The sequence below is a fragment of the Prosopis cineraria genome, unplaced genomic scaffold (genome assembly GCF_029017545.1).
Source record: "Prosopis cineraria cultivar Desert tree isolate PC_DT_omini unplaced genomic scaffold, ASM2901754v1 PC1, whole genome shotgun sequence".
Taxonomy (NCBI): Eukaryota; Viridiplantae; Streptophyta; class Magnoliopsida; order Fabales; family Fabaceae; genus Prosopis; species Prosopis cineraria.
The window spans coordinates 51,732,212-51,870,666 of record NW_026555332.1 but is presented as its reverse complement, the minus strand read 5'-3'; the positions used below and the strand labels follow the sequence as shown (position 1 = coordinate 51,870,666).

The window sequence follows — 138,455 nt, the reverse complement described above, 5'->3', positions numbered from 1 at the left end:
TTACGTGATGCAACTATTTAAAATTTGTTTTAATTAGATTTCTTATAGACTTTATTCATTTTAATTATATGTGGGCTTTGAAGCTTACATAAAAAATGTAAGTTTTGGTATGCCTAAAGCCAACTTAAGAATTTTGACATTTAATTTGTGAAGCATTTTGTAGGCCTTTAAAAAGGCTTTAAATAATACCTATATTGATCACCTTGCTAAGATATCTCATAGATTAAATGTTAGCTTTTGTACCTTGATCATCCTCCATCTTTATCAAGAGGCGGGGATGATGAGAGTGATTCAGCAGATTATATCATCATTGATATAATTTTGTTTAATTATGAATGCATTTCTTAGTTAAAAAAAAAGGCTTTAAATCAAGCTAGGCCTACTGCAAGTTTAGACTTGAGCTTATAAACAAGTTTGTGTATAGGCCCAGGCTTTGGGTCTACTCCCTCTAATCTATTTATAAGACATTCTCTATAACTAATAAAAAATATTGGACACCTTGTTAATAATTTTTTTTCAATTTTACCCTTTCTTGATTAACGTGAAAGTATTTAATATAGTTGTATTATAATTTAAAAACTAGAGTAAAAATGAACATACATCTCATTTTTTATAATATAAAAAACTATTTTTTTAGATATGTGAAAAGGTTGAAAGTGTTTTATAATAAGGATTAGAGGCAGTATGTTACAGCTTAGGCTTGTTTGGCAAAGTTTGCCCTATTCTCACTCTTACTTTTATTGAAGGTAATTCTATTTGAGATATAGTCAAAACACTAAATATTGACATCTCTCCTAACATGAATTTGAGCCTTGATTTACCACACTGTGAGGGACTAGTACCTTTCACCCACACAAATAGGGCATTTTTTCCCTAAACTATTTCTTAGAGAGTAGAAATCCCTTTCCATGAGTGATTTGTTAAACAAGAGGGATTTTTTCTCCTTTAGAAAATGATTTAGAGAAAAAATGCCTCAATAATTAGACACACAACAAGTAAGGCATTTTCCTTCTAAATTATTTTCACGGGAGCAAAAATCCTTCCGTCAGTGATCCATTAACTGAGGGAGATTTTTGCTCATATGAAAAATAATTTAAGAAAAAAATGCCTTTATTAATATAAAGTGCTTGGTGCTTCTTGAAGGAAAGTAGAGAGGGAAAAAATGCACTTTAATCCAAATAATAATAACAATAATATTTTAAAATAAATTATAAAAATAATCTTATAAGAAAATTAATAATAATTAAGTCCTTTAAATATTTTAATTAGGTAATTCTCTGTAATTTGTTTAGTCAACTAACAATTTTTTAAAATATTGCATCACTCAAATTTAATATTTTGATATTTTGAAACTTTGTATTAAAAAAGGAGGGAATGAACCTCCAAATAAATGGACAAAATTAATATTTTTCCTAATTTTAAAATTAGAAAAACATATTAAATTATATGAAATACCAATTAAGATCACGAGACACTTCAGTTTTAAATTTCTGTTAATTTAATGTTAGTTGACTAAAAAAAATTATAGAGAATAACCTAATAAATTTAAGAGATTTAATCAATATTATTTTTTTAAATATCATTTTTAATAAATATTAAATTTTAATATATTATTAGATTTTATTTTACTAAAATTTTAGGGTACCTAGCGCTCTTAGAAAAATAGTTCAGAAATAAATTAGCACTAAAGACCATGTCAAGTTGGCAAAAGATGACAGAGTTAACAGATCACTAATAGATAGGGGTTTTCACTCTTTTGAAAAATATTTCAAAGAGAAAAATGCTTGACTTATTAGCATAAAATGATGAGCATTTTTCAAGAAAGTACAGAAAAAAAATGCATTTTAACCCTAAATTTTAATTAAGGAGAATGACAAATTAGGTCTAGCTGAGAAAATCTCCTAAAATTTATATTAGTATAGAGAAATTTCAAGAGGCTTGGATGACAATTTCCAACTGAGCCTTTTTCTTTTACCTCTCTCCCTCCTTTAATTTAATTCTTACGGACGCATGCTCTATGCAAGTCAATTATCATATTTTTTTAGTGATGTATCCGCGATTTAAAAAAAAACTGACATAAAATATAGGTATTTATATTTTTAAAATACAATCATACATTTACTTATTACATATATAAGATTGTTTAACGTGATCACTTCAAGTTCAAAAAAGTTGCCGTGAAATTTTTAAATGTTTATACATGGAGTTTTAGGTTGATATATATATATATATATATAAATGGAAGTTGAGTTTGGGATAATGACAAATAAATCCTAAACAAAAGAGGTCACAAAATAAAATAATTATTTTAAAGTTTCAAGGACTTATCGGATATAATTTTTTGTAATAAAATGATCATAGTGCCCTCAAAATTAAATGACAATAATTCAGAATAGAAAATAATTATTTTTGAAAAGCATGTGATTAAAATTATAAAATAATGTAAAAAAATTTGATTAATTAATTCCTTATTTTCAAAACAGAATTGGTTTTAATAAGATGATACATTACACAACAAAAAAATAAAAAGAACTTTAATTTTATAATAAATAATTTCTTGATTCCTTTTTTTGTTTGAGAGAGAGAACACTATAACGTTAGGTAAATTTAATCAATTCCATTTCATAAGAAAGCTTGAACAAAAAAAAAAAAAAGAATGCCTATAAATAGGTGAGTATGAGCATGAGTTTGGGTCACAAACAAAATACATCAGATCACATTCTATCACAGACTCATCAATATGGCTTCCCTTAATTTTGCACTCCTCCTCGCACTAATGCTGCTGGTCCCACAGCTTCGGTGGCCCAAATTAACTTACGCTTTAACATCGAAGTCGGAGCTGGCAACGATGATGCTGTGACAGGCAGCGCAGTCGCGGTGGGAGCGGCGAACGTGACGGTGGGTCCCTTAACATGCGGCAACGAAAGCATCGCAACTAGCGGAGTTATGAGTGGCCACGGCGGCCATGGAATGTTCCACGTTAGGGGCAACGTTAGCGTTAACCACGTTAATGTTGCAAAAGTGGCACGAGATTTGGAAGGCGGTGCTTGCCAGTTAAACATAACACTGCCGTCCATGATTTCCCTCGTTCGCTTTTCGCGTTGTAATTCATATATGTATGTATGTAGGAGATGAAAAGATTTTGAGACGTGAAAGTTACCCAACTTTTTTCAGGAATGATGAGTTTTTTAATGTTAATATCTACAAACCAAATTAATTTGCTTTTGGAATATCGTGAAATCAGTGATGGATTTAGAATATAATGTCAAGAGTGGGGACCAACTTGCAAACAGTATATCTGTATATATGTGATGGGGACTAAAATTTATAATTATTTTTTTTATTTCCCCTCTACGTACATCATGAAATCCATACAATTTAGATATACAACTTAAGTTTAAGATTTATAATCCATACTTTTAAAATAAAGTGGTTTAATTAGTTTTTTTTTTAAACATTCATTTATGTTATTAGATTGGTTGGGGGAATGACGCTTTGGGACCAATATATTACTTTAATTCCACTATCGGAAAATTTTAAATTTTTATTATATTAAAGGACCGGTTAATTATTGTTTATTTTCCAATTAAAGTTCACGAACACATTTATTAGTTTTTATTTTAAATTCAAAAATTGAACATAACTTAAGCTTGACACATGATGACAAATAACTCATTAATTCTTTACTTTTAAAATTTAACACTGTTGACAAATCATGCATAGCATTATTTTTGAACAAGCCGCCCCACCTTAATTACAAAATAATTTAGTCAAATGATGTGTTTTTACAATATATTAAGTCCAATTACATGCCATAACAAATTCTACTGGAAGGGAAAATAAAAATAAAAATATACTCTCTTCATTTAAAAATGAAGACATTTTTAATAGAACTTCATCCCTCTATAAAGTAGTTATATACTTTTAAACTAACATTATCTTTTTATATTTATCTCTATTAAACACTTTATAATAAATATAAAGTCATTATTAATAGGAATAATTTAAAAAAAAATAATGATTATACCTTAAAAAACTAAAATAGCTTTATATTTTTTAACATTCAACTCCTCTAAAAATTTTTTATATTTTTAAACGAAAAAAGTATGGGATTGTGTGAATTCTAGTCCCTTATGTTTACATGAATTATCAATTTTTATCAATTCAGTCCTTATATCACCAAGTAATATGGACAGTCGAAGATTGCGAAGCAGCGTCGACGATCTAGGAAAGATGTTATTTTGCATATGCTTTATCTGGATCCTCGATCGTGTAAATGTGTGAAGCAACTATGATGTCCTTTATTTTATTATATATGTGAAGCATTTGCATATACAGGAAGGTAAATATTTATTTAATTATATAAATTTTGTCCTTATATGTCACAAGCTGGAGTGGCAGAGAAAACATTGGCCTCAACCTCAGGAATCGAAATTTGAAGGAGAAGACGAAGAATGAATTGAAATCCAAACAGTTCACTTGAAGATTAATCAAAGGCTAGCCTAATGCTGTCTGGCAATCGGCGAAGAGAGGCCCCGGTAAGAGTTTTTCAGTTTTTCTTCCTTCGATTCTGCCCTATCAAAGTGATGAAGTAGAAGGAGAGCTGCGCTGCATCTGCATTTCGTGCTCATCACATCACACTGGTGGTCATCATCTCAAGAGCTCATCTGAGCCCTTGATTTAACATCAATTGTTCTCTACCATTCATTTTAAATTTATTTTTTAATATTTTAATATTGTATTATTAAGATAAAAATTATAAAACAATAAAATCTTAATATTAATGGATTGTCTTTGGTGCTTATCAAAGAATAAATATCATGTTACTCATTTCAACAAATAAGATCTGAACTGTCCAAAATTAAAACTTTTTATTTTTATATAAATATTTATCAAAAATACAAATTATAAAAAATTTTAATAATTTGTTTATAATTAATTTGACCAGTGTAGATTTAATTTGGATTACCTAATTTAATACTAAAATTTATATTTTATAAATTGACTATCCAGATGTATTTTGAATAATACAGATATAACTAAGTGATCCAATTTAATATTAATTTTTTTATAATTTCTATAAATTAAATATTTGGATGTACTTTGCATAATATAAATTTAATATTAAGATTTTCATATTTTTTATGAATTTTATTTTAATAATATAATCATAATATTTTAAAATATAAACTTAAAATGAATTACAGGAATCAATTGATGATGAAATCAAGGCCTCATATGAGCCCTTGAGGATGAGCACGGAATGCTATGTTGGGTTTGAATAATTTAATTTCTTTGTTCTTAATATGTTTTTTCCTCATCCATGCCAGCTCCATATTTCCTTTAGTAATCCAGGTGACTGTCATGTCATAATTTCGTTGGCTATCATCATAATTTAACAGTATTAGTTTCTTTTAAAGATTAAGGACTCCATCGATTTTTTTTATGAAGCACAAAGGATTGGATTAATAAAAATTAAATGTAAGGGATTAAATCGATAATTTAAGCAAATATAAAGGATTAAAATTTGCATTGTCCCAAAATATACATTTTAAATATATATATATATATATATAGATATTCTGAAGTTGGGATTAAAAGTAACAGGGAATTATCATGAACAGGCAAAGTAATCAATAGTAATTAGCCTGCACTGTTGCGCTGTGAGTAAATTTGCAAGGAGGGTTTATTTCCAAGAGGGTGTGTTCCATCACATTCTGAGAAAGAAGAGGTTGAAAAGAGCCCTTGAAACTTAACGAGATTCAATTATGTATTAAAATGGTTCAAAAACGTACATATACCAAGTCAAAAGACTAGCTTATTAGGCAGTAAAAATGGTGGGATATAAGTATAAATGAAAAATAAATTCTTTCAATTTATTAAAAAAGGCAATAAATTGTGTTGTTTGTTATGCACTAAATATAAGCATTGGTGTAACTACATATAGATAAGGACCATATGTCCCTCTCACTTAAGAAAATTATATATTATATATTGACTTTCTACTTTTAATATCATAAAATATCTTCTCTTTTTAATATTTCAAACATTAATTCTATTTGATTATTTCACCAGGTTCAGATCTTAAAATTTCAACTTTTCATCTCAAAGGCCAGTAATATAATAAGATAGATATTAATTTTTAATATAAAATTATTTGTTAAATTTTAGTTTTTCTTTTTCAAAAAATTGCTCCCTGGCTCATGTCTTGGCCTCGTCACTGGCTGAATGAAAAAGTGAATTGCACGTGCAACAATGTGTTTACCATCCTATAAATCCAATAAAACTATATGAAGTTTAATGTAAAATAAGAGGCCAATAGGATATTCCCCACCACTATATAAATCTCTCTTGGGGTGAGTAAAAAATAAGGTACATATAGCTCTCTCGAGTCTCTCCCTTCGCCAATTTGTGTTTGACTTGGGGTGATTTAATTGTTCGTTGCATTACTTGAAAAATGTTGGAATTGCCACATGTTATTCACTTATGTAGGCAGACTATTAATATCGATCGTCCATCCATTGAATTTTATATTATATATATATATCTATGTTATCTCTTTTGTGTCAGCGATTTGCAGGACCCCGCTCTGTCCTCTCCCAATACTCAATCATATCCATTCATTGAATTATTCATTTAATTTAATGATGTCAGATTGTTGATTATGACATTAAATAAATATAGTATTTAATAATGATTATCATAAATAGCATTTACAGACTTATCTTCAAAAGTATTTAAAAGGTAATAGTGAATAATATATTTATTTTACTGTCATAATTAACAATTCAATACTATTAAATCAAATGGATTAATTAAATGCATGGATGTGATTAAGTATTGAAAAATGTATTGAAGGGAGATGTGAGAGGATCCAAATCCTTATGTCAGCTGCCTATGTATGTTTATGTAGTTGAATTCTCACTTTGCTGTTTACACGAAAACAAAATAGAACATTCAATTAAAAAATCCAAAGACGGTGCCTGTAAACTACAAATTAAAGATACTATCCATAATTGAAAGGTAAAATTACTCAATAATAATATTTTTAATTATAGCCGGGGGATATTAGAACTCATTTACATATTGGGATTATATGAGACTAGATAAATTGAACTTAAGAATTATATGAATTTTGTGAAGTATCTGTAAAGAACAGAGAGAAACATATGATAATAATAATAATAAAACAAGGAAACAATAAAAAAAATTCCATAAAAATTCATGAGTTTCAATTATAAAAATATTGTTTTCAAAATTATTACTCATTCTTTCTCTGTCTTCATGCTGCATGGAACTAGGGTTCATCATCCGTGCTCATCACCATAGGTTGTAATTGAATCAGATTTAATAGACAGCTGCCTATCATGAACCATCATGATTCCCAGCATATTTGTTGTCGTACTTATATTATAACCCAGTGTTGGCGTGCACATAGACATGGTAACTTTTCTTCAGCCTTCTAAATATGAAGAGTGGACCACTTGATCAAACTAGAAGGCGAAAATACATGTATTTAATTTACATGCCGTTGACCACTTAGACATGGCGCCGGGCTATGTTGAAAATGGAGCTTAAAGTTAATAATATAGATAAATATTAATACATGATAATGTTAGGTAAATTTAGTTAAGTGAAAATGACAAATTAATTCCAGAAAAAAAATCCTTCTCAATTTTTTTTACATATTAATATTTTATTTAAATATTGTTATTTCCGTTTCATTTCACAGTTTTTCTTGAACACTTTTTGAATAAACCTCATCTGTTTACCAGTCATTTTATGTGTAATTATTTCTTAAGTTATTCAAACTTTGTTTAGATTTTTTTTCCCTTGATGACTTAGACGAGCTGTTGGACCTCCTTTTTTCTCTCACAAAAATAGAAAACGCCCCTTTTAACTAACATATACTTTTTTTTTTTAATGAACATAGATCCTTTTCCTTTTCATTTAGTTTACATGATTTATGCAATTCGCTTATTAAAAGTTTTAATATTATCGAGTGATGCATCCCATATTTTTTTTAATTTATACTGGATAATAAATTCTAAAATAAATCAATTATTTATTTTAAACATAGAAGATTTAACAATTGTAACATCCCAATTTAAATTTTAATAGTTAATTTAGATTAATAAAAATTTTGAAAAAATATTTAGAGGTAAGCAAATTAGTAGAAAATGATTATTAAATCTAATTTAGGATATAATTCAAAAAAAATTAAAATTATTAAAAAAATTATTAAAATAAATAAATAAATATTATTAATAATTATTATTATTATATAAAAATAAAGAAAGAGAAAGGTATGAGAAAGAGAGGAAGGAAGGAAAGAAGAAAAAGCAATCGGCTTTCGGCGTAATCATTGTATAAAATAATAAAAAAAAGAAGAAGAAGAGAGAGGAGAAGAAAGAAATAATAAAAAAAATATGGGACCCACTGAATTTTTTTATAAAAACCCACCTCCTTCCTTCTTTCTTCACTTCTTCGTTTCTTCATTTTTCCTGTGCACGAACTGAGGGAGAGAAAGCGTCTAGTTTCACTGGTGCTGGGTTTTAAGGTAAGAATTTTTAATAGAATATTTAGGGTGTGATTTTAAACTTTTTAAGATTAAGTAAATGTTCTAAAAAATTTTCTTAGTCATCCTTCCTCTTTGATTTCTGATTTTATGGTGGTAGAAAATTTAAGATCTGAAAGAGAGATAAATTTATGTTGAATAAATATGGTTTTTGAGGTTGTCAGTAGTGTAATAAATGTTCTAGAGTATAAATTTGTTGATGATATTTGAATTTGTGGCTTATAGATTAAATTCTAAACTAGATCTGAAAATATATGTTGATTTATTAAAGTTTAGATGATTATTTGGGATAAGAAATGAATTATTATGGCTATAGGATTATGATTCTAAGCTAGAGACTCAATTTTTAATTTTTGGGTATTTTAGGTGTGAATTTATAAAATAAAAAGGAAATTCTGATAATAGAAATTAATTTAGAAGTTAATTTTTAGATTATTAATGTTTATTGATAATTAAAAGAGGAGTTAAAAATTTTACATAATAATATTAACTCTAGATTTGTATTAAGATTTAAAATTAGAAATTATGTTATATTTTTAATTCTATTATTAGAATTATTTTATTAGTTTCAAAAATTGAAACTAATATTTATAAATAATATGTTATTTGTAGATTGTATTATTGGTGAAGTTTGTGGTGGGAGAGAATTGTAAGGAATAATTTATTAAAAAAGCCACGAGGTAACCATGCTTTTAATTTGTGATTAGTGTTATTTCATGTTAATTGTGTGATTATTGAGAAAATTATGAATTTTGTAATATTGTATAATTGTGCAATATTATTATGAATTTGTTTGATTATTGTGGGAGGTGTTGGGAGACTTGTTATTGTTGTTGTATTTATGTGCCACGTGGTACGCTCCTATTGGAACTCAATAGGTGGTTTGTAAGGGCTCGGGCTAATCTACCTTTGGCCGGGTAATTTAGCACTGAGTGAGGGCTACGGCTCGAGGTTAATGGAGGGATATAAGGATGGTTGTTTGTGTATTATAATATTCTTATATTTGTTGGAATTATATTATTTTTAATTCTCACTTAGTAAGCACACACTTAACTGTTTGTATACACTATCATAAATTAGCTTTGGTTACTGGGACTTTTGAGTCTCATTATGTGGTTAACAATTTTCAGGAGAAGAGCCACGAGTGACACGTGGAGGAGTCCCAGAGGCTTAGTGGCATAGATCCACTGTCTCTTTTGGGTATTTAATTTATGATTTATAATGTGTTATATTGCCAATATTAGGGCTTTTTGTTTATTATCAATTATATGAATATATAAATGTAATCATACCTTTCAAACTATTTCTATTTTTGGTACAATTTGGATGACTGTAATTTTAATATTTGGTTTACTTTGGATTGGTTAAAATGGCATGATTATGAGGCCAAATAACTGGCTTGTGTTGAAAATTGATTAAATTGCTTATTTTACTTGTTGGGAGTATAAGGATGGACAAATGTGATTTAGCCTAATGGCACGTGGGAGGTAAAAATTTATCTGAAATGTTATAGTGTGTGAGTTGAAGCCAATTATAAAATATTTTATATTAAAATTATTAATATAAAAATGTGTTGGGTGGCTGTAACCCAACTATGGTTGAGTTAAATTATTTAAAAAAAAAATTTGGTGTGTTACAATAATTTATAAAATAAAACATATAAATAACCATAACAAATTTTAGAATATAATAATTTTTATTTTTATAACGTGTTATGCAGTTATGCGTAAACATAGATAAGTTGAAAACAAATTTACATGGTATCATGTGGCAAGGCCCATATACGTGCATGAATCATGTATGCACACACACAGGAGAGATAATACATTACGTAAAAATATTAAAATATACAAACTATATATTTATAATTTTCAGTTTAGTTCATGGTTGTTTAAATTTTGACTGAAGCCAGAAAATAGGTGGGCCTGACTGGTAAAATCAGTTTCAAATCGGTAAAACTGGCAAGGAATTGGTTGAATTGGACATATTATTTTTTATTTTTAATTCATAATTTTAAATTATAATTTATACATATTTATACCTAATAATCATTATAAAGTGAAAAATGTAAGAAATATGTGAGAATTATGTATATATGTATATATTTTAAAGTTATAAATTATAAATGATGAAATAATTATATATATTTTGAATGAAAATGATGAAATATTGATGGATATTGTCTTTTTATTGTACATAATTTTGTTTGAAATTTAACCTTCATTTCTATTACTATATATAATTATTTCTTTCTACTTTAAATATATAATATTTAAAGTATATTAATTTATTCATGATTGATTGGATCATGATTTAGACCACAATTTGATCATTAAATTATGAATTAGTGTTTTAATTGATTCAATGATTACTTTGATTTTTATAACATTAGTACCAAAAAATACCTCTTTTGGATTATGACATTGAATTAATTTCATAATATTTTAAGATACTCCCTCCGCTTCTATTTATAGAAAAAAATTATATTACATAATTTAAAAAATTAACTAACTATATTAATTATGTTTGAAAATAAAAGAATTAGATTACAGTATCTTTTATTAATTATATTTATTATTATAGAAAAAAAATCAGCTGACACAATCTCTCTCACGCAAATAAATGGCATGCATGTTGTTCATAACTTAGTCATTATCATGATTAATTTATAAATAATTAGGCTGACCGACAATTTAAGTTCAGCTAGGTTGTCTCCTTTTGGCATCTGAGTAAAAAAGATATACAGTGATCAAGAGGCAAATAAAATTATTATTATGAATAATTCGTTGTGCACTCTTTGTCGGGCTCTAAAGGAAGCATAAAATACCATAATGTTCAAGGGTAAATTAAAACATCGCTAGGATATAACCTTCGACAAATTAAAACTTTAAACAGGAAGTTATGCTAATCTCTTCTGTTGCAAAATATGGACCCACAATATTTTCATCATAATTCCAGGGCCAAAAATGCAACATCTAAAGTTTACAGAACCTTTAATAGATTATCCAAACCTAGTGTTATGAAATATGATCTTCATTGATTTTCAACAAACATCAACTATTTTAGGAATTTTAAATTGATACATGTAATGCTGCAAGAATCAAAAATTTTTCCAAAAATCAGAAAAAAATTCCAATTTGCTTGGACTAAATATTTACAATCATATGTTTCTCTTATGATAATCTTTCTGTAATAGGGATACAGTGTTTAAACGAGGTTGGGGGGGGGGACCTAACTACGAAGAATGTTACTGTACATTTTCACATGAAGCTTTCCCAAAGGAGTTCTTGGTGAAATTTCTAAGATGCCTAAGAGGAACTACAAACTTCACTAACACTTAATTAATCTTCTTCTCTCCAGAGGAAAATAGCCAATTTATCACTAGTTTTTCTTCACTAGGTTTTAGAACACATCTCCATCAATGACCATTTCTGGCACATGAGGACCTTTAAATTGAACACCCAAAAACAACCATTAATAAATGAAACCAAGAAAATGCATACAGAATATCAAATGCAACACATCAATAATTTAGAATTGAGAAACCATGAGTAGGAAGGGCTAGTTGAACTAACCTCCCCACTTCTCAGAGTCAATGATCCAGGCACAAAAGTCTACATTTGGCTTTCCAAGAAATGCTTCAGAATATTTCTTCAGATCATGTGCTACTGTTGCATCCATAACCTTCGACAAATTAAAACATCACAAAAGGATAAGGTACAATTAGGATATAGTTTCTTTTGCCACGCTAGCCTATTAGCACAAACATGGTGAACAGTCTGGGCAGTAAGAAATTGACATATCCATAAAAAAAGATTTGGAAATTCAATGAATTTGTATCATCCCATTAGTTGCCTCCGAAAACAACATTCATTTGAAAATCTTATCAATAGGAGTGAAAGCAAAGTTAAAGCAACCCATGGCATGCATGCATCTTGGTTGTAACAGACGATGAGTAGATGGAGTGTCAAAATATTTTAATTAAGCAATATCGAATTTTAATTAATATACATATACTTGCAAAAAAGAACATACCTAGAGCTTGAGGCGGACCAAATGTAGCTTGAAATGGAGGATCACGAAGGAGTCGACAGAACGATGGAGAAGCAACCAGCGGTGTCATTAGCAACAGCGGAGGAACACTAGAGTCTTCAATATTGACTTTGGATTTGCAAGATAAGGTGGAGGCAGTGTGGTGTCAATGGGAGATGAAGATCTGTTTGAGGGTGATCCAATGGAAAGATTTAAATTAGCACTTGGATAAGTTGCAGAGAAAAATATGGCCCAGCTTGGAAAGGCAACTTGACTCATAGGTGAGGAGGCAAAAAGTCCTTGCATATGAGTGGAATAATAAAGTCTGTTACTACTATGAAGGACCAAAGTCAGAGCCGGAAGAGAGGAAGGGTAGATACACAACCTGTAGCCCGAACTATCATAACTCTGCAAAAAAAAAAACATAGAAGCCGTCCAGAGGCCAGTCAAATTCCTCATAAAATTTGATCCACCTGTGAATCAGATTGCTTGGCATAGATGGTTTTGTCGGTACAGCCACCCATTTGAACTTCAGGACTTCAAGACAAGGATTGGGTAGAGAAATCAGGTTGCTTTCTTCCCCTAGAGAACCTTGTTTGCCAAGGATCTTAAAGCAGGATCGAATAAAGAAATCCACCTTAATTTCTAAACTATCCATGGAAGAGTCTGTGAAGTTTTGTTTTGAAGGTGTGAGGGGTCCTGCATGAATCTTAGAAATAAGGCCATTAATAGCTGCTACAGGAAGGCTGTTATCTAGGGGGTTAAGAGATTTGTCATCTTCATTGGCAAAACCAGGGGATAAATGAACAGATTTCTTGGAAAAGCTGAAGATGAATTGGAGTCACGCGAAGGAGAGTGGATCAGCTGGGGGTTTATTGGTTCAGATATGTGGAGTGGTTTTTGAGGTTGAGCTAGAGGGGGAAGGTGAGATTCAAAAAATTCTAATGGGTCATTTTGAAAGTGATCGGGTGAAGGAAGCGGGTTGGATGATAGCGGGTTAAAAAGGTCTTGAACCATGTTATCAAGAGAACCCCAAGAGACAAGTGGCGAGGGAAAAATATTTTGCGGTGGTGAAAAAGTGTAGTGGGGACCAGTGAAGTTGTTGTTGATATTAGCATTGACTCCAGAAGAGTCGGAGTTAGAGAAGGAATCATAATAATTGAAAACAAAAGATGGATGGGTATCCTCCCTAAGTAAAATGTGCTTAGGTCTAGTTTCAAAGATACGGTAAGTGCCAGATTCTCTGATGCATTGAATATTCAAAATACCTCACGTCCTATTTCTATGAATCCATGAAAACTAGACATGACCTAACTTGCCATGCTCAAAGCTGCCTCTGACTCTGCCACCGAATCGATGTTCGAGGATACGATGAACAAAGTTGAAACGTTCTAGAGTTTCATTAATCGTGCGTTCACAGTTTTGCAATGAGTGGCCTATTATGCAATAAAGTCTGCATTGATAGAAGATTCGTTCATAAAGTACATCAAGCCACACAAGAGAACCATTACTTAAAGTGATTTGACTATGCTGAAGCTGAGGAAGCCGTGGGTCAACGAGGATGCGCACACGAAAGAAGTTGAGAGAGCTAGAAAAAAACTATTTGTCCATTTTCCAACACTGCTCTTCCAAAAATATCTCCCAAGAGTGATTGATTTGCGGCATTATGGTATTCTAGAGAAAGGTTCTAAAACTGAACCCAGACTGGGAAGCTTAGGACACGCAGCTCTCATATCATCATATTAGGGGTCCATCTATCAATAACTAGTAAGGTATTGAACACACACCATGGGCCATTATTAAGAACAAACTCTCTGTCATCTGCAAATTGGAAGCTAATGAGGAAAAAACATCCTATTTTTCCGTCAACATGAAAAATACCCCAAAGCCTCCAAGCATGACGAAGCTTCCTTTCTAGCCTCTGCCCAAAATAATCATAAGCATCCATGAGGATAGCAATAGCACAGTTTGCTAGATTGAAACGAGCAGGACCACGTCCAAAGCCCGTAGGATTGAAAAGAAGTGAAGGTTGAAAAGTTGGTCCATTGTGTTATAAGGATGAGGATTCATGAAAGAGAAGCGAAGAGGGATATGACAAAAGAAGAAGAAGAAGAAGAAGAATTTAAGGAAGGAAAGAGATAATATGCGGAAAGAAAGCCAAGGCAGGAAGATAGGAAAAGGATACATACAGTGGTAGAGAAACAGTAAAAGGCGGGACAAATATATAGAGGGAGAAGATAAAGCATAAAATCAAGAAAAAAAGAACGATGAGAATAGGGGATAGGCATAATCAGAGTGGTCGAAAAGGTGGCCAATAACAAAGAAGAAAATCACATTAGGAAGGGAAACACAAAAGGTAGACTATCCTTAGGAACAGATGAGAGACCAATAAGTTTGAAGCAAAGTAGTAGGATGCTAAGAAGGAACGGATAGTACCAAAAAAGAAAACACAGAAAAGCTTACGTCATTAATGAGGAGGCAAGAGGAAAAGACGGGACGTAAATGAGAATTAACGGTTAAGTGAAGAAGCAAACCATCAGGATTAAGATAAGACAAAGGAAAAGGAGTAAGGAAAGAAGCTAAAGAAATGGATATGTGGTCAGACAAGTAAGAGGAACACAAAAAGGAAACTTAGGGAACGCTCTTCTCTTATGGAGAAGGTTGAGAAAATTCTCTCACTAGGAGTGACGAAATCCTTTTTAATTTTTAGTTTCAAATCTATGTACAAAAAGCGCTCCGATACACTGATATTTTTTAAGTTTAATTTTTTTTTTCCCGATATGTAACGGAGCACTTGCAGTTGTGTGCTCGGTTACCTTGCAAGCGCTCCGATGGGTTATATCAGCAGTTTAAGCCTATTGGAATGCTTGTCTAGGAAGCACGCTGCCAAGCCATAACTTTTTTTAAATTTTTGTATGCTCTTAATAATGAAACACTGCGATGGGTTTTAGTTGCTTTTTAATGGAATTTTTGCTGGTTCAAGAACCCAGATCCTTTAATGATCTCCTTTGACAGCAAGGTATAGATAATGAATTGCAGACCTTAAACAAAATGCATACTTAAAATCTTGTTGATCTTCCTCTTGAAAAAATTCTTGTTGGGTGCCGACTACAAAAATAAAATTAATTTTGATGGCTCTTTGAAACAATATAATGCCTGCTTGGTAGCCCAATGATTCATTTAGGAGTGTGGTATTAATTATAAGAAAACTTTTGCACCTATTGCCCATGTGGCTTCTGCTCACAGCTTCTAGCCATTACTGTTGTTAAACACTGGCCCCTTCACTAGATGAATGTTAAAAATGCCTTTTTAAATAGAGATATGAAAGAAGAAGAAGTGTATATGAAAGCATTGCCTCCCACGGTTTTAGCATGTGTTGGATAACATTTGTAATCGATTATTTGAGGATTTAATCAATTAAAAACCAAAATTATCCAAATACTCATTTTATAGGTGAATCAATTTTTGGGTTAAAAATTGATTTTGTTTTGGAAGTTGAGACACTGAGCTTTTGCGAGAAAGCTAACCAAAAATATTAGGGATAATTACAAAGAAAGGTATAAGAAAAACTTATAAAGGAAGCATATAATTTAATAAAAATAAAATCAAACTCTCTCTTTTTTTTTTTAATAAAATTTAAACTTTGTATCATCAAAAAAGTTACTAGTATAAGTCCTTGTCAACTATCACCTTTCACTTAGTACTTATTATAAAATTAATTCAAATAAAATATTAATTAGTAGAGGGAAATTAATTTAAAATTTAGAGGTATGACAAAGATTGTTGCAAAAGTCTAGAGAGAGAGATTTTACATTATTTGTGACATTGCTACATTTTCTCTACCGTTAGACAATGCTTTGAATGTGGATTCAGGACTTGAACAGCTCTCCCGTTCAAAGAGGACTAGCGATGCCATTATCTTCCCACCACCAAAGTAGATAAATGATATATATGGCCTTTAAGATAAAATAAAGTCTTAGTATATTAACTACTATTTATAATTAAGGAATATATTTTCCAAATATTTACACTTTGCACGAGACTTGAAGCTTGGATGGTGGTGCACTGGTGCTTGCAAGGTGAACGTAACTCTTCCCATTAGTGATTGCGCCGCTTTGAATCCCTCCGGAGCTCTAATTATGATCAATCTGGAAGTTCAAAGCATAGTTTCACGCCCGACCATTGAACGGCGCTTTGGGACCAGTATATTAATTTAATTTTAGTATCGGACTAAAAAAAAAAAAACTTTTAATAAAGGACTTAAGGTTCGAATATAATAATAGGTTTTTAATAGTTCCGGTTAATTATTATTTATTTTCGAATTAAAGTTATCAAACAGAATTTATTAGTTTATATTTTTTTAATTCAAAAATTGAACAAAACTTAAACTCGACATCATGATGACTAAATGGTTTAATACTTTTCAATTTTAAATATTTACTTATTTTATTAAATTTAAACATATTATGAGGGAATCCATTTCTGGCTTCAAAAATTTAACACTAACAAATCATGAATAGAATAATTTCTTAACAAAATCCACATTGATTAATTATAAAATAATTGCATCAAATTATGTTTTTTTTTTTGCAATATATTACGTCCAATTAATTGCAATATATTACGTCAAAAAAGTTACACACACCAATCCAAAAATAAAAGAACGGAAAGCGAATAAAGCCTACCGTACCACCAATAGAAAATGAACACAGAAAACAAAAGCCTACAATGCGACCTAAAGAAAATAAAGACAGAAAGCAATAGCCTACAGTACAACCTACAATAGACACAAAAAAAGCATCAAACTCAGCCAACACCCTTCTTGCTTGCTTCTTGCAACAGAATAGAACGCAGAAAGGATGGTGGCTTCAATAGCCACCCTTGCAGTACCAATGTACCATGCCTCTCACCAACATATGTCAACTTATGAGGCCAATTTTTAAGGGGAGAGACTAGGTGTGGTGAGCCTCTCTTGAAAACAAAAGCTAAATTGCAAGCCGGCAAGGGAAATCGGTGATGTGAAGATGATGACACAAACAGGTCCTTTACCATCACTAAGCATTACAATTGTGTTGGCATACAAAAAGAAACCCATCAGTCTATGAATAATATAATACAAATAACTCTTGCACGTGATGTCTCTTAATTAGAAATTCTGGCTAAAATCCTAATGAATAACCTTTTGGCAATTACTCCAATCTGAACGTCCACGGTTAACTCCCTTTGAAAGACAAGGTACTAAGGAAAAATTCTGCGTTAACAATCAAGCATAAGATGCCACCCAGATGTACAGTCTCACTTATGAATATTACAAGACTAACTTGACCTAGCCGCTTAGAATCGAAGTCTTCTTCTAAATTGTTATCATATACCGTCTATGGTTGATCCATCATCTTCAACAGAAGGACCTAGTACTCTTTGCAATATCACTAACTTGAACATCAATTTTAGCCAGAATTGACCGTAATTTACAATTAGAAACACTTATAGAGTCTAAATAATGTTTTTATCATTATGCTTTTCAATGCCTTTCCCCTATTCAGTGAGGATGATGGATATGACTCACAACCAGCTGCAACTGATGGAAACTCATCATTGTCTTCTTGAACACCTGTTGTCATGAGTCCTGCCCCTATTAGTAACCTCTTACAAAGGCAATACCAAATACATCTGCACTTTGTGGTGTTATCTGTATGAATAAAAAAGAGCTAGCAAAGCAAAATCTTCAAACAAAATATAATCCATTCAAGGTTCTATTAAACTTGTTGAGATGTCTCTGACAATAAAAATACTTGCCATGAAGAGCAGTTTTATGAAGCAAGAAATGCAAAATATTTAGATACTTTGGACTTCTGCTCCATATTACAGCTCAGATAAATAAAACATTATTGTAGGTAATGCAAAGATCTATTATCTTCAAAAGTGGCTAGAAAGTATCAAATTTGCAGTGCAACTCATCAAAAGAGAGAGAAAGAACTCAGATAAAGTGAAATATCAGCACCCAAAATGATTTCTTATTAAATATAATTATGAAAGTTAAGTTCTTACAAACATATCAAGCGATAGCAATCTAAACACTTGCATCCATTCCCTTTGTCAACACATAATTGGGGTAATTTAAACAATGCAAGCATTATGTTTTTCACCAAACCCTTTGACAACTAAACCTGAATGACAGTACCTCTTGGAACAATGCGCTAGTTTATTTAAACTTTGTGGGAATATTATGTTATTATTGAGAATTATTAGCATTTATTAGGATCTCATTAATTAGGCTTTATTAGTATTTATTAGCTTTTATCTCTCTTGATGTATATATATAGGACCAATGTGTACATTAGAATAGTAATGAGACAATACAATTTTTTTTTCTCTGAAAATTGCACATGGTATCAGAGCATCAGGCTCAAAATTTCAAATTAAATTAATTTTGGAATGGCTAGAATGGGGCTGCCTGAACAGTACGTGACGGCGTTCGTGTGGACAATGGTGGAGCGAGTTTTGAATCTCACCACCACCCTAGACGTACTCAGGAGGCTCCGAACGGCGAAACCCAGGGCGGCGGCGACGAACGGCGGCGCGTGTAGACCACACTCGCCACCCCTGCTCACTGCGTCAGTAAGCTTTCGGCGGCACGTGGAGGCGCATGGGGGCTCCGTTCAGGACGCGATCTTCTCGGACGGCAACGACGCACTCTCTCCGGCCAGATCCAGCATAATCCGGTGTATGTGCACATCATTTTCGAGCCATATTAGGTCGTATAGTGTTGTTAGTGCCCTGTTTTGCTGGGTTTGGAGTTATATTAGGTTGTGGCTTCTGTTTTCAGTCTACCAGAAAGCTTTTCCCTCATTTGAAGTGCTAGGGGTGGTGCAGTGGCTACTTTTATGTAGTGTTGTGCATAATTCCAGATCTGCACCCATGGCATTTGTGGCAAAAAGAGGGTCTTTCCTTCAGGCTTTAAAGACGACTCGAAGTGCAGTGGTCTGGATCGTGGATTTCGGGGCATTTGATCATATGACTAATTGTCATCAATTGTTCACCCTTACACCCCATGTGCTGGAAATATTAAAGTGAAAATTACAGACGGCTCCTTAGCACCGGTGGCAGGAAAAGGGAGTATCCGTATATCAGATTCTATTACTTTGGAATCTGTCCTTCACGTGCCAAAACTTGACTGTAATTTACTTTCAATCAGTCAACTGATCAGGCACTCAAATTGTTTTGCTAAATTTCTCCTGTCACATTGTGTGTTTCAGGATCTATCATCTAGTACGACAATCGACAATGCCAAAAAATATGAGGGGCTCTACTATTTAGAGGTCGTCACTCGAGTGGATAACCCACCTATTGTTGGTAATTCTGCATCTACCTCTAAAGTTCATGATTTTATGTTATGGCATAAGAGAATGGGTCATCCCAATTTTCATTACCTTCAGCGGTTGTTTCCAACCTTATGCCCGACCTTGAATCATAGTGAAATCCAGTGTGAGGTATGTGAACTTGCCAAACACCATCGAACTTCCTTTCCTAGAGCCAAATACACACCTAGCAAACCTTTCACAACCATCCATAGTGATTTGTGGGGACCATCTCGCATTTCAAACCGTACTCAAATAAAATGGTTCATCTCCTTCATTGATGACCATACTCATGTTTGTTGGGTTTACCTTTTGAAAAACAAGTCCGAGGCTGCATCCACATTCATGAGTTTTTTCACCATGATCAAAAACTAATTTAACACTAACATTCAAGTTTTACACACTAATAATGGCACTGAATACTTCAACCAATCTTTGAGTAATTTTCTCCAAATGCATGGGATTGTCCATACCAGTACGTGTGCCCATACACCCTAACAAAATGGGGTCACAAAAAGAAAAAATAGACATATCCTTGAAGTTGCAAGAGCACTCATGTTCACTTGCAACGTGCCAAAGTTTTATTAGGGAGATGCCATTTTAACCACAACCTATCTCATCAACCGGATGCCCAGTCGAATATTAGCCTTTGAAACTCCTCTCCAAAAATTACAAAGTGTTTTTCCTGCATCCCACATTGAAACCAAACTTCCACTTCGTGTGTTTGGGTGCACAACCTTTGTTCATATCCACCAAAGCAGTAAAATTGAACCTCGAGCTATCAAGTGTATCTTCCTTGGCTATTCTCCTACTCAAAGAGGATATAAATGCTTTGATCCTGTTTCTAAACGCATCCTTGTAAGCCTCGATGTTACTTGCCATGAAGAAACTCCTTTTTATTCTAATTTCTCAATTCAGGGGGAGAATATAGGTGAATCTCGGACTTGGGAACTAGAACCTAACACTAAATATATACTTCTTGAGTCCTTGTCTCCTTTACTAGAACCATCACCCTTACCTTTGTCTAACATCCCACCTTCACCAACCTCTTTTCTTATGCCAAAGTTTGAGGAAAACAAGAAAACAGAGAAAGATGTGGAAAGACCACAAAAGGGGGAGTTGTTAGTTTACACTCGAAAGAAGAAAACAAAAGATAGTGAGCAACTTGTACCTGAGACACCAAGAGAGTCAGAACCAGAGGTAGTCCCTGAAGCTGACGTACCAAAGATTGATCCATCTAGTAAGCCAGATAACTCAGAACAAAGATGTGAATCTACTGATTTTGATCTACCTATTGCCCTTCGGAAGCAACCTCGGTCTTGTACCTTGCATCCGATTCAAAAGCATGTGTCCTACAAGGCTCTCTCTCCTGGTTACCGAGCCTTCATCACTAATTTGGATAAAGTTGTTATTCCTAACAACATCCAAGAAGCATTGGAAATACCAGAATGGAGAAATGCAGTTATGGAGAAAATGAGAGCTTTGGAGAAAAATGAAACATAGGAGATTGTTGAAAGACCTAGAGGTAAGAAACTGGTTAGTTGCAAGTGAGTCTTTACCCTAAAGTATAAGGCTGATAGCACACTTGACAAGTTGAAAGCACGGTTAGTAGCAAGAGGTTTCACCCAGACTTATGGCATAGACTACAAAGAGACATTTGCGCCAGTGGCAAAACTGAACACTATAAGAATCCTATTGTCAGTGGCAGCCAACCTTGAATGGCATATTCATCAACTAGATATCAAAAATGCTTTTCTAAATGGAGAATTGAAGGAAGAAGTCTACATGACTTTACCTCCTAGGTTCGATAGAGGCAGAAATGACAAAGTATGTCGGCTGAAAAAATCACTGTATGGCTTGAAACAGTCACCTAGGGCATGGTTTGACAGATTCTCAAAGGTCCTGAAGTTAGAAGGCTACAAGCAAGGATTGTCAGATCATACGATGTTTGTTAAGGCTGAGGGAGCTAAGAAGTGCATCTCATTGTGTACGTTGATGATATAATCCTTACAGGAGATCATGTTGATGAAACAGCAAGGATAAAAACTATCCTTAGTAAGGAATTTGAAGTTAAGGATCTTGGGCACTTGAAATATTTTCTTGGGATGGAAGTTGCTAGGTGAAAATGAGGAATATATGTATCTCAGAGGAAGTATATACTTGATCTTCTCAAGGAAACTGGCATGTTGGGTTGTAAACCTAAGGAAACTCCTATTATGGTCTCGAAAAAGAAGAGGCCACCTAAGAAAAGCGGCACTAAGGAGTTAGAAGGAGAAGACAACTCTGATAATGAAGTTGAAGAAGAAGAAGACAAGGAGAAAGAAGAAACCATTGATAAAGACAGATATCAGAGACTGGTTGGGAAGCTGATTTATTTATCCCATACGAGGCCAGATATTGCTTTTGCTGTCAGTGTAGTAAGTCAATACATGTGTGATCCAAGGAAGAGACACCTGGAAGCTGTATATAGGATTCTCAAATATCTTAAGGGTTCACCTGGTAAGGGATTGTTATTCAAGAAGCATGATCAAAAGACAATTGAGATTTACACCGATGCAGACTGGGGGGGACTTATGGAGACAGGAGATCCACCTCTGGCTATTGTTCATTTGTGTGGGGAAACTTAATAACCTGGAAAAGTCAAAAGCAAAGAGTTGTATCCAAAAGCAGTGCTGAATCAGAATTGAGAGCATTAGCTCAAGGAATTACAGAAGAACTATGGATAAGAAGGGTCATGGAAGAAATACAAGTCAGAGTTGATCCACCAATGAAATTGTATTATGATAATAAGGCTGCTATAAGCATGGCATTGAATCCTGTACAGCATGAGAGATCTAAACATGTTGAAGTGGATAGACATTTTATCAGAGAGAAAGTAGAAGGAGGTATTGTATGTCTGACATACCTACCTACAAAGTTACAAGCTGCGGATGTACTAACCAAGGGACTATCCAAGCCTACATTTGAGAGTTGTATAAGCAAGTTGGACATGATTAGCATCTATGATCCAACTTGAGGGGGAGTGTGGGAATATTATATTATTATTGAGAATTATTAGCATTTATTAGGATCTCATTAATTAGGCTTTATTAGTATTTATTAGCTTTTATCTCTCTTGATGTATATATATAAGACCAATGTGTACATTAGAATAGTAATGAGACAAAACAATTTTTTCCTCTCTGAAAATTCCACAAACTTGGCGCTAAAATAGCTAGATATTTGATAAGATTGGAAGAATCACAGCCTACTTGATTGACAACAAACTCCATTACTGCAAAAATCTCATCCTTTGACAGGGCCATATAGAAGGAGTACCTTTTAAATGATAGCACTGTGCAATACAAAAACATAAGGATGGAAAAATATTTAGTTCATAAGACATATTATATCATTTTGTTGCTTCTATAACCTTAAAATACAGTTCCCAAGTCCAACAGAGAACAATCACTACCCATTAAAGGGAGCAAAATCATAGTTCTATGGCATCCCTAAAAGAATGCTGCTACTGCTGCCACTTAAAAAGCACCTTCCCTTATATAAACTAAGTGGAATAATATAAAACAATTTGGAAGTAGTCCCATCTTCAATTCTGAAATGGAAATCAATGTTTCCCTTATTTTGCACCCTTACTTAAAATGTTATGTATTGATATTTAATTTATACATCTTCAGTGCAAATTAGTGAAGGAGCTTCCATATCATTAACTCTTATAATATCCACTTTTTGAAAGAATGAAAGAAGAAGGAACTTTTTTATTAGGATGAGGTAGTACAAAGCCCAATGCAAGCTGACACTGTTCAATTGAACAGTAATTTAAGAGAGGAGCCGCTCATGAGCCTCTCTTTAGGCAGCTTACAATCATTGGGATTTATATGATATATAGATGCTTTCATGGCCGAGGTTATTCATCACAGCTGTCAACGGCGCGCCTCATTATTCTCCGTCAATATTTTTATTAATCACCAAAAAAACAATATTACACACATAAATCATCGGAAAAACAAAAGAACCGACACCTATTCATGCAACTTAGGAAGGTAAAGAAGCCAATAAAACCTACCAATACAACCTAAGAAAATAAAGAAAGCACCAGAACCTAACACCAATATATATATATATATATATATTGGTAATCTATATCAACACTTTTTTATATAAAACGTCAATGTCCCTACGTGTATATTATCAAAATCTCTTGTTGGCCAAAAAAAATTATCAAGATCCTTTTTAGGCCAGAGTTTATACTATCAAAATCAAAGCTAGAACGAATTACACCTTTTATAATACAAAAAAATATCAGATGCAGAATAAATATGTGTGTACGCTTAAGGATATTGTTATTACATGTTCTCTCCCTCCCTCCCCTCCTCTTTTTACTAGCCAGCTCCTCTCTTTCTATTACTATGTTCATGTATTGTTATTGGAGTCAAAATAGTAATAGTGACACGCATGGTGCTAAATATCTGTTAGTATTAAGAATGAGGAGCCGCAGTCCAAGAATAAGAAGAGGAGAGATATAGACAAGAATGACAAGATTACATCACTTCTTAATTTAAAACGTCAAGTCTCAAACTTATGTATCCTTATACTTTATAATCTATTACTTATTAAGCCCCAGTTTATTCGAGATGAGACTTTCTAAAACTTTTATAACCTAACATTTAGAAATGTAATGAAATCCATATAAGCACTTTGATATGGGAAACAAAAAAAGTTGATAGATAACAGCTAGGAATAAAGCAAGAGGTTAAGGGACATATCTTAAAAGCAAGAGCACTCAAAACAAAAGTCTTCGTTCGTTTGCCATGCGCTATAATCCTGTACCTAGGTATATTTTTGCCTCTGTTTTCTATTGCCAAAAACAGAGAATCTTTTGCCTCTAGTTTGTTTGGAAGTAGCATCTATTTGGTGCCACTGAGTTTAGTTAGAAGTATAGTTACTTTAATTCCTGATTTATCCATATTGCTATTGATCATATATTTATACTCCTACGCATCCATCAAAACGGCTGGGAGCGGTTTTTACATGATACTTCGAATGTTAATGTAGCCTGCCAAAGTACGAACTAACGTGAATATTAAGACATAACCTGATTCTTGATGAAGCGTGTTCTTCAACCTCGGAATCCTCGTTTCTTATAAAAAAGTGGATGAGTATGGAGAAGACAACGATCTTCTTGCATGTGAAGGATGAGGTCATTGTTTCCTTTCCTGACCATTATAATGGAAGAGAGAGGTAACGAGAAAGAGAGTACGTGTCCTAATAACATGCATTTTTATATTTTCATTAGTAATTTTCTAATTTAACGAGAATATAAGAGATATATGTGATTCCAATTTCAAAACAGTATTTTCCAGATAATAATGATAATATACGCCCTATCAGAATCTAGTTTGGTGTTGAGTACTCAAGCAGATAAAGACTCCACAATGCCTAATCGTCTGTAAATTAACACGGAAGCTTGAGGGCTTTCCCATGCTCACATAGTGCTTGAGATCTGTGATCCTTCTTTGACCTGCGTCTGTGATCTTCAATTGTGGGTTTTAAGTAATTGAGAGAGAGAGAAAGTAAGGAGACATGGCGATAGATCTAAGTCCTCAATTGGCGAAGCAAGTGCATCGAGGCAATGGAGGGTCGTATTATTCGTGGTCTCCTTCTGAGCTCCCGATGTTAAGCCATGGCAATATCGGTGCCGCCAAGCTCAATCTCGATAAGTACGGCTTCGCACTTCCCAGCTTCTCCGACTCTCCCAAGGTTGCATATGTTCTTCAAGGTATCTATTCGATCGTCTTTGATTGCATTCATGTCTTCTGTAATTTTTACCATAAAAAAGCGTCTTTTTCATTAGCGTGGTCACGCATGACTTTATTATTATTCAGATCTGTTTTTATCATATTGAATTGTTGCCATATGATATGGGTCATGTTTTTCTTCATAATCTTTGATTCTCGGAAATTTTAAGTTGAACTGCATCCTGCTCTGGGATTAATTAACTCGATTACTGTACTATCATCTCTTATTAATTACTATTTGCTGTCCTCATCCTACAATATTTAGGAAAGGCGGATAACAGCTGGTAAAATTTAAAATCGGTTCTTGATTACTATGGAAGATATATTCAAAATTATTTAAAATAAGAGACGTAAAAATGTAAATAATAATAAATAACACGTCCTGATACTTTTATGGGCAATCCTGTAATTATCTAAAATAATCCATGTTTATATTTCCAATTCTTGGCTTGGGAGTTATAGTCAGCTTAAAATTGTTCAATACAACATTCAATTTCCCCTTTCAAATTGAAGTTGTATATTTCTTAACTGTGAGATGGCCTCTCTGGAATCGGGGTTGCTGGAGTCGTGCTCCCTGAATCAGAAGAGAAGGTTCTTGCAATTAAAAAAGGCGACGCCATGGCACTCCCTTTCGGTGCTGTGACATGGTGGTTCAATAAAGACGACACCGAATTGGTTGTTCTTTTCCTAGGCGATACTTCCAAAGCTCACAAGGCTGGTGAATTTACCAACTTCTTTCTCACGGGTTCTGATGGAATCTTCACTGGTTTTTCCACTTGAGTTTGTGGGCAAAGCTTGGGACTTGGACGAAAACGACGTCAAGTCCATTGTTGGGAACCAATCAAGTCAAGGCATTGCGAAGCTTGAAGGGAACATTAAGCTTCCCGAGCCAAAGCAGGATCATCTTACTGGTATGGCACTTAACTGTCTGGAGGCTCCATTGGACGTTGACATTAAAGGGGGTGGGAGAGTTGTGGTTTTGAACACTAAGAATCTTCCATCGGTTGGTTAGGTTGGACTTGGAGCAGATCTTGTCAGGTTAGATGGAAGTGCCATGTGCTCTCCTGGATTTTCTTAGTGACTCTGCCTTGCAGCTTACTTATATTGTCAGAGGAAGGGGTCGGGTTCAGGTTGTTGGTCCCAACGGCAAGAGAGTGCTGGAGACAATCATAGAAGAAGGTTATTTGTTCATTGTACCCAGGTTCTATATGGCCTCAAAGATAGCTGATCCTGATGGAATGGAGTGGTTCTCTATCATCACCATCCCAAAGTAAGCCTCTCACTATTTACCTCAATTGCTGAATGATCATACCTTTTATGCAATTTATGACCATGTCTATAGTTCTGATCATTTCTCATTGTTGGACAGTCCTATTTTCACCCATTTGGCTGGAAGTTCTTCGGTGTGGAAGGCGCTGTCTCCTACGGTTTTGGAAGCTGCTTTGAATGTGGATTCAGGACTTGAACAGCTCTTCCGTTCAAAGAGGACTAATGATGCCATTTTCTTCCCTCCCACAGTAGATAAATGATATCCTCTTTAAGACAAAATAAGCCTTAGCATTACTATTTATAAAGAGCTTTCAATTTTCTCTTTGATAGTGCCATCTACACTTTGAACGAGACTTGAAGTTTTTGAGTTGAGTATGGAGGTGTTTGAACTACATTTAATTTGATGCTTTTAGTGAAGTTAGAACTGCTTTAAATATATTCTTTGGCCTAGATATATTTCTTGCTCTTTATCAGGCACAGCTTAAATGGAAGTAAATCACTTGATGTTACATTAGGAAGAGAATCCACTCCACACTTCATAGCATTTATCTCCAGGGAGATGAAACCATCCGAGGACGAAGAGCCTATTAAGTATTAATGTTCCAAATGCTCGATCACAGAACATGCAATACAAACCCAGAATATAAAAAAATTGTTGACGGCTAATCTGCATCCATCTCTTCAAGAGCTGCCTTGGCTGCTGCCTTCGCTTGTTCCAAAAGTTCATCCGGCACCTGCACATCGATATGATGAAATTAATCCTGGGAATGTTACACTAATAAGCTTCCAACATTGGCTAATAATTATCATTCCATGCCAAAAATCGGAGCCTCTACACCTGAGTGCATGTTTCACTAATATCTCAATCCAGGAGGGTAAAGAAAATGTAACAGCTATGTTACTTAACAATCAACTCCTTCAGTAAGTCGTAAAAAAAATGAACCGATGTTGCTCCTATTATGTTTCATCTGTTGCATGTTCACACACACACGCCCCTTGTATAAAAGCCAGGTATTACCTTCACATGTTGGCGGTTTGATTCATCACACACCCAGCTCATTTCAAGTTCAAAGTCTTTATCCTTGGCCTCATCATGAACTCCGTAAATACTGCTTGCCACAAAAAACAAACAATTTTGTTGTAATTAACAATTTTAGTAGTACATAGGATAAATTAAATTTCCCCCCTTCCCCTGTCAAGCACAAAAGATCCCGCTCCAGGACCACAATCCTCTTGCATTCCAGAAACTATAAAAGTTAATGTAACCCCAGCAGTGGAATAGTGGTCAATGATAATTATCACTTTTCTTTTCATGAATGAAAATTTTAATCTGATTGCTTCACGTTGGAACAGCCTCAATATGTATGAAAAACCTAAGCCTTCATACTGCTTATGTTTAGTTCCATAAATTTACCATATGCTATAAAAATCTCAATCAAAATCTATTGCCGTTCAACATATTAAATTTGCTACATGCATCCCATGATGTTCTTTGATTAGCCAGGAGCCTTATCTTTCCCTTGCTGCTCAATTTTTCTAACATTTTAAATCTGTAACTGTGATTGTGATATCTCACACACCAATCCAGACTTAAAACGTAAATTAAAAAAAATAAATAGTAGTCTCCTATCCAAAATATGTCCAAATAAATTGCTATATAAACGTTACAGCAATAATCGAGCTACTTACATCTTGGCTACCTCAATAACTCCCTGGCGGCAACTCATGTCAGAAAGCTTCAACTTCTCAATCTCTCTGCCAAAAGAATTAAGCAGAACAATTTAAAACCATCTCACTAAAACTGTCATCCCAATATTACAATAGCAACAAGAGCAATTAAAGAACAAAAAATTACAGGAAGTACTACAGTTTTATCTTCAAGACTTCCAACAAACAGATTTGTGCATAAATGTAAAGGTTATGCTAATAAACAGAGATATGGTTTGTAACAAGAAACTTGAGCTTTCCCTGACATAGGAGACAAAATTCTAAAAAGAAAAGCAATATTCAATTTTATCATAATTGATAAATTAATAAATAAACAATTCTTACATCCTAATGGCCCAATAAAGAGAAAAAGGGATATGATGTTGACCACTGCCAAGGTCTTCCCAACACACAATTGGAACATTTTATTTCATCATTGTTGACAGCAAAATCTTTTGGCCCTCCCCACCATGTTCCTAAAGATTAAGGCAACTAAAGCACAAGGTTTAAAATGCCACAGATTGCAGAACCTCACTATTTTATAGACTAACCAAAATCTTTCACGATCCAACTTTGCAGATTAAGCTTTTTAGTAAAAGCAAAGCAGCCTCAACATAGTAGAGTCTCTAGGACCTCATAGGCAAGTGTTCAATTGCCTCCCATTTCTTAATTGAAAGTTAAATTTCATCACAGTTTTGTGAACCAATGTGTACTCCATACTTCAAGCCCATAAGGCTTTTAGTTTTATGTAAGGGAGCATGATAGAGGGCAGTAAAAACCATTCATCGGGCAACCACTTATTAGTTTAAGCTTTCTAGTTGAAGAGATTTTTGATAGACTCCATAACTGACGATACTAATCCAGTCATATTTCCAATCCAAGTCCATTTCTCTCTTGCTACTTTTTGCCAGGTTACATCCAATGAGTACAATTGTGTGCTCTTATTTGGATTGACTCGATGGCTACAGGATTTGAGAAAATAAATTCTAAATAATAGTATAGGTTGGCTTCTTTAGTTAATTCCCTTCACACGATTAGAGTAAAATCAAACTACACAAACAAGAGGAAAGTTGTCCTCACACGTTATTAGCTGGTCTCATGATTCTCACAACTTCACAAGAACAATTCCCACTGCACTAAAGAAATGACGTCTATTGCAATCTTCTCAAGGTTCAGCAACTTTTCAAAATTTTAAACCCCAAGATTTGATGCTTAATCACCTCAAAGTTATTATTAATTTTGGCACAGCATCACATTAATGATTACTACAAAAAAAGATTATAAAACTGATCTCACTTACGTTTTAGCAGCCTGCCTGCCCTTCCCAATTGCTGCACCAAAATACCTCTAAACAAATGCCAAAACAAATCAGTACAAAAATACAAATGAAACTAAACAAAATAACTTGAACAATCTGCTAACAAAGCCATGGCATAGCCATAACAAATATAGACTCACATAGGAAACACCGGATGGTTCAACCATGTACAATTGTGGTCCATCTCTGTCATAACCTCCTAGTATGACACCACATCCAAAAGGTCTGCAAAAGCATTGTAGTTCTTTCAATACAGTGAACCATAAGGAAATACAATTTGAAGATTAATTACATTCAATCAGATATCATTTAACCTGAGCCACCAATATAGTGTACAAAGGTGCACATAGCTAGCCACCCGATCAGCAAGTTCCTTGACAGGAATTTGTTCACCATAAACACTGAAAAGAGAAATGAATGAAACATGTCTTCTTTTCATAAATTGAACCAAAATATTTAATAATACCTCAAAATCTCGAGATACAATGTCATTATAGTTTTCATTTACTAGTTAATCAGAATAAGGCACAACATAAATCATGACCTTAGGTTAATTGATAAAGAAATGAGTTTATTATAATGAACCATGGCCTCATTCTTGAAACATGACTGCTTACCATTAAAAAGAGAATAATATTTGTTAGGTTACAGCTTATTACAGTCAACTACTAAGCAAATGTTTGTTGCAATCAAAATGTTGCACAGTTACTTCTATTTTTATCAACAGCAATGCAATTGCGCCTTCCTCTATAGAGAAGGAAGTCTAAGCATATAAAATCGCAAGCATTAAAGTATATATGCCATAACTAGCAGAGAAGGTTACCAAGACATCCATACACTGAACAATTCAATATGCCCTATCATTAAAACCGTAACTTCAACTTGAAGTGTCATAATAGAGTATACTCAACAAATTCACAGATGAAAAATCAATGGCCGTGTTTAAATGCAGACAGCAATATCCACAAATCTGTCAATTCATAGGTTCATTGGCTTCATGATAAAATATGTAGCCCATCCTAAAAAATCTTTTGCTGGTTATTGGTAGGTAAGCAACAGTGCTGAAAATTGCACCTAGTACTCAAAATGAGAACATAAGATGAAGCTGAATAATACCATACAGTGATTCAATCAGTCCATATATCTATCATGTCAATGGCTTATCAACAGAAAATAGAGAAAGTGTTAAATCGGTCAAAATGCATAAAAAATGCAAAATTATGGAAATCAAGGGACAATCTTCAAATGTTGCAAGGAGCACAATATAAAACCTTTCATAATTAGTAGCTTCTGACTTAGCCCTGGCAACAATTTGCCTCCCATCAGCTGCTAATCCTGCCACCGCCTGAAATTGGAAGAATATTATGAATATATTCACAGATATTCAAATATAGGGATAATCAAAAATTTTATATGAGAAAGAAAATTTACTCAACAATAGACATTTCCTGAGCAATTATGCAGGGCACCAAAGCAACAAGAGAGTGATAAATGGCATTGTAGTCCAAAAATTCTTAAATAAAATCCCAATGCTATATCCTAGTTATAATGATATAAAAGTTCAGTTACATTGGTGCATTGCACCAGATGAAAACAAGAATTTATCCACCATTGCTTTTCTTCTTTTATGATTTGCGCTTACTTCCAAAGAACAGAAATTAAAGACATCACAACCCAAAATCACAGTTTTAGTAATAACAGTCAAATATAGTTTGAGGATAGGAATATAAAATTCAGTGCTATGAACCGAAAGACCAACTTGATATGAAACAATAATTCGCATCAATACTAAAAGAACTCCAGTTAAGTAGTTTTAACCTTTAACCTTTATTCTTAAAAAGTATGAGCATATGCGCATACTTGGATCCCACCCTCTCCAAGCAGTGCAGCTTTAAGTCTCACATCAAAGAATTTTGCTTTGGTGCGGAAGAGGGTGGGTATAAGTAGACATTCAAGCTGTTTGGATACCACTCGCTCAGGTGCTTTTAGTTCGTTCCAACAAAAATCCAGTTCTAGTAAATGCTACTCATCTAACATAACTTCCATTTTCTTCGATCTCCATAACTCACTCAACTATCACCGCTTCTTTCAACAATCTCTAGTATTATACATGCTCAATCAGCCAATCAGTGAATAAATCTAGGATTCTACCAATTTCCACACCGCTTAACAAGTTAGTGAGGTCGTCCCTAAACAAGAAGGCATATCATAGAGGTCTCTTTCAAGTATTCATTCTATGGTTATCACACCATGAAAAAGATTAACAAGGAAGAAATAACAAGATGTGCAAAAACAGAACAGTCAGAACTAAAAGTAAATAACATGGTACCATGCCCGAGTGGCGATGAACAGAGTGTATTCTTCGATTGGAACCCGCCAGCATCATCTTGGACGGAATAAGTTTCTCGACCCCCTAAAATTAGGTTAATGTTGAGAAAAGAATAGCACATAGATGCTGAAAACATGGGATGAACGCATTTACAAAATATCTACCATCACAATTCCGTCCTTGCATTTGATACCAATCACAGTTCTGCAACAAAAGTTTTGACAGTAAGATCCCAGTATCTACAATCCGACTAACGGCAAGCCAGGAAAAAAAATCATATTTACTTCTGATATGTCTAGCAACAAACATAAAAAGGAAAATCAAGCAGCAGAAGAAGAGAAGGAAGAGGAAGCGGCAGCAAGGTACCCGCTGTTGTCGACAGCTTTGGCTGCATACTCGATCTGGAAAACTCGGCCATCGGGCGAGAAAGTCGTGACTGAGAGATCATAACCTGTTCCGATGCTACTCATGCTTCCTAACGATCAATTGGCGGTACCAAATCTTGGCCGTGATCGAATGTCACTCTTGACTTCCCCCTGGAGCCCTACTAGAGCATGGAAATAACAAATAAGAAAGGTTTTGCCTTTCGCTTCAAGAAAATGGCAAAAGTTTTTTTTTTTTTTTTGGCACGACACATTGTGAGATTAAAATTTTTGAATATTTTATTACGTTTCAAAATCTTTTTCTTTCCGACTAAGCAGATTATACTGGTCTTTTACACTAAACAAGGGCGTCCAAAAGCTCTTTGGTTTGATTCGGCCTCATCCAATCCAACTCAAGACAATTTAGTTTAATTTGATTAGGATAAATTTGTAAGATAAAAAAGACTTAATTTTTTTTTAAATTAAATTGGACAAGAGATCAAACTAAGTCCAATCCAGCTTTATAAATTTAGTTAATATAATTATAATTAATTAATTAATATTATTATTATAACAAATTAATTTATAATAATTAATAATTTTTTGTGTTTTATACTTGTTAAGGACATGAATATTGAACAAAATTTTTGCATTAATTAACTTCAATTTTCTCCTTTTATTAATAAAATTTGTTGTTAACTTAGTTTAATTAATTTCAAACATGTTGAATGTTGTTTAATTTTAAAAATTATTTCATTTGTTGAATCTTTTGTTTTGTAATTAAAATATCTTTATTATTGTTAGAAATTATTATGAATTTGTAATTATTGTTATTATGATAAATTTTATATTAACTATAAATAATTTTATTATGTTAATTGAGCTTATTAAGTTAAAATAAATTGTTATCTTTCATAAATAAAAAAAAAGAGTGAAATATTAAAAAAGATCGAGACCATTTTTTTGCTCCTACTAGAATAGTCATATCCCGTTCAGTTTTAGATGATATCAGAATCCAATTAAATTATAGGTTACTTAATTTAATCTCTTTTCATAAAAAAGGCCAAATTTTAAATTAGATTGAAGTCCTGTCCAGTATATGCACTAGTAAACATGAGACGATCATGATAAAAAAGTAGTTGTGCCTCTGTTATTTTTGCATTATATATAGAGATATAAATTATATTAAATTGAAATTATAATTATATATAAAGTTTTTTGCCAACAAATTATATGTAACTATAAATATATTTAATTCTTGATGGAAAAATACATTTTCTTTCATTAGCCCAAAAAAACCTTCTGCTTCTCCGGTTTTTCCGAGTAAAGATAAATCACTAAATTGCCATTTTTTTAAGGGATCCATCAAGCCTGTGAAAATATGTTTACGATTACTATCTCACCTGAAAATTCGAACTCATACGATTGTCCGTTGACCGGTTTCGGGGGCCTCCACGCCTCCATGCCCACGGCAATACCCACAAACGGCGGATAGAAATGGCCATTTAGAGTCTGGGTTCTGTCGGAGGAAAAGAAAGAACAATACACAACACAATTCATAGTTCCAAGTAGCAGAAAAGGATGGGAAGGGTTCGGCTGCTTGTTTCAGATTTCCTCATGTCCTTCATGTGGGTGTGGTCTGGGGTTCTAATTAAGGTATCTGTCTCCAGATATTTGGGGTTGAGTCACCAGCCAGTTCTTGAGGCCGTGAAAATGACGCTTTCCATCATAAATATGTTCTTTTTTGCATTGTTGGGAATATGGACCCATGGCGGTGCCTATAATCCTCTCACAGTTTTAGCCGGTGCCATTTCTGGAGATTTCAGCAATTTCCTTTTCTGCGTTGGCGCTAGAATTCCCACTCAGGTTTGGTAACATTATTTTCGGACAGGGTTTAGTTATTCTCGTTTATCTAGCTTAGGGTGTGAAGATGATAATAATATAAGGGAAGGACTTGTGTGGTGTGGATTTTCTGAAATTAGTTAAGGCTCTGTATCTGCAAGTTAAAAATGGTATCCTGAGTCATTGCTGATCGCATGCTCGTCATTGTAATTGCATCATCTTTGAGTGAAGCATTTTAGAGCTGATTAGAATATACTTAATCAAACCTTGTTAGTTGCAGTGAGTTTTTGATGAATTGATAACTTCACTCTTTTTAATTGGCATCTTTGATATATCGATAATCGTGTTTGCTTTTGGCAAAGTCCCTTCTTTGTTGGTGTTTGATGTGTGCTCTCAGGTTTCGAAATTTCCTATCTGATTGTATGCTATTACACAGCTGTGGCGGGCTAAAAGTAGAACACTATAGAAAAATATTTTCCCAGTCTAGTCTTCACATCCTTATGATTTATATTTATTTATGAATTTTTGTTTGATGCAGCTGATTATGAAATTTACATCTAGGAATTAGTGTTTTCAATTGGGAAACAATCCAGAATAGGTTAACCTTTGCTTTGTCCAGAGAGTTCTATACCTTTTGGGAGATCTTAGCAAATGCTCTAGCGCAGCATTGCGCCTTAAAATTTGATGGTGCCAAAACAAGGTCAATGTTTTATTAATCTGATACTTCTGTTTCCTTCTTTATGTTCGCATTCAATATATGCCTTCAGCACAGATCCTGGATTGAAAGTTATTATGCTCAATTTCTGATATTTTCTTGGGTTTATCATTTTCAGGTGTTGGGATCTATTACTGGGGTTAGGTTCATAATTGATACAATTCCTGAAGTAGGGCGGGGACCACGTTTGAGCATTGACATCCATCGAGGTGCTCTGACAGAAGGATTCCTAACATTTGCAATTGTCATCATATCACTAGGGCTTGCTTCAAAACTTCCAGGAAGTTTCTATAGGAAGACTTGGATTTCCAGTATTTCCAAGCTAACACTTAATATACTTGGCTCTGATCTGACTGGTGGTATTATGAACCCAGCCTCTGTAAGTATTAATTCTATCTGTTTCATCTGTCAACTGTGAAATCATTGAAAGAAAGACAAGACTCAAATTAGGAATATGTTAATGTATCTGTTATCAAATTTTTCTTAACAAGGAAATTATTTTTTTCTGTAGTTTGATATTTTGTGATTGAGTTTTCTAAAAATTTTCCTCCACAAGCCATATTTTTATCGGGAACCCTGATAGTAAATTCCCAAGGAAGTTTCTCAGAATATAATCCTGGAAAAAAAACATTTGTCTGCTTTCTTTTTTTCCCATTTCATTGTCATCTGCTAAAAAAAACTTTGTTTGATCTTACAGGTGATGGGATGGGCTTACAATCGAGGGGACCACATTACGAAAGAGCACATCCTTGTATACTGGCTTGCCCCCGTAAAGGCAACTCTACTAGCAGTGTGGATATTCAAATTGCTAGTTAGGCCTGCAACACGAGAAAACCAGCACAAAAACTAAATCAGATTGATGAAACCTTATCCAGTGCTAATTCGCTGATTGCTTCTGGCTTCAATTAACATACTTGGAAGTTGTGGGAGTCCGGTATTCATATTTATTTCATCAGGTGGCTAACGTGTGATCATCATGCCCTATGCTATATACTATAAATGATGTGTGTTCATTTGTAATTGTAAGTATCATTATGAATATGGCCCGGCAGCCCTGCCATTTCTCTGATTGTATCAACTTGAGCTCCTGTATATTATAGTGCTTGCATGATGCACGTGCGTTAGGGTTTATGTGTTAACTTGTTAAGGATGTGTTTTTGGATGTTTACATCACTAACAAAGAAGCAGAGAATTATGTTTCACTGAGGAGTTGTGTCTCTTGTGCTTGATTTGGCTTTGACGATGAAAAATACACAAGTAAACGTTTTATGGGGAAGGAAAAAAGAAAGAAAATGATTAAGTTAATGAAAAATACTTGAATAAACTCTACACGGAAAAAGGTTCAAATGGAAAAGAAGAAGAAAATACTCTAGAAACGATATCCTCCACATTTTAGTCCTCTTTACCCTCTTCAGCGAGAGAGTAAGCTGGCCGCGTTGGTACAGGCACTTCTTACAGTTAACAGAGGACATTCGTTCTAAATATTGGTAAAGGGTTTGGTTGGAAGAAGTGGACTATCTATAACAGTATCTATCGCAAACTTATCCGAACAATCTGTATGCATTATCTTGAACACAAGGTGGAGGTTTACAGCTTACAACTAACACTCGTCTGACCTTTATAGTAACTTTGTGCAAGTTCAGTCTCCGCAGTCCAGTATTGATGGCGCCAATGAATTCGTGTACGGCCCATCTGGATACAATTATAAAGCAATTATAAAGAAATGATTGCTCCAAAAAACTGAAATTGTAGCTTAACTTGGGTTGTTCCTGTGATCAGCTTCCTTAACTGTGTTTGTTTCGTCCACCTTGGACTCAGTGGACCTTTGACCAGATTCTCTGCCTTCATCTTCAGCATGGGAGGGTTGCACAGATTCTGCCACTCCATGTTCATTTGTAATGCTTTCCAAATTTATCAACGAGGTATCGAAGCTTTGTGCGGAGTCTTTCATATCTTCTTCAACACTGTAGAACGGATCAAAAGAAGATCGTCCTTCTAGATCTGCAAATTTCATATCATCCTCCAATGTATCAAAATCAAAATTCTGTAAAATTTCAGGGATTGGAATAGCAAGGTCCTCAGCACGCATGGATCCTCCTAATTCAATGTCAATCTTCTCCTTTTGGTTCATACTTCTTTCCTCAATATTTGGAGTCACAGAACCAACCATCACAGGTTCATCCACCAGCACTAATGATCGGAAGTCATTCTCTGAAAGGGGTATTTTGGAGCAAAGTGTTTCCTTAAAGTTTCGCAGAATTCCATTATTGTAAGGATTTGCCTTCTTATCATATTGATAACGGAAGTTCTCATAAGTTGTCTGTATGAAATCAAAAGTTAAATGCATAACTAGGATTGACAGCAGCACCTATCTAGAGAAAAAAACATATACAGAAGACTCACAATAAGCTAATAATTATAATTTTACAATCAACACGAAAAAGTAGATCCTCTTTCTAATGTAAATAAATAAAAGATGACTTAAGATAAGCACACAAAAAGAATTTTTCTAAAAAAGATAGTTGAAGTTTCGGAAGCCACAAAGAAACCTCGCTACTTCAGAAAGGAGAAGATGATAGACAAGAAAAAAAACAGGTATCGTTCAAGTTGCTAGGACATCTTAATTTAATATGCTTGTAACTGTTACTCCATATTTGGTCCCAAAAAAAAAAAAAAAAAGTCACTTCATATGATGCGTAAAATGGTTGTAGCTATAGCAGTATGGCTTTTGTGCTTCCAACTGAATGAATTAGCCAAACAATCAAGCCCTAACATTAACATTAATTGTTCCCTAGCACAATAAATAGAGGTGAATCAAGCATCTTAAGTAATTGGACCTTTTTTATATTTTGAGTAAGATAGTCACCTGATTTGTGCAAATGAGATACAAATGGAAAGCTGTGAGGCCCCCAACAAACCAGACAGCTATGAAACAGTATATTATGAGAAAATCTGATACATAGTCTTGTGTTATTGCCTTCCCAAGGGTAACAGCTCTCAGGGCAAGATTGATCCAAGAAAACACAAAGACGTATATGCACAAAATGGTTGATGTTGAAATAAACATGAAGAAGAACCGATAGTTTCTCTGCAATTATATCAACATATAAGTCACCCCTTAATCTAGTAATGATAAGCAGTCAAATAAATTCAGAAAATAAAAAGTGTCTACTTTTTACTATATATACTTGTTTATAAATGGCATAAAAATGCAACAGTATACTTGAATGTTTTTAATGTAGGTCCTCCGCATTTCTTGCTTATCTGTACAGTGTAAATTTGGAGAGAAAGAGTAAGGGGGACAGCCACTTCTGTCTTCCCCTCTCAGTCTCCTTTACTGCATCTTTTTGCAGTACTGTGGGGGCCCAGTTCAAAACGTTCTTAAGCTTCATTTTTTGAAACATAGTGAACTTACTATTCCAATGCACTGGCCAACCCAGGGACAGTGATGATCAAATCTCTGGACACAATTGTTACAGATGGAGCAATGAGAACAGCGAGGTGGGCGATAAAGCAAACACGTATCACAGAACTTCACTTTAACTGTGTGACCATTGACTGTTACATCTCTAGTACGAGGCAGTTTCAATTGAGGGGTTGTACCATTAATCCATTCCATGGAAGGGGTAGGTAAATCAAATGCTTCGTCTGACTCAGGAGGCCTTGCATTCCTAGGGACAATGCCCGGATCTCTCCCAGAGGTCAGGAAGAGGAATGCTAAGTCCTGCATGCGAATTTTGCATAGCATCAGCTTTTACTTTCAAAGTAAGAAAGGAGGCCTCATCATCAGATATGAGGAAATGGTAAAATGATAAGGATCAAGGATAACTCAATAATGAACATGATATATATATATATAGAGAGAGAGAGAGAGAGAGCGATATGCAAATTAAGTAGGCAAAAAGAAAAACAGAATAATTCCAAAAGCTCCTATTCTGGAGGTGGATGTAACTAGAACTTACCAAAGCAGTGAGAATTACGCAAGTAGACAATACAGGATACCAATATGCATCACCAGGGCTCTTAGCATCTTCAATATTAATATACGTCTTTACACAAAATGCAACTGCAGGTCCAGCAATTAGTAGCGTGGTGAGAAACAACGAAGCCACATCAGGACCGAAGACCAGTCTGCCACCACAAAAAAATCTCTGGAAGAAATGTAAGCGAAAAGCTAAATCAGTACTTGATATTTCTTCTAGATGCCCATACTTCAATAATATACATTGGTTGTTTTCAATTTACCACAACTACATCAATATTTTCAGATGGAAGACGTTTGCTACAAGCTCAAAATATCCATAGTCATGCCAAGAACTGAGAAAATAAGTTGTGATAAGACGAAATACTAAATAAGACTTCAAATTTAACAGGTATCCAAACTACTTTTTTTTTTTTGTAAAAATATGGATTCACAATTCACCCATGTGAAATTAATTAATAAAGCAAGAAGTAATATTAGAGTGATGAAGGAGAGAAACACAATTTGGGAGAGAATAAGATATCCTCCGCAGCAAACTAGTGGAAAGAAGAGAAAAGGTAGTCAAAAAAAATACACGAATCTTTGAGTGCAGCTTTAGGAGTGCAGGCATAAGGGAGTAACAACAATTATGCAAAATTAACCAGCTCTTAAATCAGGACTTATTAAAGTTACAGTTTCTGTTAGCCGAAAAGAAAAAATAAAAACAATACAAGCAATTGGGACATGGTCTGATATATGAATGCTACTAGCAAAACTATTGCATTTTCTTGTGGCTAATCTTTAACTAAACACAGAGAGAGAGAGAGAGAGAGAGAGAGAGAAGCAACAATTCAAATTTCCATGATCAAGGGACATCATCCATGTACACTGAGGAATCACATAAGAAATTGAAGAAAAGCTCTTCAAGTGATCAAATACAGCAATCTTAAACATCAAACTCAAAGACTAGCAGAATAAATATAAACAAACGGAAAAGTACTCAATCAGTCCACAGTGAGCCTAATTGTTTTACTTTTCCATGAAATAAACCGTAATTACAGTCATGTTTCTTGAAAACAGCTCCTAGAATCAAAATTAAAATAAACAAAAAAAGCTATATCTGTTTTTCTGGCCATAAAAAAGTGATATTTGTTAGTCCTGAATCATTGTTACATAATCAGTCAACTATCTTAGTTTTACTTTCCCATTAGATGGAACTTATATCAATACTCCACTGACATCCAATTGTATTCGTAATCCGTTACTTTACAGAGAGAAAAGAAAGTTGACGAGGGGAGACCCAAAATTCATTATTCTCAATATAATGGAATTAAAAGAGAAAGAGACAAGAAGCAACAAATCAACGTAAAAAGCAAAAGTTCAAGAATAAGAACCAAACCAAAGGCATAGAAAAATAAAAACTCACGTTACTGCCCCTCCACACTTGGTAAAGCCTCCTTTGTTTCACGTTCTGGGCCTTGCTGCCAGAAGGAGAGGAAGGCCCCATGTCCTGATTCTTCTTTCCGACCTAAACTAGCTTTTATCCACCGGAAAACACATAACCAATCATCCAGCTTTGAAACCAGAAGTCGTCAGAGACATTCAAATTCCTTTCGCAGTCGTCGAATCAGTGTGCTTGAGAGTCGACAGTCAAAGTGACAATGAAGAAAGGGATGGTGTGGGATCGAAATTGAGAAGCCGCTGGGGAAATAATCTTGGAGAGTGATGATACACGCTCACGAAACGAAGTTTGGGAGTCCCTTCCTGTCAATGGAAAGTGGCGGCAGCTTGGAGGAGGTAATTGGGCGGGCAGGCGGACGTTCCAATTCTCGTGGCATTCACGCGCTTCGTGATTCCCTCATTCTCGGTGGTCCTGATTGATTCTGTTTACAAAAACGATACACATTTTTAAATTTTTTTCCTCTTGGTGATGATGTACGTACATATCAAATATTCAAATCATATCCACACCAAATCACATTATCATAGTGAGGTGGGTGGCACAACTTCGCTCCTGTTATCGTCCTTAACACTTCGTGCTCACATAAACTCAATTCATAGTCTGACGCGTTTTTATTTTATTTTTTATTTTACCTCTATCGCGCTCCAGTTTGCGTAATAGTAGAAATAGAAACTTGTTGGCAAAAAAATAGTAGAAATAGAAACTCTATCTGGGTACAATGTATTTGGTTCAACGCACTTATCTACTTTTTTCTTAATGTAATAAAGAAATAATTAAATAAATTATGTTTTATTGCTAAGAGTCAATGGCAAAGGCAAGACCCGAACTCAATGGTGCATGATAATTTAATTTAAAAAATTATAATTTTTTTAAAAATAATATAATTACACTAGAAATAAAATTATATTAACATAAATAAATTAATTTTCATTTTTTTAAAAAAAATATATTGAACATGTTAATATAGTCTTCTATATAAAATATATTCTTCATATCTTATATCTATCTTAAAATACTACGTATCTAGTAAGCTATTTAGATTAAATGTTTTTTATTTAGTTTAAAAAATGTAAAATCTCAAGAATAGGAATGTAAAGTTATAAAATTTATATATATAACTTATAATTTTTTCAAAAGTGAGGGGGTACATTTGCACACCCTCAACGATGAGTAAATCTTACTTAGAGTTACCCATTCTTTACACTTTGATTTGATACAATTTTTATAATTTGACTTAATTATAATTCAATCTCTTAATTTTAAATCAATGCAATTTAATTTCTATAATTTTAACTATTTAAAATTTTAGTCCATGTATTTTGGAAAATAAAATCATAATAACCAAAGTTATTTCGCAAAGCTTAAAAACTAATATTTTAAATAGTTAAAATTATAAACATTAAATTGTATTGAATCAAAGTTTAGTAACTGCTCTTAAATTACAATTAAATCAAATTATAAAAATTTAATTGTTTCAAATTAACGTTTAACAACCGAATTACAACAGGGTAGAAACTATAGGAAAGAAATGATTAATTTTTTTCAAAAAAAAATGTTCTACGCATTTTCGTTACAGGGATTAGTCCTTTTATTGATATATTTTTGCATCGAGTTTTGACCAAGATAGAAGATGATTTATTCAACTTGTATTTGAATATTATTAACTTTGAAGGTTATTTTTCCTATTGAATTTTTTATTTGAAAAGCATTTGAAAATTTTTACTCTAATTTTAAATGAAAAGTTTTAACGTTCAAATTATCTAAATTAAGCTTGAGCAGCTAAAAATCTCTTTTATTCTACTCGGAGGAATCCAAAATGATTTCTGTTGGCCACCTCACGGCAATTCTGCGATAATTGGAAGGGGGACGTACATATTATAATTATTAGTTACAAAAATTTTTTTGGCCAAGTTAGTTCATAAGTTTCATTATCCTGAGACAGCTTATATCCTGCTGTTTAATAATTCCTTGTGCGTGTGCGTGTGCGTGGGGGGGGGGGGGGGGGGGGGATTTAATAATCATAATTCGTCTACAGGAACATGACAGCTCTGCACTTTGGCAAGAACAAAAAAAAAAAAAGGACAGCTTTGCATAATTGTGACATGTCTTACCTCGTGCCCGGCAAATTTTTCTCGGTTAAGATAAACCACTCTTGTTTTATTTTCTTGGGTTAGTGTACATTTTCATCCTTAATTTTCTCCTTGAGATCTGGTGGTTATTTTAAAGTTAAATGTAGTTCAATATTGTTCTGAAGTTTTAGAAAGAGTGTAATGTCATCCTTTCATTAAATCTATGTTATTTTATCAGAGTCTCATATAGTGAAGGTTTGGGATCGTTTGAGTGTAAATGGTAATACTTGCAAATTTTTTAAGACATCAAGTGATAGAATAAAAAACATTAAATCTCAATTATTTTAATTATTAGTTGACAAGGAAAAAAATTAAAAAAATTACAAATAAATTATCTATATAAAAATTAATATCAATTAAATCTTTTAATATAATAAATAAATGTCCAATGATTAATATAAGGATTTCATCCTTCAAGTTTAATTTTTATTAATTTAATCATTTAAGCTTGTCTCAATTATTAATTTAATCATTTAAGCTTGTCCAATGATATGGTTAAAATTGATTGACATGAATAAAGAATACTGATAATAGTCATGTATATTAATAAAAAAATGTAATTATTTAGGTAAAAAAATATTCAAAAAATTTTAAAAAGTAAAAGAGCAAAATATAATATAAGAGATTCAATTGATAAAAAGTAAACTGATTTAAGAATTAATTTATTTTCATCTAACTATGTATGTATATCGTGAAGACATCAATGTACTTTATTTAGTAGATTAATTTGATAGTTGAATTGCATTTAAAACTTAAGAGACTAACAAAATAATTCAAAAAAAATACAAAAAATCATGTGGATCGAAGTTAAATTTAAGAGACTAAAAATTTTATTATTTCATAATATTATTTACTATTCATATACAGAATTACAGTACTATTTTGACCCATTATATTAACTAGCTATTAGTTAACCAATTAATTTGCTTTATGCAATGTCAATAGGCAATTAAAAATGCTATTTTTGTTTTAATAGTATCTTATTAAAATATTAAAAATTAAAATATTATAATTTTTTTAGTCAACTAATTTGAAATTAAGAGGGGTGTAATTGAGAAATAAAATTGGACCCTTTTTAATATCTAAAAAGTAATATTGCACTACTTTTAACTTCAAATTCATCAATACATTTTGTCGAAAATTTAAAAATAAAATACATCTTAATTTTATTTTTTTAACACTACTTTCAATCTAATTTATAAGTCAGAAAAACAGATAATTGCATATTTCATGCTTTAACAAAATTGGCCAAAATTGCTTTTTTTTTAATGTGTTCCGAATTGATTTTTTTTTTTTTTCAATCATCTGTCATTGACGACTAATAAATTAGCGAAAGCCGTGCTGCTTTTACTGTGCTGCTCTCTCTTTTTTGACCCGAACACTAGTACCACTATCAGTCATAAGTCTTTCTTGACAAAATTAAAATGAAAAAATTTTGTAGGAAACGAGCATTTAATGATATAAAAATTATTTATGTTTTTAACCATACAAATTTTAAAAAATAAATTTATACTTGAAACCGGAGATGGTATATCTTAAAATCTAAAAGGGTTATTGTCAATTATTTAGGGAACAAAATAACGTGAAATGAACAAAAAAAAAAAAGCACATGTCTGTCCATATTAAATACGATGATCACAAGGAGAGGAAGGGGAGTGCACGTAGAATATGCTTAGATTTAAATGTAAAATGACCACCTTCCTACAGAGAATGTCAACCAATCAATATTCAACTAACTTCGAATTAAAATATAAATAAAATCGATGCAAAGAGCAAGGATGCTGCTTAAATCGGGGCTGGCATTTGGCAGTACTAAACGTGTTGTAACGGCAGCCAACCATACTTAATTTTTTTATACTTCTTTCATCTCTAAATATAAAAAAAAATAATTTTGTATTCTTAAATATAAAAGTTTGTTAGTATTTTTTAATGAATAAATTATTATATTTTTATTAAATTAAAAAAAATACTCTCATTAATTTATTTTAAAAAAATTATTTTTTATTTATAATAATTGAGGGCAAATTGCTGTGCTTGTAATTAGATAATCAATTTTTATTAATTTACGTGATTTGATTAAATATATTTTATATATAAGGACATAGAGAGTAAGTTAAAAGGGCAAAAATATCTTCTTCTTTTTTTCAAAAACACTTGATATTTTTTTTTTCAAATAATGTCGTGCTGTAATTTTTAAAATGATATAATATTACCCAACCGTTAAACTCAAACATCATTTGATTGTCAAATTTGTGCTTTGACCAATAAACATACACATGTCACTTTCTAATTTACTCTTCTTCTACAATTAAATTTAAATGTGTTCTTTAACTTCCAACTTACTTCTTCACCTTCGATCTCCAAACTCCTAGCACACCAAATTCATAACATCTCCTCTCTCCTCAATTTTTAAGGCCACATCGAGAGCAAGAATGTCTGAGGGTAGTGGGACTTGAGTGATGTTGGAGTCAAAGAGAATGGTGCAGACGCTTCAATTCTTCCCCTGGACTCGCTAAGCAAATCGATGTGGGTTTCGGGCTTCGTACTTATACGAAGAGGATTATTGTGGGTTTTGGATGGAGATCACTTTCAAATTGTTGTGAGGTTTTGGGGCTGGCAAGATTCAGGATTAATGATGAGCTACTAGGTAAAAATGGTTTTTTGATGCTTCAAACATTAGTAGGTTATGAAAGGAGGATCTTGGATGTGTCGGTTCCCTAGCTAGGCACCTTGAAACCCAAATTCATTTTGCCTTATATTCAGGGACCTTTGTACATTTAGAGCAAGCTGTACTTAGAGCCTTATATTTAAAGCAAGCTGTATTTGGGGGTTGAGAAATCCAAAGAATTGTTACAAGGACCTTTGTACAAGCTCAGTGATAGTTGTTTGATTCTGCCTTATATTTAGGGAAAATTATTGCAAGAACGCACATAGTCAATACACCAAAATCAATAAAAAAAAATTAAGACATTTTAAAAGAAATTGACCAGAACATTATCAATAACCAAACAAAGGAACCTTAGCCTTTGTTTATATACTTAATTGAAAAGTCATAGTGAAACTGAACCCAAAAAAGGAGAGGTAGCAATGTGTTAGGTGCAAGCAATAACAATGAAGGAAACTTAATCAACAAATGTAGATGCAAACATAAAGGGCGAAGAGAATGAGGGTATAAACAGCAAAGAAGATGAGGTTTAAGTGAAAATGTAAAGAGGGCCGGAGAAAGATGAAGAGAAGGATGCAAATCAACACAAGATCCCAATTAGTCGCGTGGTTCGGCTCAACACAGCAAGATAAGCTCTAATGGAGAAGTGGCGATGATTTTTTTTTCAATAGAATAGAAGTGATGATGATTGAAGAAGAAGAAGAATAAGAGTCAGCAAAGCCTTTTCAATGGCCACTTGTCTCTCTCTCTCTCTCTCTATTTTTTTTTAATACCACGTGAGTGCCAGGTTGCAATAAAAGCCAAACACACGGTCAACTACTAATCAACTTTAATAACAGAGCAACGTTATATCATTTTAAAAAAATTTTAAAATGACATTGCTCTCAAAAAGGTTGTATATTGTAACACTCTTAAATTTACAGACCGATTTTTTGCAAATTATTAATTCAAGAAATCATTTTTTTTTCTTTATTTTTTTTTCATTGAACCCTTATCATGGTAGAAAAATTTCTACCACGATACATCCAAGACAATATACCACAGGTCTTAAAATATCTAAAAAAAACAATTAGAACCATGAGGGACAGACATGATCCTCATAGCATGTTATTCAAATCAGATCATAAATCAAGAGGGACAGACATAATCCTCTTGGTCATATAAATACTTTTAATAAAAAGGATTAGAGTTTACATGCTTCACAAAGAAGATATGTCCTAAGTTGGCACAAGATACATTGTATAATCTAAAATAAGAGGCAACGTAAAAGATGGTGTCTCATACACCACAGTTACACCTCTGGTGCTTTCTCGGCTGGACTCGCTCCTGTAAAAATATTAACCACAGGGAATGAGACTTAAAAGTCCCAGTAACCAAAAATTAATATGTAATGATGCATGCGGATGTAACTAATCATGCGATTGCTAAGTGGGCACACAAAACATTTAACCGAACAATACTTTCAAACAAACCGAACAAGTATTTAATTTGCATGACTGCACCTTATATCCTCCTTTCGCCATGCTCGGACGCCAAATCACCCGGCCAAAGGTGAGTTGGACCAAGCGACACGCCACTCATTGGGTCCAATGAGGGCTTACCACGTGGTAATAATTAACCGAACAGAAATTCCCATTAACACCATATATTAAAATACCCTGACAAGTCATGCATCATTCAAATATCCAAACAGGAATATATCCGAACAATAATATCTCATCATGATAAACAAAAATAAATTTTTAACCCACTTGGCAATAATTTCAAACAGGTATATACAGTATTTATTTTCAATAATTTATAATTTTTCCAAACAACAAAACAACACATAACCATTCACAAACACACTCATCACAACACATTAATAATGGTTACCTTGTGTCTTGAATAACAAGTTCCCCTTCACAACTCCTTTTTCACCACTATCTTTGTCAATATAATCTACATAATTATTTCACAATACTATATATTAATTTTACATTAAAATAAATAACTCTAATTTAAAGAGTTAGAAAGTCTTAAATCTATAGTCCATATTAACACTAATTTAAGATTTATGCCTCATTTAACTTCCCAAATTCTTTTCTAAAATTCTCGTACCCTAATGAACTATTTTTTTTATCCTCAATTCACTTCTAGTATCAAAATTTTATCCTTCTACATTCTAAAAATTCATCCAAAAATAAATTAAAAATTTTAGAATTATTCTGAAGCCTCAAATCACCTTTCTATAACCTCAAAAATACCTATTCATATTTAAATAAATATTTAATAATCATAGGTTTATCCCTACGTCTCAGATTCCACATAAATTCAACCATATAGATCTAGATTTTAACTCAAAAATTCTTAAACATGAGTTTCAACCTCAAGAAAATATTCTATAATATTTATTATATCCCTAAGAATTTTAACCTATATTTTTAATCCATCATATCATCAGATTAACTATCCTATAGAAAAATCCTAATCAAAATATTTACTCTATCCTACAAAATAATCGTATCACTAGAAAGCTAATATTATTTAGAAAATAAATATAAAATTAATTTTGTAATTAAATAAATTTTTAAATGCTAATCTAAACAGGAAAGTTAGAACATACCTGAAGAAAAAGAAAATAATCCCCCTTGTGAGAAAACGCCGAGCAACGTGAGAGGAAGAGAGAAAAATAATATAAAAATGGGATTGTGAGTCCCAAAATTATATTAAAAAAAACTATAGGTTTAAATTTAATTATTCAAACCTTTGGGCCAAAAGTTACAATTTTTTCTAAATTGCATCTTAGCCTCTCATGCTTCCTAATGCACACACCCCCTCCTTTTTATACATGAAAGTACCTCTTCTCTTCCCTCATCTAACCAATGTGGGACTTAGAAACAACAACCTTCCACCCCCTTTTTTTTGTTCCTTCTACCTTCTCTCTCTCTTTTTTTTTCAATACATACATAAAAAAAATTATTTATGTATTATATCTTAACTAAATATTGCTTATGTGGTTTTAAATTTAAATTTTTAAATTCATAATTAAATACCTAACCATAATATTATTTCTAAATAACCTCAAATAATATAAATTCCTATTATTATCATTTTTTTTTCTCAAAACCTAAATTCCACAATTTTTTTATTATATAAAAAATCAGGATGTTACATATATCAGTCATTTTTTGGAGAAAAGTTCTCAAAACATTTTTACCTTTTTACCTTTTTTTATATGAATATTTAATCATGCTATATGAAAACGCTGTTGAGTTTAATTAGAGATAGCTTCTTTAAATGTTTTTTTCCAGCATTCACATAAATTTGAATTTAAGACCATGTACTAAAAATGTTATAATCCTTTCTACTGAAAGGTAAAACCAACGTTGTTGCCAACTATTTTTAAATTTTCAGAAAAAGTGTCTAAATTTCACTAGATTTAAGTTAAAAAAATTGTGTTTTAATATATCAATGTTGATAATTGGATAATGGACAGTAAAATAAAAGAAATAAGATTCTTATTTCAATAATAATGATAATAGTAGCAGTCATACTCTTGAAGGCAAAAGCCTTTCGTAATTACACGGCAGCTATGTAAAAAAGCAATCAAAATTATTTGCGTTCATTTAAAATAAAAAAAATAAAGATGCTGTCTTTAAAAACAAACTCTTCCAGGCTTAAATCCTATAAATAACCCTTATTAATCAAGCTGAGTGGTGAATTACATATTTACAAATCACAATCACAAGTCATACACATAATATTTTTTGTCTCTTACTGTTGTTATCCATTCATCAGAGGCTAATGAAAGCGACCCACGGGCCATGGACAAGAACCACACGCATGTAGTAGATCACCCACCAACTGTGCTACCCCCAAAAAAGTGGACAACCTAAACCCATGCGCGCGCCAGCTCTGTGTGTATGTGTGTATATATATATGTGTGTGTGTGTGTGTGTGTGTGTCTGTGTGTGTGTGTGTGTATGTATGTATAAATCAGGAGACAAGTTTACATGGTTTCAGTTTAGATATTTTGTTTATCTGTAACAACAAAATTTTAATTGGCAGAGTGACATTGGGGAGTTCATCACAATAAAGGTTCATAAGTTTTGGATTACGTACGTATTATTATTAAACGTTGAATTTTATTTTTATTTTATTTGAGTTTTCTTATGAATTTAACAAGTTAACATTAATGCTCTATTTATACGGGAAGTTGAGACTTGAGATAAAAAAGAGAGAGAAAAGAAAATGAATTGAAGAGAAAATACTATCACCCATTTTGTTTGGATAAACAAGAGAAAATTAGGAGAAAAGAAAATAGGCAAATGACATAATGACAATAGTACCCTTAGGTCATTATCTTTATTAAAACAAATTGAAGGGGGAAAAAAAAACCATCTCAATGTTTTAACATCAAATAATTTGCAAGATATGTTTTTATTTTAAAATCAAAACAGATAATTTTTTAAAATAAAATATAATAACTTGTGAGAAATCAAATTAACTAACATTAATAAAAGATAAAAAAGCAAATACATAAATATTGATTTATTTTCTAACGTGAAGTCTTTCATCATATTATTGTGTTCATTTTCTTAAAATAAAAAACGGAGAAGACGATGATCATGAAAGTGGAGATGAATATGTGTGTGATGTAGCTAGTTTAACATAGTGTTAAGAAGGTTCACTTCAAAGCTTAGGAGAACAAGAAAAAAAGAAGGCAATATTGAAATAATGATTTTCTTCTCAAAATCTCTTCACATGTGGGGAGAAAATGTGAGAGAAAAAAGTGATAGAATCAATTTTTTATTTTCTTCCTAACTTTTTCTTCTTTTCAATTTTCTCTTCTCAACTAAATAAGGAAAAATGTGTTTTCTTTCATATTTTCTCTTTTAGTTTTCTTTCGTCCCAATCAAACATGGGATGAGTTTTTAACAAAAATATATACCTATTTTTACAAGATAATATTCGATGCAAAATTTATAAGTTCTTATTATGATAAATTACTTTAAGAAAGATTTAAATGTTATTCTCTCATTTTAATTTAAATATATATAAAATTGGAGGGGAAAAAAATAACAACTAGAAGGCTTGAAAGTAACCTTAATTGAAGTATATATTTGTCTTTTGGTGAATTCTGAATAACGAGTATGCGTCCTTGGAATAATTTGTATGTAATTAGATTAGCCTAATTAGTTGGAGATGCTTGCGTCTCGCTGGATCATGATTTTTTTAGTCAAAATGTAATTAATAATTAATAATTACCTATAAAAATATATAAAAAAATACAATCATTGATCTCTGTAATTTTTATTGAATTTTGCTTTTAGTTCATCCAATTTCTTTTTAGTGTTTTCAGTCCTTATAAGAATTGAAAACACTAAAAAAAATTGAAACTAGATGTTCAAGTAACAAATGTCACATAATCTTATTGAAATTATAAGGACTGAAAATAAAAAAAAATTACAACGACTGAAAATAAAATTTGATAAAATTATAGAGACTGATAATTATATTTTTCCTAAAATATGTTTATATATTACATACTCAACGCCTAAACTTTTCAATGATTAAGGATGAAGAGGTATTAAGGATTGCCAAGAGTAGGGAAAGAAAATAAGAGATCTAGAACAGGTAAGGTGTATTAAGGATGAAGAGGGAAGAATTTTAGTTACAGATGATGAAATTAAAAATAGATGGGAGACTTATTTTTCTAAACTTTTTAATGATGGAGAGGATTTATCTAGTAACTTGGAGGATTTAGTAACTGGTGAAGGAGAACAAAATTTGTCATTCTATCGAAAAATATGTGATAAGGAGGTAAAGGAAGCTCTTAAGAAAATGGCAAATGGTAGAGCTAACGGACCTGATTGTATATCTATCGAAGCGTGGAAATGTTTAGGTGAAGAAGGGGTGAGATGGTTAACTAAGTTATTTAATGTGATTTTACGGTCCAAGAAAATGCTTGATGAGTGGAGGAGAAGTACATTAATTCCTATTTATAAAAATAAAGGAGATATTCAGAATTGTACTAACTATAGAGGAATTAAACTCATGAGCCACACAATGAAATTGTGGGAGAAAGTAATTGAGCACAGGTTGAGATTGAAGATAAGTATTTTTGAGAATCAATTTGGTTTTATGCCAGGTAGATCAACTACAGAGGCGATTTATCTACTAAGGGGATTAATGGAAAAGTATCGTTGTAAAGATAAAGATCTACACATGATTTTTATTGATTTGGAAAAAGCTTATGACCGTATACCAAGAGAAGTGCTTTGGAAAGCGTTGGAAAAAAGGGAGTACGGATTGCTTATATTAAAGCCATACAAGATATGTATGAGGGGGTAAAAACTAGTATAAGAACGCCTAGTGGTCAAACAAAGGATTTTCCTATAAAGATTGAACTACATCAGGGATCATCTCTGAGTCCTTATTTGTTCAACTTGATTTTAAATGTTTTGACGGAACATATTCAAGAGGAAATCCCGAAATGTATGCTCTTCACGGATGATATAGTTCTTATAGTAGAGACAAGAGAAGAGGTTAATTGCAAACTTGAGTTATGGAGGAGGACATTGGAGTCGAAAGGTTTTCGTCTGAGTAGAAGTAAGACGGAATATTTATATTGTAAATTTGGTAAAGGACTATTCGAAAATAATTTGGAAGTGAAATTGGGAGATCAAATTATACCTCAAGTGGAAAAGTTTAGATATTTGGGAGCCATTGTTCAAAATGATGACGAAATCAGTGGAGATATTTCACATAGAATTCAAGCTGGGTGGTTTAATTGGAGAAAAGTTAAAGGAGTTATTTGTGACCGTAAGGTGCCTAATAAACTTAAAGGAAAGTTTTATCATACTGCTATCAGACCGGCAATGTTATATAGTAGTGAATGCTGGGCTCTAACGGGATAGCAAGAGCATAAAGTTGGAGTAGCAGAAATGAGAATGTTACGATGGATGTGCGGACATACACGTAAAGATAAAATTCGAAATGAGCACATATGTGAAAAAGTGAGGGTGGCACCTATTGAGGAAAAAATGGTAGAAAATCGGTTGAGATGGTTTGGGCATGTACAAAGAAGACCAAGAGAGGCACCAGTGAGAAGAGTGGAACATATAACTTTGAGTCCGACTAAGAGAGGTAAAGGAAGGCCTAAGAGAACACTCTTGAAAGTTGTTGAACGTGATCTCTTAATTAATAATATTTCTAAAAGCTTAATAAATGATAGAGCACAATGGCGTCTTGCAATCCATGTAGCCGACCCCACCTAGTGGGATAAAGGCTTGTTGTTGTTGTTGTTGTTGTATTACATACTCAACGCACTACTTCTTACACTTAGACCGGTGCTTTTTTATTCTTTTTTAATCAATAATTACAGACTTGAACAATAATTTTTTGAAAAATTAGTTTACAAGAGAAATATGAATATTAGGCATTTAAGGAAAATATTCGAAGTAAAATATTGATTATTTCAAATTCAGATATCCAGAATTTGAACGAGCATATAATTATTTTCCCAACACGAAACAGAGATGAGAAGCAAAGGATATGAAATAGCCAGATTCATATACCTTCTTCGCGATGGCTTCATTGTTTCGCAAGTAGTTTAATTAATTTTCTTGATAGATACTTTTAAGATTGATATTTGTAAACAAGATAATTGATTTCTCTTTCATTATTTCGATCAGAATACTATTGCTGTGAATTTTGTTTTCGATGCATTTGGAGAGAACTGTCATATAAACTCTCAAGTACTCTGGGCCAAAAAATAAAAAAAGACACTCAAGTACTTAAGTGAACAAAAAGAGGAACATCATGTCCACATATCAACTAGTTTTTTTCTTCTCGAATTGTGGGAATGCTTTTCATAGGCTTGGCTTTGATCTACCAAAAAATTTATAAACATAATCTATATTTTCTCAGATATCCAAACCCAAAAAAGCAAGCCAGAGCTGAAATGCCTTCTCAGAGAACCCGGGAAGAGGTAGACCAATGCGTCATAGTTATAGCCCTCGCATGTCCCGCACTGTCATGAGTTGGACGAGCCAATTTACAGTAACTTGTCAACCTCAAGCTTTCATGCAGTGAACAGAGGAATGTTTCGCTGTCATATAACTTCATCTCATTATCTATTCAAAACCATATTGTCACCTCACCCATCTGCAAAATCTGCATTCTAACATTAAAATCCACTATCCACAAATCTCTTCACAATATGCTCGACTGGACCTGCATCATGAAACAGTTATGCAGTATTGTTATAGTAAGGTAATCCTACATTGCACGATGGAAGAGGAAGAAACCTACCCTCTTTAACTTTTTCTCCCTTTTTGTAAAACCTGAATCTACATTAATATCCACAATAGAAGAATCTTGTCTTTCTATAAGAATATTTTGTTCTTTGAGACAAGAAAACACAGCACAAAACAATCATTCTAATGAGAAACTGGTTCACAAGCTATGCTAACAAACTAACGAGTTGATTGTTGAATAGCTAGACTTTCAGCGTTGGCTCTTAAAATTGTTGAGTGCATGAGTTAGTCTCGACTCTCTGAAAATCACAAACTCATTACTTGTTAATTTGAAACATTCTTGGCCACTTGACACCACTAGTGTACAATAATTTTGATACCAACAACGCCCACCAACACAAAACTTAAAAGCTATTTATTAATCAGGAGACAAATTCAGGAGTAATTCCTTCATTCTCAGGAAACAGGAAACTATGTTTATCAGGATTCAGGATAAGTCCTTTAGTTTTATATGCTATAACAATTTCTGCAAATTTATCTTGTACTTCTCTTGTGTTGCAGCAATCAAAGCGAGAAACCAACATGAAAAGGATTCTACAAGTTATTGATCATTCCCATAAAATACCCCAATTTCTCATTAATAATTGACTGTTCAGAAGAATATATACAATATGCATAAGAATACTATGGTGCTCCGCAGAGAGCATTGCTATAGACAGAAGCAAACGCCAAAATGCTACCTTTGTCTTTGAAGAGCCAGCTGTGCAATCAGCAGGAGCTACTGGTCCGGTTTATCACGTTCAGCATCTACTCCTACTTTGGAATTCCATCGTGGATATTTTGAATCTTGATCAGCATGAACGAAAATGTCAAATGGTGCTTCTTTATCTTTTGGCTTCTTCATATTATCAATACCATTGTAATCCAAATCTTGTAGAATACTAGGAAGTCGCTTGTCACCATCCTTGCCATTCTTCGCTCCCATGTCCATGTTAAATTTTTGTTTTGAGTTCATAAAGCTTTTTTCAAGATCTGATGTAACAGATTCACTTTCTGTATCATCTTCTGCAACCCAAGCTCTGAAATTGATCACTGAAGGTGGAATCTTTGAAAAGGACAATTCTAAAAAGTTCTTGATTATTCCCTTTCTATATGGGTTTTCCTTCTTATCATAGCGGTACCGGAAATTCTCATAAGTTGTCTACAAAAAAGAAAGAAACAACAGTGCCAACAAAATATGAGAATAATATAGGTTATGGGTCTTAACAGTCAAGGCATGTATAATAGGGTCAAATTTGAGACTTACGTATGCAGTGAACACCAGAGGCAAAAAAATACAACACAGAACATGTAAACAAGAAGAAATCCTCATACTTGAGGATGAAGTATAGAATCATCTCTCGTATCTCCACAAACCTTCCTTAGAAAATTGCAAAAAGTTTTTAACCAAGAATTTATCTCTATTTCCTTGAGAATTATGGTTCTATGGTTTTCATCCCCCCATATATAATATAACAGCAGATATTCTGAAGAAACTAGTCACCATACTATATAGTCCAGCTAAGCTGAAAATTTGCGTTTTATCCTTTTTAATCTGTATATTTGTAATTTTTTTTTCTCCCAAAGCCGATTACAGTAGGGAACTAACAAGGGTGACCACATGCAAGTATCAAAATAAACCTATATGTGGCAATTCTCTTTTTCGCTTATTCCTAACAGCAGCCATTAGAAGAAAAAAAGACCCAAAACAGAAGGAGGAGCAAAAGAATACCTGGTTGGTCGAGATCAAATAAAGATGGAAAACTGTGAGCCCGCCCACAAACCAGATGACTATGAAGCAATATACAATGAGAATAATTGATATAGCATCATGTGCCATGTTGTGCCCAAACTTGCCCTTTTTCCGACCGATGTTAATCCAAGAAAAAACAAATACATATATACACAACAAGGTTGTTGATGATATGAACAAAACGAAGAAGGGATAGTTTCGCTGCAACAACATGAAGAGGAGTAACAGTGTTAGATGCAGCTAAAAAAGGAAGGAGGGGGGACAATGAGAAATAACAAAACTACAAACAGTAAAATGAAAGAGACTAATCGAGCTATCTAGCCATATCTAAGCCTACTTCTGATCCCATGTTGAAGAACTGCTGATAAAATTTAACTTCTAAAAGAGTTCCAGTTTTTTTGATGAAAAAAGGGAGGAAAAGAAAAAAAAAGAAGAAGTTCGTGAAGATGAAAGATGGCTACTAAAATAAGTTCTTTCTTATATGCGAAAAATATATAAGCGAAGGAAAATAATTAACCATCACAAGCTAACGACTTTTGTCCACTCAAATATAATTGAAACACAAACATTCTGCCAACATTTTAAAGGCAATCATAGAAGATAATGGAAACTCTATAACTGATAAAATAAAAAATTACAGAGGGTAAATAAAAGCTATATCTTCCCCCCCCCCCACCAAAATAATGTTCCTAAATAGCATTAACTTTGAATTCCATGAGATTGAGGGTGGCTTTGGATAACTTACCACTGCAATACACTGACCAACCCATGGGCAATGGTGATCAAACTTCTGTACACAGTTGTTGCAGATAGAGCAATGTGAAGCCCGCGGTGGACGATACAGCAAGCAAGTATCACAGAACTTCACTTTCACTGTATGGCCATTGACCTTCACATCCTTCATTCTAGGTAATTTCAGACTGTTGGAATTATAATTTAACCACTCCATAGATGCTGTATTTATGTCAAGCGATTCATCTGCTTCAAGTACACGTGAATTTCTGGGGATAATTCCTGGATCTCTACAAGATGTCAAGGACAAAAAAGTAAAATCCTGCACCATCCATTCAAATGTCAGATTTAAGTATCAGGCTAGGCAATGGTGCACATAATTGCCAAAAAAACCTCATAGTTTTACCAACCAAAAATGTGAGCACCAGTCCTCCAATCAGTACAGGACGGCTAAAGCGAGGATCATCTTTAAACGTTAAAAGCATTCTTATGCAGAACAACAGTGCAGGACCTCCAATCATGAATGTCGTTAAAAAGAGAGACTTTGCATCCCGACCAAAGACTAATCGCCCCCCACATAGAAATTTCTGACATGAGAATTAAGAGAAGCTTCATCAGAAACTGCCCATATAACTTCACGTCAACTTGTTAATTAAAGAAAGAGAAAATTCATGGACTAGCAAATCATCAGCGTCGTCAATATCAATATCAATACAACAAATTGCAACGTTCATACAAAAAAAATTCCTGCCGTATCTAGTTGCATTCTTAATCCTCATTAGTGCAATGAGGAGGAAACCCATCGAAAGGAGAGAGAGTGAGAGAATTCAGACAATCAGTTAAAAAGAGGGAAGTAAAAAGGTACATTGTTTCCCTTCCAGACTTGGTAGAGCCTTCTGGGTTTAGGCTTGGAAGGTTCAACAGCCACGGCCAAAGGATCGGAGGGAGAGTGGCTGTTGCGGCTACTCATAACGGCTTAAAATTCCCAGACGGCGGCCAGATCGGTGTTATTGCACAATGATCTCCTTTCTTTCGCAAAAACCCACGCCACTTGCGTTGTTGTGAATGGGCGGGTTTTCGTTTCCCCCTCCGGGTCAGCGAATGAAGTGAGATCAATTGGCCATAGCCTTGGGAATTTTCTTTTCTTCTTAATTTACATTCCTCTCATTCTTACAAATCTCAGCCACCCCCTCTGGCTATCTCTCATCTCCGTCTCTCTCTCCCTAAAGAAGCCACCACCAGTCCTAACGGCTTCCTATTTCCACCGCTTTTTTAGCGGGCACAACTATTTTAGACTATACCATCATCGTTCGTTCAACTTCAAGTTTTTCTAAAACCACATCAAAGATTCTTTTTACTAACTCTTATTCTTTCAGCCCGGTTTTGGTCGTTTTGTATATTAGCTGTTCATATTATGCTTATTGTTGTCTGCTTTTCGTTAATAGTCCCGTCGAGAAAAGGCAATATCTTGGACTTGGTCCTTTTCTGTCAACTAGTTGTAGTACTACATTTCCATTTTGATTTGTGTAAGTAGAATATTAATATATGTTGTAATTTTTACAGTGAAAAATTGATAAGTATTTAATCAAGAAGCGTTATTCTTATTTATTTTAATTTGGTATGAGTTTTTATTTAATTAATTTAAAGCTACTGTTGTGATTTACAATATTAAAAAAGTTACTACTGCTAATCAAGGACTGGGAGGAATGAAATTAGAAGGAAGTAATATGATTTTTTTTTTGAAAATATCTATTGCATTTTTATTATTGATTAGTTAATAGTTAATTATTCAACAATTTTTTTAATTATTGCCTAAATAAAAATATTTTGTATTTTACTTTTTTACATTTTATTATCTTATGTTTCTTTCATTCACCATGTGTAGTTTATGATTGTGCATTACAACAAACTTACTTATCAAAATATTAATAATCAATTTGAATGTTTCAATCAAAACATGAAAATGGGGAAAACGTGAAAATATTAGTTTTCTTATAACTATAACTTTCCAACTAGCTAGAAGAAGCATGCAAAACAACAACAAATGTTTGAATCAATTGGTAAAAGGTTATTCCAACTAACCAATAGTCTTGACCATGCAACAATGTTAAAATTTAGTAATAAAATTTGATATTTGAAAAGAATTATCAATACTTAATCCAGTTAATTTAAGTTAGACTTACTTTATATTAGGGGTGGAGGGAAGGGAACTAGTAAGCAATGGCCACGCTCCCTTTTAAAATTTTCTTAATATAATATAAACGTTACATACTTTCAACTCTCCAAAGTTTATGAAAGTTTTGCAATATATATTTTTTTAATCCCTTCTCCTTATTGTCACATCCAGGCTCCTCCCCTGCTTTGCATTCGCTGGAAAAAGTCAGGATTCAAAAACCTAAAGACATACGTAGTAGGAAAGGCGAGTTTTGACGTGGACACAAAAAAAAAAAAATTAAGATGAAAAAAAGGTGCCATGTCCATTGGCAAAACCGCAAAAACAAAAAACCATGGTTAATTGAGTCCTGTACAGGCTATAATGCTCGCCTATTCTTCCTTAGTAGAGAACATGCTTGAGTTTAAGAGCAATCTTATATAAACACCACCAAATTGATTCTGTTTTGGGCAGAATCTATAGCAGCGCGTTGTTGCATGAAAATTCCATGAGGTTGCACTAATTACATGCCAAACGGATGCAAAACAGAAAGGGCGTACCTCCTAAACTCTTGTCAGAATATTATGATGATTCTGAAATTGACACCAAAAGACTAATATTCAATTCACATTCCGAAGTCCATCTTGACATGTTACATTAAACAGAACTTCCTCAGAAAAACCTCACAGCAGAGAAGAAAAGCCTGCCAATAGAGGAAAAGATACAGAATTACAAGTAATTCGTGTCTTAGAGTTTAGATTTACAACCTCTGAGTCACATTATTAATAGACAGCCTGATCTATCTTGTTCCAATTCGCTAGTGTCGTCTAAAAAGAAAAGCTGGTCTACACATGTTACATCTTCCTGTTTGTCATAGCTCCTGCTGATAAAGAAGAGAGCAGCTTGAGTGAGAGATTCTTCTTTTATCCTCTCATTTTCATTTTATTCTCCTTGGGTCTTTCTTTTTCCTGAAAAAAGTACATTTGAATCTCTCCGTTATGATATTATTAGCATGGTTTCTTTTAATTTAATCAGTTTTTACAGGTTTAATGATTCCACTAGTTTAGTTTCAATTGCAGCTTGCACCATTTTGTCATGGCAGGTCAACGGGAAAAAAAGTGTCAATATACAGTGTTGGAAAATTCAATAGAAAATATTTGAGTCATGTTTGACTCTTTTTAAAAGCTATTCCGCCTCACATAGTTAAATGCGACAATTCTTCAAAATTGAATGAACACTTCTTACATAGCAAGCAGGGACACAAAACAATAGGAATTAAATAACGCAACTCATGAAAAGCATGAACGAGGATGAGAGGAAAATGCTCGAAAGCTCAAGGGCTATAAAACATTGGGCAATAAAACATCAATTAATGATGCCTTAATTTCACTATAAAAACAGTTTCGGATAATAATGAGATTTAATACATAGGTTATGAAATAAATATATTTAAATAGTGATTAATATTATTAACGTAGAATAATTTCTCTTGAAATAATATCCAACACATAGCAAGCAAGAAAGTCAATACAGAAACTGAAAGACTAACCATTTTCCATACTTAAAAGCTTCTATACTTGAAACTCTGTAGATAATCAACAAAAATATCCCCTGCATTTCACCGATCCACATAAGCATCCCTTTTTCATGAGGCTCTCTGTGAGGGCCTGAACTATCCCATAATCATAAGTTAACTCTGTCATAGGAGGGATGTGTCTGACTGCATGAAAAGCAACGTGGAGATCAAACTGATCTTTATTTGTGCGTAAAATGGGACGCCAGAACACATTTGGAGAGCAACTATGGTTCATAAAGCGAGCAACATTTCCATAATTTCTTGCAGTTATATAGATTGGATTTGGAATCTTATGTGCTTCAGCATCACTATGAAAGATTTCCAGCTGCTGATAATTGTGTGTGGAGTCAAAAATATAATCGCTATCATTTTCACCACCAAGCTCTTCAACTCTGACATCAATGTCTCTGACTTCTCCTGTATACTCACATATAAAAGTCCCTGCACGAATAGGATCCCAAGACCTTAGACCCCATCCTTTGTCCTTAGTTTTGAATACCTCCATACGAATCTTCAAGCAACCTTGTGAAACTCGGTTTCGACAACTAGGAGGGCACTGACAAGAAGGACCACACTCATATATCATAGATTTTAGGTCCGTTAGTACTCCCTTTGCAGAATATGGGAGATAGCCTCCGTTCTTTTGAATGCAAGGACAGTTCGAATTTCCAGGTAGGCATCCACCAATACAGTTACATCCGCTAGATGGTTCCACAGGACATAATATTGGCTTCAAATTCTTAAGAGTATGACAGTAAGTGAAACTCGTAGGACCCTTCTCATCATCAACATCATTTACAAGACAAACAGGTAAATTTTCTGCCCCAGAACTGAGATCAGGCATTATAAGCCCGACTCTCAAAATAGACTTGTCAGTCCATTGCTGAATTGATTTCCAAATCATATATCCTTCAGACTGCCCAGGCAACCTGACTAATTTATACTTGAACACATTGAAACCTGATTTTCCTTTCTCAACCCAAGATTCCTGGATCTTGTAAAGACCATCATAGACACATACCCTTGCTTTGGAATTTGCAGACTCCTTGAGTCCTCTTGTGACCCTTACTTCGTTACCTCGATGCAGACTCTTTTCTAGTGCAAGATTGCCCCTTTCAAGCTTCTGATCACTCTTTTCTTTACTCTGGCAAGCTCCACCTTGGCCACTGTAAATCAGCACATCACCATCCTCAACATTATCTTCATATCCTCCAGATGATATAATACTGATAGCTAATGGCTCTTCCTCTTGACTAACTTTGACACCCATGTAATCAATCCCAGACATGGATGGAGCATGCAATCCCACCAAGCACAATTCCATCCTGAAATAGAAAATATCTCCAACTTCAACACCAGGTACAGTTCCAACCCGTCTCTCTTTATTGGTCCTAAGCCCTTTGTTCAGCATGACAGTTCCTGCTCTTAAATCAGATCGCTTTACAGCTACCACATTCCCTTCTTTTGCCTCTTCAATTTGTGAGATCTTTCTTCTCAGTACTTCATATATCATAAGTGTATATACAACTGAATCCTTGCCACTGTTTGGTTCAATTAATGCATCCAAACTACAGGGTTAATTGATTTGAGAATATCATCAACCAGTGTATCTTCATCGATATCAGCTGATGCAGAACCACCGTCCTGCTTTCCCTGCCTTTTCTTCCTCTTCTTCTGGGATCTGCTTGCCTCCATTTCACCTTCATGCATCTCAGACACTCTCTGGTTTTGTGGGGTTTGATGAGAGAGCCTCTGTGACTCCGGCGAGGAGAAGAATGGATGGAAAGGAGCCATCCCAAGTGGAGAAATAGAAACAAAAGGAGCGATATCATGGGGTGTTGAAGTGAGAAGGATTAAACGGTGAAGCGAATACAGGAACAAGAGCTCGCAATGGCTTTGGATTCAGAACCACGGACTTGTCAACCGAGATAGGTGCTGGACGAGTAGAGTCTTGATCCGAATTAAGTTCTATTTATACGTTTTGAATAATAAAAAATGCTCTCTTCTACGTGTAATATTTCCTCCCAAGTTTAATATTCGTACATATCTGTGCACCAAAACACATGTAAGATCGTAAGTAAACCTTGAAGAGCGCAAAAATGAGGCAAGAAAAAAACTCATTATACTGTATCAAAAAAAAAAAACTTATTACCAAAACAAGCAAAACAATTGGAATGCATGAAACAAGACTATGAAATTTTTTTGGCCGCCCAAGAGAAAGGAAAATGGATTGAAATTAGAAGGAGCACTGAAGCTTCATCTTTAATATTTGAAAGAGAAATGAAGGTGTTTTTACAGATATGAGGGTATAATGTGTGGTAAGAAACCGAATGGGGGCGTAAATATTGTAACATTAGGTGAAAAAGTAGAATTAGAAGGACATAATCAAAAGTAAGCATGCCTAAAATGAGCTTGGTAGATCTAAAATCTGATGCGTGTTCCAAGTTTCAGCTGTACAACGTCGAAGATCATTCATGTATCTTGCCCAAACCAAAGCCATGTATGGTTCTGCATGTAAGGATTTGGGAGAGTAACCGTGTGTTTTCTTCGGATCAAGTGAAAGTTTAGCGGAGAAAAAGAAGGAGAGTGAGGTCATTTTTATTAATTATCAACCAAATAAATTTTAAAGTATAAAAACTTCACAGTTGGAGATTTTTTACTTGTAAATACGTGAACTGATATTTACTTTCTTTCTTGCGTGCACTTGTGCTTCATGCCACATCCGATTGCTCTCTGTTTATAAAATCAGTGCATCAATATTAGCACATCATTTTTATAACGTTAAATTCAATAAAAAAATTTTATTTACGTATTGACGTTAATTATATTTACAATCTGCCGATTGTTTTTCCGCGTTCGGTTTCAGTTTCCCAAAAAAATCTCACTTGACCTTTTGTTTGGTCATGCGTGGAGTTAATAACCGTCCCCGTCTCTTCCACAATAATAGGAACATGACATGTTTAAGTCCACACTATATTTGTCCAAAAAAAGCCCACACTATATTTATGAAAAAATGCCTGTACCTCAAGAAGGGCTTGGGCTTGATTTGGTCTTTCAAGGGTGGACCACCCGGTGAAACCAACACCTATAAACCCAAAGACCAGCTTATTCCAACATGGTTTGGTTGGTGCACTGATTAGATACGTTTAGCGTGCGTTTGGATAGATGCAAAAATTGATTTTTAAGCCCATAATTGATTTTTTAAATAAAATTACCCAAACACTACAAAAACGTAAAAATCAATTAAAAAAGCAAAACGTGCGTTAATCCATAATCTGCAAAAATCAGCTTCAGCTTAAAATTTTTTTACCATTATTCACGTGCTCTCTCTCTGTGAAAACTGAAAACCCATGTTGCCCTTCACGTGCTTTCTCTCTCTTCTTTCTGATCTTCATTTGTCTCATTCGGTCTACAGCTTTCTCATTTCTGATCTCCTCTCTCATTTGATCTTTACCAATCGTTCCTCACAATGCCATCTCTCTACTGTCATCCACCTACCCCTATCGTAGTTGCCGTCTGTCATCTCACCGTCATGTCGTCTCTACCATCGTCCACCTACCTCCAACAATTGTGCCATCTCACAGTCAGTTCTCTCAGAGGCAACGATCTTTCGACCATCTGCCAACTCCGTGCAGATATGTGGTTAGAACCGGTAATTTAGGCCAAGCCGACAGGCTAGCCCGACCCGCCCCAAAAAAGTTAGGGCCGGATTTAGAAAAAAATCTACTTTTTTTATGTTTGGGCCAAGCCTGATCGAGTTTGGGCTTGGCCCGAATACCTGAATAAAACTTTTTTATTTTTTCAAAATATATTAAATATTAATTAATTAATTAAGTTTTGGATTATTTTATACTAAAATACTATATATTTGAGTCCTATGTATCATTTCAGTATCAAAAAAATATATTAGATATTTTTTATAAAATAAAATAATTAATTTTAAAGTGAAAAAATTAATTAAAAATGATTTAAAAAATAAAAATTTGGGTATTTAGGCCTCTCAAAGCTCGAAGGAATTCGAGCCAGGCTTAGCTATTTGGGCTTTTTAGGAAGCAGGGCTTATTCGAGTTCAGGCCTATTCAGGTTGGGCTTATTCAGGTCGAGCTCGAATAGGCCCGGCCTGAATTCCCAACTCTATCTGTGGTCCTTATGGCGTCACCTCCTCTGTCTGCCGTCTTCGAGTTGCGTCTAGTGGCAATGATCTCCTGCCATAGTTGAGGAAGGCAATCAGCTTTATCTATACTCTGTTGCCCCGATCTACTCATGGTCCTCCGTTTGTCACTAATTTGCTCACGGTCTTCTTTACTCGGTCCAACTCCGAGGTAAATGATCTTCTCTGACCTTTTTTTAGACGATCTTGGTCAGGTGCAATGTTTCGATCTTGGTTAGACTCTATTTTCCTCTTCACTTTGATCTATGCACGGGTGGATTTGTTCTCATGCTGTTTCTGTGTTGGTTTTGTGCCTGTCAAACTTTGTGCTGAATATGGGAGAACTGTTAAAAGTTGATTTTTTAACTATTGAAACCTGATTTTAGTCAAAATCTTGTACATTTGCAAATTGTGTAAAAGTTGTTGAAAGTTAATTTTATGCCTAGTCAAACTCTTTTCTGGTTTTGGTTTGTGTGATCACTGATTACTGGAGCTTTATTCTCAAACAGTATGTTTTGCAGATATAGGGATCATTTAGTTGAATTTTTTGCTGTGTGAGTCTTTGTTGAATTTAGCTCTTTTAAAAATTGCCAAGTTTTTATTATGTAATATTTTAATTGCAATTCCTATAACTAACATGTTAATTTTTTATATAATATAATGAGTAACAATAAATCAAAAGCTTCATGGGATCGAAAAAAATTAGAATATTTATTGACATTTGTTTGGACCAAGCTCGAAAATCACAAAGAAATGGTGGTAGTTTTACCAAAGCAAGATGGCTTAGCATAATTTCTACATTTAATGAGAGGATTGGATAGAAATATGACAGACAACAATTCAAGAATAAGTGGGATAACATGAGAAAAGAGTGGGTACTGTAGGATAAGTTGGTTTCAAGTGAGACAGGATTGGGTTAGGATTATGCAAACAATACTGTGGATGCTTCAGATGATTTGTGAGAGAATAAAATATTAGTATGATGTTATTGTATGAGGCTTTATATTTATTTTATTTATTTGTGTATTCTGTAATATTATTGGTAATTTATGTACAGGAAAATTTATTATATGAGAAATTCAGACATAAAGGATTACCATTTATCAATAAATTAACCAAGTTGTTCTAATGTACTATCGCCAATGGACCTAGAACATGGGCACCTTCAAGTGAAGTTTTGCCTAACATTTACATACAATAGGAATGAAGGCGAGGATGAAGAGGTGTATCGGCCAGATATGGCAAATGAGTGTATTGATTTGGAGGAAGGTTTAGGAGTTAGTGATGAGATCTTAAGAACTACTGGAGTAAGCGGTGAATTTAATAAAATAGTTCTAAATGCTTCTCAAAGAACCTTAACTGGAGGCAATGCTAAGAGGAAGAGGGGTGAAAGTAATAACAATAGAAAGAAGAATAAGTTACCTAGTACAAGTCAAATAGCAGATGCAATAAGTATGATAGCTCAGACAACAAAGGAAGAATCTCAACAGGCCAAGGAAACATCAATTCCTGAAGTTATGTCTATAGTCAAACAATGGGGAGAAGTTGCAATTGACGAACATTAGGTTTCACGATGCATGTCACTCTTCATGTCTCGAGAGGTTAGGGTGATGTTTTTGACAATAAAGGATGACGAAGAAAGTGTTTTGGAGTAGTTGATGTAACAGCCCTCTGGGTCACCCCGCCTCCCCGAGGTCTTTTCCCAGTGCTGGACACTTTCCCCCCAGACCCCACAACAAGGGCGACCCCACCCCTTTACTCAATGGTATCAGGTTCAGCCTCAACTTTGTTATGTAGGAGAGGTTGGTGGATCGAACCTGGGGAGGCTCTCCGCAAGGGGAATAATCTTGCACACTACTACGGGGAAGCCTTTGTCTCCTGATGCTCACCGAAAAGGGTGGGGTCGCCCTTGTTGTGGAGTTTGGGGGGAAAGTGTCCAGCGCTAAAAAAAGACCTCAGAGAGGCGGGGTGACCCAAAGGGCTGTTACAGTTGAGATATGAATGTTACAAAAATGATTGATTATTAGAGTTTTAAAACTTGTTATGAGCATGTGATCTTACTTAAAGAGTAGTCTAACATGTTTGTATTATATTATTGAATTTGACTTATGTAACCTCCTGAACTACTTATGTACTTTTTATATATGATAGTCAAGTATTACAATGTTGTGGAAAAGTTACTGGTATTTCTACAGATGACTTATTTAGATATATCTATAATTGAAATTAAGTGCACGTATTATTTATGAGTTTGGCTACAAGTAGCAGGACATATGGAAGAGTCATCCTAAAAAAGGCTAAAGAGAGCACAAAAAGCTAGTGCTCTTATTGGGTTGTATGCAACAAAATATTTGTGCAAAGAGCCATGAAGAAATAGTGAATATACAGGTCATTTGTGGGTGAAATTTTAGAGGGACACCCAATTTGTTGCTATGAAATGTTTAGAATGGAACCCATGTGTTTCATCAATTATGCAGTGAATTGACATAACATGGATTGAACGATACTAGGCGAATGAGAGTACAGGAGATGATTGCAATTTTTTTAAATACAATTGGACATAGGTTGGGAAATAGGATGGCACAAAAAAGATTTCAACATTCAGGAGAGACTATTCACAGACATTTTTATGAAGTTTTAATGGCTTGCTCGAAACTTGCAATGGAATATATCAAACCACAAGACAGGTCCTTTCATCATGTATCAAACAAAATAGAAAATAATAAGCGATATTGGCCATTCTTTAAAAATACCATTGGAGCAATTGATGGCACACATATTCCATGTGTAGTCCCTGCTAGTGAAAAATCAAAATATATTGGAAGAAAAGGAATCCCTATGCAAAATGTAATGGCTGTGTGTGATTGGGACATGTGCTTTACTTTTGTCTTGATTGGATGGGAGGGTACTGCACATAATGCTCGTATTTTTCAACATACCCTGACAACTCGATCCATGAACTTTCCACATCCGCCTTCAGGTATATTTGTTTGTTTAATTTATTGTGTTAGATTTTTTAACTTACAGGCATTAATAGTAATATTTTTTTACAAGGTAAATATTATTTGGTGGATGCTGGATATCCAACACCAAATGGATATCTTGATCTATATAGACGGGAACACTACCATCTTCCTAATTTTAAAAGATCGACTGGATTTGCAAATAATAATGAGGTCTTTAATTATTTTCATTCAAGTTTTCGGTGCACAACATAAAGAACATTTGGAGTTTGGAAGAATAGGTTTGTAATTCTACGAAACATGCCTAGCTATGATGACGACATACAAGTTCAAATTATTGTTGCATCAATGGCGATACATAATTTCATTAGAAGACACTCTTAACTCTGATGCTGGTTTTATGCGTCATGAGAGGAAAGATCAGGAAGACCATGAGGATCAAGAAGACCATGATGTTGATGAATATTCATCCGTGACATCTTCTTCACCAGCTATGACTCGTATTCGTGATATTATTAAGGACCAACTTGTATATTATCATTTTCATTAGTTATTGCAAAATTACTATTTTATTTAAGAATTTAATTTTCTTGTCTTTTATTGAATTTATTTTAAGTAAGATATATTTAGTTATTTATTTACATAAATTTAAATGTTAATATTAATATAATTTAAATTTTTAATTAATTATATATGTAGTTTAAATAATATATTTTACTTCTTAAATAAAATGTAACAACTTTAATACTATTAGATATAAATTTATCAATAATTTAATTTTTAAAAGTAATGTTCTTTATGATAATTTATATAACTAAAATTGATTCTAAAAAATTATTCAAATATCTTCAATTTTGTTAAAATTAATTTTAAAAAAATAGCATACAAACAGATTACGTTCTAACATAATCAATTATAATTAAAATCTACTATTTAATCAATTATTTTTATAATCTGTTATGCTTAATTGAAATTCAAACAGGCACAGTGATCATTCTCGACTCACAGTCCTTGCATATGATCTTTCTTGTCCGTGCCCTATGTTATTATAAAAGATTACATTCTGTAATAGAAAGTTAGCAACATGGCCTGAAAATTGATGCTCAGAACATGAGGGCTATTTTAGACTAGTTTAACTTGCCGTTTTCTTTTTTCTTTTTTTAAAAAAGCCCCAAAACAAGTTCATGGGATGGCATCTACAATTAAGACTTAGTTGGAGTAGGAACAGAGCGGCCACTGAGTAAAGTGGTTAAAAAAAAAAAAAATCTTTGTTTAGCCAGAGAGAGATGAATTCAGCTGCGAAAATGACAGCAAGTCAGGCTAAAATGATAACAGAAAGAACGAAGTGATGCGCAAAGGCTTTGTAATTGGGAATGGTCGAGTACGGTATTGTTATATTCCAGATTCGGGCCAAGAAAAAATAGTATTGTGTTCTTACTTGCAATGACGGTGCCTCAGAAATCGCCACTTAAAATTAAAAACATTAATTTAATCCTACCACATTACAGGGTCAATATTTAGAAAAAAGAAGACTAAGAGTATGTTTGATTTTTGTTTTCATTTTTTGTTTTTAAAAACTGTTTTATAATATAATTTTTACAATTGTTTTTAAAGTAAAAATAAAAAGAGGATCCGCTTAGTTATGAAATTTAAAAATAATTTTAAAATTAAAAATGGAGTGATCATGATAGTTATAGATAATAAGTAATAATAAAAATTAATTAATGTAACTATAATTTTTAATAATCAAATGTAACATATTTTAAAAATAAAAAAATTGAAAAAATTTAAATTTTTTATTTTTTTGTTTTTAAAAGTAAAAAATGAAAAAAAAATTAAAAATAATTAAATGAAAAATACTAATTCAAATAAATTTTTACATTTTTAAATTTTTTAAAATAAAAAACAGCTTTTAAAAATAGAAAACAAGCAAACCCTAGATAAGTGATGCTGCTACTGCCGCTCCAAATTCTCAATATCAATATTGAACAACACCAACAACGATAATAATACCGGCACGATGGCTTGATAATAATTGACAGAAAAATTATATGCTTGTATCATTGTTCCGATCATAATCCAGCTGCGATCGAATTATTGATCATAAATATATTAATATATCTGTAATTATACACGTGTATGCTACATAAAAATTAGAATAATAAAAAATCAACTTTCACTTGTCCATGAATGATTTTATCAACTTTGATGAAATATTGATTACTCGTTTTTTTTTATTTTAATTTTCGAGTACATGAGGATGGGGAAAAAAAGAATACATGAAGTTTTGTCTTGTATTTTGCCTGAATCGTACAGACACATACCAGATACGTAAACAGGAGTATTGAAGAAGAAGGATGATAATTTAGGCCAAAAAAGAAGAAGGATGAATGATAATAAATTATTGTCAAATACAGTGAGCGAGAAGGAGCAGAGATGGTGATCACTTTCCTGTGAACCGATGATTGTAATCAGTTTAAATACAAAATCCATCGGCATCACGATGTGACGTCGTTTCACACCCCTCCGAGCTTGGTGCCAGTAGTGCCTCCACCACTACGCTCCCACTCGTTTTTCTTCCTTCTCCCCCGAAAGGACCTAAACCAACCTTCACCAGCTTCCTCTGCCCTATTTATTTTCTCTTTATAATTCCCCCTAATTTTCCCCTTTCTCGCCCACATTCGTGTACGGCATCCTTGTCTTCGTCTCAATTTCGATGGAACAAGAGCCGCTTTTGCCGAGTGAAGATCTTCGCCGCAGTCGCGGGGCTAATCCCATGCTCCGCGCGTCCACCTTACGCGCCACTTTCACCCTCCCTCTGACTCGCTACACCACCCGTCTGATCGCGGCCGAGCACCACCGAATTTTCCTCGGCGACTGTACGGAGAACCTGTCGGGGGATGACGAGGACCGGCCCCTTGAGGACAGCAGTTGCGCCTATTCGAGACCCATTTTGGTTCTGGACCTTGTATGGAACCTGGCCTTTGTACTGGTCACTGCTGGTGTGCTTCTTTCCACGCTTAGCGAGCGTCCATCCACCCCTCTGAGGCTTTGGCTCTGTGGGTATGCTTTTGAGTGTATTCTGCATATGGGTTTTGTGTGTTTTGAGTATCGGCGGAGGACTCGAGATTTTTACCGAGCTGAGCCTGGGCTTTCGCTTTGCCAGAGTTGGAACAGGTATTCAGTTTCTTCTCAGATTTTCTGGCACAAACAATAGGTTATATCAGTAGATGATCAATTAATAAACTGAATAAAAGAAGCCGATCCGAGTGGCCGTCGAAGCATTATTCTGGTTCGATATGATCAGATTTTGCAGTTATTACCAACCAAAAAACTTGTAGAATTCATCCTTTTCCGTTTTCCGCTTCTCCTTTGAGGGTTTCGGGCGTTTTTGTTGCTTGCCGTGGCTTGTTTCTCTTCCTGGTCTATCGGCCACTGGTTTTGTTCTGATAAAACTGTTAGATACCTGAAAAAAATGAGCTTTTTTATCAGTACTTGTTTGGGCTTCGTACAGTTCGGGCCTAACTTTTAAGTCTCGGGATTTGTAAACCGTAAACCGTGTCTTTTCCTTGGAACATAACTCTCTCAAAAGGCTCTCATCATCTTATCAACTTCAGCTTATAGTTGTAGGTAGTGGACGATCGCTTTTTCTATAGTCTGTTATCATTTTGACAACTTCATGTACTGTTTATCAATGTTTACCTGCTGTAGTGTGGAAGTAGATTCTCTTAAAGTGATTCCATGTACCTTTTGTTTTCTGCTAAAGATTTATATGAATGTTGGAAAAATGATGGAGAATTGGAGATGTTATCTTCTCTTGATATCATTGATCTGCTAGTGGAAAAAATAGTGAATTTTCACTTGCGGGGCTCTCAATATTTCTTTGGCCCTCGGGGTTTTTGAGTTGTACTGCCGCGTAGACACCAAGTTTCTTTGAATCCAAGGTGCCATCAGTTGATTGCAATTATGTTGTTTGGATCAGTTAAACTTGGACCCTGTTTACTGGCATTTTTTCCTTTAGCAGATGCAATATTTCCTTTACACCCTCTTATTTTATGTTTAGAATTGAATGATCAGCGTCCAAGTTATTTTGAAAACCAAATTGTGAGGTGAATGATGATTTTCTGGTGTCTTGTATGTTTGCTTTTGCTCTTAAGCATATAAATTGACATGGAGTTAAACATTCATTTCACTGTACTTGTTTTCAGCAATGTGAAGAAGTTAGAGTCTATGAACACATTGGTATCATCTATTTGGTGGGTCCTTGGGTTTTATTGGATTGTGGTGGGTGGCCAGCAGCTTTTGCAAGATTGTCCTCGTATCTACTGGTAAGAACCTTTGATCTGGAACCAGGCGAAGTCAGGCCATAATTTGAACCTGACATAGTGTAATTTGTAAACTGTGTAGGATGTAATTGGAACTTTATTTGTCACCAAAATTTAAAATAAAAAGCATGAATATAGTGAAAGTATTGGTTCGTCTTTATGAGTACATGGAGAACTTAGTGATGTATTTATCCCATTCTTGCAGGTTAACAGTGGTCTTTCTAGCCTTTGATGTATTTTTTATTATATTTTGCATTGGGATGGTATGTGTAGTTTTCTTTGCTCTCTTCTTCTTCATCCCGATAGTAGCATTAGCTTATGCTATGAGAATCAGAGAAGGTGCATCAGAAGAGGATATCAGGTCTCTTCCTAAGTATAAGTTTAGTCAGCCAAATTCATTGTTGATGGTTGATGACAGTAAGAAGCAAGTTTCTAAAGCAAGAATAGATGCAAGCAATAGTAACCTTGTCAGCGAATTATATGTCAACCCAGATGATTCTGTGAGTATTATATCTTATCACATCTTGCACTCAGTGACTCTGATTTCGTTAAGCTGTAATTAGTCCTTTTTTTTTTGGGCATTTTGTTTGAGATTTAACCTATTTTAGAGCTTTTAAGATTATGAAATAGTCCATCCTGTGTCATTCGCAACTTTTCCATCTATTGGCATTAACTCTGCAGTTTAAATTAACTTTTCCTCTGTTCTTAGATTTTTCGCTTCCCAAAATCTTGAACTTATAAACTTTCATTTTAGGTTTGTGCTAAAGGTTGAAGAAACCCATATCAACAGTGCATGTGTTAAACCCACAGGTTGAATGGTTGATTATCAATTACCAGTTGTGGACTTTGTTTCATCCTAGTAAACCTGTCATGGAACTGAACTGATGCCATCATAGGATGTGTACTTGAATTACATTGCAAATCCATGTCCCTGAGTGATTAAACCAATTTAAGGCTTTTGGCTCTTATTCTATTGATCCCTTACCATAGAAATTGAGCCATTCAATTATATGTTCATAATATCCATGTTTGTTAAAATATTCACGTGGTGAAATAAAATTCAAGGCTACAAGGTTAGAATCTGAAAGGGCATTTTCCATGATTTTCCACCCTATAGACGCTGCTTGTCATGGCTGTAAAAGTGTAATATTCATCTTTATAGGGTTAAGTTGCTTCTGCTTACTTGCATTGCAGGAATGCTGCATCTGCCTTTCTCCATACATAGAAGGGGCAGAACTTTATCGCCTTCCCTGCACACACCATTTTCATTGTGGTTGCATCAGCAGATGGCTTCGGACAAAAGCAACCTGCCCCCTCTGCAAATTTAATATTCTCAAGAGTGACACATTGGTTTGACCATTCCTCGTGACACAGTCGCTATATCATCTATAAAGAAGTTGACAATGAAGAATCCAGATAGGCATTTGCTAGTCTGCTGACGTCGGTTGGTAAATAAAATGTGTAGAGGCCAAAAAAAAAAAAAAGAAAGAAAAGAAAAGAAAAAAAAAAGAATTTCCCCACCCCTTCCTTCGGATGAAGCACAACTTCTTTCGAGTAGAATGTTGTTATTGCCTTCTGAACCTTTTTTCATGAAGAGGAATCAGGAATGTATATATTGTAAAGGGTGGATTTCGAGGATCATAGAATCAAATCAATGATTCGTACAGAAATGATTTCTTATTGCTTATTTTGCCACATGTCCACCCAAGAGAATTTTGAATGTTTTCAGGTTCCGATAAGCAAAATTTGGGCAAACAAAGGGGAAAAACAAAACTTTCCCAATTCAAATGGATTTTTTTTTTGGGTAAAAAGGAATATAATATTTTTATACATTGAAATGTTTTACTTTGCTCCACTGCAACAAGCTCATCACAACGAGAATCGATGCTGAAGTTACTTGTGAATTGCTCCCTCCAGTTTCATTGATAAGGTCTTTTTTAAAAAGTTTGTTTGATATTATTTATAAGTTATGATATAGTTTTTTAAATAATATTTAAAAAATATTTTTAAAATCAAACTTCACAAGAGAAAAATAATTAACATCATTATTTTTTAAATTTATTATATAAGAGTATATTTAAAATTTTATGTATTTTTATTTTTTTATTTTTTATATTAATATTGATGAAATTAATAGAAATAAGTTATAAACAGAAGCCAACGAGTGACATGATCCTGAAGGCACCAATCGCATCCTGAGACCCTGTCCTTTCGCTTACTCCCGCTGGCCGTTCATTGTTCCCAATAATAAACTCCACGGGTTCCTCTCCATGGCCTTTCAAGATAGGCTTCTGCGAAATATCAAACCCACAGGCGCAGACCAGACTTGGACGTTGACTTTTGAAACAGAAGACTCTTCACTCAAAATGTTGTAATAGTTGTACGCACCTTGGTTGATCATCTGGTTAAAGCCAAGGGTTGCTGAGGATTCTTAGCACTAGTGGTTAGCTGTCTAATTGTCTTATTTGCAACCTCGTATCTTGTTCTTTCTATTATTTGAATAAATTTTACCTTTCACTACACAAAATGGAGAATAAATGTTGTAATTGTCATAAAACCTGCGGCGAGCATGAAACATCGTTGTGGCTACAGATATAGGATGCGAATTCACAGTGCAATAAGGGGTTATTAACTGACTGAAAATCAAATAACACGAATCAATTAATCCATGAAGATGAAGGCAACAAGAATTCCAAGCTCAACCAACCAAACGCCGTGTATAGGTTCATGCATTCCATTGAAACTTCATGACATAGAAATACATTGTGGATTGGCTAAGAGCAAATCAAAAGGATTAAACCTTGGAAGATAACTTGTGCTCACGATCAAATATTCTTCAACTTCTTCATTTTAGAAGGTAGCCATCTTCCTTTTTTCCTCAATTTGCGCTTCCTGACAAAGTCTTTTCCTCCGAAGCCTAATCTTGGCCATTTTCATACTCAATCTCTGCTACTTCCTCTCTTGCAGCTTCGATTCCAAAGGAAGCTTGTCAACTGGCACAACCTCTCCGGCACCTTGTGGAGGCAATTCACCGTCATTTGCTTAAGTTGCTCCATCAGCACCAACAGAAGCCGCTCTCACAACTGATGCAGCTGTTCTCTTGAAAGGGAATGGTGGTGAAATTCCAACTCCACTAAAATACTTGGAAGGCACATCAATGGGTCTAACGTGCAATCTGGAAACTGATATCGATACAAGTTTTCCCAAGAAAATAGGTCTATATATAATTAATAAACAAGATATATCAACAGAAACGCATCGATAAATAAATGAAATCAGAATCAGGAAATGGAAGGATAAGTTTAGGATAAGATGCCTCAACGATTTGAAGAGATTGTAGAGAGTGCAAGACTACAAAGGTTCTTACCAGTGGCAGTGGGGGATAGCCGTGGCTGTTGTCGAACAAGAAAAGCGAAGGGAAGAGGCAAGGGTGAAAGAAATGAAACAGAGCGGAGCCATTTTTTTTTTTAATTTTTTTTTAAGTTTAAAATGATGGCTCAGAGTTCCGCAATGGACGGTAGATGGCAGGAGAGGCTGAGAGAAGGCTTAAGGATAAGGTTCCGTCACCCGTGTCTCTCTCTAGTCGTTACTCGTTACTCGTTTTTTATTTTCCCGGAAAACAATTTTTTTATCAAAAAAAAAAAAGATCTTGCTAATTTTATTCGTATTACTATAACTCAAATACATTCATTACTTATTCTAAAACTTAATATTTACAATAAACTAAATTTTTTATAAATCAAATTGCGAGTACATTAAAGTTAGTTCAAGTGGATATTCATTAGAAGAGGTATCCTGCATATTCATTAGAGTTATCCTACATAAACAGGTTAAAGCGTACACAGCGTAGATTTCCTTTGTTGGGACCATCTAGTTAAAGAATCTACTCAATGTAGATCAAATTACCCCTTTTCCTGGTAATTGATTACATCAGTTTGTTCATCTTGTATACCTATACCTAATAAAAAGATTTTTTTTTTGGCATACAATAAAAAGAGATTTTATATAGTTGAAGATCTGTTCTGTTTCAGTGATTGACAACTACATTTGGGAGAAAAACTTGGCCACTGAAAATAAAATGGATTTACCGGGTTTAAAATCATTTTCCCATTACAGTTGAAAAACATTTTCTCTACATCTATTATTGGACACATCCCATCTAGGATTATCAACTACAAAGCCAAGATTTTGTGTTCACGTCGTAGAATAGCCTCATGCAAACGTGCCATTAAATATTATGTATGATTAAATCACGTGAACAGTTCAAAATGTCACATACAATAATATCATTTGTCAAAGAAACCATCAAGTTAAATACTTACATGCATATAATGCTTTTCCTCAAAGGTTAACCCGAAACACCAACCAACTGAATATCAAACATCAAACCGGATTCCTATGGAAGCGTATGGGAACGAAATAACAAGGGGTATGAGCAACAAAATCCACTGCTCCAACACTGCCACAAACAACAAAAATAACAAAAGGTCTCAGGTCTTGCAATTTGAAGGTGTTTTAAATGGGAGAGCATATCCTATCCTGAAAACTGAAATCTATAGATAAAAGCGTAACATTTTTTTTTAATATAACAATGAATATGAAATTTAAATTTCCTCATAAACAAAGGGAAACAGAAATTAGTTAAACTTGGTTGTTATTGTTATTATTATTATTTTTGCCAGAGCAGTTAACTAAATTCAAACTTACCACAGAAAGCAATGGCCCTTGTTTAAATTTTCCATGGAACGAAAATGCAATTGGCTTTGGATTGTTCCCAGGCCCTCTGATAAATCCACTGTAACATGTAATTGCAAGACAGTGTAGATCAGTCCCGGGCAAATGACACTACCTTGACATGTCATCAATAAACAATATTGCTTCCAAATAATTTGGCATTAAAATTTACATAGGAAAAATATAGCGAGATTAACAGGTCAACTATTTTCAAACATTAACTCACATTAGTGATGTAGATATCAGAGGAGTCCTTCTTGTGTCATATATAGCAATCAGGCCTTTATAAACCTCATCTCCATCTTTAAAGGAAACAGCCAATCGCTCACCTGAATGATCCCATGCTACCTTTTCAATGCCAAGACTGAATAAAAAGAAATAACAAGAGAATAAATAGTGATCCCATTTCTATCAATGAGAATCGTACCAGGCAGAACCAACTGATAGAGGATTTTATCCCCTCCCAAATTAAAACAAAGGTTAAAAGCAGAATTATGCCAGTTGCTGGAAACACTTTGGAAGTATACAACCGTTTTTTTTTTTTTTTGAGGGGGGTTTCCCGAAAATAAAAGAAGAAGAAGAAGAAGAAGAGAAAAGAAATTGAGAAAATAAAGCACGACAATAATATAGATAAAAAGATATTCCTTGTTCTGATACATACATCTCATTCTATCTTTATGAAGAGTTTTTTTCAAGAACGTGGGCAAGAACCATAACTATTATAAATATATCAACTGTAAATTTCTCTCTACCTGCCAGTTAGTGACATCGCCTCTGGCAAATCGACAGGCAACAGATGTGCATCTGGAAGAATAATCAACAAGCAATTATCAGTGTAACGCTCTAATTTTAAAGAAAACCTTTCCAAGCTTAGAAGCAATAGGCAGAACATGACAGAAAAGACGTTATTTTGATACCACAAACTCAACTATCACTACAGGAAAACGATATTTCATCTTAATCAGATTCAACCAATACCATCCCTAGTCAAAATAATCAATTGATATACAATAGCAGATTCCTCGACAAGGATTTTTTTTTTTTTTTGGGCGTTTCATTCTTGTCCGTGCATACATTTTTCTTAAAATATCATGAGTCATAATATATCATCTGAGCAAAATTGAGAAAATATTTAATCAACTATCAACTAATTTAATCGATTTACTATTTAGTGTCCAATACTTCCATCTTTACTGTCCATAACAGACCAAATAAGCATTACATGAAGAAACTCAACAAAAAAAAAATAAAAATAAAAATTCCAAACAAAAGGCCATATACCTAACGAGGGAGGTTTTGATGCAAAGTGAACAGATCCCAAGGTTGAAGATTCAGAAAAAGCAAGCAGTATCATACGTCCATCAGGATCCCACATTGCACCCTGATAGCACATCATCGACAGCAGGTACAATTGAAGATAATACAGTTATGTGATGGCCATCAGGAAAAAAGAAGTTATAGTGGTTCCTGTATTGTTAGATGACTTCATGCCGAAAGGATAACATGCAAGGAAAAAAGTAACTACCATCTGGATATTCCAATACAATTTAACTATGAAGACTCATCAAGCTTACGAGTCTTATCATTTAAAAGAAAATTTTAAACTTTCCTCTCTTAAATTTCTCAGAAATTTATCCTATAATTTCTATTATTTAGACTTGTGAAGCTTCAGACATTATGTTAATGTCCATTTCCAACTTGCAAAGAAACTTCTATATGGCTATGATACTATTCGACAAACTTTTCAAGGAGAATTATATTATTAATTCTACTCCAATCATTTTAGGAGGAAATGAAGAAAGATTGTCTGTTGCGGATTCCCATGTTTTCTTCCCCAAATAATGCATGTAATATTGGGTCTAAAATTCTGAGGGGGAAAAGCCAGGAACTTGAATCAAATAAAATAAAGGCTATTGAAGGAAAATATTATTGCCTTTTTCTTGGTACAGTATAGCAATCCAATCTAATGAATAAATGATCCCCAAAAGTGCATAAAATAGACAAAATACTCATAACGTTAAGCATCAAATATGCATTCTGACAGATTAGTATGTACTACGGGGAATCAACAACTCTTACTCTTCTTTAGAGGATATTAGAATAGCAGGGTAAAATTTAGAACGGATCTGGAGTGTGGACTTTGATTCCTCCAATATGACACACATTAAACTTGAACAATATAAGTTTGTATGATAGAAAGTCAATTTCAAGTCCAAAATCTTTTATGTGGGTTGTCCATGCTAAGCAAATCTTCATATTGCCCCCTCCCCAAGAAATAGATATATTCTTGTAAGACCCACTATCCACTTGAAAATCTAAAGCCTCAGATTAAGTCCTATATCCGGGCTGCAATACTAAACAGCATCAACAATACTAGTTTGATACATAATTTTTAGAGAAAAACTGTTACATGTCTAAGTGATCTCATATTTGCCAAGTAGAAACTGAAGAATCTCAGTATTGCATATGATCGTTAAGATAATGTAATTTGGCATGACATTGATGAACATACCAACTTCTTAATTTAATGATCAAGAACTAAATTTTATGGCTTTAAGTCATTATAAGGCACCAAAACATGAATTTTGATATTACATACCTTTACAAACCCACTGGTTGACGACCATTGTTCAGATGCCCAAGTGTTTGTCTCCCAAAGATAAAATGTTCCATCACTGTTAAAGAACATAACCATCAAGATATGAATCAAAATAATCTATGATTAGTTAATTTTTCAATGTTCAAATGAAAACGAGACTTGTATAGCATATGGCATACAATTTTGAGGCAAAGAAGTAATCTCCAGTTGGTGACCACTTCAGCATTGATATGCCCCCTAATCCCCGCCGAATGGGTGTCCCCACACCTACAGATGATATGCCAAAAAATAATCAAGAGATGGGAGGAATTTAATACATGTTGATTGCAATAATAAATTCATAAAGACAATCCAAATTCATGCTGCCACTCCTCAAACTTCCAGTACTCAGATGAGTAACAATCAACTCATAATCCTAACATAAAATAAGGCAACAGATATTTGACAAGTTTATTTAATTACAATTCCAAATATTTTCATTTTGTTAAAGCATTCCAAATAAAATTACCCTAAGCAGGGAAACATTCACAAACATTTGTGAGGTGCGGCACAAGTGTGTGCACATAATAAATTTCCTTATTTTCTATGTAAAGTTCCAAGTTGACAATAAAGTTCTGACGGTGAGAAATTGAATTGCTAAAAATGCCAATGGACCCAGTATCATTCCCAATTTTATTTCCTCGTCTCAAGTGTCATTATAAACTATCAGTATAATCTTTATATTATTCCCCCAACATTCTACCTGTTTCTTCACAACTAACTCTTTTCTTGCTTGCCATAGTTGCTGTAGTTTTTCTTTTTCAAAAAAAAAAAAAAAAACTTAACCGTATAAGCTATAAAAGTGATAATATTTACTGATGAACCGAAATTAGAAATTAGGTAACGCATACCAGAATCCTGGTGACATTTCATCTTTATTTAATGATGAACTAAAATTAGAAATTAGGTGACGCAAACCAGAATACTGGTGTTTCATCTTCTACACCTCATGTTTAGCATTCCTAAATTAAACCCTAAGCTCCATATGCTTTCTTAATTTTCAAGGCAGCAGTAAAATTTCAAAATAATATTATTTGGATAAAATCTAAATTCTTTAAAGGTAAATTACCTAAAAGATCTTCAGTGTATGCGTACAAGGGATAGGGTGTTTCCAAACCATTCACATAATTATGAGCAACCCACTATTAATGTATCACATGTATGAATAGACTGCATTCGACATGTATATACAGAATCCAAAACTTTGTTCCGAGGAAACGTTTTGAATTTGATCAATGAAACCCAAGTTTTACTCTTGACTATGGGCTCAGTTTTATTATTGTCATTTCCTGTGACATTCATTAAATGAGGTAAACATCTCAGTTCTCACAAAAATATAGAAAACGTATCAATAGGGCTATGGTGAAAGTAGTTGAGCTATGCTGTATCTTTATGTCTCCATAGGCCACAGCCGATGAGTCTTGGCCTCAAAATGCTGACTAGAGTAACAGAGTCAAGTTGCATAGAGCAAGTTCTAAACCTATCCAGTGAGCTATAGTTGATCGTCAAGAACAAGGGAATGGTAATGTCACATTATACAAAATTAACCAGTGATCTTGACCATACCTTGAGAAACATCCCACACAGTGAAAGAGGAGCTCTCATATGAAGCAGAAGCTAAGTATGTGAAAACAAGTCAAGAAAAGTACGAATAGAAATTAAAGTTTCACTGAAAACCAAAGTATATGCCCCAAGTCAGTGTTCTTAAAACCGCCAAAAAAGAAGATACTTTCCATGTGCTTCCAGGGCAAAGGAAAAAACAACCAAAAGAGACCCATATATGAATTCTCATATGGAAAACATAAAGCAAAACAAATAAAGCGAGCAGTATATTTCTTAGGATATCTCCCATCTGGGCTCCATGTAAGAGCACTAATATGTTCATTGTCCTCGCTGCAAAGAAAATCTGCCAGGATATACCGAATTCCAGTGCCTCTTGATAAACTTCCTACAAAGGAAGCTGCCCCAGATCTAACAGATGCTGCATTCCCCGGATAAGAAGCAGCCCATATGAATATTCCGCCCCTGAAAAATAGATTCACTGATATAGTATAAAAAATTCACAATACCCTGGTGGGCTACGAACAACTTTTGAGTAAAAACCACGCATGAACGGCAAGTTCTCACTTGCAACCCAAAGAGAGCATCCGGCCACCATTAGGCCTCCACTCGAGTACTCTAACATCTCTCTGGTACTCATTGGTCAGAATGATTGGATCCTTCCCTTCTGTTCATTATGTCAAACAGCCGGCAATCACCCAAGAAGCCAAAAAGTGAAATTATTAAAACACACATGAAACGCCAGATAGCTTAAATAGGTAAGCTACCTGAGTCTTCATAGTCACGAAGCATAACTTGATTTGGCCCAGAGATAAACGCAATTATATGCTTATTCTGGTGCCAGCTTACTCCTTGAATATCAACCTCTGGTAGCAGATGCACCTGCAAATCATTTATACAACAATATAGCGTACATGTAACTTAAAAAATGCAACGCATCTGAACTTCAAAAAATAAATAAATAAATAAATGAGAGGACGCCATACATCATTAGGGCGAAAAAGGCGCCCAAGGGACTCATTGACTAGCCCTAGCAAGACAGCCAATAGACCTTTCCTTTGGACCCCATCCCCAGCAGTTCTTCCATCTTGTTCCGCATCGTAATCAGTAGTTGGTGATACGAGCTGTTCTGGCTGAAATGGCACAGGGCTAAACACCAATCCCTATAATAAAAAAAAAACCGGAAATGAGAGAAGAAAATCCAAGTAAGTCCCCCTATCAAATTCAATCACACAACACAGCAAGACACATTAATTCAATTAAGATGTTCCAAATAAGCCAAGTTTACTAGAAGTTTCCCGTAGGTGTCCTTTGCTCGATCGTCCGAGAGCGTGTCGGCAGTAACTGCAGAATGAAAGAAATAAGCTGATAATTAGAAATGAAAAAAAAAAAATCAACGGCCAGCAGAACTCGGAATGAGGAGACGGCGGATAGAATATAGATTTAGAAAGATAGTGATACTTAGGTCGCGATTGACTTCGCAGATGGTGACAGAACCAGGAGGAGGGAAGGAAGGCATGTCAGATCGGGATTTGGAAGGGATCGTGAGTGAGTGTAGGGTTTTAGCTCAAATCAGCGTTTCGCTCCATCGACTAGCATCTTGGGGTTTTATTTCTTTCCCGCTCTTTCCATTGTTTTATTTTCTCACGCTTTCCAGCACTAGCCGCAACTCACGTGCAACTCACATGCGGTGGCTTGCCCTGAGGGGCCATTTGAATATCCGTTTGAAATCACCTAATTTTGAGGAAAAAAGAAGTGAGTTGAGCACTCAAACCAGAAGGTGAACAAAGAAACAGAGTGAAGAGAGCAAGAGAACGAAGGGCTCATAGCTGTTCTGACCAGAAAACTGACCCAGCCGCTCAAGATCACAGAGTCGAATGATGGGGGAAGGAAGAGAGACGGAGAGATAAAGGGGTTGAATAGGGAGTAAGAGAATGGGATAAAAGAGAGGTAATGATTAAATACATCTTCTATTCTCTGATTCTTCTAGCCCTTACAATTTATTACTTTTTTGGTGATGTACTGATAGAATGAATTAGATTTTGCTGCGTTTCTTCTTGGTTACTCCCATGTTTGCTATGTTGTTATTGATGAAATGGGTGAAAATGTAGTGTAGCTTCTTGATTCTTACTTATTGTCACGGGCTTAGAGTCTGGCGCAGCACACGACGCTCGTGCGGCGTCCTGGAGGACCCCATAATCCTCAAGACAAGCCTTATCACATACGAATCCTACTGGTTTCGCCCTACTATGGGCTCATCAAGGAGGCGGCTCTAGCCCCCGACCAGTTGTGCACTTAGCCCAAAGACTAAAGCAGAACGCACCCAATGCCAATGTCGCCCCCTTTACCCATATTGTGCGAGGCTAACCAGCGGATCATTCATTATCTTGGTCTTTACACGGTCACGAAGATATCATTCGTGACATTCTCCCATATTCAATCTAGCATGCCCTCGTGCTAGGGGGAAAGACTCTACCCAAAGATCACACGTACAGTACTACCACAAACACATCAGCTTACTGCTGAATGGCCACCCGAGTCCTACACTCTTCGGACCCACTCGCACCCGTGAGCCAACAGGAGTGGAGTCGACCACGGCCAATCTTCCCGCCCGAGTCCCTATTTTTGGACCCACCTACACCTCGCAGGCCTACTGGAGCGGTGCCGAGATCAACTAGTCCCAACGTAGGACTCCAAAGGCACACGGTAGTAAAGTACGTTCTGCTTTGATATCACTCTGTCATGGGCTTAGAGTCTGGCGCAGCACACGGCGCCCGTGCGGCGTCCTGGAGGACCTCATAATTCTCAGGACAAGCCTCACCACATATGAATCCTACTGATTTCGCCCTGTCATTGGCTCATCAGGGAGGTGGCACTAGCCCCCGACTAGTTGTGCACTTAGTCCACACACTAAGGCAGACGCACCCAATACCAATGTCGCCCCCTTTACCTATATTGTGCGAGGCTAACCAGCGGATCGTTCATTATCTTGGTCTTTACACGGTCATGAAGATATCATTCGTGACATTATGCTCTCTATGTGGTCGAATGAACAAATGCTTCTTCAAAGTATTGTGATGAAGTTGGAGTTTCACTGTAGCTTGCTTTTGGGGTCCTCAACCTGAGCCAAATTAGCTCCGAGAGTTTTTTTTTGGGTGGTTTCCCCACTTATTGACTAAATGTATAAGCATGGTTCCTCTTTCTGTGGCTTCTTTATAATGTTGAATGAATAATTTACTGTCCACCTCGATCTCCAATTCGCATGCCTTCTTTTTCATGTAAATAGGTTATAGGTCAGAAATTTAAGGGCCTGTTTGGTATCTTGTTTTCAGAACTGTTTTTTATTTTCTAGAGTAAAAAAAATAAAAAAAACTTGTTTGATAAAGTGTTTTTAGGGAAGTGTTCCTGAAAACAAAAAACCACAATTCTATTCTCAGAAATAGAAAAGCAAAAACAACTTTTGAATGTTTTGAAGTTATTGTTTTACAAAACAAAGGTGAGGCGGAGAACTACCTGTTTTCATTAATGGCAAGCTTGTAAATAATCCAAATTTTTCTCAACCCTAAATGCCTCTATTTCTCATCATTCTTTAGACAGCTTCTTCATCTGCTTCATGCTTCGGAGTTCTGACCATCGAAGTTCAGGTGTAGTCACAGCTTGCTTCATCTTCTTCGTCTGAGAGAACCCAGCTCATCGACTTCATGCTCGTGACTCAGGTGTGTCCTTTCTTCTTTCTTTCTTCGTTTTGCTCTGTTTCTTTATGCCTTTTTGTTCAATAAAGTTGTTTTGTTCTGACGCTTTACTCATTTTTTTTATTTTATATTTGTTTTGCACTTTTGAGTTCTGGTTGCCTTTCCTCCACTTCATGCTCTAGGTTGTTTGTTTCTACTCTTTTGTGGCTGCACTACACCTGAGTTGTATTTGACCGATTCTATTTCTTTCTTTTGTCTTTTTGCCTTGTTTACGAATGAATAGAATGTTTCAACTACTGCACTTGTAGGGACCGACTCTTTTCCTTCTTTATTAATGAATAAGAACAACTTTGTTTATTAATAAATTGATGAAAATCTGTGCCCTTTTAGTTATTTTTTAGTTTAGCATGAGGCATTTGAACTTTAACATAGAATCATTGATTTGGGTTAGTTTTAATTTTCTCTAGCACAGGGAATTTGAACTTTAGCACATATTCATTGATTTCTTTTACTTTTAATTTTCTTTACAAAGGGTATTTGAACTTTAGAATCTAACCTTAACAAAATTGCTTTTCTTATTCATTTTATTTGTACTGAACTTGATATTTTTTTGCTAACATATTATATATATTAATAGATGGCAACTAGTGAGCATGTTGAAAATACAATTTGGCCTAAGCATATTATTAAATGCTTCATTGATATCATGGTTGAAGAAGTTACCAAAGGTAATATGAATAACGGTATGTATTCTCCCAAAGTTTGGAAAAGTATGCTAGAGAACTTGAATGCTAAATGTGGACGGTCTTATAGTTTGAAACAAGTCAAGCAAAAGTTTAATAGGTTGCGTACAAAGCATAGAGAATTTTCTCAACTGCTATAACACACTGGATTTAGTTGGGATGCTGAAAGCAACACTGTTATTGCTGATGAGGAAGTTTGGAAGAACTATATTATGGTATGTAATCATATGAATTTTATTTAGTCTATATAATATTTATATATGTTATTAATTCACATGAGTATATGTATGTAGGTACATCCTGAGGCTGCACCCAAGGACTAGAACATTACAACCTATTAGGTGTAATTTTTAATAGAAGCACCGCCACGGGTGTACTCCATCATTCATCTACACAAGATCCACCTAATTCTGATGATGAAAACAATCTTGAAAATGAATATATAAATACTGGAGTTCATATAGACCTTAGTAGGGATGACGATGTTGGCCCAGAAACAATAGAGCGTGTAACTCGTAGTGAAAAACATGTTGTTGAAGTCTCTAATAGCAAGAAAAGGAAAGAATATAGGTCTAGTCAAATGGGAGATGCAATTCAAGCATGGGCTGAAGCATCTAAAGCAAAGGCTGAAGCTGAAATTGCTAAGGCTGAGAGGTGGAGAGCAAGGAGTGTTGAAAGTAGTAGTACTGGAGTTTCATTATCTGAATATTCAGTTGTCAATTGTATTACTGCCCTTGATGCCATTGATGATGTCCCTGATGATATCCATGCCAAAGCAATGGAAAAATTTACTTAAGGCATTTATAGAGAATTATTTATGACAGTGTGTTTAGAGAGAAAGAAGGCATGGCTGTATAATTTAAAGTGATGTATGTGAGTTGGTAGTTTTTATGTTAGGTGGTGAATCTCTTGTTTCATGAACGTGCTTTTTGGTGCTTTTCATGTTAATTTCTTGAACTATTTTGTTGGTCTTTTTAATGTTAATTCAATGTGATGTTACTAGTCTATGTTTGTTTGTGCACTTTTTATTCATTTCTCTTTTTTTCATGGTTTGTATTCTACAGTTCACTGATTTTAATCAGAATGGACGTAGATGATAACTCATCAGTTGATGGATCTATATCTTCATCAGGGTCAAGCGAAGAAGACCATGAGATAGAAGAATTAATGTCAATTGAAATGTTATGTGAGTATGAAAGTATGTTTCTCAATGAGGTCCTAATCCGTACATCTGCACCAACAAGTCAAGCATTTGTTAATGAGCTCATTAATGGATCTGGAACTACTTGCTATGAATTGCTACGAATGGAAAAAACATGTTTTCTTACATTATGCAATGAGTTGAGGAATAAAAATTACTTAGATGATTCGAGATGTTTAAATTTGGAAGAAAATGTGGCAATGTTTTTGTATATTATAGGCCATAATCTTAGACAAAGGGTAGTTGCAGATTGTTTTCAACATTCTACCCAAACTATATCAAAATATTTCAAGGGAGTGTTAAGAGCAGTATGTCAATTGGGGAAAGAGCTCATAAAACAAGAGAATGTAGAGTTGCCAAACCATGTTACAAATAACTCAATGTATTTTCCTTGGTTTAGGGTAAGTCTTAATAATTACTTTTCTTTGTTCATTATTTTTTTTATCATAACTATATATATTTATAAATATTTTCCATATAGAATTGTGTAGGTACAATTGATGGTACATATGTAAGTGCTTGGGTACCTTTTGAAAAGCAAGCATCATATAGAGGACAAAAGACAATTGTTACACAAAATGTTATGTGTATATGTGACTTTAACATAATGTTCACTTATGTTTATTCGGGTTGGGAAGGTAGTGCTCATGATGCTAAGGTTTTAATGGATGCAATTACCAATCCTGAAGCAAATTTTCCATGGCCCCCTAGAGGTATGTTTTAACATAAAATATTTTTTATATGTTATTTGCTCAATTATAAACTTCAAAAATTTTATTTTTGCCACATATAGGTAAATATTATCTTGTAGATTGTGGATATCCTTGCAGTGGTGGGTTTCTTCCACCATACAGAAGAGAAAGATACCATGCAGAAGAATATAGAGGTAAAGGCCGCCAAGCTACAAGTCAAAGAGAGCTTTTAATTTTAGACATTCTTCATTAAGAATGACGATTGAGCGTTCTTTTGGAGTCTTGAAGGCTCGATTTCCCATTCTCAAGTTAATGCCACAATACAAGCCTTCAAGACAACGCCTTATTGTGGTGGCATGTTGTGCTATTCACAATTACATACGTAAATGGAGTCGTCGTGATATGTTATTCAATCAATGGGAGAATATGGATTCTGAACTAATGGAAAATTTATCAATGGAAGGAATGAATGAAAACATAAGTAGAGAAGGTACAAACTATAATCTAGAAAACTTGTCAAGATTATCTGAAGAAAGTGCAATAGAGATGGCAACACATCGTGATCATATTGCATCTCAAATGTGGCATGATTTTACCACTCCTCCTAGTTAAGTGTAGCCTTGTGTTTCTTATATCAATATTTTGGAGACCTTGCTTAAAACAATGTTACTTTAAGACTTGATTTTGTTGTTAGACTTTTATATATTTAATGTTTTTTTTGTTGATTCTATTCAAATTTTATTACTAATTAATTCATAGTTATAATATAATATTAAATAAATATAAAAATTATGTTAATATTAATTATATAAAACAAGTTATCAAACAAGTTTTTTTTTGTTTTTTATTCTCAAAACATATTTTGAGAAATTTATTAAACAAGTTTTTATATTTTTTTGTTTTCAGATATAGTTTTTTAGAACAATTATTCAAACAAGTTTTTTTATTTTTTTGTTCTCAAAACATGTTTTACAGAATATCAGTTCTCAGAATAATAAAATAAAAACAATTTCAAACAGGTCTTAAATTACTGTTGTTCCTATGCTTTTGGTCTTCTTAGTTCATCCTTCTAGCTGCTCTGGCTTTTTCTGCTTGTAAGTATTTTATGGTTATAAAATGACTACAAAATCAGCTGCTATGCTAAAACGGTGCTTTCCTAATGATGCAGAACATTAATCGCCAAAACTAATACAGACAACGAGGGGCAAAGTAGGGGATAGAAACTAGGAACTCCATTAACCCACCCGAATCCCTCAACTCTCTGGTCGCCTTATGGCACTCAGCCCGTTGAAAGGAAGAACCAAAGTCAGCAATTTCGTAGGTTCTAATAATCCGAGCATTAAGGGATTGGTGTTAGCTGGACGCAAACATAATGGCCACCATCTCAGTCATGCTCCTTTCAAGTAAGAAACTTCCTCCTTCTTTTAGCCCATGTCAGTTTGAATCAATGAGATGAAGGTTTTGTCCGGTTTGAGATATAGGAACTTCCCATCCGAGGCTTCGCTTGAACCTTCGACAAGCTCCCCCACGGTTTCATTTAGCCTATTTAATTGTTTCATTCAAAAGAGATGGAGGAAACCCACTGTTTCTGCCCAAACCCGTTTGGAAGATCGGGTAAGAGACTCCAAGTTAGACAAACTCATGACCCACCTTAATAGACTCAAGATTATTCTCAAAATCAACCAACTGATGTCAAATCGCAAACGCGGTCCCTTTGTGTCCGTACAGTTGATGTCCCGATGGAGGAGCATCATTGGGCTTAATGTCAGCATCGGGTCATTTATTCACAAATATCCCCACGTTTTTGAGGTTTTCACACACCCAATCAGGAGGAATTTGTGTTGTAGATTTACCGGGAAAATGAAAGCCTTGATAAAGGAGGAAGAGGTTGCTATAAAACAGCAGGAACTGGAAGCTGTGAAGAGGTTGAAGAAGTTGTTGATGATGTCGGTAAATGGGACTCTTCATATACATGCATTGAGGTTAATTAGAAGAGAATTGGGTTTACCGGATGATTTCAGAGCCTCCATAGTTGAAAAATACAATGGAGATTTCAGATTGGTCGATTTAGAGATTGTGGAATTAGTAGATAGAGATGAACGACTGGGAGTGGCTGAGATCGAGAAATGGAGGGAGAAAGAGTACAGAGAGAAATGGTTGAGTGAATTTGAGACCAAGTATTCATTTCCTACCAATCTCCCAACAGGGTTTAAAATTGAAAGAGGTTATAGAGACAAGATGAAGAACTGGCAAAGGCTTCCATATACAAAGCCTTATGAGAGAAAAGAAGCCATTCGTGTACGGACATGTGGAGGAGTTGAGCGCTATGAGAAGAGGGCCGTTGCTGTTATTCACGAGCTGTTGAGCTTGACAGTGGAGAAGATGGTTGAGGTTGATCAATTAGCTCATTTTCGTAGGGATTTTGCTATTGAAGTAAATGTGCGTGAAGTACTGCTAAGGCACCCGGGGATATTTTACATATCAATCATAGGGAAAACTCAAACTGTGTTTCTCAGGGAGGCATATAGTAAAGAGTGTTTGATTGAACCGAATCCCATATACACTGCACGTAGGAAAATGTTGGGTCTTGTATTGTTAAGGAGCAGGAAAACAAAACAATTGCTGGCTTGTAATGAATTCAAGGATGAAATCTGTGCAGAAAATGAGGATGGTGGAAGGCCAGGAGATTGGTTGGTTCCCTTAATGGAGAGCTCTGATCGCCATGATATTGCGGGCGATTTTGCTGACATATCTGAGTAAGACCACAGATGGTTTGGATATCTAAAGTCCTTTTTAAATGGAGAAGTGAGGTGTAAGTCTTTTTAATTGATTTTGTCAACCATATGAGAATGACGACTACAGACCTGCTGCTAGTGCCAAGCTCGAAGCAGATAATTTCACTCCGTAGTACCTTTAATCAAATTTTGAATTCATTGTGGGAACTAGTTTTAACTGTTGACGAAGGTTTTCGATTTAGGGCTGTGTAGTTTCTCTTTTATTCTTCCTTTATTGCTAAATACATGCTTTATTGCTTTGTGACTTTAAAATTAGGAGCTTTTCAATCAAACAGTTCAATATTTATTATATTTTACATTATGATCAGTTTATTATATTTGTTAATGTTATACTATTGTATGTCAATGATAAATCCTTTATAAATTTTTAATGATAAATCTCTTATATATCAATAATAAATATTTTGTATATCAATATGAACCAACCATACTCAATTTTTAAAAATTCAGTCCATATGACCAGTGAGTTAATATATCCTAAAATTTTATAATAAAAGTTTTTTTTTTCCAAAGTAAGATTCATTTACAATAAATTTCTTCATATATATCACAACAAAGTAAAACTTTACATAATCATTAAAAGGAGTACGCAATACAATAAATCTCCCCATTCTGGCATGTTGATGTACGCTAACGAGTGTCGTGTAAAACCAAATATGCGATAGGTCTTGCTCGTGCAGGACGTAAGATAATATGGAACAAGAAGATTGAAGTGTCGGTCTAATCTTTGAAGCTTATAAATTATTTTGGGCTTGATGCTTGCAATGTACAGTGACTAGTCAGTACTGTTTGTCTGACTATATTTGAAGCTAGTATCAAATAGATGCATTTAATGTATCAAAAACATAGATGTTTTTAACCCAGGCCTAAAAGGAAAAGAGAAAAATAACAACCAAAAACTTTTATATAAAATTTATATTAATAAAAAATTAATTATTGTAAAATTTAAATGAAAGACAAATTCAAATGAATTGTTAATAATTTAAATAAATTATTAAAACTTAATAAATATTATTAATAAACGCTAATTCATTAACAAACATGAATTTTAACTACTCTTTGATTAATATAAATTTTATACGAAATCCTTGCTTGTTATTTTCCCAAAGAAAAGATGCAGTTAACCACAACAAATGAGCGTATGCGGTAACCGGGCTAGAATGTGGGCAAGTGATTAGAACGGAAGTTCTTGTGATGTAACACAAAAAATAGAAACTTATCTGACATGTATTAAAACAATATGCCAGCTTATTATCATGCTTTCTTTCATCTTCAGCTAAAGTAACTTTTCTCAACAATGAATGGCTGAAATTAACAAGATACCTTGAACATGGACGACAACGAACCAACAAGACAGGTATAAAAATAGAAATTCTATATTTTCGATTGAATCATCCGTGACAAAGGGCCTCGCATTTACAGATTTGCCTCGAATACAAAGGAGGAAAACCACCAACTAGAAGTCTCAGCCAGCCTCAATTATTCCCCATAATCCCTTTTTTCTTCTCGCATCAGCTGCCATATCTTCGTTTTCTGTATCTTGCATTTCAACATACAAACTATCGAACCATTCACAAGATCTGCGCCAGAGCATGAGAGAATTGGTCCCAATTTGCACAGAAGTCAGTCTTGAATCTTGTCAGATTCTGTGAGAATCTGTCCCTATTCTTTGAATCCAAGCTCGGCGTCACATCACTCATAAGTTTCTCAAAGCACAATGAGAGTCGCTCATGTTGTTCTGGCCGCTGCATAATAATTTCCAAACATTAAGATCTGAAAACCTTGAAATTACTGCTTCCTTATATGGCAAGTAGAACCTCTACCAAACTGACTGGAGGCTAGGACCCTTTAGATACAGATTATCTTGAAAAGGTCTATTGGTCGGATATCTATTAGGCAGTGAGGTTTAGGGAGGGTTTAAGAAATTAGTACGTATGTGTACGTGGAGAGCCTACAACTCTTGAATGGCTAGAGTTGGTGTCTTTACTGCTATTTCTTTTTTATTCCCTCGTTAGATTTACACTCCACCAGAGTATAACTAATTTGAATGGGCAGGGTTCCATCACGCTTGAACCAATTATTCTAAAGAATTTGCATGACCAGTCAACAAGATTACGGTAATGGCTTTAATACCGTCAATTCACTTTAACACCTGCACTAAGATCGTGATTCTCTGCACTAACATATACATTTAAGAGAGCGGCTAAAAACGTGCAGAAGAACCACTTCCTCTCTTTCTATCTACCCTACATATAATTTCTATTTGTTTCCAAATATCGAGAATCCAGATCTACAGAAGACAACTTAATAATGCTTTCCACGCCTACAATTAAAATCTTGGTCACCTTAGTAATTTAGTATGTAAATACGCAGGAACTTTGCTTCTTAATGTAACTTGTCGCAGTAGCGAAGAGTCAACCGCTGAATTCCTAATATAGTTGCTAAGACTAGAATTAAATATAGTGATTTCTCAAATTACTATGGGGCACCCTCTGGCCAGCACCAAACTGACAATTTTATGCTACAGATTATTATGCATTGTTCAGTTCCAGTACTTGGATTCAGTTAAAAGTATTAGATGGGACAAGCTGTCAGTGAAAAAAAAAAAAAACAAATGATAACAAGAATGATCAACTAGACATATGCCGGGCCATAAAAAATGTTGATCCAGAATACCAATTAGGGAGGGATCATGAGCCTGATAAATATAAGCAATCATGTATTCCAAGCAAGAATGAGGCACAGATAAACAGCATTTAACTTACATATGAAGCCAAAATTTGTGCCTTGATACTTGTGAACATCTGCAGGCAAAATGGCAAGTCAATATTATAGCATACACTCATTAATGTTTACAAGGTGAAGCATCAAAACTATCGTGAAGAGGATGGGTAACAGATATGATGAAAACTGGGAAGACTATAGAAAATTACACTTACCTACAGAGTTCCATCGTGTTGATATAATATATTCATGATAATTACATCAATCCCAAATATCGAGCCAAAAGCATCACACTCAAATTTCACAAGCAACACAAATGAAAGGTTGGTGTTGTTGATCATTTAATTGCACCATATTTCTACTCCATAATTTTTCCTAGAAGCATTCTTCACCTAACAGGCCTTGTCCATTTTCCTCATCCGAGGAAAGTAAAACTGGAAGTAATATAAACTTGAGGGCATTTATGCGAACTCATTAAATTAATTAAATCTTCAAAAATGTGTCAGAAACCTCTCTTTATTTTTTTTACCTTCTTGAAGAGGATATCTTATTATCGTTCATTGTATGTTTCCCTTTAGAATTTTATAGTCATAGTATGGCCAAGAATTTTCTTAAATTCTTTACAGTTTACATCTCCATTAAAGCATGGTGTTATCATATCAAATAAACGCATTCTTTTCAGAGATTCATCATACCAATGCCATTGAACAACAATGTTAAAAAGTCACCAGAACAAAGGCTCCAATTTGTACTTCAGTTCCCTATCTTTGAATTACCAATGTTCAAAGTCTACGTTAGCAATTCATATTTTCAATAGCAATATCACAACAAAACTGTGAGCTTGAGTTCATGAAACAAACTACGACGTGATATTTGAAGCCAGTTATCACAATCATTTACCTCCTCACTAATAAGTATTAAGCTCAGCATTGCTCTGCTAAGACCCCACTGATTGCCACGGTCTTCCAACAAAACAATCTCAAATAAGGTTTTCAATATCTAAGAAGAAAATTCCAAGAAAAATTAGAACCGCCACAAAGCAAGAAAAATTAAGATGGAACTGAGTCAAATTAGAAAGAACACGGATATGAATGCAATCATCTAACTTCTATGCCTCTAACTTACTGAGTAGGCCGAAAACAAAAATGGAATTTATACTTGGCTCTGACAACTATTTGCATCAACAACAATAACTACTGAATGTAAAAGAGAAGAGGGGAAAAGGATCCTAGAAGCCAAAGGACTTACAATCGTAGCATGAATTATGATTTATTACTGTCAAGCATGATTTTCTATTATTATACTTGCATGGTTCAGTGAAGATATAGATGCATCAAATTATTATAGCTCCCTTCTAGACCTCATTCACATTGCTGCTGGTATTTGGGTCCGGGTAGAATCATTGAGACATTATTTGGGGAAGGCAAAAGAACCCAATATATCAACAAAAGATGCTCTAAAATACTATTTACATTACAACATGATAAAAAAAATAATACTTAAATTTAATTTTAGATGGTTCCCTCACAAACAATCTTTTCATCGATAAAACTAACACACATAAATTGCTGTGTCCAGTTATCGTATGATTTATTCACAAATGACCAGTTGTTATGCAATATGGATGAAGAAAAGGTATTAATTATGTATAAACCTAAATCATTTCCGTACTTATCTGTGATCATTTTTTCATTCACATCATATAACTGTCAAGCTGGCTTGCCCTACTTTTCACAGTGCAAACCAAAAGTGAACAATGCATCTTGGCAGCAGCCCAAGATAAACTTACTCCAGAGAATAAAGCAGAGCAGTCAGAGACTAGTTGAGCTATATTCAACGCAGCTGGTGACACAATTGACTCTGCGACAGTAATATGCATGAAATAAAATGTAGCCAAGTGGTCGATAGCAGAGGCACACTGCAAACACAGAAGACAATTACAGAACAAATAGGTAAATCAGATAACATGCTGACTTAGCCATGGTTGTTTCTCAGTTGACAAGCACATGACGATGGAAATTTTATTCATGGATCAAAGATTTGCTTCTAATAATTTAACGAAGGCCAGAGGGGTTGGCAAAAAAATGTGAAAGCTTAACTGCAAGAGTTACAAAAAAATGGTGCTTCTACCAACCTGTGATGATATATTCTCATTTAAATCTTTAAGGCCTGATTCGAGAGATCCAACGATATGCATAAATGTGGACTTATCCAAACTCAAAACAAATGATAAATGACTGCTGAAGAGGGTTTCCAAGAATGCAAAGTAAGCAGTTGTGAGCTGGGAAAGAAGAGACAATAAATGAATTCTTAAAATACAGACATAATTTAAATAACAATGAATGCGAGTTAGGATGCTACTAAATCTTGTGATAAGTGCATTAAAGAGATATATACATACAATCGCACACATACATATTGTCGGTGATTGATTTGTTATTTGTGATGTTATGATCGGGTATCACTTGATACTTTTAAAGTTAAACCAATTTAACTGGTAACATATATTCTTAGAACTTCATAGGTGAAAGATCTAACATAACAAAATCTAATCTCATCTTCTTGTATAAAATGAGTGCTGATTGCTGATTGGGTCTTTCCTAACGGAAGGTTTATGATATTGCAGTGTGATACTGTGTATCACACTAACCAAAACCAGTGTGATAAAGTTAACAGGTAATATACACAAACTAAACTGCAATATCACAAGTTCAAGCAGGCAGAGACATAAACAGGGACCAAAACCAAAAAGGACAAGGGACAAATGCCACCTCAGGTAGGGAATTTTTGGAAAAATATGTACATAAGCATATATGTCTGTATGCATGTATATAAGAAAATTAAATTTTGTTATAATTTGTTATATTAGATCTTTTATATATGAACCACACAGGCTAGCTCATCTAGAAAGGAAGGGATCTGGTATGAATAGTGGCCAAGGATTCAAACCCTCCTGATATAATAGAAAGAAAGAAACGGCTAGAAAATCTCGTCCCCAATCACTTGACAAGTATTATTCTACAAAAAGAACCTTACAAAGGTTTTGGAAATTGGCACTGATGTTGATTTGGTAAGATCAAGAGCTAGCAACAGTACTTTTGCATGGTAGAGTTCCCTAGTGTGGAAAAAGGTTGTGATGATTAGAAGCGCAGAAATTAAGTTCCAAGAGCCTGCCCTTGGAATTTGTGAAGAAACATGATCATGGGAGACCTCAAGTAACCTCTCTATGATCCCGTGAATGTTTATGGTAATAATCTGGCCATAATTGGGATTGATTAAATCCCAATATATCTTAACCAAAAAATAAAACAGATAGACTAAAACTTCATCAAAGAAAAATTTAAGTCACAAATTATGGAGCTGTTGTCTCAAGCAGCAGCCTTGCTAAAGCATGGTGAATATATTCATATCCAACCTTGAGAGCGTTCAAATAGCTGTCATTTTTAGTGTCCTATTACTTTTTGTTTATATATATGCTCTGTGTTTTTTTTTTTAAATACTCTTTCCAATGGTGTATTTCAAACAGTTTCCTTCTTCCTCTACCTGCTGTTATGTTTAAGGAAGTTTGAAGGAGAGGTGTATTTTTTTTTTTTGGGGGGTGATGGAGTTAATTTTCCCTACCCATGCCTCCGAAATTGGACAATTTGAGCCAATTTATACATGTAGTAAATTATACTAATCTTTTTATTTCCAAAATTACCCTCAGTATCTCTCAATTTCAGTTGCGCCTTCATATCGCTCTTCCACCATTCCTGCCCTGCTTCTTCATTCTGCATCAAGTGAGCAACAAGGTCTGCACTCTCTAGTACGTCACATCATCACTGTTGCTTCTTCAAGTATTATGAAAATGGTCGAGTTCCTTTAATCTACCTTCCTGAGCAGTGATCATCTTAATATTTTTTACAATTCTCTAAACATTTTTGCTAGCATGAGGCAGCACTTGAACACTTCCTTCTCTGTATGCTGTTAATTCATGGCTCGTACTTTATATTTTGTAATGCAAGCCCCTTGAGGAATGAAGAAAAAATTTTGATTCTCTAATTGGCCCCATGCGCTGAAATCACATGGCATTTAGAAAGGGAGGACAGAACAAAACAATAAAATTATTATTTCCCCTCTCCTCTCCTTCCAAACCAAACAAAGGACATTCAATTCCCTCACCTTCCCTTCCCTCCCCTCTAACTAAACCAAACAAAAAAAATCCTCCCCAACCACTCCCCCAAAAAAATTAAAAATAAAATAAAATCCTTCCCCTCCGTTAAACCAAACGAACCTTTAGTCCATAGGTGAGTTTTACCTCTGCATTTTTTGCCATTTTGAAAGGCTGGATTGCTGCCTTCAAAGACTTGTATATTTGCATTACATTACCTTTTGACAGCAGAAACCAATGAAATAAGATCCGTAGAATTAGATTATCTTCTTCCCTTCAAATTTTCATAATCTTTTGTTTTATTTTGATAGCAAGATTTCCCAAAAAATTGGGACGGAGGGATGAAGATTTAGGTCTTCCTCCTTCTTCTCACATACTCTTTTGCATCACCAATAAGCTAAAGATCAAAGGACATAGTGCCCTGGTCATTCCTTCGAAATTTTACAATTTTAGCAAGGCTAATTGTTAATAATAAACAGAGACGCTAATTTGTGCATAAAAAAAGGATAAGGAAACTATCATGTTCCCTATTCTAACATCATGTAACAAGCAACTCGGAGCTCCATGTTGCAGCCAAAATAAGTCACCTCTTCACCCCAAATGTAGCCAAAATATTCCAATGCCTTAAACGTTAATGAATGTAAATTTTACTTTAGAAATAAACCATACTCCATAAACAATAGAAAATTCCTCTGAACAAAACGATTAAACAATTCATAACCTTAACCCAGTTTTTTTTTATTAAAAAAAAAAGGCTATCAAAGCAACAGTTGCTAATATGCAATCAACCAAACTGTAAAAAAGTGGCAAACTGAACTCAAACATGATAATCTAACCATCGCTAGAAAGTTAAAAAATAAATCAATAAACATTAGTATTAACAAAATAGAAACAGCCAAAATTGCACGATTTATTTCAACAAAATCTTAAAAAAATTTGTGGTAAATCTTCAAAAGTTCAAATGCAACAATAAATTTCAAAACACCAAAGAGGCAAAGTAAATCTCAAGCTATGAGTAATACCTTTCGAAATGCAAATACATCAGCCAAAGGAATGGATAATATCATCTTTACAATGATATCTAGAGCATCCACTAACGCTCTATCACCATAAAGCTCAAAAACACCAAAGTTGACATAGTTCCCAGATAGTGCTGGCATGCAAAGAAAAAAAGTTAAGCCCAGAGTTGATGTGAAAATGAATATAATTATAAACAAAGGAAAACTAATCATTTGGTCCCTATAGCTTTTACCAACTCAATTTCTAAACTTTGATTTGACGCAAGTCAGCTCCTAAACTGACTCTTGTAATTCAGTTCCTGTAGTTTCCTATATTTAAAATATTCTCTCTGCATTTTAGAAAATAAAATTATAAAAAATAATGTTATTAATAAAGCTTAGGGACATGTTTAAAATGGCTAAGACTATAAGGACCAAGTTGCACTAAGTCAAACTATAGGGACAAAGTTACAATCAAGTCAAAAGTATAGAGATCCAATGATTAACTTTCCCTTATAACCAATGATCACTAAATTGTCTTTCTTTCTTTCTTCTTCTTCTTCTTTTTTTTTTGAAAGGAAAATAGGTGGTTAAGTAATATCATAAAGAATGCTGCAGGATGATAATCAACAATTTTAAAACCTGCTCACGGAATACATAAAACATGCTGAAAAGTACCAGAGACTTGCAAGATTTCATGCATTACAAGACACGTTTAAATTACTTGTTGTGGAGAAAATAATGCAAGGATCTACACTAACAATTACCTTTGCCACATTCTCACCCTCAAGAATAACAATAAGAACAACAAAACTAATCAGCCCTCTCAGTTACAAGGATCACATGACATTGTTGTTCTTTATCGTCAACTAACTCTTCAAATGTAAAAAAAATAAGATTGAAAGAGGAAAAAATATACATTTGGATAATATGAAAATGTTGGCAAAGTATGATCATACCTCTTGTGAGAATTGACAAACAAATTGATATCCCCTTGTATTTAAATGTATACATATCCGCTCTATTAGGAAGAGGTAATATTCTTGACCCATAGGCCACAATCAGTTTACTGACTTCACGGAAAAGCAGTATACCATTTGGGGAAGATGAATCAAAGATCAATCGCTGTGATTTGTTCAGGACTAATTCATCCACAAATTTCAACACCGGAGTTGTTACCTGCATTGCTTGATTTTATCAGAAAGTATACCAGTATGATAATAATTTTTTTTAATTACAGGCAAATTTTATACAAGCCTATAGCAGCAATGTGTTAAATTGAAAACATATATAATATTAGCTAAAATGTGTTCATGTTTATTTTGTGTATTAGACATTGAAGAGTTTTAGTTCATATTTTGCTTTCTTACAATGACACTCAGCCAATATTTAATAATATATGGTTGCAGCCATATAAAATTTCAACTTGAAGGAGCTGGCCATTCTCTTAAACGGCAACTTGATAAATGCTTTGCAGCATTAGCATGGTTCACCAAGCCTTTTATGCAATGGCACATATCTTGGATTTTCTGAATATTCTCATTGTTTTTTCTTTCTTGTTAACTTTAGTCCTTCATAGTGCACATCCCAACAAATAAAGAGGAATTTCATCCCGTCTCCTTCCCCTCAAGATCCAGAATAGAATCATCAGAGGAAGAATTTCATCTTGGATCCAGCAGCCTATCATATACAAAGAAAAATGAATAGACCAAGAATGATTCCATGCGGTATTCAAATAGAATTAGATGTTCGTTAGCAGAGAAATTACTGCAAAGAAAAAATGCAGGGGGCAGTCTCAATCCTTAATCCATGTAATGAAATTCAGTGATCGCTCAATAAAATGCATTAAAAAGGATGAATCTTACCTCCGGAGAATCAGCCCAATGCAAAATGCCTTTCAAAAGAATAGACATGCGTGCTGGATAGAGCCAATCAAAAAGGAAGCCATACATCCTACGACTGCAACAGACAATTCAAATACAGACAGAATATAAATACAGGCAACTAAGGGGAAAATAATATGAAAGATCCAAGATGTAATAACACAACAAAATCTTCACCAAATAAAACAAAGATTCAGGTGTTAAATGACTATCAACCTGTTAGTTGCCATTGCTATTCCTCGAAGGTCCCGCATTAATCCAATCAAAGCAAATTTTCCAGCATCTGATCGGAAAATTGCATCAGGCGCTGATTCCAACTTAAGAAAAACCTTGTACATGACAACTATTAATTAGAATGAAATTTAACCAAATAGATGAATGAGTATTAAAATGTCAATTATCTCACAAATCACATGTTTTGTCATCATACTTCAAATTTTTTAAAACAATTACACGCCAAGATATGAAGGTGCAACATTTATCACTTGTCACATAAGGTCATCTGAAGCATTTTATCACCAATTAACAAACTATGGATAGAAGAAAAGGTCAAACTCAAATAGAGAAATTAGAAAGTACATGAATGATAGAGTCCCACAAACCCCAAGATTCCTTAATCACATACAACTTGTGATTTATTTGAATTTGCATTGTATTTGAAGATTCTCCTTGATCTATTGAAGTCATTAGTGTTTTCAGATTCTGGCATTACTATCTCCAGTAGAATTTCCCTCTATTTCTCTTCCTAAACCCAGATCTTATCAATGAAACCTGTTAGCAGTTGATTCACAGTTGGTAAAGGGCACAATTGCATCATGCTCCATGTAGTCGAGCCCACTTAGTGGAATAAGCTTGTTGTTGTTATAATAATCAGAATTGATGAGCATCTTCTCAAAATATTAAACCATATTACTCAGCAAGTCTTAACAGGAAGTTTTTTCTTTTGGGTAAATGAACATGAATCTTTTACCTATGAGAAAACATCATAAATCTGGTTTTCCGGTTTGGGAGGAGGGGGTGAGAGAAGCCACACTCTCCAACTAAAAGCACAGGCCAATATTGAATTTGATCTATCATATCAGATTCAGAAATCAAAGGAACGCGCAGCAGGATCACTTTAGTCAACATGAAAATCGTTGAGTTATTTGACTCTTGGGTATGTGATCCAATAGGCTTGGTATTCAGGATCCCTTACATATCACTTAAGCAATATTAATAATTATCGCTCCACATTAGGAGCTGAAAACAACTTTCCTAGTTCAATCATTCCGCCCTTTCATCAAAAATAAACAATTTCTATAACTTGAATTAGGATGGCAAACAAAAACAACCAACCTGCAGAAGATGTTCCATTGAAGACCTAAATTTCAGGGGGCTATCTTCCATGAACACTAACATGCCAAGTGTGTAGTAAAACATTGTTCTGCTGCGGAAACATTCTACATTTTCTAAAAATGGGAATTGCTCCCCCTGAAAAAGGAAAGATGAATTGTGCTTTGGTGATCTGAATCTGAAAGCAAATTACACACACATTTATATACATGAAATCAATTTCTCTCAGATCAGTTACAATCCTTGTACAAATTCCACTTGGGCCATGCACTTCCAAATTAAAGCAGGGTTCATTCCAAGCTTCTAAATCTCTTAGCAATTTAACCCATCAAAAACCGTAGCACCTTTCCAGGCTTCAAACCATGTGGGAGATATTTTTTAGATAGATTTCTATTCAGATATACAGAAGGATATTTACGCTTTTATATTTTTGTGCTTCATTTTTTTCAACCTAGCCCGGAAGGATCTTCAGCTCCCATTCGCTTGTTCCAGTTCAGTGTGTTCACCAAAGTTTCATCTTCAGTAAGTAAAACAAAATACAAATGTCCTACATCTTTGCAGGTGCCAAATAACAAATCATATTCATTCTCCTTTGACTATAATTTCTCTCTCTTATCTGAAGTTCAAGTTCAACAATAATTTCAACCAAAGCAATAACAGCATATGCCTGAGCACATCAAAAAGATGCATCTTCTTCATCATTGAAATTTATTATTACTTCTTTTGTTGATCATGTCCTATGTGAAAACCATCCTCGATGCTGCAATGTCCAACAAAGACATATAATGCGAGTTTAGACACTGATAGTATAATATGTCAATGGAGAATGGTTGTCACCAGGTAGGGAACAAAATTTTATGTTAAAAATCTGGTGCTGGTGAAGTTGATACAGATTGTCTCTTAACCCATTCAACACAGTTGGGTTGATGATGGCTGGGCAAGATATCTAGAACATCATCCATGAACCAACCTTGAGGTCAGATGCTTAACAACTCATCTTAGGAAGTGTAGTTAGAGAGGAGATGGACCAGCAAGTATTGGCTAACATATAAGAGATGGATAGCCTTACTACAACTAGCTTGGGCTGGGCCATGAAGTTGAGCATCTCCAACTTGCTAGGGTAGTAACTACACGGTTCTTTACCGAAAGTGCTTCCAAAAATAAATGGAATAGATGATACTTACAATCTGGTTTGATATTATGCGTTGAACTGTCTCCAACTTAAGAAGCAGCTTTCCTGTCATAAACCTAGAAAGGATACAAGATATGAAATGGTACGAAACAAGGAGGGGCAATATGATACTATAAGGAAGTTGAGATGGAACACGACTAACCCAGATGTCATTTCTGAAAAGAGGCTTAAAGTGTGATCAACAACCTCTTTGCACTGGAAAGAGATCCTAATGTTAATGAATGAATTATACTTGAAATGCAAGGAAATATACAATATATAATTATTCATCACCTCTTTGTAAGATTTAAGATTAGTAGCAATCTTTCCCACAATAACATTCAGTAGTAGTAGATGATCATGGAGTCCTAGAAGTTCAGATAATCGGGCATATAACTGCTATGGAGTCCAAAGAAGGAAATGGCAATAATTAAACCTTCTCAAAATCATAAAAAAATTTAAAAGTAATATACATCTATGCTGCTACCTTGGAAGGAAGAACAGCATGGTCACCAATATAACACTTTCTAAGATGTTGTAAGAAGGTTAGTATAGCTCGATCAAGTCTTTGCTTGCTAATATCTCCATACCTCTGAAAATATCCAACAGAACCATGGATGCAGTGCATTGACAAGAAAAATAATGAACAGGACTGAAGTTTAGCCGCCGAACATATAGGGGAAAAAAAGAACTTTAGCATGTTCACTGAGGAAGGATGAATCTGCACATGACACACATCAGGAAAAAGCTATTGGACTTACAACATGCTAGTGTTTAATTTTTTAACTATTGTTGTCAAAAAGGATTTGATCTTTAGAAAGGAGCGTTACAGTTCCAAATTGGCTTGTCAACAAGAAACAGTTCCATTCTACTAAAAATGGGATTTACAAGAAAAAAAACCAAAAGATTACGATTCCAAAGTCCTAAAGATGCCAAATACACCTCTATCCCCTAAAAGCAACTGGAGGCAAGGCATAGTAAATCCAGCATCACACTATAACCAGATAATCTAAATAGCAGCAGCCAAAGCTCATAACAACTTTGCCCTTCAACAACAAGCCTTATCGCACTAAGTGGGGGAATTTTGCCCTACACTTTAGACTAATTCCAAAAACTCAAATGGGAAACACCTTGGGCATACAGAAAATGTCACGAAGCCTTTGCACCCAAACCTCATCAAACCCAATCACATTAGTGCACAAAAAAGGAAATTAATCAAATGGCACTATTCACTTCAAATCAACTCCACAAAGAAACAACCTAAGTATCTCATATCTTAAGTCTTTAAATGAATTCAATCATATACACCCCCATATCATATATATCCTTTAAAACAACCAAATTTAGTAGAATGTCAGAAACTGATGTGGGAAAAAAACTCAATTTAAATATCTTGGGCCCATATTTTCAGCAACTATAATAACTTCTGCATCAATTACTGTTCTAACTATAACTAAGCTGTGATAAAGGTTATTATACTTTATAACATGGAGTTAAAAGATATCACACAATAATGGTTGAAGCTGAGAAATGGAATGTGGGGAATTACTCCAAATTGAAAGCATTAAATATGCAATTCAAAAACAGGAGCGCATTATATTGCGCTCAGATAGGTTTTAAACGATCAAGAGAGTTATTTGGTCCGAGATAAAATTGACAGATTCCATTAGACCCAACCTACAAACATGAAGATCTTGTGATAGAATCTACACAAGCATTTTGCAGAAAATTTATATATGAAAAACTCTTTACCACAGGGCAGACTAAGTTACCCGCCAATTTTGCAGACAAAATCCAAAAAATATTCACATACCCTACTGTGTAATCCACTGTCAGTGATATTAATCAACTGCAGAACACGTGCTGAAATCTCTGCATCAAGTATCTCATGTGATTCTCCACTGCAATTTAGAAACAAAAAGGAAAAAAGAGCTATTACTGTCCAGAAATGCTTACTCAACCCAATTTGTTTTAACAATTACCTAAAACCAGAAATTTGTTTAATCTTCAGAATTGCAGCAACTATGTGAGTGAACCAAGCAAGTTTGGCTTCTGTTACAGATATTTCATAGTTGTCTACAGAGATTTGGGCATTAGCTTCATTCTGCATAAATTAAATCAAGATAGAAGTACAGTCAGATTATTTTTAAGAGAATTACACATAAAGTTGACACGTCCAAAAGAATGCTAGAGAATACCATATAGCTGTCTATGATAGGTTCCACAATCTTCATCAAATATGAACTGCAACTTTCATACTGGAAAGTCATAGAGATGTTAACATGATCAATAGAAAAGAAATGACTGCATATATGATATTTAAATTTTAAGCACATAAGCTTGAAGCACCTGATATCTGCAGAGGTAAGGAAAGAAATCAAGCTGATCCTGAAGCACCTCCACATTGTCCAGGGGATCTTCACCAAGTTCATCAGACTGTTCAGACTGCAGTAAAAGGTTATAAAGGGTATATGCACATAATTCACTAATGTAAGGCATGATTGCAACTAGAATTGACTCCACCTGACCTGCAATGAATCAAATCTTGAAGTAACAAAACCTTCTATGATTTTAGGCACATATTCATCCAGCAAGATGGGTTTGTCACTCTTCAGATACTTCACAGATGTTACTGATCTAGACCACAAACCTAGAAGGTAGTAAACACTGCTGCCAGCCCACTGAAATAAGAAACATTATCACACAAAAGAAAAGAAAATGAGACAACAATATATATACATATACAAATCAGCTTCAAGACTATCTAATCCCCAGTCATATCTGCAAATAAATATTCCTAAATTCCCTTAAAAAACATTCAACTATGATTTCTTAGAAGAAAATATCAAGTAGTCTACCTTCCAAGAATGCAAAGATTTCAATGTGAACTCCGCCACTAATCGTATCCAATCACTGTAGCCTTCAGCATTCACAAGTTCCGATAACTGCATTATTCTTAGAAGAGCCACATGAGATTGCCTTCACTATTAAATAAAATCACCACTAGTATGCCTATGACTTAAGTTAACTGCGCAGCATAACATGAACCAAACCTACTGCAACAAAGAGGACAGGAAGTAAAAAGAGAACAAGATTGTCATCAATCAACTATACCTGTCATCACGTTATATTTCCAAATTGATGTGACACAGAAGTGAAGATGGGTTAGCTAGCAAATGCGACAAGCCAAGATTTTATGAATTTCATTAATGATACAAGTAAGATCAAATGTGTCACGTGAACTTCATGAAATTAACAACATATGATTCTTTGACAGAACTTCCCATTTCCATATGAATATGTCTACTATTAATTTCTAAACCTAATCTTTTGTATGTTTAACCAAACTACATGTATAACTAAAAGCTGCCGGCAACCATGAAGTTCAACTTAATCATTGAGAATGAAAATGAGAGACCTTTAATTCAAACAGAAGGTATAATGGGGCAAATAAATAAATTATTAACACAAATAATACAAGAAAATTTTTTTACAGAACCTAAAAGAAGGTAAGATTCACCTGATAATTCACTTTAAAGCGACCAAGAAGACGACAAAATGCATGGTAGTTATCATGCTCTGCAAGACCTGCTTTACCATTAAATTGTATTATCAATGCCTTTTTAAGTAACAATGATATACGGTATGTAGCTGCTAGATATTTGATATCCAACTGATTTGAGAAAACAGAACTCAGAAAGAGCTTCATGTCAACTTCAATGAGCACTAACATATTCTTAATAGTCTTGTCTGCAGAGTTTGATAAGAATGTTATATATGGTGGGAATGATAAGGGGGACATTTGAAATTTTCATTTAATGATCTTGATAAAAATTTACCATGATGGCACAGGTAGGAGACCACACTTTGTCACAGATATACAACAAAAATGCTCTAAGAGTGGTCAAACAAAAAAATTAATGAAGTTTTCTATACCTTAGAGAAGTAAGAAAACTTGGAAGCAGTACAAAAACTACAAGTAGAAAGTCATTGTATAGTAGATATATGCAGTTCATTTAAAATAGGTTGTAAACTGTTTATGAAAACTCAATAACCATACAGTTGAAACCAGCTTATCTTCTGAAGGATCTCACTCTTTTTTTCTCAAAACATAAAATTTGAGTCCAAAATCTTCTCATAATCGGGAGCCCATGCATGATTACAGGATAAAAAATGGAAGTTATGAAACATAGGCCTAGAGATGTCAATGAATAAAAGGAAACATGAAAATTGGAAGTGAACATATTACATTGTAAATTCGAAGGTACAAACAACTATAAAAGTTAGAAAATATCAACTAAAAAATTTTAGTATCCTTAACCTAGGCAAAGGATAATATGAATTGACTGATACATGTCACAATCATTAAAAAGGACTGCATCATTCATGTTCCTATCAAGATTGAAAATAGTAAACATGATGAGCCAATCAAGAATCAACAGAGATACAACAACCAGTTAAAGCTCAACACACATGTACTTTTAAGCAGAAAATTACCACTAAGCTAGAGCGAAAAAAGAAATAGTCACTTAACCTATCCCTGTTTGCAATATTTCCTTGGTTCCCTGCATTAACTGTGACAAAAACTTTAGTCGAGCAGCATCACTGGCAAACACAGATCGCCTTGCAGAAGCCAATCGCAACAGGCACTCCAATGCCTTAAAAAATTATAGCTCATAAGGTGATGATAATACCATAACTTGAAGATAAAATTAGGAAAGATTCCCAAAAAGAATTTATCAAGAGTAAGAGAATCAACCATAAATTTGCTTTTCATGATGTTAGAATAATAAGCTAACACGTTATGATTTGAAGATATTTTCAACATCATCATGAAAGAACAAAAAACAAAGAACCCCAGTTAAGATAATGATAGGAGCTCAAATGCAGAGATGTAAAGGTTCAGACTGATTATAAAATGACTTAACGGAGATAGCTCTCAAGATCAAAATCTGAACTACCATGCTACGAGTATGAGATGAAAACACCAGTAACATTATAAAATTTATAATAGCTAGAACTTATAAAATAGTATTATTCATATGAACTTTCATATTATATCCATTCATTAAAATGCTTCAAGAAATTAAGACAACTTGAAAGGAAAATTCTAGCATATGCTAACTAGATTTTTCAAAAACAACAAAGGCCAAATCATATAACATCTATGAGATGGCAGTGATAGAACAAACATCAATAATTTTCAATGTGAATTTGGAATCACAATATGCTACGGTTAGTCAATACCAGTCTCCATACATGCATTTACGACTTTAGAATACAGAGTCAACTCTTTTTGCCAGGAGAAAGATGGCTAAGGCTTAAACAAAGGCTTTCAAAATGAAAATAAGAGCCAGACATGACTTTGAAAAACCCATAAAAAAAACATTTGTAAATGAAATTTTAACGCAGAAGCACACTGAGAGCCACTCCTCATAATGAAGTACAGGAGATGCACAAGGGGAGGAAGCAACTTAGAAAAGGCTACAACCATTGATCACGAAGAAAGGATATGATAAGGTTCATAACAGAAACAGGGGTAAGGAAGGGGAGAAGATGAAGGTTTGGCGTAGCAAAGGGAATGGGCAGTGTTTGGGAGAAGTTGGAAGTTTTTTTTAATTAAAAAAAATCTAGCTCCAGCACGGAGGGAGATCAGACCTTTTTTTTTCCCCTGGAAGAAGTCTCAACAAGGGAGAGTAATGGAGCCTCTGGAGTGCCAGCTCACTACTCTATGCTATTTTGATTTAACCACCTCGTATCTCTGGGTTGTGTTCTGGCCTCTCAGTGTAAGAAAGGTGCTGGGTTTTGGCTGAAATCAGCCAATGATCCCCAGATGTGCTTCCTTTACACTAACTGTTTACTTCCAATTACTTAATTGCGGAGAGCTTAAGTTAAAAACCTCACACGGCTCCTAACACAATTGTTTTTCAAATATATTTGGAGAGTGTTCTTGTAAAAGTCGTGTTTATTTCAAGAAAACTAGAATGCATGCTTCAACAAGCAGTATTGACTCCTTATTTGAAAATTGGAATGATAAGGAAAACAAAACCTCATGAATGGGATATGAATGAGTCAGAGGCAGAAAATTAATATACGATTAAGGACAAGGAAATGATATTAGCCATGCGTTTCCAAAAAAATATATCATGTTGTAAATGCATAAACCAGCTTAATAGATATAATCATGACCAAGCATATTTAAAAAGTAAAACAAATTGAACTTGTAGTAGAAGAAATGAGTGAAGGAACAGAATGAAATTCACATGATCCTCAACCTCCTGATTCAACCTAATAAGCAACACTAGCATGCCATACGGTATCAATGAAAATAAACAACATAGAGATTGGGCTGACAAGAATCATTACTGATATTCTATCAAAAAATTCTTCAGAAAATCATTTTATCAAGTGTAAAAATTTTAAAAAAAAAAAGAAGGACCAAGAGTAAACCAAATTGACGAAGATTTTTCACCACCTATTAAACCAATCCAGGTCAAAAAAACCACTGCATCAAAATAAAATATACATTGAAGGATACTTGAGAGCGTTGAATTTCCCATCTATGGAACCATACCTCCTTTGAAAATGGTTGATTCATTGCATAATATCAAAAAAGATTTGCAGTGTTGAGGAATCCTCAAGGACTGGCTTCCAAGAAGTTGGAACCTGCACCGTCAAATCTAATTTTGAAAACAAGAACCCTATAAAAAATTTAAATATATATAATATATATTGATGAGTTCAACCGGTAAGCAGGTTTAGCACAGGAATATACCTGAACTGTGCCAATCTCATCCGAACTTTCATCATAGGATGTCCCCATAAAATCAAATGATAAGCACCGAAGAGAAAGCAAAAGAGATAATTCTTGCAACTTGCTTCCAACTAAAAGTTGTGCCAACAAAAAAAAAAAAACGGTTTACTAAGTGACCTTATTCAAGATTTCTAAAGTGAACAACACATTGGTACACACATATTCACATGGCCATAAGTTTAGCATACCATCATTTTTGAGTTGGATAAGAGAAGTTAATGATATCTGGAACATCTGAAAGAGTGATTGATCCTTGAAAGAGCTAGCTATCCTACGCTGACGAGTAGGAGGTATCCGAGGAATAGGCTGAAAATGGAAACGAATAAAATAGATGACAAGATCATCAGAAGCCTAAAAGGAAATGAAGTTTTGGGATAAAACAAATATTAATTCAGTTGCCAAAGTAGCAATTGAATTGTAGACCTTAGTCAAGAGCTCAAAATAGGTATTGAACGTAAACATTGAGAGACACTATGAAAACTATTTACAATTTTACTTAAGTAGAGGGACTATAAACACTATTTACATTGTTACTTAAGTAAGAAGATGGAGAAGACTGCAACCAATGCACAACTAAACAATTACCTAAACAATAGATGGATGGATGGATGGATAGACAATACATAAGAAGAGTTCTATGAAGCAAAATCGAATTACAGAGTATGAACACCATTCCTCACAGTAAACCAAAATATAAAAAAGCAGACATCTAAAGTAAGTTTTTTAATTATGGAAATCAAAAACTGCAAAAAGATAGCATACTGGTTTAGCATCAACATGAAATAACTTCTCTGATGATACATAAAATGCTAACATACGAACCTGATTTATCTCAGAAATGAGCTGGTCCAAAATCTTCAAACCAATAGCACAATGAGGTGGTGCCTGCTGACACAGCTTGAGCATGTGATTCCGATATAAATACTAGGAAAATACAAATAAGAAACACCAAAACTAAAAATAAACCAAAACATTGGATAGCATTAGCACTACATTCCAAATCTAAGCCATTATAGGACAGCAACTAGAAAAAAGATGTATTTTACTGAATAACCAGAGTATGACATCATACTATATGAAATTCGGGCTGCTAAACATCCAAGACATCTAGGATAGGAAATGAAAAATACCAAGACGATAAAATAGCTGCAAGAAATACAAAGTATCACATGTTGACAGGCATGTGTCTATGTTCTAGAAACATATTGTATCACCTGACTTAGGAAATTCATCCCTTCTTTAACAACCTCTTTGAATCTGTCATCCTCTAGCCACCCAAACTTTGTAATGCGACAGAAGAGTTGTATCAAGGATCCAAGCACAAAGGGTTCCAAATCAGCTCCTCTTCTGGCCAGATAGTTTATAAGATAATTTCCTTCACAGAAAGCACAATTTGGTCAATTTTTGGGACAAAAACTGTTGAAATAAGAAAAATAATAAGAAAAAAAAAGTTGATAATCTAAAACGATGCAACCAAATTCCTACAACCCAACCTGAAATGGAATATCTCTGATAAATGGTCCAACAGAATAGAATATACAATAATTGCAACTTGAGAAGTTAACATGGAAAACAATCTATTGATACTTAAGAGACCACAAGTATCAAAGCAAAATCTATAGATTGACCTATAACAGTCCTAGGGTTAAATCATTTGCAAGAAAACAAGAACATTACGAATGTCAAGTAGAAGCTGTAAAGGAAGGCTGTGCTCTGTCACTTGCTTCAACAAGCTTGAACTAGCAAACATCAAGGCATAAGGAGATGATGTATTATCCAGAATATATTGACACTGTGTGATATATTCAACATTTAAGGAAAAGCACTTCAGGGTACTCTCTGCATGTGCTCGCTCAACAGAGTCCTGTGACTTGTAAAGCCTTTCACACAAAGTTTCCAAGTGCGCTAAACTCTCCATCCTTCACTGCTCAGAAAGACTGTCCAATATTTCAGTTTAAGCTCCTTTTACAATTTTAACGAATGTCAGTATACAAATTTCATCCGAATGCAAAAATATTTTAAAGGAGGAAAAACAAAAAGAATGTAAATCTGCCTTGGTTCTATACAAATCAATTGAGAATATCAAAGATGATTAAATTGGATAAAGTAATACTATAATATTTATAGTTTACAGACATTAAAGACATCTTCAAATCTAATATTGTTTCAATTACAAGAGATGCTCTAAAATAAAAAGATAACTCCACATAAAAGGTCAATGGAAGAATTCATCAGCACATCCAGCCACAATAGCACTGGTCCAGACATGCGGCCAGTGTGATCCTGAGATAGAAACAAAGTCAAAATTATTAAAAACTCAAATGAAGTAGCATTGATGATTGAGAACCTTGAAATAAATTAAACTATATTCACAAGAATATATAAAGTACAGAGACCCAAAAAAACTACCATTCTCGTCCTATTTCTTGAGCAATAAAGTGCTCTAAGCATATAGAAGACTTAAGATAAGTAATCTTGTAAAGGACAGAAGCATTAAAGGATGAAAGGCAACTACTTGAATACACAAACGTTTTTGTATGCATGTCTATGTGAATAGAGAGAAGAATGTACATATATAATAGGCAAAAAACACATAAATAGAAAACCGCCAGTTCAATAACCTCATTTATATAGAAAATAAAATTTTCAAACTTGAGAGATTTACAGCTGCAGATTAAGAAAGAAGCAGAAAGTTGTGTGATTATGCCTTGACAAAAAGATTAACACTCCTGTTAAGAAAAACAGCATATTGAAAAAAGGTGGCACTTGAATGTCAATATTCTAATTTCTAAAATAATTAGAAGCCGATTTTTAAACACAATGGCTCCTTCACTTCAACTTATTTCTTCTTTCTTTTCCATAAAAAAACCAAAAGACAGCACAATTTGTTTTCAAAAATTCAATTTTGTTTATTAAGAATTTCAATATACAATCCGTTTTGCACTGTGATCACTCAGTCTACAGCTCATTGCCAGAATTAGCTTTCCAGCATCCTCTCAAAAGATAAGAAAGGTAAAATAGAAGATATATCCACATTAACATGGTAGAGCTCTCTAATCGTATTTCAGCACGATAGGGAGTCTTATACGGTAAAGCTTGCCAAATAGTATGTCTCCAAAACTCCTTCGAATAATAACACTTCTTTCAGAACACTTAATAATTTGACACATCAACATTTATCAAGGGCACATAAAGAAGCAGTTTATGAAAAAAGAGAAAAGACACTAGCAATCAACAATGACTTGAGGAAGAAATATAAAAGAAATTTTACCTATCTTTTTGTCTGAAACTAAAGCATAGGAGGGAATAACTTTAATGCTGAATGAACGCAATATCTTCAATGCACGACACTAAACAGCTAACAAAAGCATGGCATGAACCATGCACGGAATATACGAAATCTCTTGTAACAGAAGCAACCAAATGCAAATAGCCTCATCCCTACCCAACTGCTTCTCCACGCTCTAGAAGCCAAACCTCCCCGTTTCAAAAGAAACAAAACGTTCGGCCATATAATCACTTTGATTCACCAGCCATTGTGATGCGCACAAGAGATTGCCTTAGGTTGCCCATTTCCCTCCCCATCCCTACATCTTAAGGCGTTGAACAATAGCATGGCACTGCAACAGTAAATAATAGCCCGCGACAAATGCAACACTTACACGGATCAAGTAGAAGGAGAAAACAGAGTGGCGCGCAACAGGATTTATCAAAGACAACAAGATTTAACAAATACATTACCATTTCAAATTGAACAAGATAAACTTCATACATATTACGATCTTGATAAGAAGCGAGAATATAAAACCTCATCGGCTGAGTATTCAGATTGACCGAATACACACAAGTAATGCGTGTTGAAAGATAGATACAGATATTTATACATATTCGGAAGTGCACAGAACTATCAAGTGTGATAGTCCAGACACTGACCGCCGGAGATGTTCAACCGCAAATCATCGGGTTAGTAAGGTGAGCTTACACAGAAACGATGGCGGCCAGCTGCGTCTAAGTTCCGAAGTTAGGGCGAGAGGAGCGTCCAGGAGTCCACTCGAGACTCTAGAGGGACCTCGGGAGTGAAAATAGAGCGCCAAGGAAATACGCACGCACGCACGCACATATACATAGCGCGAAATTTGAGCGTGGAGCGCACGCACTCCATCCTTGTTTTCACGGGGCCACGAGTCACCCAGCCGTTTGTGCACACACGGGACACGCCTCTTCGGCCACTGCGGTTATTTACTTTGATTGAATGCTCGGCGGTAATTACGGGCTTTCCTTCTGTTATTACAGGCTTGTAGCTGTCTGCTAAATGCTCAACACTTGTCCGAAAAAAAATCTAACGTGGAAACTAAAATAATAATAAATACCTCCAATCAAATTTCACATTTTAATAAAATAATTATTTATTTTTAAATTAATATTATTTTTTTATATTTATTTTTATTAAACACCTTATAATAAATATAAAATTATTATCGATACGGACACTTTAAAAAAAAATTACATATCAAAAAATTAAAAATGCCTTACATTTTTTAACATTCAACTTCTCAAAAAATATTTTATATTTTTAAATGGAGAGAATAGCAAAATACTTTCTTGTTAAATATTTTTTAAATAATATATGAAATAAGGATATCATGTTTAAAAATCTGAAGTATTTTGATATTTTATATGAGAATAAGTGATATCATAATGAATATTTGAAATTAATGAGATTTTAATATTAATTCACGATTATAATTAAATTAAATTGTTAAATAAGAATGATAATGAAAAGAGCCTGCATTTCAGATGATGTTAACTGTTAATTATTTCTTTAAAACCAAAGGTTTTAATAATTTTAAATTAATGGTGTTTTTGTCCTGCAAGTTTTTTGTCATTTTTGCAATTCTAATAAAAAAAATTGAGTGATGAATATGGATTTTTTCAAGGTTGAGAGACATTTTATCTTTTAACTTTATCCAAAAGATTTTAAATTTAATTATAAATAAATTTTATCTTGGAATGTTAGAAATTTAGTTATCCCAATGATTTGAAAACCAAATCAAACCAGACAATTGAATCATCAACTAAAGTTATTAATAGTTCAGTTAGAATCAAAAAATTGTTTTCATAATTGAGATGGAGTTGAATTTGGGATCAAAGCATATTTCAAAAAATCAAACAATTTTAATCATAATATTTAAAAAGCTTAAAAAATTAAAAAACTAGAAAAAATAAAAATTAAATCATATTAAAAATTAACTTTATTTTCAAGCAATTTACATTTATAACATATAATTTGAAACTATTTCTTATAAAGAGGTTATATAAATATAAATATTTGAGTTTACTCACATCTAATTTAACTAAAATTTATCTATATTTAACAAGTTATAAAATTATAATTTATAATATTATTAATTTACTGTTATTTTATTAACATACAATAAATTATTTTTTTATTCATTTTATATATATATTTAATATTATTTTTATTTAATTATTATATTGTTCATTTGAGATTCAATTATGAACTGCTGACTGCTTAAGTTTGACATTGGTTTGATTTTGAAAATATTGGGTTATCCATGCCTCATTCATTATTTTCCTTGGTCTTACGTGTGAATTTTTTAATATTCTTATTATAAAACATTTCATAATTCAAATTTTTAATATTTTTCCCACTCGCATGCAAACTCTCTGTCTCATTGCAGATGCTTCCACGTCCTTGGTCAGCTTTCCCCTTTCCCTCCCTCCCTCTCCCCTCTCTCTCCTCCATTTACTTTCTATCTCAAGAGCACGCACGCACGGGTTGACCAGCTTCGACGGTTCTCCATGACTCACACACGGCTCTCTACCTTCCCGGTCTCGTCTCTACCTCATTCTTCATCTCCAACCATGCAAGGGTCTCCGATAGTAATGTGTCTTTTGCAGCTATGATGGTGCAATAGCTTCGACGGTCCTCCCTGTTCTTTCTAATTCATGCACTTCAAGAATGCCGCGTAACATCATATTCAACCAGCCTCCACTGCCTCACTCTCACTCTCCCTATCCCCTCTCTCCCCCCCCCCTTATATTCACTTTCTCTCTCTGGATGACGTACATACGGGATGACGAACGACACAGGGATTCGATGGCCAGAGGTTGAAGATGAAGAATGAGGGAATTAGCCAAGAGCACCGCATGATGGGTGGCGTCGAATTGGGCGGCACTAAATGGTTGGCGTTGTTCGCTGCACGCATTGTGGAGCTCAGTTTCGGTTATGTTTCCGACGAATCTTTGGACCCTTCTTGTTCCTCCAAAGAAGAAAAAGATGAATTAGCCCAGCGCCTTTGCAGGATTACCGCTTGCTCTAGAGTTAAAATAGCACGCTTGGCTTCGACTGGCTGAGGTGGAGAACCGTCGAAGCTGGATTGAATGGAGGAGAGAGAAGGGAGAGGGTGAGTCTGGATATTGGTGAGGCATGTGTTGTGTGGTATTCACTCTTCAACATCCACGCACGTCAGCCAGCATGAGGGAGAAGTAAAAGTGCATCGGAATCTAACTCCATCCGCTGTACGAGGGCTCGAGAGGCCTCCGATCCTCTGGAGCGCCAGACCACTAAACGATTCCACCAACTCAGTGTGAACCCACTCACCACCACCGACTTCACCATGTCACTATACATCTCAGCCATCTTAACCCCACGAACCCGCCATAACTCAGAAGAATGATGCTCTGCGAGGTTTTTACGTTGTTGCAGATTTGAAAGAGAGGGAGGGAATAGAGGAGACGGAGGAGGGAAGGAGACAGGGGGAAAGAGAGTGGGAAAAAATATTGAAAAAAAAAAATTGTATGATCCACTTAAATATTTTATCATAAAAAACATTTAAAAAATTTAGACATGGGCGCCCAACAGGAAATCATATCAGGGTTTGGAACTATGGATAACCGAATTTGTAACGATCAAGGACAAAATTTACTTAATTTAAAATATCTATTGATTTTTCAAATGAAGTTGAGTAGTAATAATAATTTTTAACCCTTTCTTCAATTGCAGCATTCAATGATCCAATAAATGGTTTGATTTATTTTTATCGAATCAAATATAAACTCTAATATATATGTATATATATGTTTCCAATCAATTTTTCTCAGGTTTTTATTTTAATAGAAAATTAAGATTTTTTTTTTGTCAGATAGAAAATTGAGATTTTAAGCGGTGATTACAGGAGGTTGCTTGCATTACAACAATTAATAAATGCTCAATATCTATCAATCAATCTAGATTTATTGCATCTAACTAACAATGCCCACTTTGAAATAAATGAAAAGATACAAAGAGGATTTTGTCATTATTGTTTTTTCCTAGTTTGTCCAAAAAAATTCGAGTTTTTCAACGACAGTATATAAACTGACTAGCTTGACCAAACAAACAAACAAAAAATGACTGCATTTGAGGGCATCAAATAAATGTTCATAAAATAAATAAATTGGATTGTTTAAAATAAAAAGAAATACTCCTTCTTATCCTACTTATAGGTTACTTCCAGTATGTTTCACCGGAATAAAGAAAAATTTTAAATTTCATTAACTTTATTTTAAAATTTAATAAGTTTTTAGCTCTACTTCTAATAAATATTCTTAAATTTTATTGCTGGTATTTTTATTCAAAACATTTAATGAGGGATAAAAATGTAAAAAGGGGCGTTGAAAATTGATAAATACCCTGTAAAAAATATTAGATGTTCTTCTTTCTCTTTATCTTATAAATAAAACATGAGGAGTACGCAAAGGAAGCTTACTAGTTGGAACAGGGGTAAGTTTTAGTTTTTGGTTGATAAGGTGCGAGAGAATCTTACTAGTTGGAAGAGACAAACTCTTTCTCTATCAGGTAGAATCACTTTAGTGTAGTTGGTTACATCTCAGACGGTAAATTTTCACATGCAACATAAGAAATTACTGGCTAGTATTTGTAACGAGATTGAGAGAATGCAGAGGAACTTCATTTGGGGTTCTACAGAAGAGAAGAGGAAGGTGCATGTATTGAACTGGAAAGTATTATGTTATCTGAACGAGAAGGGAGGTTATGGGTTGAAGGAAATTGGAGTTATGAATGAGGCTCTCTTGGGAAAGGTGGGTTGGAATATGTTAGCTAATCCTAATAATTTGTGTTTTATTATTCTTTATGAGAAGTATGAGAGGGGAGCTGATCTGTTTTCTAATATCATTGTTAAGAATTTTGATTCTATTTTGTAGAAAAATTTGGCTAGTTTATGGCTAAAGATTTTGCATAATATTGCATGGGAATGTAGGAGTGGTAAAGAAATAAATTTTTGGACTGATTCTTGGTTAGATAATGAGCGCTCTTTACATGAAAGGGCGTTGAGAAAGCTAGAAGGGAGGTTGCTTGATTGTAGTATTGCTGATTTGGTTAATGAAAGAGGGGAATAGGAGTTGCTGTACTTAAAAGATTACTTGTGTGGAGCTGATTTAATGAGGATACAAGCTATAATTTCACCTATGGCTGGAAATAAAAGTGACAAGATTAGATGGAAAGGGTCTATGGGAGATTTGTATGTCGCGGCAGACATGTATAGGAAGATTAGAGGAGATGTAGATGCTGCAGAGGAGGTTGTTTGGAAAAAGATTTAGAAGTAGAAGGGACTTAAGAGAGTGCATATGTTTATGTGGTTGGCAACTCATGATAGGTTGTTCACTTCTATTAGAAGGGCGAAGATGATGGATGGTTCCTCTATGTGTGGTAGGTACAATGATGGAGATGAGTGTAAAATGCATGTTTCGAGAGATTGCGTGGAGGCATGGAAGGTTTGGAGGGCTTTGAGAAAGGAAAAAGTATCTAATTCCTTTTTTGTGTGGCAGGAAAATGAGTGGATTTTAAATAATCTTAATATGATCGAAGATTGGGGACTGGTGTTTACTGTCACTTGTTGGTGATTGTGGCGTTGGAGAAACAAGTCATTTTTAGAGGAGGGGTTTTAAATGTTTGAAAAGCTTGAGTTGATTATAAATAAATATGTGTGGAAATGAAAACACCTGACTAGTTTACTTGATCGTCTTGGCTTTGTGTAGACAAGAGGTGCAAGTGGGTTGGGCGAAGCCCAAGGTTAGTTGGATCAAACTTAATTTTGATAGAGCTATTAATTTGATTAAATCAAATGTTGGTTGTGGTGGGTTGCTTAAAGAAAATGATGGAAATTGGATTTGTGGTTATGCCAAGCATGTAGGGTTTTGTTCTATGGTTATGGCAGAGTTGTGAGGTGTGTTGTGTGGGTTGAGGGTGGCCAAAGATAAGAATGTGCAGAGGTTGATTATTGAAGGAAACTCCATAGCCATTATTAGTATGCTCAAGGAAGTTATGGTTGATGACTTGGTTATAAATAATGTAATGAAGATGATTAAAGATTCAATTTGTACATATTGACAAGCACACAAACAGCATAGTTAGAGGGAAGGAAATACTTGTACTAATTAGTTAGCTAATGTTAGTTTTTTACAGGATTTTAATTTGAAGGAATTTGTTTTTCCTCCTCTTGGTTTACTTGATTCTTTGTATAGAGATAAAAGAGGCGTCACTGTCTTGCGTGAAATTTTAGTATAATTCTGCTGGGGCTTTTGCCCTCTTTGCTTGTAAGGAAAAAAAAAAAAAACATGAGGAGTACGCATGAAAATGAATAAGGGAACCCCTTGTTTGGGACTTGGGAGTACATATTATTTATGATGGGCCAATAAATACCACGAGGAGGAATATTTATCTGGACCTGAACTTTTGTTTTTTTTTATCTATTCTCCTCTCTCGTTATAACTCCAACTTGTTGCGTCGCGCCGCCGTGAAGCATGAGCATGATAGATCCTATAATCCCTTCACAAATCACAGCTGATATTCACAATCACTTAACAGTCTGGATCAGTATCAGTCAGCTACCTTGTCTTGATCAGGACATGCCTTGACGTCCTACAACGAGCTGCAATGTTTAAAACCAATAAATAGTTTACAAGAATACGCGTCTGGGTAGTTCAATTACAACTTACAATAAAAATCTCAATCGCTCCTCCAAATTGTGACAAGAAAATAAAGCTAGAGAGCTACTTATCGTCTTTCTTTAATTTGTTTTCAAGAGTGATAGGCACCCCTTCATATATGCATTGGATTTTATTTTTAATTTTATTTAGAAGTCACTTTCAACTTATTTCACTGAAATTAAAAAAAAATTAAAACTCATTAACTGTATTCAAAAATTTAATAAGTTTTTAATATCATCTCTACTAAATAAACATACCTCATTAATATATATTTTTTTAACATTGAACAGAGGGTAAAAAAAATTTATAATAAAAATTTAATGAAATTTAAAATAAAATAAAAAAACTCTTTTATCGCAGGCTCGTTGCTTTATAAATTGGACCGGAGTATGTGATGGTGCAGGACAATAATTGCAGGGTCAGCTGAAAGTTTCAAACTCGGGCAGTTGGGCAGGGAAAAAAAAATAATGGTCTTTTTAAATTGGGGAGGAACAAAATGAAAGTCTAAAGCCGAAACACTAGAGTCCCACTATTTAGTGACGTCTAGTTACTTTTGACACAAAAAAAAAAGTGACGTCTAATTACTGAAAGAATAAAATAAAATATGAAATAAATAAGTTTTTTTTCCCCCAGTTGATCTCTATTACAGTATTTAATTTATCAATATCATACCCTGTTTCACGTCCGTTACACGAGTGTTCGAATTTATTAATCGATCAAAAACTTTTTTCAGAAGCCAATATCGTATAAACGTGTGGTTGAAATTTTATTTGGCAAAAAACCAATCATTTACAAGTCGCACTGTTAAATAGAAATCTTACAAGTTTTAATACAAATTTATATAAATTTTGTTTAATGAACTGACATCCGTGATTCAAATAAATTAAATAAACTGGCTTGAAGATTCATGGTGATCATTGCGGCTGTTGCGGTCACCCTAATTAAAGCAGTCTTTTTTAGACTAATTTTAAGAAGAGATTGATCTGTTAACTTAAATTTTATTCTTAGAAATTATGTTAGAAACATTTATGTGCTTGTTAGGACAGCTCACACTTTCTCCAAAAATAGGCATTTCTTCAACCATGCTCCATCTTTCATTAGAAAAGGAGAGGAAGGGGGAAGAAATGATCTTGTTGATATATTTTGTTCTCTAACTTTTGATATGAATGAATCACCTTTTATTTTTTAAAAAAAGAAGCAATCTTTTCTTCCTTTTATTCCAGGAGGTTACTACTAATGTTTTTATTCATTCTGAGCAGTAGTCCCTAAGGGTGATAAAGAATGTTAAGAGAAGCGTATGAAAATCTATCGAAGAAGAAAATCATCTTAAGATGGATGGTCAAAAATCTTCCATTATAGATTATTGAGAAGAGAAAATTAGATACTTACATCCATAAATTTAAGATCAAGAATAAAGCTGTCAATTATAACTAAACCAAGGCTGACCAAGCTTAAAAATAACCAAGACCAAATAGCTACTTTTGGATAGAAATGATAATCTGAGAATAAAAGGATTGATCCTTTAAAGGTTGGCACTTTTATTATTTTGTTCAAAACATTTTCAACATGAAAAAGATAAAAGAGTAAACATTAAACATCTAACTAAAAGAAATGAAAATGCTAAACTTAATTTGATAATAATTGATTATTATCAAGATTTAACTAATAAATACTAGCAAGGTATAATTTTTATTGATATTAATTTTGACATTGCTGTTGGATATTAAACTTGAATATTTATGTTTGGCAAATAAAAAAAAAGACTTGAATGTTTACATTTTACATATTAGTTGTGGTGTAAATTAATTTAAATTTATTTTTTTAGGCTTATGTGTAATCATTTTCTTTTAGGATTATAAATATGTTTTTTTATTTTTAAATTAACAATTTTTTTAAAAAAAATAGGGTCGGGCTTTGCAAAACAAAGCCCTAAGATGACCAGAGTTATTAAGGACAGCTCATTTAGGCCCTATCCCTTTAAAGATCAACTATAATTAAGATACTACCATAACAAAAATATTTTAAATTTAAAAATAATCCGAAGAAGTTGATATTAAAAGTAAAGACAAAATAAGCACACCCATAAAAAGATCCATCTATTCTAACTTGATTGGAAAACAACAACCTAAATACATAAGCAGGAATATATGAGCCTTTCCTTTCCCTTAGCTGGTAGGCAACTTTCAAAACTTCATAGCAATCAAGAGTTGACATATGCAAATATCATTGCATTGTTGATTTGGAGGGGGTTAAAAGTGATTGCAAGTTTGCTTGGGCTACAAATATTTAACCACTACCCACGCAACCATTATTAGAATCATGACAAGAAGATCCTGGAGGAGGAGGTGCCTTTAGTGCCCCTTGCTCAACATGGATAACCTCATTTGCACCACCTGCTTCAAGAAAAACATGAAGTCTAGCATGAACATCATTGCAATTGATTACATGTGTATTTGGATTACATTATGACTTAGGTTAGGATAGCTCCAACCTAAGTTGAGATGGCAAAAGCCATCAAAACTTTGGATAAAAAAAAAGGTGAATGAGCGTTGGGAGAGAGCTTTGTAATAAGTGTTGGGGATGTTAGGTAATGTTTTATCAATCTACTCTCTCTTCAATCTCCACTAATGCTCGAATTTGCTTTGCCTTTAGCATTCACGAGTCTTCATGAGTCAACTCTTCACCACCTTCTCGTCTCCGTAGATCTGACCAGAGATTGTGTTCACTGTCGTTGTAGCCATTTGATCTTCCGTCAACTGTGTTGCTTGCATATAATGTTTGAGTTTTCTCGCCATCATGCCTTCTTTCTTCTTGCTAGCTTTTGTTGTGCTTGCCTACCATCTTCTTAAGTTAGTATTCATTGGAGGGTAAGGTGGGTATTTATGGCTTCACACCACTCACCCACGCAACAATCTTGAAAGTAGAGAATCTTTGAAAAAATGACATCATTAACTTCAGCCGTGCGGCCACAGAAGGCCGAACACTTTCCCTCTCTTGTTATCTCCTCTGCATAATACACCAGCTTCTCGATTACAATATCAAGGCATACACCAAGTGCCGAACCATCGACGTGTTTTGCCATAACCAAAACCTCTCAGATCCTTCTTCCATTGCTTTAGCTTTATTCGATGGTAAGGCTCAACTGAAAATCGCCAAAAGGCAAGCAACCATCTATTCACTCTACGCCCTAACTATCAGGAGCATTATAAAGATGAATTGATAGTTCACAAGTTACATTTGAGAAATTGCTAATTCTCTTTATCTGCAGTGCTGTCGCAACTACTAGATCAAACTAGTAGGTGATAGGTTAGCCTTTTCAAGCAAGTATATATACTATATTACAACCTGCCCATATATATATATATACTCTTTTTCCAAACCTTTAGAAAATGGAAGACATAAATCAAGGATGCACTTTACGTAAGAAAATCAGTTGTAGTAATACTCTCTCCCCCCCTTTTTAGGTCTTGCAGAAACATGCAACTTTATTAGCTGACGAGTTTCGCATATATGTGATTTTGCTCCACGATGAGTTTGCCTTTTCAGCAATATTACTAACAATAGAAAGATGATGATGATGATGATTCCTTGTGTGTGCGGGAGAGTTGTTTATGGATTTTTGTGCCAAATGGAAGACATGAATGTTTGATTGAAGGGATGGAATAACAAGATAATGATCTATATTTGCAGCCTAGGAATAACATGAAATTTGAAAATGAAATATTGTGGTTTCCTAATGAGAAAACTATTAAGCATATCTCAATGTATGTGTATAATTAAAAAATAATAGACTATATCATGACAAAAAAATTAAGGCGGAAGAAATTTAGAGACCTAAAGTAAACTCATTATAAAGGCTTATTATAATATAATTTATAAATTATACTAACTGAGACTAACTAAGTTTTACATTCATTTCGATAGCATCAAGTAAAAAAAAAATCACTTTATTTTTTTTAATTTCAAAAATACGCAAATCCATTTTTATATAATTTTTCATTATACAATATCTAAACTAGCTTTTAAATCAAATTATGTAAAAATTTTCTATTACATGTTTTTCTATTTGTAATCTACTCTTTAAAAACATCAAAGATTAGTCACAAAAATATATATAAGAAAAATCGTGTTTATCTTTGTCATTATACACTTTAATTGACTTTTAAATCAAATCATCAAATAAATTTTAATTTATTTAACTGACTTATGAAAAAAAAATCCAAATGTAAATCATGTTAAAGTCACAAACTTTTTTCTAACCTCAATTGCAAAATTTTTTAATCCAAACACACTATACATATTAGTAAAAATGTTCAATACACGCATCCTCAACATGTCTCACATTCAAGCCAGTCGAGGGTCACGATCACAGCAGTAGATTGTATCATTCAAATGATGTGAAATCTCACCGCTGAAATTCATTTGAAGAACGAGATCCTTGTTCCCGGCATCTTAGGCAAAATGCTTCATCTGAGAGATTAACTTCTCAGCTAAAAGGACACACTCTTTTTTCAAACCATTTTGAAGTAATGGAAAATGACTGCTGTTTGAAAACAGAGAGATCCAAATTAACATGATTAACTGTTGAAAATGCAATTGACCCTGCATCTTATGTCCAGCATCTGCGGAATAGCAGCATATATGGAGGAGCGGAAGAGTAAGTATCGCAAACATCACCCAAGCAACAAGGTAAAAAAAGCAGGGTAACAGATCTACTCCTATTCTCAATGGAGACAGTGTCTTGAGTTGCTTCTCTCTTTTCATTTCTAGACTGATCTCCTGTGACTTCTAAATACCAGTTTCTTGCAACGTGTAATTAAGCGTACTAGTTCACTGTGTATGAAAAATGAAATCTATTAGAAACATGAGCACTAGCTTTATGTTTTATCAAATGTTACATATTGATAATTATTCCTATTAATTAACCTCTTGTGTTCATTCTACTTAGGCAAAGCAAGTCCACAATTAGAAGAAAGACGATACCGAGATGACGAGCGTAAATCCCTCAAGAATATATCATCAACGATGTAGCTATACAAGGGCAAAAATTGACAAGTTGCATGCATCATTTCCAAGCGACTGAAAATTCATTTTAGTTCTTCAAGAGTTCTAATCTGTAAGTCATCTCTATTATAGTTTATTCTAACAAAATACCGTTTTATCCTCCCTATGAATGATCCAGTCCTGCCTATCAATTTCCAATATAAACACATCGGAAGCAAGGAGTCTAGCACCATTTTTCAACATCAAAGTATCAAACAGTCAACAATATGCTTACACTGAAAAATAGCATACATAAACTGTAAAGGACCGAGGGCCAGACCTGTCGTATGTGGGAATTGGTTGTATCCACATGCTCATCCAAATTATCCTGAAAATTTTCCAAGGTGAGAAAATCATGAGGAGAAGTCATGGAAGAGATAAAGTATGGAGACGAATTACAACTCCGCTTACCAGAAGCCTAGTATGCAGGCTAAGTTCCTCGTTAACTGCCAATACAATGTGTTTGGTGCTTGCGACTCTCTCTTCCAATATTTCAAGATCTTTATCTTGTTCTGCCTTGAGAGAAATAAAATAAAAATCTTGCAACAGCCAGGAATTCTACGTGAATATCAAGTTTTATCATAACATACCTTTAATAATTTGTCGTTGAAAACCATCAACGCCTTGGTTGTCCCAGCTAACTGCTTTCTTCATGACTTCTTCAGACTTTTTACCAGGGCCTAGCAAGACCAGCCATCTCATTTGCTTTGAAGCTTTTATATCAGCAAGTCTCGGCGTCAATTCATTTCCTGTTCTGTCATTCACAAAGAACTTGAAAAATTTAATGTCAAAACCATGTAATCTAGTCTTCAATTACGGTTGAGATGAATCCTAACTTAGACTAAATCTGTCATTTGTCAAAATATAAATTGCAGCAATAACCAAACTTATCATTGTGGAAAACAATTTTAGCAGGATAATAAAAAAATAGAAAATGCAATAATCGATTCCTATAATTTTATCCTATTTTACTTTTAGTCCCTATACTTTTTTTCAGTGTTTTCAGTCCTTATAGGAACTAAAAACACTGAAACTACAACGATCTGAGAAACAAAATTTTACTGAAACTATAGGGACTGAAAGTAGTAGGAAAAAAATTACAGGGACTAAAAGTAAAAATAAAACTATAAGGACTGATGATTGTGTTTTCCCTTAAAAAATACTTGCATAAGCATTGAATCATATCCTCAATTTCAAATCTGCCTTTGTCTTCAAGTACTGATGATACGTAAGCCTACAACTGTCTGGCCAACCATTTTCAACCCCAAAGTAATGATTGAAAAAAGTAAGAAATAAAAAAAAAAGAAAAAAAAAAAGCCTGTGAAATTATCAGTGTCCAGATCGATAGGTACACACCATAAGATGACTGTGCCACTGCCAAGGCAAAGTATGTAAAATAGTATGACAAATTAAACTTTTTTAATACAAAAGATTATGTCCATTGCTACAGATGGCTTATATAACGAATACTCTGCAATTCAACAGCCTTAGATGCGTGAAGAAGTTACTGATGTAAAAGACCGAATTAATGGAGAAGTTAAAATCGTTACCTGATTGTCCTCATCGTTGTGATTTGATGCCAAATTGTGCCTTAGCTTTGGGGGTTTCACGATCGGAGGCAAAAAATGTAGATGATTTGTGACCCAGTAATGCCTCAGATGTTTCGCCAGTTTTTGTTAAGGTTCTCGTCTTCTCAATCTTCCCAATAACTAGGCTACCACTGCCAAACTTGCAGATGCAGATTCACAGGGCCTAGACTAATCAAAGATTGGTCTAATTTCGAAAATCATTTACTGAATTCAAGAGTGGTAAACTATGCAGCCCACCATCAATATTCATTGCCAATAGCTACAACTTTTATTTTCTTTTATCAAAACATTTTTCAGGCGTGACCCTCAGTTTCCATCTCCCAGTGCAGTAACTTCAATACAAAATAAATATCTTTCCCTCCATGCTGACGTAATTTATTGGCCTCAAAAGAGTATGTATGATTTTTTATCCCTATCCAACTACATCCTGTGAACTCCTTAGCACCTTTATGTTCCACCGCCTTTCTAACTCGAACCATGCTCTCCCACCTGCCCCTCATTTGATATGCTTGAGCCAACACCAAGTAAGGTAAAGAGGATTGTGGTTCCATCTCCATTATTTTCTTTGCCATCCTTTCAATAAATCCCAAGTCTTCATGAAGTGCGCATGTAGAGAGAATTGACTTCCAAATAAGAGCAGTTCTGTATGGCATTGTTTCAATAATGTCAATAGCTTCTTTCAGCCTACCAGCACGACTCAACAACTCCACAGCAAAAGCATAATGCTGTTCCCCTGGTTTAACCCCAAATTCCTTCTCCATAGACGACAATATTTCAATTCCTTCATCAACCAAACTCCCATAGTTGCATGCTAGTAAGACTGCAGCAAGAGTTATTCGGTCTGGTGATGTACCTTCACTAATTAATTCATTGAATAGGTCCATAGCCACAGACACCTCACCATTGAAAGTTAGACCCATCAATATGGTGTTCCAAGATATCAAATCTCTTCTTCTTATTTCATTGAAGATATTCAGGGCATCAAAAATAAAGCCAAATTTTGCATACATTTCAACGAGTGCATTGGCAACCACTGAATCTGACTCAAAACCCGATTTAAGAACCAAAGAATGGATTTGATAACCCAGTTCTACTTTTAACATACTGGAAAAACAACTCAGAAGACAGCTAACCATGTATTCAGTTGGCCTAACATTGTTCCTCAAGGTCAGAACAAAAAGTCCTAAAGCCTCATCTCCTAAACCATATCTAGCATAGCTTGAAATCATGGAACTGCACAGAGCTGAGTCCCAATGACCTTGTTCTCTAAAAAGCTGTACAGAATCCTCCAATCTGTTGCATTTGGAAAAGAGGTCAATAGCTGCACTTGATACAATGCTATTATAAATGAATCCCATCTTGAAACAAAAGGCAAAAATTTGCTTACCCTTTTCCAAATCTTGCAGGTTAGAGCACACACTGATCAATATTGAAGATGTAAACTGGTCAGGTAACAACTCTGCGCTTCTCATGTGATGGAACTGCTCTAATGCCAATTCTTGATGTCCGGCACTATGGCAGGCCCCGATCAAAGAATTCCAAGATATAATATCCAACTGGTTCATGGTCAGAATCACACCAAAAGCATAATCAACAAGACCGAAATTCCCATACATATTTACTAAAGAATTCCCAAGTACCAAATTTGAGAAATCTGCCCCACTTCTGATCAACCTGCCATGAATTTGCTTACCTTGATAAGGACTTGACAAGAGTGACATCATAATGGTGTAAGTGAATGCACTTGGCCTCGTGCCAATATTTTGCATCTCAAGGAAAATTTGAAAAGCTTGATTACCAAACCCATGAGATGCATAACCTGAAATCATCGTGTTCCAACTGACTACATCTCTCACAGGCATTTCATCAAACAAATGGCTGGCCTTCTCGAGATGACCACTTCTGAGCAACCCTTTTAAACAGATATTCCAGGACGTAGAATTCTTATATCTAATATCATCAAATCCTTTCAAGACATCACTCACCATACCAAACTTGGAGTACAGATCGAGACAGCGATTACCCAAATAGGTGTAGACATTAAAACCCAATTTTATCAACTGGGCATGGATAATTTTGTTGAATTTTAGAGATTTTTTGGACAAGCAATAGTCTAAAAGAGCAGAAAAACAGGAGAGTGAATTTTGAGGACCTTGTCCAAGCTTTAAATATGGGTACATACATGTGCTATGAGAAAGAAGGTGATTGAGAGCCGAACTTGAGATAAAGCATAATGCATTACATGTTGGAACGGAGCTTCCCGGAATTTCTATTTTTGAACATCTGTTGCTAACACATTTGGAATACTTGGAAGATAGATCATATTTTGTAGACTAGCTTCTGTGGGCAACGTTCCCCTGGTTCTTGGCGCTTCCACAAGCAGCAGGGACAGTCAATCCTGCATCCACAGAACGTTCCCCTGGTTCTTGGCGCTTCCACAAGCAGCAGGGACAGTCAATCCTGCATCCACATTCTGTGCTTATCCCGTGTCCATATTGTCTAGAGAAAAAAATTTCAAACTTAAGAGTGGTGTACAGCTGAAGATTAAGAAAGAAGTAGAAAATTGGGAGATTATGCCTTGACAAGAAGATAAACACTCCTGTTAAGAAAAACAACATATTTAATAAAAATGGCATTTGAATGTTGATATTCTAATTTCTCAAATAATTAGAAGCCTATTCTTAAACATTTGGGCATAAAATAAGATATACGAAATACATGATTCTGACCTTTCATACATCATGAGAAACAGAGGTGCCTTGATTCTTTTCACAGGTTGCATTCTCAATTTTTTCTCAGAAATAGATTTCCAAAGCGATGGTAAATTTATATGTCCACAAATGAATATCACAATAAGGGGAAGGGGAAGCTAGATAACCATTCATCTCCAGGTTTGAGTCATGGGAATTTCTAGCTTCCAATGAATATCATAAAAGAGATCATCAAGGGAAGATTGAGAAAATCTTTTAACACAATGGCTTCTTTACTTCAACTCATTTCTTGTTTCTTTTCCATAAAACAACAAAAAGACAGCACAATTTGTTCTCGAAGATTCAATTTTGTCTATTAAGAATTTCAATATACTATCCTTTTGCACTGTGACCACTCAGTCTACAGCTCATTGCAAGATTTAGCTCTCCAGCAGATGTACAAGACATCCACTCAAAAGATAAGAAAGCTAAAATCAGAAGATATAATCACATCAGCATGTTAGAGCTCTCTAATCATATTTCAGAATGATAGGGAGTCTTAAATATGATAAAGCTCTCCAAATAGTATGTCACCAAAACTCCTTAGAAGCAATAACACTTGATGGTTTTGCACATCTACATTTTTCAAGGGCACGTAAAGAAGCAGTTTAGGATAAAAGAGAAAAGACACAAACGATCAGAAATGACTTCAGGAAGAAATATACAAGAAATTTTACGTATTTTTTGTCTGAAACTAAAGCATGGGAGGGAATAACTTTAACGCCGAATGCGCGGCACTAAACATCTAATTGAAGTATACGAAATCTCTTGCAACAAAAGCAACCAAATGCAAATAGCCTCATGCCCTCATCCCTACCCAACTGCTTCTCCACGCTCTAGAAGCGAAACCTCCCCATTTCAAAAGAAACAAAACGTTCGGCCATATAATCACTTTGATTCACCAGCCATTGTGATGCGCACAAGAGATAGCCTTGGGTACCCACTTCACTCCCCGTCCCTACATCTTAAGGCGTTGAACAATGGCATGGCACTGCAACAGTTAATAATAGCCCGCGACAAATGCAACGCTTCCACGGAACAAGTAGAAGGAGAAAACAAAGTGACACGCAACAGAATTTATCAAAGACAACAATATTTAACAATACATCATCATTACAAATTGGACAAGAAAAATTTTATACATATTAATAACTTCATAAGAAGCGATAATCTAAAACCTCATCAGCGGAGTGTTCAGATGCGTAAAAGATATATATATATATAAATTCCTATTTAACAGACATCGGAAGTACACAAAACTATCAAGTGTGATAGTCCAGACACAGACCGCCTGAGATGTTTAAGCGCAAATTATCAGGTTAGTAAGGGGAGCTTACACAGAAACAATGGCGGCCCGGCTGCGTCTAAGTTCCGAAGTTAGGGCGAGAGGAGAGTCCAGGAATCCCGACGGGAGGGACTTTGTAAGTGGAAGTAGAGCGCCAAGGATTTACCAGAACTTAAATGAGCTTCTCCTTGCCGTACATTCATTTGTGGACATCTTGATTTACCCAAACTTTGGACATCTATTTCTGAGAAAAAAATTGAGAATGCAGCCTGGTGAAAAAATCAAGGCACCTCTGTTTCTTGCGATGCATGAAATCTATTTCATGAGTAGAAGCAATTAGTTCGTTAGATTCAACTCCCGCATGTCTCCTTGTCTTCCTTTTTGTCCCCACCTTTCAAAAACTCTTCCTTCTGACGATTTTGAGGAACCTTGCTGCAAGAGAGTACATTAATCACCCGAGTGATGTTGCTTCCATCTATTTATCCCACCTCGTGGGCACGTTTTGGCCACCCTCTTTCCTCGAGATATTTCAGTATTTTATACGAGTAAATAATGAGTTTTAATGAGTAGTTGAAATTAATAAGATTTTAATATCAATTTGTGATCATGATTAAATTACACGGTTAAATAAAGGCAGATATTAAAAAGAGCATGCAATTTTTAATGATATCAACTATGTTTTAGTTAAAAAGGATTGTTAGAAATACCTTGCAGTTTCAATGGAGAGTTACATATAAATCTTAAATAAGGAAACTAATAATTTATTTTAATTGAAGATTATGAAATTGCTTTATTTAAGCTTTCACTTCTAAATTTGTAAATGATAAACTTCAAATTTGTTAGTATTAAAATCACTTTACTTAATTTAAAAATTTAGTTGAAGAGATTATAAAATCATTTTATTTGAGCTGAAAAATATTTTTCCTTTAAAACATGCAAAATTAGTCCCAATCTTGCAATTAACCAACTTCACATTTACTATTACTTGAATAAAATTATTTTAATTCAGTTAGAAATTTAGTTGAAAGGAACTTTGAAATCACTTACTTTATTTGAATAAAAAATATTTTTACTTCCAAACTTATAGTTAGCCAATTTAAAATTTGTTAATGCAGAAATCATATTAATTGAATTAGAAATATAGTTGAAGGGGTTATGAAATTATTCTATTTGAGTTGAAAAAAAAAATTTACTCTTAAGACTCACAAACTTGGTCACCAAACATAAACATTTTAGTCAAATATTTAAACTACAAAAAAGAACTTGTCCTAAAATATAATTTCATAATTTCCTGGTCCATATTGGTTACGAAGGTTCTTATATGTGATTTTTCCCAAAAAAATAATAACGGTCTTTTAATTGGGAGAGTGGGAAAATAGGGGGGGGGGGGGAATGGAAGTCTAAAGCTGAAACACTGAAGAGTCTAACAATTAAGCGATGCCCAATTACTAAAAGAATAAAATAAAATACGAAAGGAACAAGCATTTTTTCCCAATTGATCATTGATCAGTAATACAATATTTAATTTAAATATAAATATTCAATAAAAATCGTACATTCATTTAATTCTTTGTCTATTAAGATGGATGGTCAAAATTTTTCACAGCACCTCCCCTACGATAGATTATTGGCAAGAAAAAAATTTAAAAATAAGCAGGAAAAGTTTATAATAAAAGTCAGGACAGCATTAGTAAACACGCAAAAAGATCCATCTATTCTAATTTGATTGGGAAACAATAACTTAAATAAACATGCATGAAAATATGAGCTTTTCCCCTTGCTGGTACGGTAACTCTCAAAACTTCATAGCAATCAAAAGTTGACACATGCACATAATGCTGCATTGCTGATTTGGAGGGGGATAAAAGTGATTGGAAGTTCGCGTGTGCTACAAATATTTAACCAGTGCCCATGCAAAAATTATCAGAATAGCGATAACAAGGACTAACAAGATCAAGCAGGAGCAACCGCCTTTAGTGCCCTTGTTCAACACGGCCAACCTCCTTTGTACCATCTGCTTCAAGAGAAACATCAAGTCCAGCATGAAAGTTATCGCAACTGATTACGCATATTATTCAAAAGTTCAATACACACATCCTCGACATTTCTCACATTCAAGCTTGTCGAGGGTTATGATCACAACAGCAGATTGTATCTTTCAAACAAAGTAAAATTTCTACCGTTGAAATTCATTTAAAGAACGAGATCGTTGTTTCCTGAGATCTTAAGCAAAAAAGTTCATCTAAGATATTAACTTCTCAACTAGCAGCAGATATGTAATTTTTTTTTTCAAACCACTTTGAAGTCATAGAAGATCACTGCTGTTTGAAAACAGAGAGATCCAAAGTAACAGGTCTCATAGGAAGGATGTTTCAACAGTCATACGATTAACTATTGAAAATGCAAGTGACCTTGCATCTTTTGTCCAGCATCTGCGCAATAGCAGCGTATATGAAGGAGCCGAAGAGTAAGTAATGCAAACATTACTCAAGCAACAAGGAAAAAAATCAAGGTAACAAATCTACTCCTGTTCTCAATGGACTGTGTCTTGAGTTGCTTCTTTCTTTTCATTTCTAGAGTGACCTTGTCCTGTGACTTCTAAATACCAGTCTCTTGCAACCTGTAATTAAGTGTACTAGTTCCATTTGGATGAAGAATAAAATCTATTCTAGACATCAGGACTAGCTCTACGTTTTATCAAATGTTACATATTGATAATTATTCCTATGAATTAGCTTGTTATCTTCATTCTACTAAGACAAAGCAAGTCCACAAATTGAAGAAAGATGATACTGAGATGATGAATGTGAATCCTTCAAGAACATATCATCAATAAGGTTTTTATACAAGGGTAAAAAATGACACGTGGAATGGTCATTTCCCAGCAATTGAAAATTCGTTTTACTTCTTAGAGTTATATTCCGTACATCATCTCAATATAGTTTATCCTAACAAAATGCCGTTTATACTTTCTATAAATGATCCAGTCCTGCCTGTCAAATCCAAAAATTTCCAATATCAACATATCTGAAAGCAAGTAGTCTAGCACCATTTTTCAACATCAAACAGTCAACAATATGCTTATACTAACAAATAGCATACATGAATTGTGAAGGACCAAGGGCCAAACCTGTAGGCGGGAATTGGTTGTATCCACATGCTCATTCAAATTATCCTGAAAATTTTCCAAGGTGAGAAAATCATGAGGAGAAGTCATGGAAGAAGATAAAGTATGGAGACGAATTACAACTCCGCTTACTAGAAGCCTAGTATGTAGGCTAAGTTCCTCGTTAACTGCCAATGCAATGTGTTTGGTGCTTGTAACTGTCTCTTCCAATTTTTCAAGATCTTCATCTTGTTCTGCCTTGAGAAAAATAAAATAAAAATCTTCCAACAGCCAGGAACCCTACGTGAATATTAAGTTTTGTCATAACATACCTTTAATAATTTGTCGTTGAAAACCAACAACGCCTTGGTTGTTCATGCTAGCTGCTTTCTTCATGACTTCTTCAGATTTTTTATCAGGGCCTAGCAAACTATCTCTATTAGCAAGACCAGACATGTTAAGGGTAGCAGCCATCTCATTTGCTTTGGAGCTTATATTAGCAAGTAAGTCTTGGCGTCGATTGGTTTCTTTTCCTGTTCTGTTATTCACGAAGAACTTGAAAAATTTAATGTTCAAGCCATGCATTCTAATCTTAAATTGTAGTTGATATGAATCCTAAGCTAGACCAAATCCGTTATTTGTCAAAATATAAATTGCAGTAATTATCAATTTTAAATGCCATGGATAACAATTGATATTTTCCCATAAATAACAAGGTAATTGCTACACAGAATATATCTTCTGCACATATAGAGGCCTCAGAAAAGACATACATGGATATCTATTTACCGTATTCTCTTGATATATCGAAATGCAACTAGAAAACATGTTAATTATAAATGATAAAGAACAGAGATGCAATTTAGTTTTCTACTTCTTGTCATTTGAGGTCAGTCAAATGTCAGGGAAGGCTATCAGCGGATGCATCTGTCATTCATTGGTACATTTCACAGTCATAGCCTGATTATACATCCTTAAGGAAAAAGTCAACTTCAAAAGAATACTTACATTGGTTGCTTGCCAGGAAGCGTTGTGAGAAGTGACTGCAGAATTTCGACTTTAGTCCTCAGTATGGTTACTTTTCTCCGGGCTGCTGATAGATGACGCTGCGTTTCAGGCCCAGAAGGGGGCAGACCACTCTTAGCAGAAATCATTCCCCTGACTTCTTCTGCTAGTTTTGATGCTTCGTTATATTGTCTAACCCATGGATCCGATGCCATTTTAGTTTAAAGATTATCCTTGAAAATTTTCAGCCCAATCAATCTTACTGGAGTCAGCATTATTAAAAGATAAACAACTGATGAATAGCAAATAATGGGGAGCGAAGACATATATGAATAAGAAATTTTCTTTATGTTTCACTTATCCTGACAACCAGATCTTCAATCTTAACCAGCGAAGAGTTGAAAAGAAAAATAATTCGAAGTTAACAAACTTGTAACTCACTTCTGCAAAGCAGAAAACTTAAATTAGATTACAAGTCGAAAAGTGAGTTTGCCTTCTGCTTGAAGAAGCAAATGAAATTCAGAATAACAATTCTGTGATGAGATGAGACATTTATAGAACAAAAGCTAGCAACAGCCAGCATACCAATTATTCGGATCTCCACTGTCCAAAAAAAGAAAGAAAGAAAGAAACCAGCAAAAGAACAAAAGAAAAATTGCCCGTGCACAGATCAGGGTTTATGATATTCTCGATTAGGGGGGAAGAGAAGTGGAGGATATGGAACTTCAGAGTCTCCTGCCAATAAATCTAAATATAGTAAACTTGACTAATCCATGAAGAACTCAAAAAGCAATCACTAATTCAGGATACTGATGCAACTATAAGAGCTGAATTTTTAAGTGTGTTGACACATCAGGGTAAAAAGCTCAACAGCTACGAAAAAGTCAAAGCACACGAGGGGTAAACCGGTAAAGCAAAATCAGAATGTAGGTATAGTGCAGAATTTTTCTTGAATATGAGTAGCAATAAACGTCACAGCCCCAGATAAAGGAAAATGTTGTCAAACGTAGATCACGAAATCAATTTTTCTGACCCCTGAAAGGCGATAGAAGATGGATAATGTAAATAATCTAAACATATTCTCATTCAGGAACACAAATATCCACTAAAGCATGTTTTAATGCTTTGCGTTCTGTGGAATGTCCTTTATGTTCCAATAAGAAATCATCCATGTCAGAGATGATATCTGATCACCACATGCTTTTATGATGGGAAGGAAATTCTTAGAGTTGGCCCTGATAATGGTAGCCAGCATACACCCCTGACTGGACAATCACTACTGAGTACTGACAGTAATAACCATAAATTCAAAACGAAACGAATCACAGACCAATGACACGTATAGAAGAAATATCTATATATTTTCTCTCTACCCCTCGATCTCCTTCCCCTCTCATTCAGTGATTGGAATTACTCCATCGATTATGAGAAAATGAGGACAATGTTTTAATAATTAGACACCGAATTCACCTGCAATCTAATTGCAGTTTCCAGTCTTCTAGCATTCTCAGCAGTTAAACATGCCAACGAAAAGAAACCGCATAAGCTAAGAATCATAAAGTGAGAGAGGAAATCGCATAAAATTGACATTGCAAGGCCCTACCTTTTTCTGCCAATTGAATCGGAACAACGAGGAAGATGAATAGGGAGGGGGGCGGGAAGAGCAAGGTTTTGTCGCTTCCGTATGAATGCTCATCAATGACTACAAACGGATCAAGTGCATGGCACTTTTCAATCAGGGATGAGCCAATATGCGTGTGTATATATATATATATATATAGCTTTCTTTATTATGAGCGGTTGTCCTCTACTATGACGAGTGCGGGATTAGGATTAGGAGTTGTGAGATGGTAAATGTTAATAACTAAATAAGATTATCTTGAGCCCAGAAAACAACAACAACAAAAAATAAATAAGATTTATCTTCATTTCTTGTAACCAGAAAATGTATTTTTTATCATAAAAGATGTTATATATCTCTCTGACTCTCTCTGATGATAAATAAATGACATTATTTATAATTTATAAGCATTAAAATTTATTATAAATTTATATTTTATATTATATATATTAATTGATACTGAAGATAAGATTAGTATTTTTTGGCACCAATTAAAAAAAACTAAATCATCAAATAATAAATATAAAATGGAGTATCAATTAAGGTTGAGAATTCAAATTCCCCTGAAGTGAATAAAAAAAATAAATTTCTGGCCAATGATACTGATAAGTTGACATATAATTGTTAATTTTTTTAAAAAATCATTTTTAATAATTTTTGTTGTTGGAATATACCAAGGATAGATACTACTTTTGATGAGCATAGCAAAATATCTGCAAAATAAATTGTACAAATTGATTATGATTTCGGTAGTTTAGCTTCTTATAAATCTATATGATTGTATCCTAATTATATGAATATTAATCACGCTGCAGGGTGTGATGAGTCCTAGTCTTAGAGGGTGTAAGGGGCCGAAGATAAGCCCAGTCCATCGTGAACTCATCGAGCAAACTGGGGGGGAAAAAGTGCCCGGAAAAGTCATCACATTCGATTACCTTTCTTCTTATGTCGTGCCGTGAAATTCCAGTGTTGAACTCCATTCCATGATTGCTATAAATGATCATTGGTTTAAGTGTCTTTCTTTCTCAACTGTCATAAATTGCTACTTCGCTTTTAAATTAAAAAAAAACGATCATATATTTCATTGTTTGTTATAAAAAAATAAACTTTAAGAAGCATTAATTATATTTTTTTCAAATTATCCCTCTTAAATAAATAGTATTATTTAATTAGAGAAAAAAATAGTAAATTATTAATTATAATAATATTTACAAACATTTTAATTTCAAACGTAATTATTGTAGTGAACTATTTTTTTTAAATCACGTGAATTTGTTGAAATTTTCCTACGTTTAACGGGGAGATTACATGGGATGTGATCATTAATTCTTGCATTCTCCAAAAGTATACGAGAGCTGATTTTGTTCACGGATCACCTTTTTGCGTGTTTCATCCCATCGAGATTTTATGGAGTTATTCCCAAGGTTCGTTTTTGCATGTTATGTCTTGGCAAACACAGCTGCTTGATTTTAACTGGGAAAGCATTTTCAGCGCTGGATAAACTAGATCTTGGTTATACCCTCTCCGGCTCTCTCTGTCAAATTAAACGATCATCTTAAAAGTATTTCGTTGTTTTAAAATATAATAAAAAATCAAATTTTATTAATAATATGTTTCAAATAATATCCTTTGAATTTACCTGCGTCAATTCAAGTTCCCAAATATTATGGATTCTATGAATAGCAAAATCTCCTCCTGAAAAACCAAGTCACTTTCTCAAACTTCTCAACTTACTTAAGTCAAGTCGGTTTTGTCCTCTTCTAATATTCACATCCTTCCTTGTTCACTACTTCCTAAAAAAACTTGTCATCTCATTAATGGTAGGCTTTTTGACTTCTTTTGGGAACTCCGTGATCGTAAAAAAAATATTCATCTCACTTAAAAAGGAAACTCTCTTCCACCGTATCAGGTCTAGAGTTTTGGGTATTTGGAATACCATGACTATGAACCTTGCCTTATTATCCAATTAAGTCTGGGTGTAATATCTCAAAAATTTAAATCAAATTAAGTAAAATAAAATAGAGTAATTGAGTTAATTAATGAGGTGTATGGTCAAATAGTTCTTATGAGTGATTTTGATTGTGGTTTCAACTCGAAATTGGGTCACCCACACATCAAAACGGGAGGAAATATGAACGAAAAAAAAAGAGCTTATATGTCATATGTCACAACATGTAGCACGTCCAATGCAGTGCACATAAAATGAAGAACCTCTCTTTGCCACGTTTCGCCATATAAGGTGCATGCACTGCAACGCACGGTCAAAAATTTGTAGAAATAAGTCTGCATCAATTTGCAAAATTAAAAGAAAAGGAAGGAGAAAACAAGGAGCATTCACTAAGCTCTACTAGAGTTCGAGTTTAAGGATCCTTAGGGATATTTTAGAGCTTTCTAACATTAAATGTAAGTCCATTATGCCCTTCATTTCCATCCTTTTATTTTCTCTATATTAGAGTTTGAGTTTGAGTTGGATTGATGATTTTCAATCCATAATGGCTATAATTTTAAACTTACTAACTTAAATAGAGTTAGTAAGAGTCGTTCAAGTTAGTTAAATTTAGCATTTATGGTTGCACAAGTTTTTGGTTAGCAAGTCACATAAATACCAGAAAATAACCATAAATGACATGGTTGAGGTGTTTAATGGTTATTAATAGTGATTTAATGGTTTATTATTACAATTTGCATTTATAATTGATTGATATGCAATTGTACAGGCTAGATTGACTTTAGTTACTGAATGGTTGTATTCACCCCTCATTCTTTAATATTACAAGGGACTAGCTCACTGGATCAGGATCGAAAAAAAATCTAAAGGCGTAGGATCTTATGTAAATCCTAATAGAAAGCCTCATAGTATATTAATTATGTATATTTTGTTGATAATTAGCCAACTAGGAATTCATTTTTTGCTACTTACACTATTTGTAAAATGATTTGAATGCGTATTTTGTGTTTTGTGTTGCATGCAATATAGTTATAAAGTTAAATAGGGCTAACATACTAGTACAAGTAAAGGAACATGTAAATGAATGAATATCATAAATATTATGTTGATTTATGAGAATTTAGATCCCCCTCATGTTTTTGTGACATAAAAAAGTGGAGAAAAATAAGTAGAAAGGCCTTTGTGCCATATGCCACGTTGCATGCATGATGGGCTGTGGCTATTTTCGGGCTAAGAGATAGGAGGCTATTTTCTCTGTGCCACATGACGTGGCGCGTGAGGAGAGGTGCCGTGGCTCACAGTACAAGTTCTATAGAAATAAGTCATGAATTAATGTGAAAAAAAAAGGAAAAGAAAGGGAAAATGGGGGAGCTTGTCTTTGCTATGCTAGGGCACTATTTTAGGGAGGATTGGAGAAGGTTTGAGGCTCCTAATCACCTAAGGTAAGGCTTCTCAACCCCTTTTCTCCATTCCTTTCCATTTTCTCAAATATTGAGTTAGGATTTGAATAGGAAT

General features: G+C 34.2%; 10 protein-coding genes, 1 long non-coding RNA gene and 2 pseudogenes across 31 annotated transcripts; 4 read left to right on the top strand and 9 right to left on the bottom strand.

Moving 5' to 3' along the window:
* The first annotated feature begins 25,345 nt into the window (after positions 1-25,345).
* Positions 25,346-27,381, top strand: LOC129317752 (glutelin type-B 5-like; annotated as a pseudogene).
* Positions 27,382-27,513: 132 nt separating this feature from the next.
* Positions 27,514-32,950, bottom strand: LOC129317762 (proteasome subunit alpha type-3). The gene is made up of 10 exons (XM_054962132.1): positions 32,753-32,950; positions 32,551-32,590; positions 32,387-32,470; positions 31,329-31,402; positions 30,372-30,458; positions 30,198-30,282; positions 30,040-30,086; positions 28,722-28,787; positions 28,051-28,141; positions 27,514-27,766 (listed from the first exon to the last, which is right to left on the bottom strand). Exons 1-10 carry the CDS (start codon positions 32,854-32,856, stop codon positions 27,695-27,697), a joined length of 750 nt encoding a protein of 249 aa, XP_054818107.1. The 5' UTR covers positions 32,857-32,950; the 3' UTR covers positions 27,514-27,694.
* Positions 32,951-34,129: 1,179 nt separating this feature from the next.
* LOC129317742 (probable aquaporin SIP2-1) lies at positions 34,130-36,444 on the top strand. The gene is made up of 3 exons (XM_054962112.1): positions 34,130-34,614; positions 35,424-35,684; positions 36,003-36,444. Exons 1-3 carry the CDS (start codon positions 34,330-34,332, stop codon positions 36,153-36,155), a joined length of 699 nt encoding a protein of 232 aa, XP_054818087.1. The 5' UTR covers positions 34,130-34,329; the 3' UTR covers positions 36,156-36,444.
* A 142-nt stretch (positions 36,445-36,586) lies between these two features.
* Positions 36,587-41,203, bottom strand: LOC129317732 (probable protein S-acyltransferase 1). Its single transcript, XM_054962100.1, has 6 exons — positions 40,693-41,203; positions 39,268-39,456; positions 38,721-39,029; positions 38,172-38,393; positions 37,095-37,625; positions 36,587-36,997 (listed from the first exon to the last, which is right to left on the bottom strand). The coding sequence occupies exons 1-6, from the start codon at positions 40,771-40,773 to the stop codon at positions 36,893-36,895; spliced, it is 1,437 nt and encodes a 478-aa protein (XP_054818075.1). The 5' UTR covers positions 40,774-41,203; the 3' UTR covers positions 36,587-36,892.
* A 5,372-nt stretch (positions 41,204-46,575) lies between these two features.
* On the bottom strand, positions 46,576-48,318 carry LOC129305917 (uncharacterized). Its single transcript, XR_008592061.1, has 3 exons — positions 48,128-48,318; positions 47,398-47,463; positions 46,576-46,848 (listed from the first exon to the last, which is right to left on the bottom strand). It is a non-coding gene; the product is annotated as an uncharacterized LOC129305917 (long non-coding RNA).
* A 4,964-nt stretch (positions 48,319-53,282) lies between these two features.
* On the bottom strand, positions 53,283-57,654 carry LOC129309408 (probable protein S-acyltransferase 1). Its single transcript, XM_054950983.1, has 6 exons — positions 57,155-57,654; positions 56,700-56,876; positions 56,303-56,611; positions 55,537-55,758; positions 54,506-54,966; positions 53,283-53,742 (listed from the first exon to the last, which is right to left on the bottom strand). Exons 1-5 carry the CDS (start codon positions 57,257-57,259, stop codon positions 54,544-54,546), a joined length of 1,236 nt encoding a protein of 411 aa, XP_054806958.1. The 5' UTR covers positions 57,260-57,654; the 3' UTR covers positions 53,283-53,742; positions 54,506-54,543.
* Positions 57,655-59,141: 1,487 nt separating this feature from the next.
* LOC129302292 (histone-lysine N-methyltransferase, H3 lysine-9 specific SUVH1-like) lies at positions 59,142-61,811 on the bottom strand (annotated as a pseudogene).
* A 7,735-nt stretch (positions 61,812-69,546) lies between these two features.
* LOC129306192 (E3 ubiquitin-protein ligase At1g12760-like) lies at positions 69,547-73,142 on the top strand. The gene is made up of 4 exons (XM_054946645.1): positions 69,547-70,307; positions 71,339-71,458; positions 71,661-71,955; positions 72,650-73,142. The coding sequence occupies exons 1-4, from the start codon at positions 69,847-69,849 to the stop codon at positions 72,809-72,811; spliced, it is 1,038 nt and encodes a 345-aa protein (XP_054802620.1). The 5' UTR covers positions 69,547-69,846; the 3' UTR covers positions 72,812-73,142.
* A 950-nt stretch (positions 73,143-74,092) lies between these two features.
* Positions 74,093-82,007, bottom strand: LOC129306182 (aladin). Of its 4 annotated transcripts, none has more exons than XR_008592169.1 (15): positions 81,849-82,007; positions 81,676-81,731; positions 81,374-81,550; positions 81,155-81,269; positions 80,955-81,054; positions 80,673-80,852; positions 80,394-80,452; positions 78,968-79,055; positions 78,789-78,864; positions 77,471-77,570; positions 76,942-76,993; positions 76,416-76,553; positions 76,163-76,250; positions 74,823-75,914; positions 74,093-74,672 (listed from the first exon to the last, which is right to left on the bottom strand). XR_008592169.1 is itself a non-coding variant. In XM_054946620.1 (14 exons), the coding sequence occupies exons 1-14, from the start codon at positions 81,904-81,906 to the stop codon at positions 75,852-75,854; spliced, it is 1,350 nt and encodes a 449-aa protein (XP_054802595.1). In that variant the 5' UTR covers positions 81,907-82,007; the 3' UTR covers positions 74,093-75,851. The 4 variants fall into 4 exon arrangements, 1 of the variants encoding a protein (XP_054802595.1); XR_008592167.1 differs by having other exon boundaries at positions 74,093-74,637; XR_008592171.1 differs by having other exon boundaries at positions 74,093-74,637; positions 75,778-75,914.
* Positions 82,008-87,874: 5,867 nt separating this feature from the next.
* LOC129286359 (protein ROOT PRIMORDIUM DEFECTIVE 1) lies at positions 87,875-89,799 on the top strand. Its single transcript, XM_054922335.1, has one exon. It carries the CDS (start codon positions 88,168-88,170, stop codon positions 89,473-89,475), a length of 1,308 nt encoding a protein of 435 aa, XP_054778310.1. The 5' UTR covers positions 87,875-88,167; the 3' UTR covers positions 89,476-89,799.
* A 908-nt stretch (positions 89,800-90,707) lies between these two features.
* Positions 90,708-112,784, bottom strand: LOC129320076 (uncharacterized). The gene is given in 30 exon segments (XM_054965229.1): positions 90,708-91,255; positions 92,276-92,314; positions 93,135-93,233; positions 94,024-94,152; positions 94,369-94,515; positions 97,407-97,537; positions 98,342-98,561; positions 99,248-99,341; positions 99,482-99,594; positions 100,601-100,735; positions 101,782-101,845; positions 101,932-101,984; positions 102,063-102,167; positions 102,256-102,360; positions 103,582-103,669; positions 103,751-103,872; positions 103,967-104,026; positions 104,118-104,213; positions 104,297-104,449; positions 104,627-104,713; positions 105,289-105,356; positions 106,303-106,426; positions 108,343-108,371; positions 108,374-108,434; positions 108,544-108,653; positions 108,771-108,888; positions 109,405-109,467; positions 109,797-109,957; positions 110,260-110,865; positions 111,854-112,784. Coding segments are annotated over 29 exon segments (3,189 nt in total). The 5' UTR covers positions 110,501-110,865; positions 111,854-112,784; the 3' UTR covers positions 90,708-91,081.
* A 7,843-nt stretch (positions 112,785-120,627) lies between these two features.
* Positions 120,628-129,726, bottom strand: LOC129309986 (syntaxin-51-like). Of its 17 annotated transcripts, none has more exons than XR_008592984.1 (7): positions 129,313-129,726; positions 125,187-127,724; positions 124,227-124,390; positions 124,048-124,148; positions 123,917-123,964; positions 123,003-123,426; positions 120,628-120,986 (listed from the first exon to the last, which is right to left on the bottom strand). XR_008592984.1 is itself a non-coding variant. In XM_054951854.1 (7 exons), the coding sequence occupies exons 3-7, from the start codon at positions 125,198-125,200 to the stop codon at positions 120,945-120,947; spliced, it is 369 nt and encodes a 122-aa protein (XP_054807829.1). In that variant the 5' UTR covers positions 125,201-126,518; positions 126,613-127,724; positions 129,313-129,718; the 3' UTR covers positions 120,628-120,944. The 17 variants fall into 17 exon arrangements, 4 of the variants coding, with proteins under 4 accessions (XP_054807829.1, XP_054807821.1, XP_054807838.1 ...); XM_054951854.1 differs by lacking the exon at positions 123,003-123,426 and having other exon boundaries at positions 125,187-126,518; positions 126,613-127,724; positions 129,313-129,718; XR_008592985.1 differs by lacking the exon at positions 120,628-120,986 and adding an exon at positions 120,994-121,735.
* A 1,042-nt stretch (positions 129,727-130,768) lies between these two features.
* Positions 130,769-135,094, bottom strand: LOC129310045 (syntaxin-52-like). 2 transcript variants are annotated; one of them, XM_054951875.1, is made up of 6 exons: positions 134,975-135,094; positions 133,375-133,604; positions 132,699-132,904; positions 132,520-132,620; positions 132,391-132,435; positions 130,769-131,274 (listed from the first exon to the last, which is right to left on the bottom strand). In XM_054951875.1, exons 2-6 carry the CDS (start codon positions 133,584-133,586, stop codon positions 131,149-131,151), a joined length of 690 nt encoding a protein of 229 aa, XP_054807850.1. In that variant the 5' UTR covers positions 133,587-133,604; positions 134,975-135,094; the 3' UTR covers positions 130,769-131,148. The 2 variants fall into 2 exon arrangements, with proteins under 2 accessions (XP_054807850.1, XP_054807857.1); XM_054951882.1 differs by lacking the exon at positions 134,975-135,094 and having other exon boundaries at positions 133,375-134,770.
* Between the last annotated feature and the right edge of the window lie 3,361 nt (positions 135,095-138,455).

Excerpts from the sequence above, each read along its gene's own strand:
- LOC129317762 (XM_054962132.1), bottom strand. The coding sequence starts at position 32,856 with ATGAGTAGCATCGGAACAGGTTATGATCTCTCAGTCACGACTTTCTCG. Across the intron at positions 30,459-31,328 it reads GAAGCTACTAATTATGAAAG|TGTTTATGGTGAACAAATTC; the intron begins GTTTTATATTGT and ends TTCTCTTTTCAG. Across the intron at positions 27,767-28,050 it reads CAAACCGCCAACATGTGAAG|GTGCCGGATGAACTTTTGGA; the intron begins GTAATACCTGGC and ends ATCGATGTGCAG.
- LOC129317742 (XM_054962112.1), top strand. The coding sequence starts at position 34,330 with ATGGGAAGGGTTCGGCTGCTTGTTTCAGATTTCCTCATGTCCTTCATG. Across the intron at positions 34,615-35,423 it reads GCGCTAGAATTCCCACTCAG|GTGTTGGGATCTATTACTGG; the intron begins GTTTGGTAACAT and ends TATCATTTTCAG. Across the intron at positions 35,685-36,002 it reads GTATTATGAACCCAGCCTCT|GTGATGGGATGGGCTTACAA; the intron begins GTAAGTATTAAT and ends TTGATCTTACAG.
- LOC129317732 (XM_054962100.1), bottom strand. The coding sequence starts at position 40,773 with ATGGGGCCTTCCTCTCCTTCTGGCAGCAAGGCCCAGAACGTGAAACAA. Across the intron at positions 39,030-39,267 it reads GCGTAATTCTCACTGCTTTG|GACTTAGCATTCCTCTTCCT; the intron begins GTAAGTTCTAGT and ends ATTCGCATGCAG. Across the intron at positions 38,394-38,720 it reads TTGGCCAGTGCATTGGAATA|AGAAACTATCGGTTCTTCTT; the intron begins GTAAGTTCACTA and ends ATATAATTGCAG.
- LOC129309408 (XM_054950983.1), bottom strand. The coding sequence starts at position 57,259 with ATGAGTAGCCGCAACAGCCACTCTCCCTCCGATCCTTTGGCCGTGGCT. Across the intron at positions 55,759-56,302 it reads TTGGTCAGTGTATTGCAGTG|CGAAACTATCCCTTCTTCGT; the intron begins GTAAGTTATCCA and ends ATGTTGTTGCAG. Across the intron at positions 54,967-55,536 it reads ATTTGATCTCGACCAACCAG|ACAACTTATGAGAATTTCCG; the intron begins GTATTCTTTTGC and ends TCTTTTTTGTAG.
- LOC129306192 (XM_054946645.1), top strand. The coding sequence starts at position 69,847 with ATGGAACAAGAGCCGCTTTTGCCGAGTGAAGATCTTCGCCGCAGTCGC. Across the intron at positions 70,308-71,338 it reads CTTTGCCAGAGTTGGAACAG|CAATGTGAAGAAGTTAGAGT; the intron begins GTATTCAGTTTC and ends ACTTGTTTTCAG. Across the intron at positions 71,956-72,649 it reads ATGTCAACCCAGATGATTCT|GAATGCTGCATCTGCCTTTC; the intron begins GTGAGTATTATA and ends CTTGCATTGCAG.
- LOC129306182 (XM_054946620.1), bottom strand. The coding sequence starts at position 81,906 with ATGCCTTCCTTCCCTCCTCCTGGTTCTGTCACCATCTGCGAAGTCAAT. Across the intron at positions 79,056-80,393 it reads TGTGTGGGATGTTTCTCAAG|GTGTGGGGACACCCATTCGG; the intron begins GTATGGTCAAGA and ends TATCATCTGTAG. Across the intron at positions 77,571-78,788 it reads CAACCAGTGGGTTTGTAAAG|GGTGCAATGTGGGATCCTGA; the intron begins GTATGTAATATC and ends ATGTGCTATCAG.
- LOC129286359 (XM_054922335.1), top strand. The coding sequence starts at position 88,168 with ATGAAGGTTTTGTCCGGTTTGAGATATAGGAACTTCCCATCCGAGGCT.
- LOC129309986 (XM_054951835.1), bottom strand. Across the intron at positions 124,149-124,226 it reads TCAACGACAAATTATTAAAG|AACAAGATAAAGATCTTGAA; the intron begins GTATGTTATGAT and ends CTCTCAAGGCAG. Across the intron at positions 123,965-124,047 it reads GCCTGCATACTAGGCTTCTG|GATAATTTGGATGAGCATGT; the intron begins GTAAGCGGAGTT and ends GAAAATTTTCAG.
- LOC129310045 (XM_054951875.1), bottom strand. The coding sequence starts at position 133,586 with ATGGCATCGGATCCATGGGTTAGACAATATAACGAAGCATCAAAACTA. Across the intron at positions 132,436-132,519 it reads GCCTACATACTAGGCTTCTA|GATAATTTGAATGAGCATGT; the intron begins GTAAGCGGAGTT and ends GAAAATTTTCAG. Across the intron at positions 131,275-132,390 it reads CAACCAATTCCCGCCTACAG|ATGGTACAAAGGAGGTTGGC; the intron begins GTTTGGCCCTTG and ends CTCTTGAAGCAG.